This window comes from Lipophrys pholis, assembly GCF_963383615.2.
Source record: "Lipophrys pholis genome assembly, chromosome: 16".
Classification (NCBI taxonomy): domain Eukaryota; kingdom Metazoa; phylum Chordata; class Actinopteri; order Blenniiformes; family Blenniidae; genus Lipophrys; species Lipophrys pholis.
This window is the reverse complement of record NC_137634.1, coordinates 26,298,142-26,442,320: the sequence shown is the minus strand read 5'-3', so window position 1 is coordinate 26,442,320 and position 144,179 is coordinate 26,298,142. Positions and strand designations below refer to the sequence as shown.

At 45.0% G+C, this 144,179-nt stretch overlaps 3 protein-coding genes across 5 annotated transcripts; 1 reads left to right on the top strand and 2 right to left on the bottom strand.

Moving 5' to 3' along the window:
* Nucleotides 1-29,289: 29,289 nt before the first annotated feature.
* On the bottom strand, nucleotides 29,290-59,030 carry hlcs (holocarboxylase synthetase (biotin-(proprionyl-CoA-carboxylase (ATP-hydrolysing)) ligase)). 3 transcript variants are annotated; one of them, XM_080482669.1, is made up of 11 exons: nucleotides 58,652-59,030; nucleotides 57,811-57,954; nucleotides 57,375-57,537; nucleotides 55,834-56,876; nucleotides 53,758-53,937; nucleotides 47,514-47,788; nucleotides 35,120-35,187; nucleotides 34,875-35,035; nucleotides 32,894-33,008; nucleotides 31,171-31,384; nucleotides 29,290-30,096 (listed from the first exon to the last, which is right to left on the bottom strand). In XM_080482669.1, exons 1-11 carry the CDS (start codon nucleotides 58,877-58,879, stop codon nucleotides 29,907-29,909), a joined length of 2,781 nt encoding a protein of 926 aa, XP_080338795.1. In that variant the 5' UTR covers nucleotides 58,880-59,030; the 3' UTR covers nucleotides 29,290-29,906. The 3 variants fall into 3 exon arrangements, with proteins under 3 accessions (XP_080338795.1, XP_080338796.1, XP_080338797.1); XM_080482670.1 differs by having other exon boundaries at nucleotides 57,811-57,951; nucleotides 58,652-59,014; XM_080482671.1 differs by lacking the exons at nucleotides 29,290-30,096; nucleotides 31,171-31,384 and adding an exon at nucleotides 32,610-32,654.
* A 3,876-nt stretch (nucleotides 59,031-62,906) lies between these two features.
* LOC308121917 (myotonin-protein kinase-like) lies at nucleotides 62,907-120,439 on the top strand (the record flags this gene model as incomplete). Its single annotated transcript, XM_080483443.1, has 16 exons — nucleotides 62,907-63,072; nucleotides 85,943-86,034; nucleotides 88,974-89,057; nucleotides 92,009-92,104; nucleotides 92,191-92,339; nucleotides 95,540-95,633; nucleotides 96,922-97,119; nucleotides 101,004-101,252; nucleotides 104,506-104,585; nucleotides 104,680-104,776; nucleotides 104,877-105,129; nucleotides 106,460-106,526; nucleotides 109,526-109,667; nucleotides 109,877-110,116; nucleotides 118,643-118,717; nucleotides 120,338-120,439. 16 exons carry the CDS (start codon nucleotides 62,907-62,909, stop codon nucleotides 120,437-120,439), a joined length of 2,184 nt encoding a protein of 727 aa, XP_080339569.1.
* Nucleotides 120,440-124,463: 4,024 nt separating this feature from the next.
* Nucleotides 124,464-138,204, bottom strand: drll.2 (draculin-like, tandem duplicate 2; the record flags this gene model as incomplete). Its single annotated transcript, XM_080483442.1, has 4 exons — nucleotides 124,464-124,786; nucleotides 132,011-132,200; nucleotides 135,931-136,145; nucleotides 138,117-138,204. 4 exons carry the CDS (start codon nucleotides 138,202-138,204, stop codon nucleotides 124,464-124,466), a joined length of 816 nt encoding a protein of 271 aa, XP_080339568.1.
* Between the last annotated feature and the right edge of the window lie 5,975 nt (nucleotides 138,205-144,179).

Genomic DNA, 144,179 nt, shown 5'->3' with positions numbered 1-144,179 from the left:
TGTGATTCCTCAGGGTTCTCTGGTTTCCTCCTACATACCCAAAAATGCATGTGATTGTAAATGGTGATGCTAAATTGTCTGTGTAAGACTGAAGACCTGTCCTTTTTCTTTTGAAACGTATTTTCCTTGATGTCCATATGACGTCTCCACAAGACGTGAATACAACGTCCAACAAAGACTTCTAAAAAACTTTCCTTCTGCTTCCTTTCAGGACGACTTCTGGATGTATAGAGACGACATCATTTTGACGTGTTTTGGACCACGTTTTGCTCAGTGGGGAGATTCGTGTCAAACTTGTCGCCGTTATGTGTAAACACACGCTTAACACAGGGGTGTCCAAACTCGGTCCTTCAGGGTCCCTGTCCTGCAGGTTTAGCGCCTCCCAGGATCAACACACCTGATTGCAATGAGCGGCTCGTTATTGGGCTTTTTCACAGCCTTGGTGATGACATCATCATTAGATTCAGGTATGCTGAAGCAGGGAGGAACTAAAACCTGCAGGACAGGGGTCCTCCAGGACCGGAGCTGGACACCCCTGCTTTAACAGCTCCACAACCGTTCCCTTTCTTTTCTCCTCGTGATTTCAAACTTCATCAACCATATTAATTACACTTTTTAATTACCTCTGCATCAGCAAAAGGTTTCTTAGCTCTGACAATGAAAGCAGCGATGCTGCTGCTGCTCTCTTGTACCAGTGCTGACAGACCGTAGACACAGAGGGCTTGTATCACGTTATATTTTCTGTTTTGTGGCTGTGGGACTTTGGAGGCTCGTTGGTATTAAAGCTGCCGCATGCAGAGAGTTGAAGTGCTGATCCACTCTGCTGACCGCTCTGGTCTGCTGTAGATCAAGTATGGGTCAGTAATATCAAACTAAACTGTTAAGTCCAGTCAGAGTTCAGCTGAAGCTTTTCCTGCTGCAGCTCAGGTTGGTTCTTTGTTTAATTTGGACTCACTGTTGGATGACGGGGGTTTGGAGGGTTGTGGAATTGAAATCCGTGGACGTCTGAGTGGAGCAGCATTGACATAATTAAGTCAGATCCGCTCAGACTCCGGCTCCGACTACAGTGTGGGATGAGGTACAAACAAGGTGGAGCAGCACATTTCCCCCCCACAAATTCCACCTTATTTCACGTTGATGTGCAGCTCATGTGCCGGAACGGGCCAGACTGCTGGCTCCCACGGGCCGCCTATTGAGGAGCCCTGGTTTAGAGCGAGGAACAGGAACCGCCTCTCAACGCGGTCGAATGTCTTCTCAGCATCAAGACAGAGTCTAATGGCTGGGTCACTGATGCTTTGTTAGTTGGATAATGTTAAGGAGCATTCTGATATGATCAGCTAAGTTCCTCCCCTTAATGCTCCAATAATACAAGGTCGGATCTTCTCCAGGCGCAGAGCTGATATCTTGGAGAGCAACGTCAGGTCAGAGTTAAGAGATGCGATCGGGTGATAGGATGAACACAAGTCTGGAGATTTTCCTTTTTTGAGAATGAGAGAGATGTTAGCTTCTCCAAGCAATGGGAGTAGTATCCCATTTCAAAGGAGTGATGAGCATGGATAATATTGGGTCTAATAGAATATTGCTGAATTCCTTGTAGAACTCACACTCTGATCCATCAGGCCCACGAGCCTTTCCTGTTGGCATGTTTATCAGAGCATACATTGCTTCTTGTCTGGTGATGGGGGCATCAAGCTGCAGATGTTGTTCCTCTGTGGCTTTAGGAAGATTCAAGTGTGCAAAAGAAATGCTGCATAACAGTGTGGGCGTTGTCGGGTTGATCTGATTTATATAAATTAGAATAAAATAGCACAAACTGGATATTAATAGTTTTGGTATCAAATGATCTAGCACCATTGGGGTCTAACACAGAAACAATAGTTTGAGAGTCGGCTCTTTACTTCACAAGATTGGCGAGGTATTTACCTGCTTTATCTCCCCACTCATGAAGTTTCTGCCCTCCAAATTTAAGATAACATTTTGGTCACAAATACATTCAGAATGACAAAGAATACCAATATACAGCTCATACAATACAAGGTCCTTCACAGAGTTCATTACACAGGACAAAGGACGTTCAAGATGGGTCTCCCTTCCACTAACATACAGGTACATCTCACAAAATGAGAATATCATGAAAATGTTCAATATTTTTTGTCACTCATTTCAGAAAGTCAAACCCATATATGAAATATACTCATGACACATAGAGTGAAATATTTCAAGCCTTTATTTCTAGAGAGTTTGATGATTGACCTTACCTCACCTTACTTCACTCAATAGGGCTCAGTGGGTGGTGCCTAGGGTAGGGGGTTAACAGTGGCAGCTGGTGATAGATTTCTTAGGTGGGGCTCTACATTATTACCCCACCCCCCACCCCCCATCCCCCCACGCACAATGAAATACTGTAGTTCTTTTAAACAGCTACTGAATAGAGAGCACTTATAAAGACTATTTTATTAACATACTTGCAGGTGTTGCGACCAAGAATAAATATTCATTATTTTGATTATTATGATTATTATTATTATTATTATTATTATTATTATTATTAGATTTACATTTTCATAAGGTCAATGGCAGTGAGCTAAAACGGTTATAAAGGAAAGTAAAAAGTTGTTGTTAATTTCTATGTTAATTCAGTTTATATTTTATGTTATCCAGATTAGTGTCGGAGTTCAACTCATTCAAAACCAGTTCCTCCAAACATTAATGACTGGTCTTCACGATGACACCATTCAAACAGAAATAAAGCCATTCTTGCAAAATCTTGAAGTCACAGATGAAGTTCTTCTGAGAAAATGACAGTTGCATATAGTCTGGAAATGTAAAGAAGGAGTAAACTGTCAAAGCAAAAACAGTGCGAGTGGCAGTAATTGGTGAAGAAAAAGAACAAAGTGAACATGGACCAAAACCAACCAAGACCAAAGTTAACGAAACAAACAAACGTGATACACTCATGGAAAAGATGGACCAAGGGAACAAAGCAAAATTCGAGGCTATCCAAAACCTCACCACGCACATCGCAAGCCTCAACCTCAGCAAAGGAGTGTTGGTGAAGAGCCAAATCGAAAATACCGAGCGCAGCCTCAGACTGCAAATTTCAGACAGTGTCGGAAATGTCAGCAGTCCGATACTGATGGAAAGTGTGACCACTGCTATAAGTGCGACCGTACAGAACACTGGGCACCAGGATGCTGAAGGAAAACATCTCAGCCAACACAAGCAAGATCATTGTCCTGCTGAACCTAACCTCTCATTAGTAAACAGTTGAAAGTGGCAAAGCTGGTGGGGAAAAACGTCTCGAGCATCCCTAGGTATCCCTAAGTATCAGTTGTGGGAACCAACTGGAGAACAAAGTACCTGCCAGATGTTGAAGCGAGATCAGTGACTGAGATGCTGGAAGATGGATTACTAGAGCTGTCAGCAGCAAATGGAACAGACGTTCCTTATCAGGGCAGTGGGAATTGAATTCACCTTATCCGAAGACGCTGTGGCTGGAATGAGTGACAAGCCCATCCTGGTCCCAATCCTGGTCGCCAACGATGACATGGAACACCCAATCATCGGCTTTAATGTAATAGAGGAACTTGCCCTGACCAATGACACAAGGGAAGACGATGTTCCAGCCGGTGACGTGGTCAAGAGTCTGTGCACAGCTCTGGAGGTAGACCACAGAACCATAGACATAAAACACTAGATGCCTATGGCGCCGCCTATGGCGTGCTTCACCGTCCACCATCTTGGGGAGGTCTCCCGCTTGTGCGAAACATAAAGATCCCAGGCTAGAAAATCCACCCAAACATTTGTAGCTCGCTTGCTAGTCCACGTATCAACACAAATAATAGCTCATTTTAAATCCTGTGGAAACTTCATGGAGGAATTATTGGGAGGGGGAAAGTCTTAAAAAATCGTAAGACTAATAAAGCTGGGAAAAATAAATAAATTTAATTTAAATTTTAAATTAATTCATCCGGTGAGTGTCAGAGGAAGCCTGAAAGTACACAAAGAGTCGGTTAGTAGGGGAAGAATAAAAGATCTGATACATCCCAGGGTGTCGCTGCAGGGCAGTTCTGACCATAACCAGTGGACAAAAAACACACACACACACACACACACACACACACACACACACACACACACACACACACACACACACACACACACACACACACACACACACACACACACACACACACACACACACACACACACACACACACGTGTACTTCTGTATTTGTTGTTGCTCCTTTGTTAAATTTATTTTCCTGCTCAAAAATCATGTTAATATCCAGACAGAGCTGCTCAGGCTCGTTTCATCTAACGTTTGGGAAAGTGTTTGTTTGGATCAGTGTAATAACCGTACATAGTGTATAACTTTATTAAGGGGATTGCAGCAGCTTCAAAGAAGGAACCAGTCCAAGGTATAGGGCATTAAAACGTAAGGGTATTTGAGTGTTAAAGACTGTACTTAATGAAGACTGGATCGCCTTCCAGAAGGCTTTTAACTTGGGACATTCCCAAAAAATATGATGGTGATTCGCAGTTGTTGAACCACATTGTCTCCAGCATGCCATCTTTACACTTTTGTATTTCTCCTGATAGGCTCCAATGCTCCAAGGCTCCCTCCATACCATGAACTAGATGTTGTCCACTGGAAGAACAGATATTGTCCCAGGCCTCCTCAGAAATCTCAATCCCTGATTCCCTTTCCCATTTACCTTTAATGTTTAGAGAATTATTATTGTTTGCAGTCGAGAGGACTGAGTACAACTTTGAAATGGATTTGGAGGGAACAAGTCGTTGAGGCATTTTTCGTCGTTGGTGCAGTTGTAATTCAAAATGTGATAAATCAGTCAGTTTGCATTCCTGGTTAGTGTAGGAGCATAATTGCAGGTATCTGTAAAAAGTGTTCCATGCAAAGCCACGCTTGTCCCGCAATTGCTCAAAGCTGCAGACAGTGTTTCTCTGAGTGAGTGAAGGGAAGGTTGTGACACCAAACACTTTCCATGATTTCAAGCTGGAATCCATCTATTGGGGATAAAATCAGTGTCATAAGCAAACCACCTCAACATTCTCAACATTCTTTGTAACACCAAAGCATTGATCAACTTTTGCAGAACTTGGAGGGTGTGGGTGAACCAAGGGTTCCCCAGTTCCGCCAATTGGCCTATTAAACCTGTATCTGCTCTGGCTGCTTGGATTGGGAACTGAGTTGACATATTGGACTCAAGCTCCTTCCATTGAGCTGCAAACATTTCACTGCACCAGTACAGAAGTGGAGCAATTTGGAAAAATTCTCTGGATAGAATCATCAGTACTGTAGGATTTTTTGGGGTGTTAAACTAATATTAGTTCAGGGGCCACATTTGACTCAAATTCATGTTTAGTGGACGAGAGTAATTAACTTCATATGGTTCTCTTTGTTTTATTGTGAAGAGGCACAAGTACAATCTATAGAAGTCTACATTTGTTGTTTGCTAAACGTGAAGCAGATGAATGAATGTGAAGCAGTTGAATTTGTAGAAGGTTGCAGGTTGGTTTTTCCATCTGTGCCTGTCTGTGTGTGTCCTTGAGCAAGACACTGAACCGCGTACCGATGTGTAAATGAGTGAATGCGCCTCAATGCTAATGCTACTTTGCTAGCTTTCACTGTCAGATCACTAATGTCTCAGGTCTGTTTTGTTCTGATCGATATACAGAAACAATCTGAATGAATCAGAAGCAGTCCTTACTGGGTTTTTTTGGAATATTTACAAATTAAAAGTTTAGTTCCTCTGCTGGGCGGGTTTAGTGCCGTGGGCTGCATGTGGCATCCTGATCCAAACACCCTGCCGAAGAGCTTCTCTTGTTTCAGTCCGTTTCTGAGCTCTGTTTCTCTCTTCAGGATCGGCGGCTGACTGTCGATACTCTGATGATGGTCCCAGCAACAGTAAACTGAAAGACGACCCCTATGAACATTACGCACTCACCGACAGCGAGGTGGCGGAGGTTCGTCCACATCCCCAATCCCCTGCCTCCGAGGACCCGGAGCCCTGGAGGCAGCTTGTGCAGTATAAAGGTGCAGAGGGACCTGGAGAGGACCGGGCTCTGGTGCTGGACGACGGTGAGCAGGGTCGCTCCTGTCACAGTCTCAGCCAATCCGTCCCCGTGCAGATGGTGCTGGATCAGCAGAAGAGACTCTGCATGCTGGAGGCTTCGTACAGCTGCCCAGAGGCCAGGCACCCCGGGCCTGCTCCGGCCCAGCAGCAGCCAGCAGATGACCGCAGGAGGCGGCTTGAAATGGGATTTTCACCTCAAGCTCCTTATATGTCCTTCAACTTTCATCGCTTCTTTGGCAAACGCACTTCTATTATCTCCCCTCATGTTACATCACTGGGAAATCTAACCAACGGTCACAGTCACCGAAGTGAAGACTCCAGCTCCTCCTTGTGCACCAGCCCCCGCTCGTCCCCGGAGAGCCAGCGCCCCAGCCCGCATCACATCGGCATGTCCGTCATCATCACCAACCAGAAGTGACTCACAGGCGCAAGATTCATTCATTGGTTTTCACTGTTTCACAAGCGTCTTCACATCCAGGGCATTACTGCATCCTGCCCTCCGCCTGCAGGGCAACACAGACTCACCTGGGGCAGGACTTCTATTTCCCTCAAGCATTCAACTTTCAACAAAACTTCAAAATATGAGTAGAAAGATTTTTTTTATGTTGTCTTTAATTTGCTTCTGGAAATGTCTGTCTTTCTTGTTTGTTCCTTGTGTGTCTCAGACGACATGATCTACATGTTGAAATACGTCTTTATTTGTGAAACAGGAACATTTGGGTTGCAGCCTGAGCTGGGTGTCGTTTCTCTGTCAGATCCAGTGAATACAGTTGTCAGTAAAGCCAAATACAGGAATGATCATGGATCCATCTTCTTAGTGATGCTCAGACTGCAGCCGTCACCACCGCGTCTCTGAGGAGCCAAAGTACTCCCAGTACTCCCAGTACTTCTAGTACTGAACTCTCCTGACTGCAGTTTCCCCAAGACAAAACATTCACGGCATCATGGAAAAATAAAGTCATCCTTCTCCACAAATATTCACCATTAGGATGTATTGTTGATATTATCTGGAATGGTAAAATATGACATATATGTTGTTGGATAAATAATGTGTGTTTATGAGATTTGCAGATTTCCGTTTTGTATTTTGTCCCAAAAACATTAAGCAACTGTGAAACTCAAATAAAGAAACTAGAAAGGGAACTTGTTAGAGCGCGTACCTTCACTAACGCCACATTTGTCACCATGGAAACCAGTAGATTACAACCTTATTTGATCCACCACACCACGGCTTCCATCGACTGCTTCATGGTATCGCTGTTTGACACAGATGGAAACACATTTTACAAATTCCGTGTGATCGTGCGACATTTGACCCCCCAACCGCTAACCAGGGCGATGATGTCATTGCATCATGTGACATATCAGAGAATAGGGAATTGAAAACTGAACAAAACTCACCACTTTATGACCAAAACACCACCTTTGTGTGACCGAGACTGTGAACGTCGACCCAGATTGGTTGGAGGCAAATCGTCTCTGAAACTTTCATGCAGTCCGGGTCAATCATTTTTGTGAAAGGCGGGTAACATTCTTTTGGAAACATTCAAACCAACAAATAAATTCACTCGGACAAAAACATGTTGGCGAAGGCAATAACTTAAGTGAAACACAGAATGAGGTTAGTGTGAAAGGGTTTTAGTGATAAACTGATGGGAGCTATGAAATTCAACATCACTGCTTATATCTGAGCCCCACATGGTGAACATGCTTCGGCTGGAGGAACAGAAGAAAAGAGGATGTTCCTCAGGATGAGACGTGTTGATGGGAGGTGTTACACGTCTGTCAAGCTGATCAGGAGTCACATGCATCAGATGACAAAAGAAAGCATGATTACCAGTAACAATAAGTCGGCTCCGGATTTGTTTCACTTTTCAGTGCAAACATGTGCAAGTATATGAAAATGTTTGGATTCACTGCACTTGCAGTAAAAGGTACCACAGCATGTTGTTGTTCAGTTCTTCTCTTTCATGTTACATTCACTTTTGTTTAATTTAATGAAACTGAATTTTGGGATGGAGAAAAGGTTCCAGCTGTGCTGCTCCTCTCATTTAAGATGTAGAAAGTCGCGGCGGGTGGATCGATCCCAATATCGATAATATTGATACCAGCATTGGTACCGATATCAAATGATACCAGTGCAATAAGATCGGTACTTCGTTTGAGTTTCTCTCCTGTTTTCTCCTGCTACATGTGAGCCTGTCACTTCAAATGACAAGTGCATTGTGGGAAATGGAGTCGCAGCAGGTGTTTGTCTTAAGAAGTGTAGTTTATGTTGTCCTGTTGTGCTCCGATGTTTTACTGCAGGTGTGTGTGAGACGACCAGGTGAGTCCAGTGTGTGTTCAATTCTACACCATTATCACCTTCCCTCCTCCCTCCATAATCTCCACCTTCCCTCCATCCTTCATCACCTCCACCCTTCCTCCTCCCTCCATAACCTCCACCTTCCCTCCTCCCTCCATAACCTCCACCTTCCCTCCACCCTTCATCACCTCCACTTTCCCTCCTCCTTTCATCACCTCCACCTTCCCTCCTACCTCCATCACCTCCACCTTCCCTCCACCCTTCATCACCTCCACTTTCCCTCCTCATTTCATCACCTCCACCTTCCGTCCTCACTCCATCACCTCCACCTTCCCTCCACCCTTCATAACCTCCACCTTCCCTCATCCCTCCATCACCTCCACCATCTCCACCTTTTCTCCAACCTCCATCACCTCCACCTTCCCTCCTCCCTTCATCAGCCCCACCTTCCCTCTACTTCTAGCCTTCTCTGCTCCACCTTGTTCTTTCTATCCATCTTTCAAACCCACTGACTGAGTGAACGGAATCAGGGTGTGTCCTGCCAGTGGCAAACTTTAAAAAAGGTTTTTTTTTTTTTTTTTTTTTTTTAATGAAGAAGCTGCTAGTGGAGGGAGGCGGAGGTGGAGGCGGAGGCGGAGGCGGAGGCAGCAAAGGAACAGCGGAAACAGTGTGTGATCAAGCCAGTGCTGTGGAAAAAAACACCAGCCCTCACGGCCCAAACATCAAACCGGCACACTAGGAATTGTCCCGGTCCCCCTGATCAGCCACTCTGGGCCTGATGGAAAGGAAACATTGTGGACTTAATCTGCTGCTATACTATTCAGGAACACTGTTCACTAATACTGCTCACTAACACTGTTCACTAATACTGTTCACTAATACTGCTCACTAACACTGTTCATGAATACTGTTCATGAACACTGTTCACTAATTCTGCTCACTAATACTGCTCACTAACACTGTTCACTAATACTGTTCACTAATACTGCTCACTAACACTGTTCATGAATACTGTTCATGAACACTGTTCACTAATTCTGCTCACTAATACTGCTCACTAACACTGTTCATGAATACTGTTCATGAACACTGTTCACTAATTCTGCTCACTAATACTGCTCACTAACACTGTTCATGAATACTGTTCATGAACACTGTTCACTAATTCTGCTCACTAACACGGTTCACTAATACTGCTCATTGATTCTATTCATTTTTGTCATTTTCATATTAAAAAAATATACAATATTGGAAGTCACATCTGCACAAGCTGACAGGTACATTTAGTACTACTGAAGGTGAAGGTGGAGCAGAGCCAGTCAGTTACTACTAAAGGTGGAGGTGAAGGTGGAGCAGAGCCAAAGGTCATGGAATTTCATCCAGATATTGCACTTTGATGATGCCTTAACCTTGAATTTTAAAAAGTATCGGTATCGGATCAGTACCAGTGATACTGGCCCTATGTTTACTTGGTATCAGATCAAAACGAGTAGAGTACCATACACACGAGTAGAAAGAGGAAGATGGTTCTTCTTCTTTGGATTAGGCAGACAAGACGCAACACTGGCATATTGCTGCCATCTGCTGGTTTGTAGACAAATTCTTATTTTTTACGGTACAGTCCTGTGGATTTGAGAAAGTCCAGAAGTATTTTCACATTTGCCCACATCTATATATTCAGTGATGAGGAAATACTGAAAACAGTAACTCCAGCCCCTCCAAGGTCTCTGTACAGGATCCTCCATTGGTCTGAGTAACGCTTCCGGAGTATGTGCTTCACAGGCTCTGGTTCACCACACTCTCAGTCTCTGGTTCTTCTCAGTCTCTGGTTCACCACACTCTCAGTCTCTGGTTCTTCTCAGTCTCTGGTTCACCACACTCTCAGTCTCTGGTTCTTCTCAGTCTCTGGTTCACCACACTCTCAGTCTCTGGTTCTCTCTGGTGTTACTCGCAGACACTCACGGACACTGTCGACACTGGTGGACACTGGCGGACACTGGCGGACACTGGCGGACACTCACTGACATTGGTGACACTGGCGGATACTCGTGGAGACTCGCGACACTGGCGGACACTCGTGGACATTGGCGGACACTGGCAGACACAGGCAATACTGGCCGACACACATGGACACTGGCGGACACTGGCGACAGTCACGGACATTCGTGGACACTGGCGGACACTGGCGGACACTCTGGGACACTGGCGTACACTCGGAGACACTGACGACACTGGCGGACACTGGCGGACACTCTGGGACACTGGCGATACTGGCGGACACTCGTGGACACTCGCGGACACTGGCGACACAGGTGGACACCCGTGCACACTGGTAGCATGGCGAGGCCTTGAATGGTGCACACTCTCATGCTGATTCCTCACGTCACGCCCGTGTGTCAAAAGCAAACAGCCTGAACAGTCTGACCGTCGGTACAGAAGATCACATGGAGGCTGTTCTGGCCAAACTATCTGCCTCCTCATCGCCCTTGAAAACCAGATGTGCTGGAACCCAAGTACAGCCCACCTCACCCCTGCTAATGAACAGGAAACAGTACTTGAAATAGTTCTCATAGAATATCGGCTCTGGATTCAGAATGAGCTTCTTTTATTTATGTTAAAAATAGCATTGAGCCCACCATTCCTATCAATATATGTAGTGAGGACTTCATGAAGTTCTTTCAAAATAAAATGACAAGGCTTAGGGATAACATCCATCAAACCCTACCGTCCGTTAGCCCCATAACAGAGGAACTGGTTAAACCGAACAGTCATCTGGAATGCTTTCAGCAAATACAACTAGTCCAACTAAACTCCCTTATTTCTTCTGCTAAACCAACTACTAGCCTGTTGGACCCAATTCCTACTAGAATTCTGAAAGAGGCACTGCCACTAATCAATAATTCTATACTGGCGATTATTAACCAGTCTCTAACAATAGGCTATGTGCCCCAATCCTTTAAACTTGCAGTTATTAAACCTCTCATTAAGAAGCCAAACTTAGACACAAGCCTTCTCTCAAACTACAGGCCCATCTCCAACCTTCCTTTCCTGTCAAAGGTTCTGGAGCAAGTAGTGGCTAAACAACTCCAGGATTATCTGCAGGAGAATAATCTGTTAGAGGACCTTCAGTCCAGCTTCAGAATGAACCACAGTACAGAGACTGCTCTGCTAAAAGTTACTAATGACCTTCTAATGGCCTCAGATAGAGCTCTTCTATCTGCTTTACTTCTTCTGGACCTTAGTACTGCATTTGATACTGTCCATCATAATATTCTCTTAAGGAGATTAGAAGATGCCGTCGGCATTAAAAACTTAGCCTTAAACTGGTTTAAATCATATTTATCTGACCGGTTTCAGTTTGTTCATGTAAATAACAAATCTTCAATACATGAACGGGTCCTGTGTGGAGTACCACAAGGCTCCGTCCTCGGACCCATATTGTTTAATCTCTAGATGTTACCACTCGGAAATATTATTAGGAAACACAACATTAACTTTCATTGTTATGCAGATGATACTCAGCTCTATTTATCAATTAAAGCCAATCAGGCCGACCAACTTGTTAAACTAGAGTCCTGCCTCAGGGACGTTAAGTCCTGGATGTCTATCAACTTCTTAATGCTCAACACATCCAAGACTGAGGTTCTAATCCTAGGTCCTAAAAAGCTCAGGGATTACTTTTCAGATAGTCTGATTACCTTAGATAATATTACCTTAACCTCTAACAGTGATATTAGGAACCTGGGTGTTATTTTTGATCAGGATCTGTCCTTTATGTCCCATGTTAAACATGTCTCCAGGACAGCCTTCTTCCATCTAAGGAATATTGCAAAAATGAGAAACTTCTTGTCCTTCAAAGATGCAGAACAAATGCTTCCTGCCTTTGTGACTTCAAGATGAGATGATTGTAACTCCCTAATGTCAGGATGTCCAAACTCCTCTGTTAGGATCTTCCAGCTAGAGCAGAACGCTGCTGCAGGTTTACTAACCAGAACTGGAAGAAGAGAGCACATCTCCCCAGTCTTAGCATCCTTACACTGGCTTCACATCAAATCTAGAATAGAATTCAACATCCTTCTGATCACATCTAAAACTCTTCATCAGAAGGCTCCGTCCTATATGGAGAAACTTCTAGAAGGGTCTCACCCTCCACGAGCCCTTGGCTCTGAGGATGCAGGACTGTTGGTAATCCCTAAAGTCCTTCAAAGTAAAAGAGGAGGCAGGAGTTTCAGCCATATGGCTCCTTTACTCTGGAATCAACGAGCAGCCTCGGTCCGAAGGGCTTCCAGAGCCCCGTCCTCTGCACAGAGAGACAGACCATAATCTTTCCCTACTGTTAATCGGGACATTATATAGCACTGGACTGATGACACTGCCCCGGGGAGTTCCGTTTTCCACTTCAGGCTGTTCAGAAAATTCATTTCCCGTCTCCTGAATTGATCGTTGGCTTATAAAGTCCAGTGGAACATTCTTCCTCTAATCCCTGCAATGAGCCCCTCTCTCCAGAGCGTCAGGAGTCAAGTACTGCCACCACCGCTTCCTCATTTGCTCTGGCTGTCCGGACGTCACTCTCCAGACTGAGTCCTTTGTGGACCCCCCCTGATGAAACCCGCTCTGAGAAGGACAAAGTACCCATTAGTTTTCCAGCGTTTGGGTTCATCTGCCAGTTATCATTCTGTCCATTATTTGACTCACCACTGTTGTCATGGCGATCGGTCTGAAGATCCAGGGCCTCCGGGGGCTTCTCCTGGTTGAAGGATGGGGGGAGTTACAGAACGCTTCCACTCATGATCTCCCACACGTTACTGATCAGGGTGCCGGATCACCCAAATGCTCAAACAGCCGGTGGCCGAACGTCTCAGCCGGGACACGAATCTGTCCCCGAGGTATGGACGCCTCAGCGCCTCCAAACACAAACAGACTTCAATGATCAACGTTGTTTTAACTAGTTTTGATAGAAGATCTCCTCTCTTCCTCTCTTCTTCCTCTCTTCTTCTCTTCTTCTCTTCTTCTCTTCCTCTCTTCTGGTCTCACACATTATTTGACGACTACTCTTCCACCACTTGAAGTACTACTCTTCCACTACTTGAACTACTACTCTTTCACTGCTTCAAGTACTACTCTTCCACTACTTGAAGTACTACTCTTCCACTACTTGAACTACTACTCTTTCACTGCTTCAAGTACTACTCTTCCACTACTTGAACTACTCCTCTTCCACGACTTGAAGTACTACTCTTCCACTAATTGAACTACTACTCTTCCACGACTTGAACTACTACTCTTCCACTACTTGAAGTACTACTCTTCCACTACTTGAACTACTCCTCTTCCACGACTTGAAGTACTACTCTTCCACTACTTGAAGTACTACTCTTCCACTGCTTGACCTGATACTCTTCCACTACTTGAACTACTACTCTTCCACTACTTTAAGTATTACTCTTCCACTACTTGAAGTACTACTCTTCAACTACTTGAAGTACTGCTCTTCCACTACTTGAAGTACTACTCGTCCACTACTTGAAGTACTGCTCTTCCACTACTTGAACTACTACTCTTCCACTACTTGAAGTACTGCTCTTCCACTACTTGAAGTACTACTCTTCCACTACTTGAAGTACTGCTCTTCCACTCCTTGAAGTACTTTTTCCTCGACCACTAATGTTGAGCCACGGCAGATTCGGTGTGTTTGAGTTAATCCCACTTTGAGCTGTTTTCACTTGTTTTGTTGTTGTTGTTGTTGTTGTTGTTGTTGTTGTTGTTGTTGACCTTTTGTCAGTTGAACTAATTTGCTATTCGAGACTTTTTGTCTCTTTCAGGCAACAACTAAGAGGGAAAGGCTTGTATTTAACTTATAATACCACTTGAGCGATGGAAAGCAAATCCCTCCTTTAATTCATCGGTGCGACGTATTTATTTTCACGGAGGACAGACAGGAGACCTGCCTAGGATTACCTCCCTCACCTCACCAGGTGTATCCTGTCCTCACCTGTCCTGGTGTGTCCCGCCCCGTCCGTATAGAAGATGGATGTTTTTACTTTTATACTTAATAATTACTGACCTCACGCTGCTGTGCAGTGTGAATAAACAGTGATCACATATTGAAACAGGTTGATATTTGACATTTAGACTTTAGACTTTGCTTCATTAATCCCCTAGGACGACTCCGTCAGGGACATTTAAGTTCCAGCAGCTTAATAGAAGAGGAGCAGCACACAGAGGACAACAGAGATGAGTTACAGAAAAGGTACAAAGAATAATATAAACTCTTAACTAACCTTAACGATGGCTGAGTCATCAGCGTACCTCTGTATGTGACCCAGCTCTGAGTGGTAACAGAAGTCCGAGGTGTACAGGGTGAAGAGAAGAGGGGCCAGCAATGAGACCTGGGGGTCTCCAGCACTGTGTCCTGGGGGGCTCCAGCGCTGAGACCCGGGGGGCTCCAGTGCTGCTGATCACAGTGTCAGACGTGGTGTCTTTCAGCCTGACGTACTGTGGTCTGTCGGTGACGTAGCAGGAGATCCAGGCCACCAGGTAGGGGTCCACTCCCATGGTGTTCAGTTCATCCTGGAGCAGGAGGGGCTGGATGGTGCTGGAGGCACCAGAGAAGAAGTTGTGATGATGTAGACGTGTCTTGGAGCGCAGTTTGAGTGTAACAACCAGAAATGTACTTATTTACCTTCAATAGAAGGTTACTAACACTAAGGTTGCACATTTAAACATTTGCATGTTAAGAAAAGTTGACTTCAGAGAAAAGCTGAGAGTTTCTCTCCTTGTTTGGATTCTTCTTGTCCCTCAGCTCAGGACGATGGACGAGGACTCGCAGGACTTCACAGGATCCATCTTTTGAAAGATGTTTCCCATCGTGTCACGCTGGTTTACACTTCCAGCTCCGTAGTTTTGTTCTTGATGAAGTGATTGAATTCTTCATATTGTTGAATATTGTCTGCTCCCCCATTACGTCAGCTGCTGTTCACGGATTGTGATTGGTCAGACCCTGCAAGCCCCGCCCCTTTTTGGTGACCGTGCACAGATCAAGATGGGAAAAGCCTGGGTGGAGTTACAGTCCAGTTTTTTTATTTCATTTGAAGTTTTATTTCAAACATGTAAAAAAACAGAACATCTAATTCCATAAACAATATAAACACCATATGTGCCGGTGGTTCTCACATGCAGGAACTCCATAAAGAACCTTCCTGCGGGTGGAGAACCCACGGGAAGCTTTATCAATATGTTTTTCTTTATAAATGACTTCCCAGTTATACGACTGCCAGTCATTCTTTAGTTTATCAAGTTTCTTATCTTTCTTAGTGTTTGTGTACTTGTTGTTCTAGAGAGTGAAAACTGGCAGGTGGTCACTGATATCACTTATTATTAGTCCACTCACTGTGTCATTGGCTAAAACATTTGTAAATCTATAATGAGTAGTGATCCTGCTGCTCTAGTGAGTTCTGGAGAGAAGCTCAGGCTGTGCAGTATCTTTATGAATTCATCTGTCTTCTGGTGTTTGTTAGGAAAAAGCAAATCCATGTTCAAATCTCCAGAGAGCAACAGAACCTCCTGATCTGCTTTCCAGAGATGTTCCTCCACCCGTTCATTAAAGAGTCTATGCTTCAGCTCGCTGCTCTAGAAGTGTAACTCACCATGACCTTGTCCTTCTTCTTCATATGAATCTCAGTAGTGATCCGTTCTAATATGTTCTCCACCACTGTTGACATATCTTCCTCCACCCTAAACTCTATATTCCTGTCAATGAATAAAGCCACACCACCTCCACCCTTGTTCTGTCTGGTTCTGTGCACCACCTCACAGCCGTCACTACCAACATCACCGTCCCGTCACTATTTAACCACGACTCTGGAATGGACAGAATATTAAATGGACATTTGGTCCTAGAAAGAGTTTGATGTTTTGGCGTTAAGGTGGAGTATTGATCAGCTGTTCTCTGTCTTGATGATGTTGGTAAATTGTTCCTGAGTAGAATCGTTAGTTTTTTTTTTGATGTCAGAACAAACGTTCTGATCAGGATCCAGATCACTTTGCCTGGTACCAGAACGGTGCTCAGGGTTCTGACATGTCTCAGACGCCGTGTTTCACAAAGTGATGGACCAGATTCTTTTCTTCAGTAATTATAAATGTTCCCATAAGAGACGGAGAGTGTCCTCATGCTTGGTAGGTCTGTCTACAGTATCTAGTATTATTTTGGCGCGCTGCTGCGAGGACGGATAATCAGTTAATCTCTCCGTTCTCTCTGGCAGCTCTTCGTTCTTTCCTCCTCCTCCTCACCTCATCGGTGTCGTCCTCCTTTATGAAGAGTTTGGAGCCTTTTAATCTCCTGGTGCTGTAAAATGGTGGTTTTGGAGGAGGTTGTTCCTCCTGGACCGGCCCTCCAGATGGTCCATTTGATCGGTTACCACAATAAGAGTGTCACAGAGCTTGAACACATCAGACTGTTTCTTTCACAATGTTGCTTTGCTCAGATTTGAGCTGCTCCACTTCTTCCTGAGGAAACTCAAGGTTTGTCTTCAGCTCTTGTCCGTCTCTTGTGAGTCCGTCCAGTCTGGTGTCGGTGGACTCCATCATCAGTCTCACAAAGACCTTCAAGTTTTCTTCTTGTTGATTTACCAGAGCAGTAAACATCTTCTTGCTGCTGTAACAGGTCAGATCCCTGTGACAGGGACACCAACTCTTCATCAGTCTTAACCTCTGCTTTGGACTTCGGAGGAACTTCTGATTCTCGTACCCGATGCCAGTGAACAAAGAACCTTTTGACCTTTAGAGAATTTCCAGTGCGGAGCGACGTGTCACCTGTTGTTGTTGTGGCTGCTGCTTGTTGGCGCGTTAGCTTGGGGGCTAACTGGAGGAAGTTCCTGGTATGGAGTGAACCGCTGACGACGACTCGCCGACAAGCCACCGAGTAGTCGCGGAAGAACCACTGCCGAGCTGACGTGGACCCGCCGCCGAGCCTCCGAGGAGCCGCTGTCGAGCCTCAGAGGAGGCGCTGTCGAGCCGACGTGGACCTGCCGCCGGCTGCTGCTGAGTCGACGTTCTGCCACCGCCAAGCCACCGCTGTCAAACCGACGAGGAACTGTCGCTGGGCCTCTAGTCAGCTGCCGCCTACCCAAACAGAAACTTCCGTCAAGCCTCTGTTGAGCTGAAGAGGATCTGCTGCCGCCGACCCGGCAAGAAACTGCAGCTGAGCTGAAGAAGAACTCTGCTGGTCTGCTGCTCAGGCTCTGGCCCGATGACACCGGGCAGCGGGGGACAAACCGGGCGGACTCCCGTTTCCTGCTAAGCAGGTTGTGGAAGGTGCCGCAGCTCTGACGCTCTGATGCTGTGACGTTCTGACGTTCTGACGTTCTGACGTTCTGACGTTCTGACGTTCTGACGTTCTGACGTTCTGACGTTCTGACACTCTGACGCTCTGACGCTGTGACGCTCTGTCATTCCTGGTTTCTGCTTGGAAAAGCCCCTTTGGACCGCAGCCGACCAGCCTCACTGCAGGAGGAGCATTCTAGTGTTTTTACAGCTGCTGCTCTCATTTTGTTTCTCAGAGGTCCGGCAGGATTCAGAAAGCGAAGACCTCCTTTGAGTTTTAGAATAATGCTGAGAGACGGTGGAGGGACAGACTGAGACAGTCCCGTCTTCACTCTAACGTCCTTCCAGATCCTTCAGATTCAATTACTGATATCGACTCTCTTTCTTCAAAGGTTTCAAATATAATTCTCGTTTGGAGTTTTTGTTTACAGCTCAAGTTGGTGAAACATTAATAACTCAGAACATTTCAAAACTGAATTTGTGAGCTAACACATGTGAGCAGAGACGAGCTCCGGCTGGTTGGGGAGGAGCTCTCTCAGGGTTACAGCACTTCTCTTCTCCTTCATGGGAGCAAACAGCCGGGACACAGTCTGATCCTGTCCACAGATGTTTTCCACCAATTTGAAATAACTTTCCGACTCACACACACCACCGTGATGTGGTGTGTTGTCCTTCCACATGCAGAGGACTCCAAACATGGAACCCTTCCAAGGTTTGCAAGGTTCCTTTAACATTTTCACTTCATCTGGAGACGACGGCACGCTGCGGACAAATGAAGTGTCTCCAGACAGTCGTGCTAGAAATGCTCTCACACACACACACACACACACACACACACACACACACACACACACACACACACACACACACACACACACACACACACACACACACACAGTATGGTCATCCTGTATGGATATACATTTAGCTGTTGTTTAGAGTGTTTAGAACCTGTTGAAGTGTTCAAAGTGGATCTTCAAACTATTCTGGCATCTGAAGTAAGTCAGAGTTCACTGTGGTTCCATCGACCGTATCTCTGCAGTGGAAAAGCTACAGATTTGGGTCAGGGTACGCTTTACCGTGCCGTCCTGCCCTGCACTGTGGAACCTGGCTTCTGGTGGAACTGATGTGCTTGATTCACTTCATTAGTCTCCAGGTGTGTGTGTGTGTGTGTGTGTGTGTGTGTGTGTGTGTGTGTGTGTGTGTGTGTGTGTGTGTGTGTGTGTGTGTGTGTGTAGAAGTGACAATACAACACAGAATCACCACAGGGAGGATAAATGGTTTTATATACTGTATAGTTCCCTACAGTGTGTGAGTGTATCTATTGGGAACATGAAAAATACTGTGATTACGTAGTACTAAGGCCTCGTTCTCATTTTGTACTCACACTGACTCAGATCAACCTGTTTGGGGTCAAAGCTCCAACTCAGACGTTTTCCCTCCAGACCCAGGCCTCGTTCACACGTGGAACCAACCCGGCTCGACTGCTTCGTCATCAACATGTGACTGACGTCACTGAGAAGCTCCGGAGGAAGCGGCTCCGCCAGAATAAAAGCTCTGCTGTTTTTTCCTCATTCTTACTGAAGAGTATTAGGGCCACAGTATGTTTTTTTTTCACAAAAAAAAATAAAAAATCACATACACTTTCGAAAAAGTCGAAAATCAAAGTCGAGATTTTTTTTTTTCACAAAGTGGAAACGTCCGTCCACAAACCAGCGCATGTCACTGAGGCGGTTTAATGAAGTGGTGAAAAGATGCTTCAGAAGAGGATTTGGCTCATTACCAGGGTGCAGTATAACCAGTATTATATAATTAGTATTAGACTTTGCAGCGTTGTTCAGTCACAGACAAAGGCCCGGATCCCAGGGTGCTGAGAAAACGTGTTGTTATTAATGAAGGAAATCCTGCGTAGAATCACTTGTTCAGCAGCAGGAAGCAACCCGATATAGTCAGAATGAAGTGATTGGACATGAGGGATGGACAGACGTCTCCAGTTTGTATAAAATGTTTTGTTTAAATAAAACACTTTTTTTTTTCCTCCATGAAAAAAAATCGCGAGTTTGATTATAATACTCTTCTGTACTTTCTCCTTCTTTCCTCCTCATGTGGTCGAGATTCTGTCTCGTATTTAACAACCACTTGAAAATGATTGTTCGTGGGCTGACCAGCGTTGCCAGATATGTTGGTATCCCCTGGCTGGGGAGCCGGTCTCTCTCTCAGCTTTGAACTTTGTTTTGTGTTCTTTATGAGAAATATAATAGTTTTAACATGTTTTTGTTTTACCAGGCTGAGGTTTGGGCTGGTTTTCATTGAGGTGTGGTTGTTTTACCTTGTTTGGGCTAAAACAGTGAGTCACATCTGGCAACCCTGGTGCTGCCCGGCATGGCAACACAGGTTCAATCACCTTCACATGGCGGTCTTGTCATGTGATAATGAATGTCATATGAACGATGACGGAAAGTCATGGGATCCAGCAAAGAAAAAGGAACTGAGCATGAAGACCTGCAGTGAGCGGAGCCTCGCTGACATGGAACATTTCTGCAAACCGTGAGTGGAACACTTTCATTTCACTTACATGCTCCACCTCTTTGGAAAAGAGAGGCGCTCTTCTATTTAGCAGTGCTCTTCTATTTAGCAGTGCTCATCTATTTAGCAGCGCTCTTCTATTTAGCAGCGCTCATCTATTTAGCAGTGCTCTTCTATTTAGCAGCGCTCATCTATTTAGCAGCGCTCTTCTATTTAGCAGCGCTCATCTATTTAGCAGTGCTCTTCTATTTAGCAGCGCTCTTCTATTTAGCAGCGCTCTTCTATTTAGCAGTGCTCTTCTATTTAGCAGTGCTCTTCTATCGTGGGAACTAAACAGTAATCGGCGGAGGAATGGTGATGTCGGGGATCCATTTGGCCGAAGCAACACTAAAAAGTCTTTTCAACATCAAATCAAACTGGAGCAGCACCTGAGATAGATTCCACCATATTTAGACTCCTTTCATTTGTCACTATGGTGCTTCACACTGACGAGAGTCAAACAGTCCTAAGTAAATGTTAAGCTCCGTTTCCACGGCACAAATAGTGCCGGAATGGAACGGTATGGTCCGGTCCGGTACGGTACGGCACGGCATGGTTTGGTCCGGTACGGTACGGTCCGGTATGGTTCGGGTTTCCACTGCAGGAATTGTGGATTTTACAGAAATAACCTCTCCAAAGGTGGAGGCTCTCCCGTCGCCCTTCTGTTGAGGAGCCGTCTGCTGATTGGTCAGTGAAATTACTGAAATGAGAAGAGAAACCAAAGAGATTTACAGTTTCTTACCTTTTAAATTCCATAATTGTTGTTTCACTGCTGCTTTTCTTTCTCTTCTCATTTCATTAATTTATTCTTTATCATTGTGCTCTGTTGCATTTGAAGTATAAAAACTGCTAAATAAATGAACTTATTAGTACTATTGTTGTACTTTGTGTTCTAATACACCAGTTAGAAGCCAAATAAACAAAATTAATAAATTGACTGACCAATCAGAGAGAAAAGTGACGGGATGAGGAAATTCCTCTGATGTATGTTGCATCAGAAAGTCTGTTTCTGATTCTGTTTCTTTAAGTCGGTGATCAGAGGTGAAGAACACTCCTCCACCCAATCCTCCACCCTTCTGGTTGCAGGATTATCAGACGGTGAAACTTGCTTTAAGGTGCGTTCACACATCAGCACCATGAGTCCTGAGTTCATTCCTGACATTCTTAATGTGACCTAATGCATCTGTAGTTCTGACGTTCCTCATGTTCCTGAACATCTTTTTAGCTCCAATGAATCTTCAGGAAGATGAAGAACCAGCTGTTAGTAACTGAGCGTGTGGATTAGTAGTGATGTGTTGATGTGTTCTACAGAGTGTCAGCATTCGCTCCCTGCAGCATCCTCCTCTCTGATCAACTCCATGGAGTTTCTCTGAATGCTGAGCGCTCTGGAGTGTGTCCACTGTTCAGTAGCTGCTGGGAGAAGAACTGGGGGGGTGGAGTCATGGGGGGTGGAGTCACATGTTTTTAAACTCAGTTGCTGACCTGACTTGTTCTACGTCCTGGGTGAACACCCGCCTCCACCCGCCTCCACCAGACACACCTGAGACATGACTCTCATGTCCTCTGCTGCTCGGTGCGTCCTCTGGCAGCTGGACACGTCTCACAGCAAAATACACAACTAATAGAACAAATTCTCCTGATTCAGCACATTCCTGACAGATTAATGACAGAAAACTACGATACGCAGCTCCGGTCTGCTGCAGGTCCAGTATGGGTTGGTTATATTAACTAACCTGTTCAGTCCAGTCTCAGATCAACTGAAGCTTTCTGATCCACTTTGAGCTTCTCAGGTTGGTTCTTTGTTTAATCTGGACTTTACTTGGCGGGTCGTGAAATTGAAATCTGTGGACGTCAGAGCAGAGCAGCTTTGACGTAATGACGTCAGACACACACAGACTCCGGCTCCGGTGTGGGATGAGGTCCAAACTAGTTAGAGCAGCACATTTCCCCCACACGTCCCACTTTATTCCACCTTGATGTGCAGCTCATGGGCCGGCGCCGGCCGGACAGGTGGCTCCCGCAGGCCCGCGGGCCGCCTATTGAGGAGCCCTGATGTAATCAACGCTTTGACATTAAGGAGCAGCTGGATTATCTCAATCCCTAAAATAATTTAGTCATCGAGCATTATTTACAATTTCCAGATCTTGTGTGCAACTTTCTCTCATCTCTCGCAGGACAGTGGTGAGGATGAAGATGGTGAGGAAGGACAGGACAGCAGTGAGGATGAGGATGGTGAGGAAGGACAGGACAGCAGTGAGGATGAGGATGGTGAGGAAGGACGGGACAGTGGTGAGGATGAAGATAGTGAGGAAGGACAGGACAGCAGTGAGGATGAGGATGGTGAGGAAGGACAGGACAGCGGTGAGGATGAAGATGGTGAGGAAGGACAGGACAGCAGTGAGGATGAGGATGGCGAGGAAGGACAGGACAGCGGTAAGGAAGGACAGGACAGCAGTGAGGATGAAGATGGTGAGGAAGGACAGGACAGCGGTGAGGATGAAGATGGTGAGGAAGGACAGGACAGCGGTAAGGAAGGACAGGACAGCAGTGAGGATGAGGATGGTGAGGAAGGCCAGGACAGCTCCTCCTGTAGAAGAAGGACTTTTTGTGCTGTTTGAAGAGGAGCAGGAAAAGGAGAAGGAGGAGCTAGAGGAGCAGGAGGAAGAGGAGGAGCAGGAGATGGAGGAGGAGAAGCTAGAGGAGGAAGAGGAGAAGGATGAGGTGAAGCAAGAGGAGAAGTAGGAGGAGCAGGAGGAGCAGGAGGAGAAGGGGTAGGGGGAGGATCAGAAGGAGGATCAGGAGGAAGAGGAGGAGGATAAGGAGGAGGAGGAGGAGGAAGAGGAGGAGGATCAGGAGGAGGAAGAGGAAGAGGATCAGGAGGAGGAGGATCAGGAGAAGGAGGAGGAGCAGGAGGAAGAGGAGGAGGATCAGGAGGAGGAGGATCAGGAGAAGGAGGAAGAGGAAGGGGATCAGGAGGAGCAGGAAGAGGAGGATCAGGAGAAGGAGGAGCAGGAGGAAGAGGAGGGGGATCAGGAGGAGCAGGAGGAGCAGGAGGAGAATCCGGTGGAAGAGGAGGAGGAGCAGGAGGATCAGGAGGAAGAGGAGGAGAACTGCAGAGACGCGTTCAGTTTCATTATTGCTGTTTATTATTTTCCTGCATTCCACATGACTACATAATACATTAAAAATATAACTGATTTAAATTTTATTTATTTCGCGCCAACGACCATCCAGCTCATCAAGAGTTCAGTAAATAACAGTCACACATAAGAAGATCAAAGGACGTGATGTCAGCAGGCGTAGTTCAATGGGAGACGAGTGCTTTCACCTGTTTGACAAGAACTCTGAATGCTGAACTCTGAATGCTGAATCTGTACCAGCGCTTCTCACACTCAGCACTTGTGCTCCAAGGAGAGGAAACGACACACTGAGTTGTTGGGCAAAGCGCTGCAGGTCTGCCTCTACCCTTGAGCAGTGATCCAGGACCAGTTTACCTCTTGATAAAGGTTTGATGTTCCTCCTCCAGCTGAGTTCCCAGCAGGCACTGCTCTTCTGTCCAGATTTTCTACTTCTTTGGTTTCCATCCGTTTGTTTTCATCATTCTGCCAAGTCAAATCTTTTCATAAGAGCTCCACCTATCACAGGAATCAGTGAAGCTGCGTCGCCTCCACCATGAAGATCATTCTAATACATTAAGAGGTCAAAATAACCAGCGAGGACAGAAAAGATAATCAAATCAATATAATAACCAGCATGTGAACCAGGTGAGTTCAATCATTTTAAGCTGTGTACAAATTAAATTAAGTTTTCTGAGTTTCATCAAATAATTTTCATTATTTCACATTTTTAATATTTGAAGAGTTAATTTTACTCTCCATTCATTAGGAGGAGCGCAGAGGCTTTGTTCTTTCTTCCTTAATCTAACAACCAATCAGCTTTCAGCAGACTGCATCATGGAGCAGCGGGTCGACCGCTCCTCCTCACTAAGGTCAACTTAGATAAACTCCTGGATCAGAGTTCCTCTTAGAACCTTCCTCAGTCACTCTGGAGCTGAGATCCCTGGCTGGGAGTCAGGAGCTCTGAGACTCAGAGACGCTTCCTGAATACTGGAAACTAAAGCTGTCTGTTGGTGGAGGGTGGAGGGAAGGTGGAGCTGATGGAGGGAATGTGGAGCAGGTGGAGGGAAGGTGGAGGTGATGAAGGGAGGAGGGAAGGTGGAGCTGATGGAGGGGGAAGAGGAAAGGTGGAGTTGATGGAGGGAGGAGGGAAGGTGGAGCTGATGGAGGGAGGAGGGAAGGTGGAGTAGATGGAGGGAGGAGGGAAGTGGAGCTGATGGAGGGAGGAGGGAAGGTGGAGTAGATGGAGGGTGGCGGGAAGGTGGAGGTGATGAAAGGAGGAAGGAAGGTGGAGCTTATGGAGGGTGGTGGGAAGGTGGAGGTGATGAAGGGAGGAGGGAAGGTGGAGCTGATGGAGGGGGAAGAGGAAAGGTGGAGTTGATGGAGGGAGGAGGGAAGGTGGAGAAGATGGAGGGAGGAGGGAAGTGGAGCTGATGGAGGGAGGAGGGAAGGTGGAGTAGATGGAGGGTGGCGGGAAGGTGGAGGTGATGAAGGGAGGAGGGAAAGTGGAGTTGATCGGGGGAGGAGGGAAGGTGGAGTAGATGGAGGGAGGAGGGAAGGTGGAGGTGATGAAAGGAGGAAGGAAGGTGGAGCTGATGGAGGGTGGTGGGAAGGTGGAGGTGATGAAGGGAGGAGGGAAGGTGGAGGTGATGTAGAATTGAACACACACTGGACTCACCTGGTCGTCTCACACACACCTGCAGTAAAACAGGTCCCGCCCCACCGGAGGAACGCGGCCATATTCTCACCAGAGGAGGCTGAGTGAGGCACGAGTCTGACAAGCCCGTTTCCAAACCAGCGGGTAAAGTGTGGAGAGTCTCTCCCCAAGCGAACCTACTGACCTTTTCTTCCAGCCTCGTGTCTTTAATTTGTACTGGCAGACAATGAAATATGTACAAGGAACCCTACAGGCAATTACATTAAAAGTGTGTGGTTAGACACCGCCTACCCTTCGGCGGGCCCCCTTGGTGAGAAGCGGAGGCTGATTTGGTGAAAGTAAAACAGGACAACATAAACTACACTTCTTAAGACCGACACATGCTGCGACTCCATTTCCCACAATGCACTGGTCATTTGAAGTGGCAGGCTAACGGCCTGCATCCTCCCATTAGAACAAGAAGAAAGTTCGGGCGGGGGTTGGGCCCGCTGGGGTGGGGTGGGGGGGCTGGGCGTCGGGCCCCGGCTTGGCTGTCGGCTGGGGGGGGTTGGGGGCGGGTCGTCCGGGCCCTGGGGGTGCGGGGCCTCCCCCTTTCCGGCGGGGGTGCCCGCTGCGGCGCTGGGGGTGGGTCCTCCCTCTGGCCCCCTCCCCCGGTGGGGCGGGTTGGCCCCTGCTGCCGCGCTCCGGGTCTGCCTCATTCCTGGATTGGGGGGAGCGGGGGACGGGGGGGCTCCGGGTTCTGGATGGACGGTTGACTGAGAGTGACCTCCAGGGCCTGATGGTGTGTGTGTGTGTGTGTGTGTGTGTGTGTGTGTGTGTGTGTGTGTGTGTTGGGGGGTGGGGCTGTGTGGGCAAATGAGGGGGGGTGCCCTGACCACTGGCCTCCGGCTGGGCTCGCACTGGGCCCTGCGGGTCTCGGACTCTGCTGTCTGGCCGTTGGGTGGGGTGGGGGCTCCCTGCCCGGGTCCCCTTACGGCGCCTTGTTGGGGGGGGTGTGGCTCCCCGGGTCCTAGGCCGGCCGCTCGGGGGTGGGGTGGGGCAGCGCGGGGGGTCCAGCTGGGCCAAGGTCCTAGCGACGGGGGGACCCCCTCCCTCAGAACCCTCCCTGCCTTACCTCACCTTATATTACTCCACAATAGGGAACAGTGGGGCGGTGCCTAGGTGGGGGGTCCGGGCTACTTAACTGCGGTCTGGGTCCTCCCCCGACTTTGCACCACCCACAATTTTAACCACACTTAGTCACGCAGGGTCTTGAGGGGGTAAGCCGCTTTCGGGGTTCTGCCGCTTGTCAGCGGTAGAACGCCCGGGCCCCGCTACCCCCCAATTTTAAACCGCACCATAGACACACACATTGCATCCACCTCTTCAAAACACAAAGACACACCCTTACATACATCCAACACACATATAGGGCAGGGGAAGGGCGGGAGACGTGGCTCCCCCCAGCACCTCCTGCTGGGGTCCCGCCCCGGCCCGGGGTGAGTGCGGCTGGGATGCGGGGGGCGCGCTCCCTCGGGCATGGCGCTCGTGGGGGGGCTGGGGCGCGGTGCTCCTTCTCCATTTGCTGTTGGATTAGTGGAGGTTGGGACACCGCGGTGGCCGGGTGGGGGCCCGGCCGGCGGCCTGGGGGGGCGAGAGTCATCACTCCCCCACCGTCCCGAGTGTGTGTGTGTGTGTGTGTGTGTGTGTGTGTGTGTGTGCGTCTGCGTCTGCGTCAGGGGTGGGTGTCTGCGGGGGGTGGGTCAGGGGTTGGGTATTTCAATTAAAACCGGGGGGGAGGGTCATGGGGCGGGTGGGATATGAGGCTCCTGGGGGTGTAGAGTTGACTGTCCTCCGACCGGGGCCTGCGCCGGCCTTCGCTTTCCTGGGTCTGGGGGCGGGGCTGGTCCGGGGCGCGGCGGCTGGGGCCGTCTCTGCCTTGCCGGGTTGGGGGGGGGCGGTGGGTGGGCCTGTTCCCGGGGGTGCGGCGGGACTCGCCGCCGGGGTTGGGGGGGCTCTCGACCCGCTCGGCCCGGGGGCCCTGCTCCGGCCTTTTCTCGGCTTGGCGGCTTGGGTCGGGGCCTGGGGCCCTGTGCCCTTTATCCTTCTCTTGTGGGCCCCTCTTGCCTGGGGGGGATTCCTCTCTGCATTCTCCGTCGGGTGCTTTTTGGGCGGGGACGTGGCTCTCTGGGGTGGTTCGCTGGGGTCTCCCCGGGCCTGGGGGGCTGCCGTCTGCCGGGGTGGCGGTGTCCGGGCCCGATGGCCTCGGACCCCGGGGTCTCGCCACGGGTCCCCCCACAGCAGTTCCGGTCCCACCCAGTGGACAAACCACACGCACACACACACACACACACACACACACACACACACACACACACACACACACACACACACACACACACACACACACACACACACACACACACACACACACACACACACACACACACACACACACACACACACACACACACACACACTTCCACTCCTCACGAAAGGTGCTTCTGAAGTTGCTTGTTCTCTGTCATCATTTGCTCAAACTTTGGAGGTCATGTTCCTCTTTTGTTGTCGCCTCTTTGTTAATTCATGTTCCTGCTTCACGTTGCTGTCTAGATAGAGCTGCTCAGGCTGGTTAATCTAAGAAATCATTTTACTGTCTAGATAGAGCAGCTCAGGCTGGTTTAATCCAAAAACAGTTGGAAAATATTTGGATCAGTGTGATAACTGCAAATAATATATGTAGCACAACAAGGATATTGTATGTTATCCCCCTCCCCCCTCCCCCCTCCTCCCTCAACCTTTTTCTCTCTTTTCTCTTCTCTCTCTCTTTGAGCGTTCCCCCCCGATCGTGTACGGCAGCCATGCCATCTTCTGACGGAGAAGGCAACAGGAGGAGACTCCAGGTCTCTCCCTGTTGCAAGACCAAAAACTGTTCTGACTCCGAAGGCTCTCAATCACATCATATTGTTGGCCCAAGCTGCCGAACAGGACAAGGGCAAGAAAAAAAAAAAAGAAAGAAAAAAAAAAAAAAAAAAGAAGAAAGTTCGGCTGTGACGTCAGACAGTTCATACTCCGATAAGAAGCTATTGAACGTGCAGGCCACACCCCCTCACAGCAGGCCACACCCCCTCACAGCAGGCAACACCCCTTCACAGCAGGAACACTTCTGTGAAGCAGCATTTTAACTTTTCAACTGCACAGCTCAGGCCCTGTTTACACGACACTGTTTCACCTGACAAAACCTAATCCACTAAAAAAAAGGAGAGTGTTTCCACTGCAGGAGCAGACACTGAGACAACGATGTAGTTAGTGGGCGCTGGAGGGCGCTGCTGCTTGATTTTGTAATGAAACTACACAGACGTGTCTGCAGAGAACAAAACACTATAAAGGTGAAAATGGAGAGAACCTGACATCCGTATGGACTGATGGTGCATCGTATGATATGAGGGACTATTATACTAAACTATTAAACTACTGATCTGGACGATAAAACTAGAATATGGACGGCGGGTCGTACCACTACGGGTCGTACCATTACTCGGCCGCCATGTTTGTTTACAACTGGATGAGCAGGAGGGGGGGGAGATGAGCAGTAACAGGCTCTGGAGCCTCCATCAGTCTCCGCAGGAGGGATTAGCACCGTGAAAGAATCTTTCCACCTTGGGACCCGGATTAAAAACGTTGTGGATACAGAGCATCAGAACACTGGTGTCGTGTAAACGGACCCCCCCAAAAGTGAAGAAAGTTTTGCGGATACACTCGAATTCGTTGTCGTGTAAACGGGGCCTTATTTCTGGCCTCCAGTGTTTTCAGAAGTACATTTCTCTGAACTGTTCCAGTAATAACAGAGCTTCTGTCTGAGCGCCATGCTGGTTGGTTTGATCTACAGGAGCTGAGCTCAGAGTGATGCGTTCAGGTGCATCACGTAACTCCGCCCTCCGACATGTTAATGAGCTGCAGGGCTCCTACAGTAGTGAGGCTACAAGTTAAACATTAAAATATGACTGATAGTTATTAGTGAGCTGGAACACATGAGCAGCACGGCAGAGCTGAAGTTTCGGCAGAGCAGCACCGACATACTTCAGCCAGGATGGTTGGAACAACCAAACCAAACTTCATCCAGTCGGAGCTGGACGGAGAAAATGAGGGCAGGACCCGGCAGTGCCGAACTTTCTTCTTGGTCTTATGGAGGAGGAACCGGCCTTAAGCCTGGAGCAATAAATAGAGGAATGACAATTAACGACAATTAATTCTGATCCAGATCAACACCAACATTTAATTTGATCAGAATGTGTGTGTGGATTCATTCTTTTGAAGATCAGCTCATGGGTTTCTGAGAGTTTGAGAGAAATAAACATTTGTTTTCTGACTCCTCCGTCACTCTGCAGGACCCCAGAAATTCCCACTTGAAAGCAGCTCATGAATTTAACAGGCGCGTCCATTATTCTGAACAATGAAACAAATCAGAAATAAAAAACATTTCATGAAGTCATTTGCACACAATCAGAGATGTGTGTAAAATCCTAAACTGTTGTGAAACTACATCAAATAATTGTTGAGATTTTGAGCTGAACTGGAAAAAAAGTCCTTCTTGGAGGAAAAGTGAGAGAAAAACAGAAACTCTATGAACAAGTTCTGTCTTTAGACGTGTGAGGAGGTGATGGAGGAAGATGGAATGATGCTGGTTTCAAACAATACAGAAGACGAGGGAACAGGAAGATTTCCAGGTACCGTGGTCAGAATGCTGCTTCACCTTCTTGTTACCATGTTCCAGTACCACTAGTACCACTAGTACCACTAGTACCACCAGTACCACCAGTACCACCAGTACCACCAGTACCACCAGTACCACAGCCATGGATCAGTCAGGAGGTTCCAGTTGAGGTTCTCTGCTTCGTCACCACCAGGTTCTTCAGCATGTCGAAGGAGTTTCCGTCCGGCTCCACCGACACCACCTGCTGCCCCCTGCTGGTCACCTGCAGGAAGCCGTTGTGGTCCAGACCCACCACCTCCGCCTCCAGGCCGTCGTCGCTCCAGAGACGCACCTGAGCGCCGCTGAGAACCAAGCAGAAACAACTTCCTCATGACGTCTCCACCTTTACCACTGGCAGGAAACCTCGGTAACATGTCTGAGTGAACAACCACGTAACTACACCTGCACCACACAAACTACACACACACACACTACCTAACTACACCTGCACCACCCAAACTACACACACACACCACCTAACTACACCTGCACCACCCAAACTACACACACACACTACCTAACTACACCTGGACCACCAGAACTACATACACACATCATCTAACTACGCCTGCACCACCCGACTGAACCACACCGACACACCAACAAACTACACTTGCACCAACCGAACTACACCCAGATACCTAACTAGCCCCCCCACTAACATAACTACACACATAAATGACCCACTATTACCCCCCCACTAACATAACTACTCCCACAGACACCCCACTAAGCATAACTACACCCACAGACACCCCACTATTCCCCCTACTAACTATAACTACACCCACAGACACCCCACTATAACCCCCCCCACTAACCATAACTACACCTACAGACACCCCACCATTCCCCCCACTAACCATAACTACACCCACAGACACCCCACTATTACCCCCCACTAACTATAACTACACCCACAGACAGCCCACAACGCCCCCCCACTAACCATAACTACACCCACAGACAGCCCACAACCCCCCCCACTAACCATAACTACACCCACAGACACCCCACTAACCATAACTACACCCACAGACAGCCCACAACCCCCCCCACTAACCATAACTACACCCACAGACACCCCACTATTCCCCCTCACTAACCACAATTGCACCCTCTGACCAACCTAATTACAAGACATAAAAAGCCCTTTCAGATACATTAGAGGGGGAATTATCTGTCTAAAACATTTTATTAGAAAATTACAGTGAATGTCTACAATCTTTATACCATGCAACGTCTGGATTAGCACATCTGATGGGCTGGTGTTTGGCAGCAGGCCATATGTTTGACACCCCCACTTCATAATCTAAACTAAATTCTCAGTGGTGGTACATGGGCACGTGCTTTTCTACTGTGTCCAGGTTCCATACCTGTGGAGCCACCTCTTGTAGTAGATGGGCAGCACGGCGTCGGCACCGTCCTGTTGGAAGCTGTGGATGAGGGACTCCAGCACGCCGAGGGTCCGAGCGATGAGCTGCGGGCCGGTCAGAGGCTGCAGACTGCAGCTGTTCTGCTTGTTGTGCTGCTGGATCAGGTCGTTGATGCACATGGTCGGGTTGCTGTTACTCACATTGAACCCACAGCCTGCGGACAGAGTCAGACACTGGAGCGTTACTGGTGTGTGTTACATACAGCTCTGTGCAAAAAGGAAGTACTTCTGATGAAACTGATGAATTTAGAAACATTTTGATAGTTAATTATATAAGTATCAATAAATAGTTGTATTTCTCAAATGAATTACACTTAACTGCCATGACTTATTGCCATCAAATTATTTAAAAATAGAAGTGTATTTCAAAAAAGAGCTATTTATAAAAATGATACATAACAAATTGGAAATAAGATTTTCACTTTATAAAGAGAAAATACATGAAGTAATGTTAAAAGCTCAAATTTAGAACAGATTATAAAATAATAAATAACTAATCACCAAAATAGGTAAAAAAAAACAATTACAACATAAAAGTAACCAAAAAAGCAGTTATTCAAATAATTTAAATATTTAATCAGGTTATTCATGATGTCAGATTATTTAACATTGACAAGTTAATTTTGACAGCCATAATAAATACAAACATTTGAGCAAAAGTATAAAGAATAAAATGTCCAGAGAAAAACTATTTTAAACATTAACACAAGGTCAATGCTCCGTTTCTATGGATTTCTATGTAACAAATGAAATTAACTCATCTGTCATCTTAGTCATCTGAAAACGATGGAAAAAACCACTTCCTTTTCTGTTTTTGTTTTTCACCCCACATCCCTTCTCAAAGAGCCAATTGGACCCGTTTCCCCCTGAACAGAACACACTGGGGCGGTTGCCGACCCCTGGTCTAGGCTGTAAGGGGGAACCAAACAGGGCTCAGAGAGGATCAGCTGTAATAGTTGTGTTGTACGCTGCACTAAGGGACTTAAAAATGTCAGACCAAAATGTGGCAAGCCTGAAAGCCTGGGACAGAAAAGAAACGTGTGAGCGGTCAGCTGGAGATCGCTTGCATCTATTACAGGAGTCGGTTCCATCGGGGTAAATCTGAGACAGCTTCAGGTTAGTGTACTGGACTCTGTGTACAACTTTACAATGTAAGAGGCCGTGCCTCATGCAGTCGGAGGAGGAGTGAACCAACTTTAAGACAGTTTGCCAGTAATTCGTAGATGATGGGGTCCCGAGCTCCTGCTCCCGCTCCCAAGACTCCCGAGGGCCCAAACCTGGGCTGTCACTGACAGAATTAATACGACTGTAGATGCTGGAGGTCAGCCGTTTCTTTTCAGGGTCCAGTGTCAGTAATTAGTCTACAACGGCTTCAGGGGGGCGACTGGGGAATTTAGGGTTCTGGTTACAAATAAAATGCCTTATCTGAAAAAACAAAAACAAAAGGTGGGATTTAGTGTGTTCGAGTGTGTTCATTGTGGTAAAAGGACAGAAAACCTGAAAACTGGATCAGGTTTTTAATTCTTGCTGAGTGATGCCGTGTTTAAATGTTTAATGAGGATTTTCATCTTTTCCACATGAACAATCCTGAAGAACCTTGAAGAGATGTGTTGGTACAAAACTTATTCCGTGTGATATGTTACTGAGAAAAAAAGAGTGTTTACCTATGAGCAGGTGAAAGGTTGATCCAGTGACCGTGGACGTCACCAGAACTCCTCCGATCTTCACCAGGTTACTGTAGTAGATGTCATTGGGCCACTTCACCCTCAGGTCGATGTCCTGACGGAGGAACATTAACAGCTCACAGTGACAATAGTTCTGCTTCCAGTGTGTGTGTGTGTGTGTGTGTGTGTGTGTGTGTGTGTGTGTGTGTGTGTGTGTGTCTGTGTCTGTGCAGTTCAATTCCAGCTGGACAATCCAAAATACAGAGCCAAACTGGTGTAAATGAATGTTTCCAGTCACGCTCTAGATGTCAACATATCCAACCAATCAGATAGAATCTTACTGCACTACAGTCCCGCCCACCAGCGAGACGTGAGTGGAAGCTCACAAAGTGTGTGTAGAAAGTTTAGTGAGTCCTGACAGTGAAGAAACGAGTAAGACCTCTGAGCTCTGGTTACATGATGTCTTAAACCGCCGTCTTTTTTATCCCTGACAGGAGGAGAGCAGGATCCAGGGGATCAGACCCAAGACTCACAGAGTGGAGTTACGACGGTCCTACTACCCGACCCCCCCACAGCACCGGGACCCCACCGCAACGGCACGGCCCTTAAACTCCAGACTGAGATTGGCTCATCATCAGACCAACGCTCATCATAGACTTTTCTTAGTATTTGTACTTATCTGGCCTGTCTGCCACTCTCTCTCTCTCTCTCTTCTATTCCTCTCTCTCTCCCTCTTCTTTTCCTCTCTCTCCCTGTCCTATCCCATGTACTTCTCCCCCCAACCGGTCAAGGCGGATGGCCGTCCTTCCAGAGTCTAGGGTCCGCCCCACGGTTTCTTCCTGAAGAGGGAGTTCTAGAACTTCTCTCCATGCGAGGGAGTTTTTCCTGGCCACTGTTGCTTGTTACACCTGCTTGCTTTGGAAGGGTTTAGTTGGGTCCTGTTGTACTCTATCATTGTAAGAGCGCTTTGAGATGTTTGTTGATGTGATTTAGCGCTTTACAAATAAAATTGAATTGAATTGAATTGAATTAAACAGGAAACAGGAAACCTTTGTTGACTTTCAGCTTTTCAAAGTTACTCGACTCAAAAAGTGTTTTATAATATACGTCCCATAAAGGGTCTCACTTCTGCACGGAGAATGAAGCAACACACCAAAACAAGACCATCACCTCTCATTTCCAGCAATTTCCAACCTGCAGTTTCCCAAATCCATCACGCCAACGTCCAGATGTTTACAGACAAACTGGAATTTGTGTCCATCAAACTGTGCTTACGTTTCGCTAACCGACATCATCATCGGACAAAGTGCACATTAGGGTTTCTGGGAAATCTAAGATTGAAAAAAAGCAAAAGAACAAGACTTAATAAAGAAAGAGTCTTCAAGCCATGAGAAGAGTCGCAAATGTGAACCTGATCATGTTTGTCCAGTTGCAAATGGAGATGGAGAACAGGACCCCGTGTTCACCATGCCTCAGGAAAGTTCAACAAACCTGGGAATGTTTCACAAAATTTAAATGCTGGATATTTGTGCTTGTAGGAGTGAATGACCTTCAGAAAGGGCTTGACAACGTGTTAGAGAGGTACATCATTAAAACGGGCTTCGGAATATTGTCATCTTTGCCGTGTGGATTGTGGGAGAGGAACTTTAAATGACTATGATGTTTTCAGTCCCTCACTTTTTGAAAACGGTGATCGGTTACAGTCAGTACCATTCCTGCAGGTGAGCAGATCAACAAGTGGATTTTATAACTTCTTCAAAGTTTCACATGTGAAAAGAAGTAAATCTGTTTTCTAGAGTCACGTTGGTCCACAGCGCTCAGACTGATTCATTCTACACAATCACCGGGTGTAGAGCTGCACGACTCCTTGACTCTATGCTCGGTTCTACACACAATATATCTGCGACCAGACGGAGAAGGTCCAACCAGACAGGAAGTTACCACAGAAAATACTTCAGGAATCCCAACAAGAAGATTCTACCTGGTATCCAGGAAGTGTGCGGACGGCCTCCACCACGGCCAGAGCAGAGAGGTGCTGCACAAAGGGAATCCTCTGTCCGAGGCGGGAGCTCAGCTCCACCTGCACCGACACGGTGAACGTGGCGCAGCCCAGCGGGCTCAGCCAGGCGTTCCCGCCCCGACCTGCAGTGACCACACGACACCGATCAGTAAAAACAGTTCACACTTTAGTGAGCGTGTAGGTACTGGTCACGGTGGAGAACTCACCTCTTCCTTGGATCTGACGATCAGCGACCGCTGTCAGACTCACATCCTTCGGTAAGTGGAGCGAAAGGCTGAAGGAAACAAGAACAGATCAGCAACATTTCTATTTCACCTAGAGCTACCGGGTTTTATAAGAGTTACTCTTCTTTTGCATATGAGAATATTTCATCAGGAAATGTTTTTAACTGATTAGAGCAAGTGGCCTCATCCTGTAAACACCAAACATTCACTTTTAATCGTTGACGACCATGAAGCAAGGTCTATTAGTGAATCTCCAAATGATCCAAGCCCCAGAAGCAGCTTTCTACAGGCTGATGGAGCGTTGCCATGACGCTGTTTTAGTGACACCGTCTACATTTAGTAAATGAGCTTCAGCTGCGTCCTCAGGAAAAGGCGTTGCACTCCTGTCATGACGAGCTCCACCACAGTTTACAGGTTACCCGGGTTTTTACAGAAACAGACATTTCCCCTCTACGTTTACAAAATAATCTTAATTGACACGGACCCCTCATATCCACCTGGTTCAGAGCTGCTATGAGAAGCCACACCTGTAGGGGGCAGTGTAACGAGGAGCATCAAGCCATGATAGCCAATCAGAGTCCTAGAAAAAACACCGCGCCCAAACTGTGTAAATCTCTGCCAACCCTCTTTAGATGCAGACAGACACTTTTTTAAAATCTCCACTGTGGCCAGAGTTTTCAGGATTCATAGTTTGTGGCGACTCGTAGCAGCGTTTCTATGAGAATGCAAGAAACGCAGAGGAAAATCAGTTTTTTAAATACCCAGGGGCGTGTAAACATGTCTGGTGATTTTCTGCTCGTAAACACTGAGTTTGTAAACCTTTTGTCATAGTAAATAGATTATATAGCGCTTGTCCACAGCATGAGCAGTCCCCAAAGCGCTTTACATTGCCTTCCAAATTATTATGCTAATTATGTTTTTATAGGACTTTCCAAAATAGTCGAAGCCAACGTGACTTTCTTTGTTTTACTTTCTTTGACACGACGGTGTTTTTGTCCAGCGACACCGCTGACCGATGTCGTTTGGCCTAACATCGATCAGTGGTGAAAATCTGTCATGTAGTTCTGATGTAATTCTTAGAAGCCTATAAAATTTAATCCTAATCCAGACCACATCCAAAATGTAATGGAATCTCCCATGGCCTCATATCCATCTGCGGTGAAACTTTCAACAAAATCTGGGAGGTTGGTTTTTTTGGAAGGGAAATACATTTTTTTAGGCTTTTTCAGACATAAAATCCTAAAAGTACAAAACATTTGAGGGCAAATATATTTACAATATTAAAATAAAATACTGCAATCATCAGACAGGAGCAATGCACAGGTTATGATAGACCAACCTCCAACCTCGGTCCTCCAACCCCGGTCCTCCAGGGTCCCTGTCCTGCAGGTTTAGCTCCTCCCAGTTCCAACACACCTGATCGCAATGAGCGGCTCGTTATTGGGCTTTTTCACAACCTTGGTGATGACATCATCATGAGATTCTGGTATGCTGAAGCAGGGAGGAACTAAAACATGCAGGACAGGGGTCCTCCAGGACCGAGGTTGGACACCCCTGCTCTAGAATATTCAGTCTAGTATACTCAGTCCTTAAGAGTTTTTGATGCTGTCCCATGTTTCCCAGTATTCTCTCCTTTCTCCTTTTGTAGTTGGAGCGTAAAAGTCAAAACCTCCCGTGAATCAGGTTTATGATGTAGCAGCTTCATGGTGGGCGGGTCTTTGATCCTGAGCAGGTCTGAGTCTCCTTTACCCAAACCTTTCAGAGCATTTCCTCAGTACATGGATATGAAAGAGACATCCAGTACAATAGCCAGGGTTTCTGATATTAGTTGTTCTACCTCCGTCCAGAATTTCTTTAAATTTGGGCAAGACCAGAATATATAGAGTCTGTAGTCTGCAGAAACCATCCCACGTTCCCTCCAGCAGGACGCCTCTGCACCACTGCATCCTCATTTCTGGTTTGGGGTGATAAAACTTCAAATAAGATTCTTCCAACTAAAATCCCGCCAGAGTAAATAGCGTGTTTGTTAAAGAGTTTTAGCCACACGTGGTCTGAAATGACTACATTGGCTTCTTTCTCCCAACGCTGTCTAATATAAGCTCTTGACGTCTTAGTGTTGGACAAAAAACGTTTGTATAATTTCCCAATAATGCCTTTTGGGCTTTTAGATTATAGATTTGGCCGATAAATTTTGACTTCTTATCTCCTGATTGCATTTTTCAGACTCCAAGTCTCTTCCTGTTGCAGGAGCAGAGACTGTTCTGACCCTGGAAATATATCAGTATATATATTGTGTTTTGCCTAAGCTGCCAAACAGGACAAGGAAAACAAAATAAAAAATTATTTCTTTGAGTTTGTGGTTAAAGGTATGATGAAATGATGATCAAATTGATTTTGAAGGTACTGCTATATATCTGAAAGCAATTTCACCTCCACATGGAGAAAAGCCTTCTGTTGATGAGGCCTCTGTTTCTACTGGGAGATGTTTCAGGAAAACCTTCACGTTGTTTTTTTCACAGCATGTTTGCTGAAGGCTGAAGGGGGTTTTAATGCTCTTACAAAGTGGCCGATGGTCAATAAAAGAGCAGAAGCCCTGTGGAGATGCGTCTTCATGTGTTCCTGTGTACTCAAGTGATCAGCTCAAGGTTGAAATGCTGGAGATGATTACATTCCTCCAGAAAGTTAATCTCATTTTCAAAGCTCATCCAATGAGCGGGGTGACCACAGTCTGGATGAAAAGTCTCATTCTCTCACAAAGACTCTTTTTCATCCCTTGTCAGACAATAGCAGCACAATGGAGGTGTTTGAACCAGTGTGACGTAGCAGAGCTGTTCAGACTACAGAATGCACGTATTGTACCAAGTTAGGACAGTAACAGAGGAACCTGAGCATCATGTGGCCACAGCACTGCGTTCAGTAGAGAACCCACTGTTAGAGCAATTTAACATGAGGCAGTGATGTGCTTCACACTCGCTTCAGAGGAGGACGTTTGTGGGGTTGAGGTTCGTTGGCGTCTTTAAATGTCTTGTGTGTGTGTGTGAGCGTGCCTCTTCGTTTGTGGTGTGATGGACTGCTCACCTGTCCAGGTCCCTGACCTGAATAAAGATGGACGGGTCATGACACGTGTTGCACAGATTCAACAATGAGAACAACAATGTGACATTTAAAATGATCGACAGAACAAAAAGCTCCTCAGATCGTCTGTAAACGAAGACGTACAACTACAACAACATGTTATTGGTGTGTGTGCCGAGGAGCAGATGCTTCGAGTGTGAAGCAGTTGTACAGAATGTGCAGAGAAATGATGATGACGCCTGATTCCTGCCCAGAAAAATAGAATCTGCTGCTTTGATTTAAGTCTGAAATATTGTCAGAACAACTCAACGGGGCAGTGTGATCCCAAATCACAAGGTTTTTAACAGGGCAGTGAATGTACAAGGTCACCTTCCTAGACTGAGCAGGTCTCACACACACACACACACACACACACACACACACACACACACACACACACACACACACACACACACACACACACACACACACACACACACACACACACACACACACACACACACACACACACACACACACACACACACACACACACACACACACACACACACACACACACACACACACACACACACACACACACACACACAATCTTAATCCAGGTCACCATGAAAGAAAATGTTCTTTTAAATGACCAAACATTGTTTAATCTATGTAATCTATTACACAGATTTGAAGCTGTCAGCTCAGATATAATTTTTCTAAAAGCCATTTATCTTTCATCAGCCGTCCCACAGAAAAACTGTTTCACTTCCAAGATTAAAATATCTCAGATTAAAAGATTATTGCTGCCATCAGTGCTCATTTTGGAAGCAGGATTTGCAGTGCATAAGTGTGTTTGCATTGATCACATCCAGCAGCATCAAAGGGCTGATCAATAGGGGGGACAAACTAATCTGTAAATGTGATTAATTGAGCTAATCCTGTTTACTGAGGAACATTAGAAATGATCCTTTCCAAATGCACACCAGGAAGTGATCAATGCCACAGGCCGTTCCATTACCAGAGTCCAGCTGAGGCAGCGGGGCAACAATACACATCTTCTTCACATCTTCACACTACAGCCGTCAGTCAGTATTACCCCCGTCAGCTTCAGCAGACCAGACCCAGGTTCTTTGGGTCACGACCACAAATTCAGCCTTTTTGGAAGGGAGTGGGAAACTTACTTTCAAAAACTGGGCTGAAACTAGATTTTTCTTTTACGTTGCTCCATCTCGGTATATAATCCCCAGCGACAAATACCTCCTGAAGATCTTTATGGCCGCAAGCAAGAAAGCTATAACCAAGTGCTGCTGCAGGTCACCCTGCCCTTCTTATCAATACAATCAACTCCATCCATTTAATGGAGAAGATGACATTCTCTCTTCAACTCCAGAAAGAGAAGGGGGATAAATACTGGAAAAAGGTGGGATTATTGTAGCCAGAATGACTCCTGACGATAGGTCCTCTGTAAAACTTTATTTAAAAAACAAAACAAAGAGTGCTTTGTTCCCGTAACCTCCTGCCTTGGACTACTGCAATTCAATTGTTTTACCAGACCCCAACCCGTTTTCCTCTTCATTGAATTTAAATTTTTTTTTGAAGAAATAAAAAGTGGGAAAAAACTAAATACATCTGTGTGATAACACTTCAGTGTGTTAACGCCTTTGTGCTGTGACATTTCTTATTCCAAATAACAGTGCTCTTTCTCCTGCCCCGATTTACAAGGATGGTTATACATAGTTTACAGCTTGTATAGATGACAAAAAGAACATATTTCAGCAAAAGTAACAGCTGAGAGTTTATTGATCCAGAAGGAAAATGGACTAAAAGGAGATGAAAGGTGAGTTTAGGTGAAACTTAAAACTGCAGCCATGAACGCTTTTCAAATTGGATCAAATTAACATGAGTGAGTAAAATGGTGCAAACTTTTTGGGAAAAGTTCATTAAACGTGAACTTTTTGAGAAGAGGACAAAGAACACTGGAGTTTATTTGGTTTATTATCTTACTGGTTTGATATCCCTGGTTTAGGGTGGTGCTGAGTCACTGAGACTCTACAAAGCTGCTCAATGTGACCGAGTTCTTTCCTCCATCACACTCACCTCAGGTGGGCGGGACTCCAGCACAGCAGGACTCGTTTCATTGGTCAGATACACATGTGGACAAAATTGTCGGTACCCTTCTGCTAATGAAAGAAAACCCCACAATGGTCACAACAGTAACTTGAATGGGAGAGTAATTCTTACTGAAAGTAATAATAAATAAAAATTCAATGAAAATTAAGCAATGGAAATCAGACGTTGCTTTTGAATTGTGGTTCAACAGAATTATTTGAAAAAACAAACTCATGAGACGGGCCTGGACAAAACTGATGGTACCCTTAACTTAATATATTGTTGCACAACGTTTTGAGGCAATCACTGCAATCAAAGGATTACTGTAACTTTCAATGGGACTCCTGCACCTCTCAGCAGGTCGATTGCCCCAGTGCTCATGAGCAAACTACAATAATCTTCTTTCTAATCCCAGACGACTCTCTCCTTGGCTTCCTCTGGTCCATGTTTAGTGTGGTACACACCATGCCACCACACAGCACAATGACGACTCTTCACCCTTTAAACAGGCCGACTGACTGAGGAGACGTTTGTGGACACCGGTGATGCTGATTGGAGGACACACCTTGGTTGAACATGTCCCTATGGTGAAATTATTTTCAATCTTTTTTAGGGTTACATTTTTTTTTTTCTAGGCCTGTTTCATGAGTTTGTTTTTTCAAATAATTCTGTTGAACCACAATTCAAAAGCAACGTCTGATTTTCATTGCTTAATTTTCATTGAATTTTTATTCATTATTACTTTTGGCAGATTGAAGTTATTTCTATGACCAATGTGGGTTTTTCTTTCATTAACAGAGGGTACCAACAATTTTGTCCACGTGTGTATATTGGCATGCACAGCGTGAATGTACATGGAAACCGTCCTTTTGGATATAATCAATGTTGATATTATGATGGTGATTGAACTGTGATATAGTGTGCAGGCCTGATACAGTCCCAATGCATCCATAACAATAGTCAATGAATGTGAGGCTCGATATATAGTAATTACAGACCAATGTGGAGGAGAGATTGACCCACACACACACAAACACACACACACACACACACACACACACACACACACACACACACACACACACACACACACACACACACACACACACACACACACACACACACACACACACACACACACACACACACACACACACACACACACACACACACACACACACACACACACACACACACACACACACACACACACACACACAGTCAGGAGGCTTCAGGACTTCAGAAGGACTTTAGAGCCTCAGTCCCACAGCACAGAATGTGACGGGACAGTACGGTAAAGCAAAGCGTACCAAGACTCAACTCTGTTGCGCGGTCCCACCACCGAGAGTAAGGTTAAACTGTAGGTGGGATTGTGAACGACAATACGCAGCAGCAGTCGCAGGACCAACGCAGGAGTTAAGGCCATGCCAGCAAAGCCGTAAGCCTCCGTTCTGTCACACAGCTTGGAAAACGTTCTCATTCCGAACCGCAGCGTCCAGCTGCTGTTGAATCTCCTCCAGTCCCGTTACGGACAGGAGAGGAGCGTCTGCACCTCGTTGGAACACCAGGGGGCAGTGTAGCGCCCACCTTTCCATAAACCAAGTTAACAAACCAACCAGTGAGCCCGAAGCAGCGCGTGTAAACAACAACGGAGGGTTTACGGCCAATGAAATATTTAAATATTGCGAGCAAGTCGAGACTGACGATCGTCACGACCAATCAGAAGACGGCTGCGTTGAAGCTCCTCTTTATGAGACCCGTTCCACAGTGCTAGGTACCTCAACGGAGGGGTGACAAAAAATCAGAACCATGAGTTACGGTTGTTTCGGTACCATTAACAACTTTTGCAGTGGGGATGCAGGAAAACCGACCCCACCCCACTTCGTCCCGTCATTGTGCGCAGTAGGACCGAGGCTTATGACATATTGTGCAGTCTCCACCTGAAACTACTCTGAGTTCCAGAGTCCAACATTCCTCAGCTCAAGAAGTGTAAGTCAGACACTGCACCACATGTTCCCCTGAATAAGACATGAGCACATTTAGGCATCTGCTTACAATCTTTTATAATTGCAGGTGGGGCATACAAGGTCAATTGGGCCAATTTGGTTTTTATGGTTAAACTTGTTGCTGCAGTTTAAAAGAAGGGCCCCTGTCCTGCGGTATGTATTTCTTACAAGAAACAGGACCTAATTCCATAAATTGTCAGTTTGGATATTGAATTGCTTGTCAAAACAAACAGTGACTGCTGGCGTTTTGACACAAAGGAACAGGTTTAACTGAAAGATTTTCTTGTAAAGGATTTTATCTTAGATTTCAGTGGATTAAAATGCGAATGTCAGATTCTGTGTATGGCACAAGGTATAAATTAATATTAAAGAGTGACAAAAATACTAAGTCTGAAACCAAAATGACTTTCCACATGTTGACAGGATGAAAATGACAATCTATATGATCACAGCTATAGCAGCTGCCGGTCATTTATGCCAGCAGGAAAAGGAATAGAGACATAAGAATAAGCCAGAAATGTTTATGTGTGAGCTTGAAGCTTGATAGAAAAAAATGACATGTAGGAAGTGTTGCTCTAGGCAAAAGGATCAAGTTCAGCAGAACAGGAAAAGAATCATTATACTCTTTGGATGGGCCAAGTGGCCTCTACAGTCTCTTATCCACACTTTTTCCACCAATAAAAATGTCCATGCTGCTGACCTCCTTAAATAAACAGCAGCTTACACACAAAAGAACAATCCATCAACCATGTCTACCACATTGACAGGAAAAGTTCACACAAACATCCATGTGGAGTTGAACAGAAGAAAGACAGAAAGAATGAAGAAATAAGCCTCAATAAAAGCAGCTGGAAACAAATGTGTTGATAAACCAATAAAGGGGGATTTAACTGTTGCTCTTCCAACTCTTAGCTGAAAGTCTTTAAAGCAAGCGACAGAAGCTCCACCACAAACTATTACTGTAGAGAAGCAATCTGAGACATTCAGGATGCGAAGAACAGCCCCCCCCCCCCCCCCCCCACACACACACTCAATTTCCAACCAAAGTATATTAACTGTTACATTTTATTTGATTTTATTCTTAAATAAATCATGTTTGATTAATAACTGAAGGATTTTGCAAATTAACAAAGTCTGTATGTTAGAGAAAGACATTATCACCACTGAAACAATCATCACATCACTATCTTCATCACCACCAACATCACTATCGTCATTACCATCATAATCGTCACTACAATCATCATCGTCATTACCCATCCTCATCGTCACTACCATAATCATCACCACCAACATCACTATCGTCACTACCATCATAATCGTCACTACAATCATCATCGTCATTACCATCCTCATCATCACTACCATCATCATCACTACCGTTATTGTCATTACCATCATCATCGTCATCACCACCAACATCACTATCATCACAAACATCGCCATCGTCACTACCATCATCATCGTCACTACTATCATCATTACCATCATCATCGTCATCACCACCAAAAGCACTATCATCACAACCATCGTCATCATCATCACCATCATCATCATCATCATCACCATCAGAACCATCGCCACCACAGCATCATCATCACCATCATCATCATCATCATCATCATCACCATCACATCATCATCATCACCGTCATCACCATCAGAACCATCACATTATCATCATCATCACCATCATCATCATCATCACCATCATCATCACCATCACATCATCATCACTGTCATCACCATCAGAACCATCACATTATCATCATCATCATCGTCATCACCACCATCACCATCATCATCACCATCACATTATCACCACCACCACCATCATCATCATCATCATCACCATCACATCATCATTATCACCACCACCATCATCAACATCCCCACCATAACCATCACCATCACATCGTCACCACCACCACTATCATCATCATCACCATCAGAACCATCACCATCATCATCATCATCATCATCATCATCATCATCATCATCACCACCATCACCATCACATCATCATCACCACCACATCATCACCACTATCGTCATCATCATCTTCATCATCATCTATCATTATAAAGCCAGAGAGCAAACAGAAAGCGTCTTCAGCTCTTTAGGAACAAAGCTACAGATGTTTCACACAGTTTTGGTAAAAGAAGTACGGATGTAAAATGGATGCAAACATGTCCTGAACTCCACTTTATTAGGTTGTTTTTGTAATTCAATTGTATAATTAGGAGCTCTGGTGTGCTACACCTGTAGCTCGTCATGGGCCAATCACCTCGTCCCAATGAGCAGGAGACATGGAGGCCAGGGGGACAACACACCAGGCAGACTCACACACGGCAGCCCAGCAGGAGTCTGAGGCCACGTGTACATGTACCTGGGTATTTACAAAATGTTGATATTTGCCTGTGTTTGGGCCGCACATTTACACATAAACCAGCAACGAGTCTCCACAAACGGTGATTTCTGAAAACTCTGGCCAGTGGAGATTTAGAAAAACTCTTTCTACGTTTGCATCTAAAGAACGGGCAAAAATGGGCGGAGATTTACCTAGGGCTGTCGCGATAATCAATAAATCAATTAATTGCACGATAATTAAAAATGAGCTGGATCAGTTTTCCAGGCTGGAGAATGTTTCATTTACCAAAGTCGTCACTGTGAGCGGCGCTCACTCTGGTGTTAGTGAGCGGCTCTCACTCTGGTGTTAGTGAGCGGCGCTCACAGTTTAATGTTGTTTTAGAGAGTTGCCAGATTTCTGAGGCTTCCAGTGAAAACCCAGTAAGGCTCACTGTAAACAGGTCTTATCATGTCGGGGGAAAACAGCCGATCTGGCAACAGCAGCCACCAGAGTGGCTCCACCGCCTACGTCATTAAAATGTGAAGCATCACGACAAAAACAAGTAAAAGACAGCACCTGGCACACCTGAGAGCAGCATGAGACCCCGTGAGGAGGAGAAGGAGACATGAGGTTGTTTTGATTCTTTATTTTGGATATTTACAATTTCTTTTTCATAAAACAATTCCTATTTTAAATATTCTTAAGAAATAAAGGTTTATTTATCTTTAAAAGGGTATACTTGCATTATCATACCATTGTTAATATATTAGTGGAAAAATGGTATCAAAATGGCAATATTATCATTTATCGCAATAATTTCTGGGACAATTTATCGTCCAGCAAAATGTGTTATCGTGACAGGAATAGATTTACGTCACAATAAGCATCATCGGTGTCGTGTGTGTGCGACCCGTATTTACAGTCCATGATGAAAATGGATCTGGTGAAAGCAGCGCTTGTTCTTCCATTTTACGTTATATTCTACTGCCACATTCAGGAGGAGCTCCACTTCTGTTTCAGTCCAAAGAAACGTGCTGTGCGTCATTATCGACAAACAGGAAATAACTCACCATTTGTGCCATTGTGTTTTTTTTCCAGGATTCTGATTGGCTATCGTGTGGCTTCATGCTTCCCGGTACACTGCCCCCTACAGTAGCTCTGAACCAGGTGTATGTGCGGTCCATGTCAGTTGTTTTAGTAAACAATCAGGTGTAAATGAAGATTTGTTTTGTGAACGTTGAGGGGGAAATATCTGTTTCTGTAAAACCTGGGTCTGTACATTGCGGGCTGAGAGACACAGCAGCTGTGATGGACTGGAGGGCTGGATAGGATACAGGATCAGATGTATTGGAGATGGACGGATGGATTCATACGATGGATAAATGTCTTTAAACAGTGGATTCTCTAGTCATTCAGTCATAAACTCATATTCATGTCTCAGTTCACTGTTTAGATCAATCATCTACCAATCCTCTGCAGGTAAAGACATATCATGTGAACTTTTCCCTCTTCATCCGCCTCCAAACACACTTTGTGCTTCGACTTCCCATCTTTCCCTTCTTTTCCTGTGAAATAAGTTACTACTGGAGTTTGAGCTCATTTCATTTGCATAACTTCCACAACGTGACTAATTTTCCTCCTTAGCTTTGTGTGAAAAGTGGAAATCCACACATCAGATTGTTTGTCCCTGACCAGGTAAGGGTCCCTGAAGGGTCACCTCACCTTTTCTTTTTTTACTCTATCCAATGAAAAACTGTAATTTTATGTCTGTCTTATCCAGCAGAATCAGTGTGTGGCCACCTTTAAAAACTTACACCAACCACACAGCCCAAAGCACATGAATCCCTGCAGCAGACTCAAGCCGTATGAAATCCACTCTTCATTTCCACTAAAGAAAAGGCTGAACTTCCCTCTAAATAATTAGAATTATGAACTCCTAATAAACACAAGTGTTTGACGAAATAAAACAGACATTCCATAATAACATTAATCAAGGCCCAGAGACATCTGGAAACAGAGCCGCAGTAACAGGTTTGGGTTGTTCAGCCTGCTTTAGTTTCACTATAACCTTAATGACAACATTGTCTGTTCCAATCAGCTCAGTACTGCTCCACCATCCATTTTTCAAACTTTATGACAGTTTTAATTGTTCCCACCTGCTCCCTGATCGACCCTCTCTGTGGCCGCGGCTTCTCCATGTGTGGAAACACACAAAGACGTCTATTAGCTGCAACTGTGGCTGCGGTGCAGTGGGTCACATGGGGATTCAATTAGTTCCAGCCTGTCCGCGCACGCACGCACGCACGCACGCACGCACGCACGCACGCACGCACGCACGCACGCACGCACGCACGCACGCACGCACGCACGCACGCACGCACGCACGCACGGCTGTTTAATCTCTTCTATATCAAACACTTCACTGACTTCATGTACAGAGCGCATTAAAAAAGTTACAACATCTTCCACCTGTAAGTCCGTGTCACTTAATATCAAATGTGCAGCGTATAAACAACGTGTGTGTAGTTCGAAACTCACGAATCACTAAAACTACTAACGTGGTTTAAATAGCTAAAAGCTAAAAAGGTTCAAATAAAATGTATAAAACTGCAAAACAGCTCAAATGCCATTTAAATGTTGTAAATGATAGTTATGGGGCTTTCTAAATGCAACAGAAGCTTCGGTTCTTGTATCTTTAATCTAGTTCTATAGACCTATTCTGAAGGCGTTTCATCCTGTTTTAATTGCCTCTTCAGAAGTGTTTCTTTTCTGGTAGAAATCGGATGCTGACTGATGTCATGGAGACTTTGTTCATGTCGGTGTGAGTGCGTGGGCTCCAGGAGTGTGTTTACCCTTCTAACAGGTCCATGGTGGATGTGACGACCTCGGCGTGCAGCAGCACGTGTCCCAGGAGTTTGGTCTTCAAGTTCCTTCGATAGGTTTCCATGTTAAAATGAGCCGGGCCCGGGGAGTCCGTGATCAGAGGCAGCAAGCCGGGGGGCGAGATGGGGAGGTCCCGCAGCTCTGAACAGGACCACATCCTGAGGCGGGCCCTGGATAACACCAGCACGCCGCCACCGCCGGCGGCTCGAGTCTTCAGCCACGTCAGTGCGCTGCACCGAGACTCCTGCTTGACACGAGAGAGCTCGTCAGGCTCAAAGCTCAGAAATATACACACACATTTAAAGTGCAGCAAGAAGAAGAAACTCTGCTGACCTTCAGCAATGTGTTCACAACTCTTCTTCTAAAGATAAAATCTTCACAGACGGACAATTTGAAGTGTGCAGACTATGAATGAGTGAGAGAGTGAGTGGTTGGTGGTGGTCAGAGGGTGAACGAGTGAGTGGTTGGTGGTGGTCAGAGGGCTGATGGTGCAGATTAGCAGCCTCGCCTCCGTCAGTCTGCTCCAGAGCAGCTGTGGCTACATACGTAGTTTAGCACCATCCAGTATGGAGGGAATGAATGATGCAATGGAAAGCGTCCAGGAAAGACGTGCTTTATAAAGGTTTAGACTGATGGAGGTTTAGACTGATGGAGGTTTAGACTGATGGAGGTTGAGACTGAAGGAGGTTTACTGATAGAGGTTTAGACTGAAGGTTTACTGATGGAGGTTTAGACTGAAGGTTTACTGATGGAGGTTTAGACTGAAGGAGGTTTAGACTGATGGAGGTTTACTGATGGAGGTTGAGACTGATGGAGGTTTAGACTGATGGAGGTTGAGACTGAAGGAGGTTTACTGATGGAGGTTTAGACTGAAGGTTTACTGATGGAGGTTTAGACTGAAGGAGGTTTAGACTGATGGAGGTTTACTGATGGAGGTTTAGACTGAAGGAGGTTTAGACTGATGGAGGTTTACTGATGGAGGTTTAGACTGAAGGAGGTTTAGACTGATGGAGGTTTACTGACGAGATTTACTGATGGAGGTTGAGACTGATGGAGGTTTAGACTGATGGAGGTTTAGACTGATGGAGGACCTACATCGAGCTTCTTTATTTTTCACCATGTGTCACCATTAGATGTCACTAATCCCCCCGCGGATCAGACAGTGGAAGTTTATGTTCTGGGCCTCAAGCCCTCATCTGTCTGCAGCCAGAGGATCTCTGTCTGTCTGTCCTCTAACCCCAACTGGTTCTGCAGGAAGTCTCCTCCTCTGGGTCTGGGTCTGTGGGTTTCTCCTCCTCCGGCTCTGGTTCTGCAGGTTTCTCCTGACCCGAATCTGGTTCTGCAGGTTTCTCCTCTGAGTCTGGTTCTGCAGGTTTCGCCTAACCCGAGACTGGTTCTGCAGGTTTCTCCTCTGACTCTGGTTCTGCCAGTTTCTTCTGACCCGAGTCTAGTTCTGCTGGTTTCTCCTCTGACTCTGGTTCTGCGGGTTTTTCCTGACGCAAGTCTGGTTCTGCAGGTTTCTCCTAACCCGAGTCTGGTTCTGCAGGTTTCTCCTCTGACTCTGGTTCTGCAGGTTTCTCCTGACCCAAGTCTGGTTCTGCAGGTTTCTCCTCTGACTCTGGTTCTGCTGGTTTCTTCTGATCCGAGTGTGGTTCAGCAGGTTTCTCCTCTGACTCTGGTTCTGCGGGTTTCTCCTGACCCAAGTCTGGTTCTGCAGGTTTCTCCTCTGACTCTGGTTCTGCGGGTTTCTCCTGACCCGAGTCTAGTTCTGCAGGTTTCTCCTCTGACTCTGGTTCTGCAGGTTTCTCCTGACCCGAGTCTGGTTCTGCAGGTTTCTCCTGACCCGAGTCTAGTTCTGCAGGTTTCTCCTGACCCGAGTCTAGTTCTGCAGGTTTCTCTTCTTACTCTGGTTCTGCAGGTTTCTACTAACCCGAGTCTGGTTCTGCAGGTTTCTCCTATGACTCTGGTTCTGCAGGTTTCTTCCCATAAAAACGGGAGTTTTTCCTTTCCACTCTTCACTTGCTCATGTGGAAAAGTTGTTTTTTCTTTATAAAAGTGCCTTGAAAAGTTAAACGTGTCAGAGAAGTGACCAGAGCAGAACTGGATTGTGGCGGCCGAGCGTTCATAGTGACGGTGCTTTTTGACCGTTGGATGTCAACTCTTCCTCTCATTGTGAAGCAGGATTCAGAAAGCGTTGGATTGTTCACCACTAAGGGAACCTGAGCCGGATTAGACCATCGTGAGAGGGTTAGTTTGACCTAGTTTAATGTGTTGTTGCCATAGAAAATGACTGTGGTATTCAGCGCTATGCAAACAAATAATCAATTGAATTTTGGTGAAATGTGTCAGCCGCGACCTCACTTCACACTTCATGTATGAGTGTGTATTTCTAGTTCTCATATACATCATGTTTTATAGTGCACGCACACACCCAGTAGTAGAGGCAGCAGCCAGATCACACTCCATAACATCAGTAAAGCTCCCAGGAGGAACAGATAAGGCTCATCTCTCCTCAACTGTGTCAGTATCCACATATCTCTGCTTCCTTTCTCCGTCCAAATGACTCCCAGCTGTGAACAGCGCCACCCTGTGGCTCCTGACAGATTTGACACACTTAAACATGAATTTATCACTCCTGCTAACTGCTGTTTTCTCACAGTGTTTACTTGTGATTAAGGCTACCGCGGACATCCAAAATGGTGGCACGATTGATGAGGTCACTTAGTCATGTGGGTGAAAAACCTCATATGATGAAAGGTGACAGTCAAATAACTGAGGTGAAGGTGACATGCAGCTCAGGTGCCCCCTGGTGGTTTTTACCTCACACTACCACATCCTTCACTATAATCAGTTATACAGTAAAACCTGCCGTGTAGGGACGCCCTACCATCCAAAGACAAGTGTCACCTGAAGACAGGTGTCCTCTCTTTGGAGGGACGGGTCACGAGGACAAATTGTAGGATCAGTTGATATTGAAGGAACCAAACACCAAATATGTTATTTTAAAGCAGATAACTGAACCAATACAAGATGTATACAATATAAATACATACATGTAAATAAGATGTATACAAGATGATTATTAAATCAGATTTAATGTACTTCAGGGACCACCAGTTTCCTCCTGAGTGAACCAGACTGGTAAAATATTGTTATAACCTTTAAATTTACACTTCAAAGTTTTTCTTTGTTGTGGTCACAGTGTGTGTAATAATATCTATATTTTTGTAAGATCAAACAGTTAGTACTGAAAATGATTACAATCTCAACATAAAGTCAATTTTAATGAAACATTCTGGTGAAAATACAATGAAATGTAAAATAAACTAGTATAAATCCTCTATAAGCTCCTTGCTTGGTGAGACCAGATTGGAGCCTCGTGGAGGGTTCTGGTCCCCGGGCCTCAAGTTCTCTGCTGGAAAGGGAAAGTCAAACTGTCGTGAGCTCAGAGGACGTGACGTTAAAATCATCATCCACCCTGTGTGCTAGGCTCCGCCCCTCTGAGGTGGACAGTGCGATCTCTACGCTCCGACTGCTCATGCTCTAGAGCTACTGGGTTCTTGTGTGAGGAGATCCTCCGTCTCCCGTCTGAACAATCACAATTTAAATAAAATAAAGAACCAGAGGCTCAGAACTCCTGAAGTGAAACAGAAACTACTTGAGGAAAGGTGGAGAACGCCGGGCAGCAGAAGTGGAGATAGTTTCAGGATCGTTACGTTACGGAACCTTATGGACCGTTACGTTACATTAAGGAACGTTAAGGAGGTGAGCCCAGAGTGTAGTATGGATGTAATCATGCATCACCCGCCGCCCGGCACAGTCTGCGGACATGTAGTATGGAAATCCTGGAGGGGCTGACGGAGAGGAGCTTCACAGAGCAGCTCCCTGCTGCTGGAGGCGGCCATGATTCACATCTCTAAACTAACCTCCTGACACCACAACGTCTGAATATTCCAATAATCTGGTCCAGACCAGGTATTTTGGTCAATTCAATGTCGCTCAGCTTGAAATTTACCAGGAGAACCTGTTTTTTGTCCTCGTCAGCAGGTTGTCCTCATTCAGGTGAGTTAACAGGTAAATATGTGTCTGTGCACAGTGACGTGTCCAGTACAGGGGGTCACTCTGACCTGGTCCTCACAGCTTCTACTGTACTTTATACCGTCACAAACATGGTGCCACAACATGAAAACAACATGTGTTCCCATTCATAAGAAAACACTTAACATTTATTCATAAGCAGTAAAGTAACTTTGTAAAAGATCAGCTGGTATCTGTAATTGAGACTTGGTGTTCAGGAATGTGCAATTCTGATAAACATATTTGAACAGTGGTAAGATATTCAGTGTTATCCAGCTAATTGTATTGTTATGTAATGCCTCTCTTCATGTGTGTATTGACTTCCTGTCAGCCTTCTGCATATGTGCCTGGTTAACACATCTCATGCAATGCAAGTAGGTTTTAAATGTGTGTACACACATGGTTTGCATTATTGTGAGCTGATTATCAGAGGGGAGGGCTGGTGAACCTCTAAGGGCCCGTCCACACCAGAACGGCGGGTCGATCATCCACAGGAGGCGGAGCTTTAGAAGCCTGAAAAAGGTTGTTTTTTTTAACCTGAGTCCCAGAGTGGGGAAATTCTAAAACCCCGGCTCAGCTGTGAGGTGTGGATGGCGAAGACCATCGTCTGTGGAAAAAAGATGACAAAATCGCCGCCCCTCACCACCCACTGCGATCCCTGAGGTCATCTAATAACCACAACAATGGCGGACAACATGCTGCAGGTGGCGCTGCAGAAGCTACTGACACTAGCAGCAGCAGGAGCATAGAGCTATATATATATATATATATATATATATAAAGAGTTACATAAAGTCTATGAGCAGGAGTCTACTTCTAAATTTCTATGTGCTCTGTGTCGTCTTCTGCGTTTGTGGTGTATTTGGTGAGTCACTGTGCCACTACAGGACTGGCATATGTACTACATGCCCCCCTTATTTTACCATGTAATTTACCAATTAATTCATTAAAAATCCTACAATGTGATTTCCAGGATCCCCCCCCCCCCCTATTCTGTCCTCATAGTTGAAGTATACCTATGATGAAAATTACAGGCCTCTCTCATCTTTTTAAGTGTGAGAACTTGCACAATGGGCGGCTGACTAAATACTTTTTTGCCCCACTGTATGTAGCACTAACAAGGGTATTGTATGTTGTCCCCCTCCAACCCCCCCCCCCCTTTTTTTTGTTGATGAACCGCAGGTTTCATCCTGTTAAAAGGGAGTTTTTCCTTTCCTCCGTCTCCTCTACTTGCTTATGTGGAATTGTTGGCTTTTCTTTGTAAAACTGCCTTGAAACAAGTGTTGTATTCGGCGCTACATGAATAAAAATTGCATTGACTTAGAATGGAATGTGAGCACTCTCACAGTGATCAGCCGTGCCGTTATGACGACACTGATAATGTCTTCATGACGCCACCTGTTGGTGGGAATCTGAGCAGAAATGCTGTCGGAGTCAGGTGCAGCTCTTAACCCTGGTCTGCAGTGTTCACTATTCAGCCTGCACATTACACACAATATGTGATAATGCTAGTATTGTGATGCGACTAAACAAAGACTTCAGTATAATCATGTTGATGTCTTTGTGCTTTGAGGTTCATTCTTCCACATAACAGTGCTCCTATCTTTCTTCTTTGGAAAATTTAGTAACCAAACAACTTTTCTTCTACTATGCGTCTTAAGTTTCCTCCAGCAGTGTTTCAGTTCATGACTTTGTTGTTTTCAGTCATTTTTCTTGATTTTAGTTCTGCTGACTTCTGTCCTGTTGTCCCCAGGTTTGATGCTGGAATAATAAAGTGAAGTATGATCTGTTGTTGGCATCAGTAGGACTCATCTGATTCGTGAAGAACATGACTGTACAGTGGATAGAAACTTCATTTATTACAGTTCAGTCAGTCTGCAATGGCCCAAAGGAGGAAAAGTAATGAACCAGCAACAGTGTCAGAGAGAGGCAAAGCTTATGGATGCATGTGGAGATCGGTCAAGGCTGATCTAGGAGACCAACTGCTGTAAATCACTGCTGGCTCTGGTAGAAATATTCAGATTATGCAGCGTATCACAGTTTGGCAGTGAAGGGAGCAGCTCCACAGCAATTGGCAGGTGGCCATAATGTTATTGCACATGCTCATTAGACATAACAGAGTTGCTGCAGGTGTACCTCGGAGGTGGCCAGCAGGTGCACCGGGCTGGGAGCAGGAGCTGGGCTGGGTTCACAGCTCAGGCCCAAAGACGCGAGGATCTCTGTCAGCACCTCGTAACGCAGAGCATTACTCAACTTCAGCTTATCAAAATCAGCGGGCGACAAAGTCTTGGAGTCAGCTGCAATCTCAAAGTGGACCTGCAGAAAGGTGACACAGACAGACAGGAATGTTTGTACTTGTACACACACACACCTCCATGATTGGTTAAACAGAGCCTGGAAATACACCTTAACATCTATATGACATGCAGCAGGTTTTCAGAGTTCTTATACTATTAACCCTACCAATGCTTTCTTACATCTTCAGAACATGAAGACGCCATTCTGTCTTAAGAATGCTCATCTTTTAATTAATGCTTTCATCACATCTCACATGGAGCACTGCAACAGTTGCAATCAAAACAAAAACGAAAACGTTTCGTTGACGACCATTTTATCTGTGACGAGAAAGTAATTTTAAAATGACTGACAACAAAAATTCTAACTAAATTTCTGCTGATTATTGAATGACAAATAAAGACGTGACACAAAAGATCAGGCTGGTCAGCTGGACAATCTGAAGTACAACCGTCTTTTAAGTCTATGCCTTGGTTTTTCCCCCATTTCAACCAATTAATCATCTCAAGTCAAACTTCAACTCTTAGTTATCTGTCTGAGTGACCACCACACCCCCAGTAACGTGCACCGCGACCCTCTGCATGGAGGCACCAGCCACTTCTGCCTCCACAGGGAGTTCGGTAAAGTTGGCAGGAGCAAACGGTCCCATCACTGTGAAGTAGATAATGTCCAACAAGGTCATTCTTATCGTAACTATCTGTGGTTTGAGCAGCAGAAATAGCTCTGATCTGTACGAGCAGCACTGTGTGACTGCATGCAGGGACCGTCTGCAAATTACAAACTGCTGCAGCGGCAGAAATGACCAACATGTTTAATAACGTCACTGGTATTCACTGCAGGGCCACCAACATCAATGACAACACTTTGTTTGATATAAAAATGGCTTTTTCATAAATTGAGGGATTTTTATTTGAAATATAATTGAATTACATCAATAACTTCCCTGTACTGTACTGCAGACCAATAAAACTCAGTCCAACCATCAAAGGAGTCCTGCTGGTCATACTACAGCAATTAGTTTGAAGAAAAACACTTTTTCATGATCTTAATGAGTTTTTATGAGTAATATAATTCAATAACTATTAAAAACTTCAGTAACTTCATTGTAAAGAACAATATAAACATTACTATCTTATGCACCTTGCAGAACATTCAGGAATAGTGTGCTATGACTTTTGTTTATAATTCGGCAAACAGTTCCCGCAAAAAACAGAAAAAACCTGCAGAAAATTGTCCAGTCAAAGACGATGACATTTTGGTGCAAAACACAAAATAAAAGGTGATACTAGTCAGCAGTGAGCAGCAGGCGCACACACAATTTCATCTGAAATGCTCCAGTTATTCTTATTAAAATGATTTGATTTATGTCAGGAGAGATTTCAAACTGAACAGTTGACTGAGAACTGGCTCAACAAAGGAAAAACGGATTTCTTTGTGTATTGTTTGGACTGCAGGGTTCCATGCTCTGCCTGTCATTTTAAGTGTCTGATGCATTGTGGGAAGAGGAGTTGTTACATGTTTTGGCTTTGGAAACGGTAGCTGCTGTTACCCGCTGTGATGCGGCAGATGTGTGTACGAGTGCTGAGATCAGTAAAAAGTCCAGTGTCAGAGAAGAAGAATAAAAGTCCAGTGTTCATCCACTACGGATGTCTTCCGTTTCCCCTCCATCCAACTCCACCTGCAGGATGACCCTGACTGTAAGCTCGTTACCAGCAGACGCCAGCCACGGCTGAGTAGGTGAAGCTCAGTAATGAACCAGGTCTCACTACGGTTTGGAGTTCTAACCAGATAGAGTCATTAGAGACAAGAGTCATCAGTGTTTTGTCCGTCCTGAATGTAAATCTAAATGAAACTAAACCAACACTGAACATTACCCGGCTCTACCAATGCAGGTCCAATAAAGATGCAGACGTTTACCTGACAGAGCACTGCCTCCCCTCCGTCGCCTCCATGAGTGACCCTGACGATGACCATGTCCCTCTCGTGGGGGACGTTACCTAGGAGCTCCCCCCACAGCTCCACCTCTCCTCCGCCCTGAGTGTCTCTGATGTAGACCTTCCCGCTGGCCAGCATGTTCAGCTCCACCTCCGAGCTGTCTTCTCTGGTGAAGCTCAGTCTGCTGACGTGCATGTGTCGCCCGTCCCTGAGTTCCAGACACAGGCCTGCTGGACACAGGCTGGAGGCCAGCCCCAGGACTTTACCCCCGAGGCTCAGGTAGGTGAGAAAGCGTGTCTGAAGCTGTGGGCTCAGCGGTTCCTGCTCTGCCAGGACCAGAAGTCTGGTGTTCTCCAGCCAAGGGTCGTTCAGAGCTTGCTGTGGCTGGAGATGATAAATGATATTCTGTTCCGTGTTTATACACTCGGATAACAGCTGCTTAACTGTGTCAAAGTGCTGCAGGCAGTCACCCGTGAACACCAGAACATTGGGAGGTTTACTGGGAGAGTCCGTTCCTCCCGTTTGGCCAGAGAAGTCTTCAGCATCATGCTCAAGTTCCTCCAGACCCTCAGCACCACTGTCCTGTCCCACTGAATGATCATCAGGGAAGTCTGAAATGTTCTCAGCTGAGGCATATTTGACAGAGAGAATAGTGCTGTTCTCCAACTCCAAGCACTCATGACAGCTGGATAGATGGAGGTGGTGTCCATGGCCCTCCATGTGATGATGGGTCCCTGAGGAGTGTTCCTCCAGGTCTGTGTCCGGGACCAGGTCCTGAGTGCAGCGCAGGGGCTCCGAGCTGCGTCGCTCCTCTAACCTCTTCAGTCCGCCAGGGACCAGGAGGAGGCTGCCTTTACGGCCCTGGAGGTGCTGGTGGTCTGCAGGCAGCTGGTGGTCTGCAGGCAGCCGGTGGACGTCTTCAGACGTCTGACTGCTGCCGAGAAACAGCGACAGCACAGTTTTTGGAATCTTGGGACACTGTTTCTCTAGCAGCTTGTTGATGGACGACTGTTGGAGGAGGACAGCTGTGAAAACCACAAACACACACGTTAAAGTACTGATAATGTTTCAGTGTGACCACTCTTTAAAACACTAAGGCCCCAATTCTCGATATAAATGTGGAATCAATAGACGGTCAGTATATTGTTGACTGCCCTTCTTCTCAATGAACACAATACATGGAAGGATTTTCACAATTTAGTTAAAGTAAGGTTTAAGAGTCTCTCCACATTCACAACAGATCTCTATATCATCCGTTCTTACATCTGATTCAAACGTTTTCATGATCTACTGAAAATAGAGAACTAGATAAACTGAGAAGGTGAAATCAGCCCATAAACCAGCCCCTTGTTTACACTCTTATTGTTTTATTGCTATTTAGATTATTGATTCAGGCTTTAGTTTAATTCAAGTGGGCTGAAACGTCCATTTTAGGAAAGCTGAGGCTGTATCTGGTCTAACTTTTAGTGGATAAAAGGATTGCATGGTTCACTCCAAATCTGCTGAAGTGGAAGGAAACCTACGGACTATCTTGGAAGGCCTCAGTCCATCGTCCAGCAGGAGGCGATCTTCAATGAAAGCTACTCCAAGCAAACTGAAGTTATCAATGCTGGCCTGAGCCACCGCTCTGAACGGCTGATCGGGGCTACATGCCAGAGGGGTGCAGTAGTCCGACCACTTCAGTACCTACACACACACACACACACACACACACACACACACACACACACACACACACACACACACACACACACACACACACACACACACACACACACACACACACACACACACACACACACACACACACACACACACACACACACACACACACACACACAGTCATCAGGTAACTTCAGACAAAACCCAGACTGTGTCTGTGATGTATTGGACAAATTTTGCGTAATGTGTCTTTTAATGACCGTTGTGAGAATATTGCTTGGAAAGCGTGTTACTTACTTTGTCAGCTGCTGTGTGAAGTGAAGAGGAGTCGGCTCTTTCTCCAGAAGCTTCTATCATGAACGAAATATTCTCAATTGCTGAACTGCAAGCCACCGACGAACCCAAGAGAGCCGTCCATTTACTGAGGTCGTCCCATGCCTGCTAGAAACACACACACACACACACACACACACACACACACACACACACACACACACACACACACACACACACACACACACACACACACACACACACAGCCCCGGATAAGATAAGTGTGGAACATTAGTACAGCACCTCATTAAACAACCTCATTACAGAACCTTACTACACAACCTCACTACACAACCTCATTAAACAACCTCACTACAGAACCTCATTACACAACCTCACTACACAACCTCATTAAACAACCTCACTACAGAACCTCACTACCGAACCTCACTACAGAACCTCATTAAACAACCTCACTACAGAACCTCACTACAGAACCTCACTACAGAACCTCATTAAACAACCTTACTACACAACTGAACCCTCACTACACAACCTCATTACAGACCTTCATTAAACAACCTCACTACAGAACCTCACAAAAACCGTTAAAAAAAAGAAAGGTGAGGTGAAAAACAGGTGAAGGCAACCGGGTCGGCCGACCCTGGCAGTGTGGCGTCCCATTTATCATTCAGGAAGTTGGCAACCCTCGTACAGCTCCAGGGTCTTTTCAGTATCTCAAGGCCGGGCTAAAGCCCAACTAGGGCGAGTGTACCTGTGAACACCTGTACGGGGACCTGACACTGTCGAGGCCCGCTGACCTCCACCTGTTCAAAGTCACGTTATTGCCGCAGTGGCAGCTCACCTCGGGCTCCGTCACACACACAGTCTTGTCTCCTAGCTGCAGGAACACGGCTGCGGTTCCGGCGGGTCCTCCGAGGGATGCCGGGACTGCGGAGCTCGGAGCGGCCCCGGAGCTGAAACTGAAGCCGAAGCTGCTGCTGTGGAGCCGGGACAGCCTCCTGCGGATTAGCTCCGAGTAGCACTTGTGGAAGCGAACCCACATGTAGACGTAACACACCGTTATTAACATCTTAGCCAGCGGAAACAGAGAGTGTCATTGTGACAGCTATTTGTGGGGAAACATTCGACAAATTAACTATTAAAGGACAAAACATCGCGGGGTGGGTTAGCTGTGATGCTAAAGTCACTTCTTCTCCACTCACACAACACGGTGAGACCCCACAGCGCCCCTGTGGACAGGAAGGCTCATTACAACTCTCCCACTACAACTTCCATTGACATTAGTACACACAAAGGATGTTTAGAATACTCCCCCTATCTCCTTTCCTATATACTTTTCCTTCTTCTTCTTCTTCTCCTCTCCTATTTGTGAATATCATGACTTTTGTTTTTGTAACTGAAAACCTGAAACCCCATTTCAGTGCCCAGGATTCTATTTCTTTAATTTCTTTCTGTATTTATTTTATCATGAATTTAATGTTTCGTCTTCTTTTACATATGGCTATGTCATCTGCAAATAATGAACCCCCGGTAGATCTGCTTGTTTTTCAGAATATTTCATCAATCATGACTGTGAATAAAATTGGGCTGATAATACTGCCTTGAGGAGTTCCATTTTCTACTTTATAGCTTCCGCTGTAATTGTTGCCAACTCTCACTGATCCTCCTGTCTGTGAGGAAATTCTTTATCCATTGCAACATTATTCCTCTTATCCCCTTGTGATATAATTTAATTCACACTTTCTCCCTCCACATCATATCCTACGCTTTTTCAATATCAAAAAAAGAACGACTGCGTCTTCTTTGTTAACCTGGGCCTTTCTTATTCCATGCTCTAGTATTAGGGCAGGATCTGCAGTGCTTCTTCCTTTCCTGAATCCACTCTGGTAGTTTTTTAGTTCTCCCCTGGTTACTAAATATGTTAATCTTTCATTAACCATGTTTTCCATAGTTTTACCCACATGAGATGTTAGAGCTATGGGTCTGTAACTTCTTGTATGGTGGTGGTGAGGGCTTTTATCAAATCCAGAAAAACATTACATTTATTTTATAGAACTAAAATTCACTGTCATTCATAGACTTCATTATCTGAAGATAAGAGAGGTTCTTATGGTCCATCCAGACCACGAACGGTTGGGAAGCACCCTCCAACCAGTGCCTCCACTCTTCCAACGCCAGCACCACCGCCAGCAACTCCCGGTTACCAACATCATAATTCTGTTCAGCTGGAGTGAGGCGTCTTGAAAAGAAGGCGCAGGGGTGCACTCTAGAATCCTCGGCACGCTGGGATTATACCGCTCCCACGCCAGAGTCCGAGGCATCGACCTCCACGATGAACTGTCTGAAGGGGTCAGGATGTCACAGCACCGGAGCCTGGGTAAACAGTTGTTTAAGTCTACTGAACGCCTGTTCGGCCGCCGGTGTCCACAGAAAAGAGGTTGAGGTGGATGTGAGTTGGGTGAGGGGGGTTGCGACCTTGCTGTAGTTTCTGATGAACCTCCGGTAAAAGTTGGCGAACCCAAAGGAACCGCTGCAACTGTTTACGGGTCATCGGTCTGGGCCAGTCCACCACTGCTTGAACCTTGTCCGGATCCGCCGTCACCTGCCCCCGTTCAATGACGTACCCCAAGAAACTCACCGAGGTCACATGGAAGACACACTTCTCTGCTGTAACGAACAACCAGTTCTCCAGAAGACACTGTAGAACCGCTCGAACGTGTAGAACATGCTCCTCCTGGTTGCGAGAGAAGATCAAGATGTCATCCAAGTAAACAAAGATGAATCTGTTCAGCATGTCCCGCAAAACGTCGTTGACCAAGTGCTGGAACACCGCAGGTGCGTTGGTGAGTCCAAATGGCATCACTAAATACTCGAAGTGCCCGAGGGGAGTCTTAAACGCCGTCTTCCACGTCGTCTTCCACGCCGTCTTCCACTCATCACCTTCACGGACCCGAATGAAGTGATAAGCGTTCCGGAGGTCCAGCTTGGAAAACACTGTAGCGCCATGGAGCGGCTGAAAGGCGGAGTCCATCAGAGGCAGGGGGTACTTATTCTTCATTGTGATATTGTTGAGACCTCGGAAGTCAATGCATGGCCGTAAGGTACCGTCCTTTTTAGCCACAAAAAATAACCCGGCTGCCAAGGGTGAAGATGAGGGACGGATCAGGCCCGCGGCGAGGGACTTGTGAATGTACTTCTCCATGGCCTCCCTCTCTGGACGGGACACATTATACAAACGGCTAGAGGGAAGAGGCTCAATGGCACAGTCATATGGTCGGTGGGGGGGGGGGGGGGGGAGGGAGGTAGCCCGGTGCTTACTGAACACCTCTCTCAGATGGTGATAGGTCGATCTCCTCCTGGTCTGTGAGGGGGGGTGTCAGGGAGCGCCCCAGAGCTGATTGGAGGCAGTGAGTATGACAAAAAGTACCCCAACTGGAAATGGTGTTCAGGTTCCAGTTAATGTGGGGGTTATGTCTCTTTAGCCAGGGGAGACCCAGGATCAGCGATGACAGAACCAGGAACCTAATCTCTTCACCATGGTTCCCAGAGACCAGAAGACGGAGAGGAGTGGTGCGATGGGTGAGGTTAGCCAACCTCCTGCCGTCCAGGGCCCTCACGGTCCAGGGGTTTGGCAGAGGCTCCAAGGTGAGACCGGCTTTAGGGGATGCTATTGAGCCTATCCATCAAAACGCGGCTCTCATGAAGAAGCTTTCTGCACGGACCACAGTGAGGCCAGAGCAGGACCAGAGCGGGGCCGGAGCGGGGCCAGAGCGGGGCCGGAGCGGGGCCGGAGCGGGGCCGGAGCGGGGCCAGAGCGGGGCCCGAGTGGAGCAAGAGCAGGTCCAGAGCGGGTCCAGAGCAGAACCAGAGCGGGGCCAGAGCGGGACCAGAGCGGAGCCAGTGCGGAGCCAGAGCGGAGCCAGAGTGGGGCCAGAGCGGAACCAGAGTGGGGCCAGAGCACATCACTGGTGCTCCATCAGCACTAACTGCCACCAGTTAGTGCTGATGGCTGCTTTGCAGTAATTTGTTGTTTGTTGACGACAGCACGCTGCTTTTTCCACACAGCTATTCGTCAGGTTATAGAACACGCATTTCAAAACTGAAGCCAGACACTATTTCAATTTACGGAACGTCTGTAAAGTAATCTAAATGTGGGACTGTCCCACACACAGCGGGACGTCTGGCCACCTTCAGTGTACGGTATTTGAAAGAATTGGTCTACGTGAAAAGTCAAGATGTGGAGGTGGAGAGACCAAAGAGAGGAGTGCTGCTGGCACAGTTTGAGTACAAAAAAGAAGCAGAGGCAGTAAATGGATGGACAGACAAGAAAGGAGAGAGAATCTTTTAAAGTCTGTGAGCTGGCTGAGAGGGGAAAGCTTCATACTGAAAACCCCTTGAATATTTGAATTAATGGCAGTTTACATTTGTTTCAGAACATAACAGAGTGAGGGCACCAGGCCAGATCACTGGTTCCTATTCACTTTATCACAGACGAAGAGAAAAAAGGAAATTCAGCAAACAAGTGGTGAAAAAAAAGAAGAATTAGTGATAGTCAGACAAGACTAAGAGGAACTGTTTGAGTGTTTGGCTGCGTGGTACAAACGTTTCACTGCTCTGTCCAGAGCGAGAGGGGAGAGACAGGGAGTGAGACCCCAACACCAAAAAAGGTCTGGACTCTGAGCATGAGAAGTTACAGGCTTGACAGACACAGAGCCACAGGCAGACCCAGCGAGGGCTGACATTTAAAGACAAACAAAGAAGAGGAGAGGAAATATGACAGCAGAGCAACAAGGAAGAAAAGAGCAATATGGAAAATGAAATTTGAGAAAGAGGCTTTTACACTCGACACTCCTGGACAGACGCAGAGCGGAGACAAGACGAAGACAGACCAGGAGGGGAGCTGGGTGGATCAGGTGCTGGTCCAGCTTGTGTGTTGGTGGCGGGGCAGGGGTGGGGGGGGAGGTGGGGGCAGGCTGTTACGGTAAATGTGTCACAGTGAGTGTAGACTCAGAGGAAGCAGAATATCTGGCTTGTTCTTGTGGAAACAAGAAGCATGAACATCAGGGTGTCATCACACCGCTGATCGACTGGGCAACATGTCGACGGGCCCTGGCCCGGGTACAGCCGGCCTGGCCGAGGGCCCCCAGACTACAGGACCTGTTGGGCTCCAGACATTACTGGACCTCCTGGTTGGTGTCTATCAGGAGTTCTACTCCTCGCCCTTCGCAACTGAGAATTACGTCTCTCGTTTCCTGCAGTGGGGTGAGTTCCTGTCTCTTATTTCAAGATGGTTTTTGTCTGCCTGGATACTTTTTTGAACCTTTATTTTTGAGGGACTTGACACTCAGATCAATGCTGAAGTTCAGAATCTGACGACTCCGTTTCACACCAGTACAATGATAGCATCATAACCTTAGAAACACATCAACATCTACTATGGTTTTCCTTTGGTATAATATGAAATAATACAACGGCTTCCTGATGATGACTGATAATTTTATATTTATAATTATTGTTTTTTTGGCAGTTCTTTATAGTTTTTGAGACAGAAATAATGTTTTGGAGAATTTAAAAATGCTGTTCTGTTAGAGGTTTATGGAGCACTATGGAGTTGTGGACGAATGTGATCACTTCAGGGAAAAGCTATAAGGATTTGGACTCAACTTGGATTTTACAAGTAGTCAAACTTGAAACAGGTGAGGAGTACACAGAGTAACATTACTTCATAAAGTCAGATGAGAACTACACAGAGTATCGTTACTCCATGAGGTCAGATGAGAACTACACAGAGTAACGTTACTTCCTGAGGATGACACAGAGTAATGTTATTTCATAAAGTCAGATGAGAACTACACAGAGAAACATTACTTCCTGAGAACTACACAGAGAAACGTTACTTCATAAAGTCAGATGAGAACTACACAGAGTAACATTAATTCCTGAGGATGACAGAGAGTAATGTTTCTTCCTGAAGACTACACAGAGTAATGTTTCTTCATGAGAACCACACAGAGTACCATTACTTCATGAGGAATACACAGAGTAACGTTACTTCATGAGGACGACACAGATTAATGTTACTTCATGAAGAATGCACAGAGTAAGGTTTCTTAATGAAGACAACACAGAGTAACCTTACTTCATGAGGAGTACACAGAGTATTGATACTTTATGAGGACCACATAGAGCAATGTTACTTCATGAGTAGTACACAGAATCACATTACTTCATGAGGATCACACAGAGTAAAGTTACTTCATGAGGACCACATAGAGTAATGTTACTTTATGAGGAGTACACAGAGTAATGTTACTTCATGAGGACCACACAGATTAACGATACTTCATGAGGAGTACACAGAGTAATGTTCCTTCGTGAGGACGACACAGAGTAACGTTACTTCATGAGGACGTCACAGAGCAACGTTACTTCATGAGGGTCACACAGAGTAATGTTACTTCATGAGGAGTACACAGAGTAACCTTCCTTCATGAGAAGCACACAGAGTAACGTTACTTCATGAGGACCACACAGAGTAATGTTACTTCATGAGGACTACACAGAGTAATGTTTCTTCATGAGGACCACACAGATTAACGATACTTCATGAGGAGTACACAGAGTAATGTTCCTTCGTGAGGACGACACAGAGTAACGTTACTTCATGAGGACGTCACAGAGCAACGTTACTTCATGAGGGTCACACAGAGTAATGTTACTTCATGAGGAGTACACAGAGTAACCTTCCTTCATGAGAAGCACACAGAGTAACGTTATTTCATGAGGACCACACAGAGTAATGTTACTTCATGAGGACTACACAGAGTAACGTTACTTCATGAGGACCACACAGAGTAATGTTACTTCATGAGGAGTACACAGAGTAACATTACTTCATGAGGACCACACAGAGTAATGTTACTTCATGAGAACCACACAATGTAACATTACTTCACGAGGATGACACAGAGTAATGTTATGTCTTGAGGAGTACACAGAGTAATGTTACTTCATGAAGTCAGATGAGAACTACACAGAGTAACGTTACTTCATGAAATCAGATGAGAACTACACAGAGTCACGTTACTTCATGAGGATGACAGAGTAATGTTTCTTCATGAGGACCACACAGAGTAATGTTACTTCATGAGATGTACACATAGTCACATTACGTCATGAGGACCACATAGAGTAATGTTACTTCATGAGGACCACACAGACTAACGTTACTTCATGAGGACCACACAGACTAATGTTACTTCATGAGGACCACATAGAGTAATGTTACTTCATGAGGACCACACAGACTAATGTTACTTCATGAGGACCACACAGACTAACGTTACTTCATGAGGAGTAAACAGGGTAAAGTTACTTCATGAGGATCAGGGTCCAAGTTTTCTGAGCTCAGCGAGTCACTTCTCTGAAAATCATACTATTTGTAATTCTGATTATTATAAAGACTCTGAGGTTCAAAACGAAACATGTGAAATATGTGGACACTGTTTAACAGACAGAGACGCAACAACTTCAAACTTGGCCCACGTTTACACTCCGGTTCTTACAAAAACTTTTGTTTCCCCTCTACGTTTACAAAATAATCTTTCTTTACACAACCCCCATATCCACCTGGTTCAGAGCTGCTATGATCAGCCAGACCTGTAGGGGGCAGTGTAGCAAGAAGCATGAAGCCATGATAGCCAACCAGAGTCCTGGAAACATGTCGCCAGTTGGTTAGTTTGGAGCGATGAAGAGGCGGAGCTCCTTCTTGATGTGGTGTTAGAATATATAACTAATAGATCACCAGAACAAGCAGCTTCACTGGATCGTCTTCATCACAGGTCAAACTGGAAACAAGGTCGCACACAGAGGATGGTGATGTTGCTTCATCACATCTTGTGACGTGAAGCCCCGCCTCCCCTCTTCAGAGACCTTGGGTGCGTCCTAATAGTCCCTCCTATCTCCTAATGGTACCCCATCTCCTAATAGTCCCTCCTGTCTCCTAATCGTACCCCATCTCCTAATAGTCCCTCCTATCTCCTAATAATTGTCTCATCTATCTCCTAGTAGTCCCTCCTATCTCCTAATAATTCCTCCCATCTCCTAATTGTCCCTCCTATATCCTAATAGTTCCTCCTATCTTCTAATTGTCCCTCCTATCTCCTAACAGTCCCTCCTATCTCCTAGTAGTCCCCCATATCCTAATAGTCCCTCCTATCTCGTAATAGTCCCTCCTGTCTCCTAGTAGTCCCTCCTATCTCCTAATAGTCTCTCCTAGTTGTCCCCCCTATCTCCTAGTAGTCCCTCCTTTCTCCTAATAGTCCCTCCTATCTGCTAATAGTCCCTGCTGTCTCTTAGTAGTCTCTCCTATCTCCTAATAGTCCCTCCTATCTCCTAGTAGTCCCCCCATATCCTAATAGTCCGTCCTATCTCGTAATAGTCCCACCTATCTCCTAATAGTCCCTCCTATCTCCTAATAGTCCCTCCTATCTCCTAGTAGTCCCTCCTATCTCCTAATAGTCCCTCCTATCTCCGATAAGTCCCTCCTATCTCCTAGTAGTCCCACCTATCTCCTAATAGTCCCTCCTATCTCCTTTCCTAGCCACTTCTCCTTCATCCCAGAAGTATTTAAGTGGCGGCCTTGATAAGGAGCCTTGGAATTCTCACTAAGTTAAGGAAAGAAGGCTCAATGCTTCCTTTAGAACCTCCTTTACCCCCCAAGGAATCATATTTGATTTACTCCTTCAATGTGAACCCCCACTATCTAAATATATATTTGTATGTTTGTTTTATTATTCCCAAGTTTAAATTTAGTTTCATTGAAATTTAAAGACTCCCCGGCGAGCTCAGTAGGTAGAGCATGAGACTCTCTATCTCAAGGTAGAGGGTTCATGTCCCACGCCGGGCGCCACCTTCCTGTGGGCTCTCCACCTTCCTGTGGGCTCTCCACCTTCCCGTGGGCTCTCCACCTTCCCGTGGGCTCTCCACCTTCCCGTGGGCTCTCCACCTTCCTGTGGGCTCTCCACCTTCCTGTGGGCTCTCCACCTTCCCGTGGGCTCTCCACCTTCCCGTGGGCTCTCCACCTTCCTGTGGGCTCTCCACCTGCAGGAAGGTCAGCCAGTCCAGCCCCTCGCCCCTGATTTCACACCGTTCCAGTTTGTTGGATAAAATGTTGTGATCTTCGGTGTCGAAAGCCTTTTTCAGATCCAGGAAACATCCGATGTTGTACCGTTTTAGCTCTGATGAATTAGTGATTTCTCATGAGGTTCATCTGTTTGTCCTGAATCCAAACTGATTTTCTGTGTTTGTCTATGAATCTATCCAGACACTTTGTTTGTCTGACATTCTGGAGCAGTGTGGTAGAAGGGAAACAGGTCGATTGTTAGTGACGTGTTGTTCGCGCCCATAACACAGTTATGACTTTTGCTTTTTTCATACTGTTGGGAAAATACTGGTTTGGTTCGCCACCATCACATCAATGTCGTCACTGTCAGTTGATTCTTATTTCTACATTATTCAAAACTGCATCTATATTTTCTTTCTTTCTTTCGCCCTGCTGTGAGAAACATTGAACTCAGGTTTCCACTGATACGATTGTTGGACGTCATTGGTTCGGCAATATTCTTAAAAAAAAAAAAAAAAAAGAAAGAAACTCATGCACTTCAGAAAAAAGTCAAAAATCAAGTATTTTTTTTCACTGAGAAACATTTTTTATTAAATAAATTAAAAAATTAAATGAAATGAATTTTAAGAAAAGACGGAGCAGCCTGCAGCTCTCTCTCTCCTCACTGACTTCTTTATAAACTGTGTTATTATTAAACAAGGAAATCCTGTGTAAAATCTGACCAGTTCAGCAGCAGTAAGCAACCCTATCTGGTCACAGTTATGTTATTTAATATGATTATTTCATATTTCGGCGACAGACGTCTCCAGTTTGTATTTAAAAAAAAAATTGATTTTAAACTTTCCTCTCAAAGTGCCTGAAGATTTCTTTTTTTACCTCCAATATTTTTTCTCTTCACTGGTCCTCAGAACGTCTCAATATTGGTTTTTGATTTTTTTTTCTTTGTGAAAAAAAAAAGAAATCTTGACTTTGGTTTTCGACTTATTTATGTAACGTGCATGAGGATTTATTTATTTATTTATTTTACCACCAAATTAATTCTTTTTTTTTCAGTGGCCCTAATACTCTTCCGTACCTTTGTGAGCCAAGGAAGTGCAGAATATTTGGGTTGACTTGATTTTTTTCATCTGACAGTTTTTATCATACAGTCTTTTGAATATTTTAAGGAATCATCATATACATGGTTGATGTTATTGCATAAAATACTATTTTTTATAGTACTATATTAATCATATTGATTGACCCATTGGTAGCAGCCGAGGGTCTTGCTCAGGAACCCCCAGTGCATGTTTTTGGGAATGTGGGAGGAAACACACACACTGGATTTGAACCCACAACCTTCTTGCTGTGAGGCCAGAGCACTGACCACTGCGCCCAATGTTCTGCCATCAAGGCTTGCTTAAAAGTATTTATTGAGTTTTTGTCCTCACTCTTCTCTGGCGTTATCTTGTTACAAGTCGTTGTCAGAAGTTGTAAAAATGAGCAGAAGCTTGCTGGTGTCTCTGACCAATAGTCCACTTGTTACTTCAAGTTCCTATTAATACTATCAATGAGTCGTCAGTCCAGTTGGTCTGGTTTTTGGGAGAGAAGTTCATACTGGACATGATATTTCTGAAAACATCAGGTTTTTTTGTATTGATTTGGATTGAAGTCGCCACAGATGAAGACAGATTTGTTCCTCTCACCTGAAAATCCTTCGTCCATTCGATGTCTTCTCAGGAAGCTGCTTGTCAGGCTCCTCGATGAAGACGTTGGATCCCTTGTCCTATTTTCTCTGCTTCAGAAACACCATTGTGTGCTGGTGGCTGACAAACCTCACGTTGGCAGCTGGCTGGTCCTGGTTGTCTCTCCTGGGGAGCAGGTGGCTGTCCAGGCTGAGGCTGTCCTCCCTCCATCAGCTCCACCTTCCCTCCTCCTTCCGTCAGCTCCACCTTCCCTCCTCCTTTCATCACCTCCATCTTCCCTCCTCCCTCATCACCTCCACCTTCCCTCCTCCCTTCATCAGCTCCACCTTCCCTCCTACTTTCATCACCTCCATCTTCCCTCCTCCCTCATCAACTCCACATTTCATCCTCCAGCTATCAGCTCCACCTTTCCTCCTCCTTCCATCACCTCCACCTTCCCTCATCACCTCCACCTTCCCTCCTCCCTCCATCAGCTCCACCTTCCCTCCTCCTTTCATCAGCTCCATCTTCCCTCCTCCCTCATCACCTCCACCTTCCCTCCTCCCTCCATCAGCTCCACCTTCCCTCCTCCTTTCATCACCTCCAACTTCCCTCCTCCCTCATCACCTCCACCTTCCCTCCTCCCTCATCAACTCCAAATTTCATCCTCCAGCCATCAGCTCCACCTTCCCTCCTCCTTCCATCACCTCCACCTTCCCTCCTTCCTCCATCTCCTCCACCTTCCCTCCTCCCTCCACCCACTCAACATCAGAATCAGATTTAGTTACCAGGAGACACGAGCCATAAGTAATTGAGTAAAACTCTGTAGTAAACCAGCGTCTTTATGACGGTTGGGAAGATCACCTGGAGGAAGGTCACACCTGTTTGGCTGCTGCTCCATCCTGAACTTTCTACCTGAAATAATAATTTCTTCTCATTTGTTCTGGAGGGATAGTTTTCTTTTTCTTTTTTTTCTGTGTTTTTTTTTTTCTATTAAGAACTTTGGTGGTTGGGTGGAGCACATATACATAATGAAGTATTCAGTTTTACAATGAGTCAAGTCCTTGTTGTCCTGTAGAGGTGGTGTCGTCCTCTTCCTGTCTTCTGTAATTTGTCCATTTTTCCCATTTGTTATAGAATTGTGGCTCTGGCAGTCTCGGTATATGTGAGAGTCTCCATGAGAAGAATCTCCTCCACTCCTCCACAGTGCTCCACTCGCCCACTTTTTAGGAGACTTTTTACTTTCTGACAACAGTATTTTAGTTAGATATTGATCTTCTTCTTGATCTCACCTGTGAGAGTAAAGTAAATTTGTTATTTATCTATTAATGATGAAAAGGGGTCACCACCAGATAAACTGGAAATAGCTAATTACCATAATATCAGTCTCGTTTGGAAAAAGGTTAATTTAAGTTGGTTAATATTTCTGTGTAAAAATATAACAATCTTAAATAAAAGGGAAGGTGTGAGATCCGAGTACAGACTGTTACAAACCAGTGAACTGTCAACAATAAATACACAATAATCACCAAGAATCGTTCAATTCAGCTAACAGGCGTTTATTAATAAAAATGTATTAATTCAGAAATAATTCAGAAATCATGTCATAAATCAACACATTCAAGTAGCAAACGTCATCGCACACGGAGATCTATTAAACAGCAAACACTATGTACAGTGTGTGTGTGTGTGTGTGTGTGTGTGTGTGTGTGTGTGTGTGTGTGTGTGTGTGCGTGTGTTGAGTGATGGGGTGAATGGGTGTAATGACCTCGAACGTCCACCAGGTGTTGGATGAGTTAGGATCCTCATCCAAGATGGCAGCTCTGATGCGGTTTCAAAGAGCCAAAATGGCGGCCTGGTTGCACTCGGCGGAGCTAAGTTAGCGTAGTGATTGGGAGACGCTTTCCGAGGTCACGTGACGACCGGACGACACTGTCAGACCGATCTGAGCCGGAGTTCTAACTGGATGTCGGAACATGCAACCAGAACTCTGGTGATCTGTCATTAGCGGCACAAGTTAGCGGTTCGGGTGCTAAATGTGGCTATGTGTGTGAGCTTATCGGTGATTTGCGTAGACGTTGGAAGTGTTCCGGGCCAGTCCGCGTGAGTCACCACGCCCTTTGTGTCCCCATATGAAGTTCTGCGTCTGGATTGACGCGAGTCCGTCTTCGTGAGTTGGACTTTTATACTTGCGCGTCATGGTCCGACTCCCGCTGTGTAGGATGCCTCTCAGCCACTCTCCTTGGGCTGGTCTCAGGTTTCCAGACCATGGGTGTGGCGGAGTTGGCAGATCCCCCTGGTGGTGAGCTGCAGTGATGCAGCTTCAAAGGAGGGGGCCTGGGGCCCCCTGGTGGGGGTCACATGACCAATGGCGAATTTTTCCAGTGGTGACCACATGCACCCTTTGACATGATTCTTACCACCTCCACTGTAATGCTGACACCCAATGTTTCCCACTGAACAAAACATAAACAAACATAAAAACTGAACTCCCTAGCAAACATGGGCCTCGTTCCCCCGAGGCCTCCCTGTTGGTGGGAGTGAGGGGTAACCTTGTGGAAACAAAGGGCCCCCCTAATGTTTTGGAGTTGGTCAAAAATAAGCCTCTCCATTCTCCTAGATAAGTCCAACAATCACCAATCAGGTCTCTTTGCCAATTGTTATATATTTATATATTATTTAGAGAAGTCTGAGGTTTGTAGGTGAAGGGGATTGTGCTTTCAAAATCTCCCATAGGTCTGTTCATGGGGCCCTTTTATTATGATAGGTTTAGTAAAACACAACAGTATTACAAAAACTTAGGATAAACTATGAATAAAATAATCCCCTCGCAAATAGCTTATTTGCTATAAATAACATTATAAACTTAAATGGCAGTTTGTTTAAGTTTTAGCTACTGATAAAACTGTTTAGTCTTAAACCTTAAAGACAGGAAATTTACATTCCGTTTGGTCCTATAAATACTGTCATCGTCTTTCACCCCCTCTCCCTTCACCTTAAATCTGTCGCTGGATCATCTTTTAAACTCCTGGAAATGCTCCCTCGCTCGGCTTCGTGCCTCTAGGGGTCCTCGTCAGCAGTGCAGTCCTCGCGGCCTCACCCTTCTCCGACGCGTTGCTATGGTGACGCTTTTAGGCGTCTCTGGTCAAGTGAAGCATAGACATATACACGAGACGCCACGGAGCCTGTGTCCGCCCACCGCTCCAATACGTCAGAGCGGCCGCCATCTTGTGAGGGGCAAGTCTGACCCGTCAGCCTAAAGAAGTCTTTGTGACAGCAATGTGTTTTCTGAAGAAAGAATCATTGCTTTCATTTTTTATTTATTAAATTAAAAATTATTTCATTTATTTATTTATTTATTTAATGTAGCATGCTTATAGAAAGTATTGAGAGGAAATGGAAGAAGTTTGCAGATGCGACATTGGGACGCTGTACGTGCTGAGCAGCAACATGATGGAGCTCATGACAAAAGTATGTAAAAGTGTTTATTTGCACACAATGTGACATTTATGTACAATGGACATGTACATTAGGGCACAAGTTATAACATTTTTTCTTTTCTGGAACAAATGTAGATTTTATTTTACATATTTACACACAATAACATATTTACCTATTATACATTTATCTATTGTTACATATTTACCTTTAATATTACATAAAAAATAATTGTTACATATTTATTTATTGTTACAGATTTATCTATTATTACATATTATGACATATTATTCTTACATATCAACCTCACATTATATATTTGTTGTTACATATTTACCTATTATATTACAGATTTATTCATTATATTTACATATTTGTTGTTCCATATATTTACATATTTATAGATTGATGACACCAACCACTCAAAATGATTTTGAGGTTGTTTCATTTCACAAATTCAGAAGCCTTGGAAAAGCACAGCCTCTTCTGTGAATTGCCAATTTGGAGTTTTAGTGTTTTCTCATTTTTGTAATGTGATGGAATCTTAGTTTGTCTCCACGGACCAACCGGTTGAGAGAGTACACACTCATGTTCTGCTCTGGTTCTGACTGGCGAATGAAACGCTCTGCTGAATTGACAACCTTCACTGTCCCCTCAGAAGGAATCATGAGCCCTTCTATTCCTGAGGGTCAGCAAGTGGGAGCTCTGTCACCAGGCTACCACGGCACACACTACAAGACAGCGTCCTTAAAACGCGTCTCACAACAAACCCTGACATATAAGTCAGAGCATTGTCCACAAGGCCACCAAATCATGTGGGCAGATCATTGTGGTCACACACGAGAGCAGGGATGTTGGGGAACGGGGACGGGAGGTCTTCAGATTCTTCTTCTGCTGGAGCCGAGGACAGATCAACAGCAGACAGGGACACAGTGTCGTTCACTGCTGCCACGTTTCCAGACTTGCCAGGAGACACACCACAGTGGACCATGAGGCGGCGGAAAATAGCCTGGAATTGGCCTGTCGATGGATTGTTATTCCAGCCCCCATAGATAAACAACAAAAACCCATTAACATGTACACAAGTACTGTTTATGTTTATTGTAGAGATCCCCATGAGCGCAGCAGAGCTGTCGCTATTCTTCCTGGGGTCCAATAAAAACAATTCAACAATACTTTACATGACAAAGTTACATTACAACATCTAACATTACAACATAGAATTTTATTTATTCAAAGATAAATTTTGCCATGATTTTCCTCAAAACAGACAATATAGTAATTGGGTGACTGTTTACATCTGAGAATGGTTGTTTATCATTCTTTGGCAATTGGATCATTTTGGCTGTTTTCAACTTTTGTGCCACCGACCCTGTTTGAAAGCTTTGATTTACTATATGACACACCACTCGGGCAATTTCATTTGCTATGAGTTTAATACGTATCCTATCTAATTGATCCACCCCCAGAGAAGTTTTTTTTGTTGTTGTTTTTTTTGTTTGTTTTTTACAAGATTTGAGAGCCTTTGTTACATCCTCTATGGTTACCTTCTGCAGTTTATATTCACACTTTTTTACTTTCAAAATTGTATTTAATATTAAGGGAATACTATCATTCAACCTGGTCTGAATATTGTTTCTTAAATTACACGTTTTATTAATAAAAACGTTGTTCAAATTACCTTGCACTCTCATTGGGTTTGACTGACCATCTTTTTCCATGTAACAAATCATTGGATTTTTGTTCTTTCCCATTAGTTCATTCAAGGTGCACCGTATCGTCTTACTACTTAGTCAACCATCACAGCTCTCAGTCACAAGGGGGGGGGAAAGGAAAACTCTGACATCCCTACCTGATGCCCTGATGGAGTTGAAGTGGAGTGCCAAGTGATCTTGGCTGAAGCCATAGGTGTATCGCTGATTTGGAAGCTGCTCCGGTATCATAAACATCAGTGTGTCGATGTTAATGATGAACCCTATGACAGACAAGTACCTTCAAAAAGAAAATGCATTTTCAATATTTTCATGGTAAGCAATAATAAACCATAGTTCTATACCTCATTCTATGACAGTAATGCCACTCGGAACAATGGCATAAAGCAACAAGCAGCACACTAGAAAAAGATGAGAACCAGTAAACAGAGCATCACATGAACTTGATGCAGTTCAAGAGAACAGAAGGGGAAGGGTTAGAATGTCTTGAACGAGACATTTCTGAACGTATTTTCTGAACATAGACATCGTATTGCCAAAACCTCTTTGATGTTTGAAGGGGTGTGCCATCTTTCATCTTCAAAGCCGTCAAGTAATTCCTGCCTCTCAGCAAGAACTCTACTCTCTCTGACCGGTTAAGAGTACCAAGGGGGGCTTTGAAACCTCCCGCACGGGGATTACGACTGTTCATTATGTCAAAGAGCCTGTCCATGAGCTTACATAAGAGAAAATATCTGGTTAATGATGGTATCGGAATCATGACCAAAATAAATCTAATGTTTCAATGACTTGGTAGCCATCTTACTGAAATGAAACAGGGAATCATTTTCACAGCTTGGACAAAAAATGGGTACGTTTCAATTTTATTTATGTGCTATTACCTCAATGAATTCAGCCGTTGCTTCACAGTGCTGAAACTGTGAATATCCAAAGTCCCTCAGTGTGCATAGAGCCACTGCCGCAGAACGACTCAGTGTCTGAGCAGCCAGGGACACCTTCATCTTCTGGGAAGTTCACATGTTTTGCCGTCACTTTATTCGCAGCATGTCGTCCTCTTTGACTTGGACATTGTTCAGTTGAACAAAGAACCCCCAGTCGATCTGGCCAGTGCTGCTGATTATTGGGCTGTAAGCCTGCATCACGTTACGCGGTAGTTTTAACATGTGGCATGCATCCAACATGACATACACCCTTTCTCCAGTAGCTGGATGCATAAAAGCCAAGCTGGCCATGGGTTCACCGAGTCTGGCTGTCAAAGCATCAGGACATGTGGGCAGTGCATAGGAGTGGTCCTAGTGAAATAAAATGATTTACATGTTCAGAGTCCTGTGTTATCACATCAATTCATTGCTTGTGCAACTTGCAATCAATTGATCTGCTATCCTAATCAATATATATATAATAATAATGTTTGTGTACATGTCAATATGTCTAAAAGGAGCCAGACAGTACTTCCTACTCACAAGACTGGGATCAGGCTGAGGTTCTCCTGCTGTAACAGGCAGGGAACAGGACACTGACTGGTTCTGAGACGCTGCAGTGTTTGCCTGTTTGGATGTCCAGCTAGTCCTGGGTGCCACCGGCTGAAATGAAAGCTATCACACTTTGAAGGCTGTATTTAGTTACCACACAATGTCGTAGAAATACTACTTTGAGTCGAACATGCAGCTAAATAAAATCATTCTCCAAACTGTGTGGTATTGTTTTAACTTCATCACTGAGTGATGCGCCTACTCTTTTAATATGAACTGTGAAGTTGAAGACAGATGGCACTACTCCATCCCTGACCCGGACAGTCGGACCCGTCCTGTTGAAGTCCACCTGCCTGAAGTGTTCACTGCAGAGCCTCGAGTACACAGTGGTAATAAAAGCCTCCCTCGGAGGGCGACTTCCCACTGCTTCCTCGCCGTTTGGTTGGTGGGAAACCTTCAAATACACAAAAAGTTAGTCAGTAGCCGTCATATATGACCACAGTTCAGTTGAAAGCAACTGATTTCTTTTGAAATGTAATATTCTACACACTGCAACTAAAATAGCCTCTGTGAGATGAACCGAAAAGACGTTGTTATTGTTGTTGTTGTTTGAGGGCGCGCCCCCAGCTCGCTGAGTTGGTAGAGCTTGAGACTCTCAGTCTCAAGGTAGATTCATGTCCCACGCCGGGCGCCACCTTCCTGTGGGCTCACCACAGTGTGATCTGGGTGACGGTGCCACCCCCGCCACCCGTAAACGGATAAGCAGAAGAAAATGGATGGATGATGGATATTTGAGGGCGACCTAAAGCCAGGGAATAGAGAGCATTTCCCAAGGCTCCAGCTCATCTATGTCCCAAGTTAATTTTATTTGAGCTAAACACAACGACAACAACAAAAACTGTGTTTTTCCTACCTGTGGAAGGTAATCCCACGCAGTCGATTGTCCTTATTTTGTCTGGTTGTACAACCAAAAGCAGAACAGTGATGCGGCATCGTCCTGACAAACGCCACTCACAAGATGGCGGACGCACTGAGGTATGTTCCTGCCAGTCGGTGAGGCGTCTAGTGTTTATGTCTATGGAGGGGGGGTCCGCTGCCAGGCTTCTCCTGGAGGTCCAGACCTCTGCTCCTCATGTCCCGAGCTGCGTCCTCAGCACGGTTGTAGATCCTGGGTCCGTATTCTGCTCAGAGGTGTCTGGAAGCGGATCTTTTTGTCTTTCAGTTTCTTTTTAATTTCAGATTAGGATTTACGTTTCTTCATCACTTCTGTGGGGTACTCCTGGTAAAAAAATATTGGTTTGCCGTCAACTTGCATTTTCTTTTTCCAAGCCTTGGCCAGGATGTTCTCTTTAGTCTCATATTTGAGGACTTTGACGACAACGGACCTCGGGGTCGCTCCCGGTGGTGGTTTCTTACCGAAGCTCAGGTGTGCCCGCTGAATGTGCAGTTCAAGGTAAAGCCAGCTCTAGTCGCAGGAGTCCCTCCACTAATGTTGCCACACATTCGTTGTCCTGTTCAACCACATTATAAATCCTCAAGTTGCCCCATCTTCCGTGTCCCTCCACTTCAGTTAACTTCTCCTGTAGTTTGACTTGTTTTATTAGAGTGATGATAGCTTCTTTTGTCTCCGTGTTCCACTCCTCCAACTCTGTGATCCGCCCCTCAGCCTCCGTCATATCTTGCTGCTGTGGTTTTATTGTTGTGGCTTTTTTTTCACCTTTCGGTTCATTTCCTCTTTGAAGTTAGTAAAATGATCGCCTCATCTCTTCTTTAAACTCCTCTTTGAATTCTCTGAGGCTTGGTTTCATCTCCTTCTGTATCTCACTGGTGAGGGTGGTTAACCCTTTCATGGGTGAGCGAGTCTGGTCGGGCTGCCTGTCTTCCTCGCTTGCTAACTCAGCTTCAGACTCCTGATTATTATTATTATGATGATGATGATGATGATGATGATGATGATGATGATGATGATGATGATGATTTTGATTATGATTATGATTATGATTATTATGATGATTATAATTTGTCAGCCCGAACAGACGCATCTTTGAGGGCCTTAGCGTACGTATGTTTCTGTGAAACTTTGCAGAGGAGATTTCTATAATGTGGGGGAGTTACACATGTGACTTGTGAAATGGCTCAATGGTGCCACCTGCAAAATTGGACAAAGGTAGCCCCAGAATCCCGTTTCACTGAGAGCTACGAAAATCGGCACACATTTTTAACAGAGCAAGATGAACAAAAAGCTCTCTCAAGGCCGTACTGAAAACTTTACAGGAAGTCAGATATTTGGAGGAAAATGACAGATTTTGGTGAATTTTTGCCCAAATTAACACATTTTTTAAAGTGAACTCGTCCCAGGGAGAAACTCCAATTTACTTCAACTTGGGCTCTTTTGATAGAAAAGGGGTTGAAGCGCAAAAGTGATCAAAATCTGTCTCAAAGCTTTTAGGAGGTGGCCGTGACCATGCCACAAAGTTTGTTTCGCCACGTGGTCAGATTGACCGCAAACTTGATATGTTGCATCACAGTCCGGCCCTGATCACAACCAGATGATGACTCTCAGTCGTAACGCCATTTGAGGGTGAGTCAATGGTCAAGAACGCCATGGAACAGGAAGTGCAATGTAAATAGACTGAACGTGATCAGATTGACCTCGAACTTGATACACTGCATCAGAGTCCGACCATCATCACATCCACACAAGCCAGAACCATCTTTTTCACCGTGGTTCTCCAAAAAAAAGCCTTCCGTCCACACCTCACCATGAGCACAGCTCATCACGAGGCTTCAGGCCATGGAGTACATTTGCCAGGCCTTTAGGGGCGCTGTGACTCAGCAAACACAACAGAAATACAGAGAAGACAGAGCACATAGACATGCAGAATTCCATTCTTGCTCATAGACTTTACATAACTCTGGGTTCTATAGCTCTATGCTCCTGCTCTTCCTCCGGTTAGCGTCAGTAGCTTCTGCAGCTGGACTGGAGCATGGAGTCCAAGATTGTTGTGGTTATTCGGTGACATCACGGACAGTGGTGGGGGGTGTGAGGGATGATGACATCATCATTTTTCCACAGGTGATCGTCTTTGCCGTCCACACGTCAAAGCTGAGCCGGGGTTTTAGAATTTCCCCAGTCTGGGACCCAGGTTAAAAAAACAAACAGTTTTAGGGCTTCTAAAGCTCCTAAAGCTCCGCCTCCTGTGGATTATCGGCCAAAAACAGCTTGTTTTACATGAACCTCGTATGGACGGCCCCTTTGACAACCTTTGCCATAGAACAGGAAGTGCAATGTAAATAGACTGAACGTGGTCATATTGACCTCAAACTTGATACGCTGCATCAGAGACCGACCATCATTACAGCCATACAACAATTATGACCATCAGCCATGGCGCCACCTGCTGGAACAGGAAGTTGCGTGTACATGCTCAGACCTGGCTCTCACTTCACACGCTGCTTGAGCGTCCACGTCTGATCAAAACCGTCACAACTATCGAGCATAATGCACCTGCATTAGCATACACGCTAATTAGCATACACACAAATTAGCATGTGTGTTAGCAATTGCATATGTGCTGACTAACATCTGCGTAGGTGCTTATTAGCATATGTGGTGATTAGCATGCAGGCTAACATTAGCATCCGCGCTCATTAGCATGCAGGCTAACATTAGCATCCATGCTAGTTACCATACACGCAGCACGAGAGTTCACATCTGATCAGCATCAAGAGACACAACCATTGGGAACAGCGCCACCTGCTGGTAACAGGAAGTGAAGCGTACATGCACAAAACCTCGGAGACTCACCCTCACAATTGGGGCAGAATAATCCCCAGGGTTCAGTCTGGGCAATGAGGTAGTCTACCCTCTTCCCTAGGTTAGGTTAAGTACACTCTGTGACTCCTTTGTGTTAAATTAATCATAATAATAATAATAAGCCACCTGAGAAGAATGTTTGTATATAGTATGGTACAGCGACTTATTTTCTGATTAAGAGATTTTTGTTAACTAAAATGTTTTCTTTTGCTGATAGACATCAAAAGTAAAGGTGGAGGAATGTTGTTTATTTAAACAGTAAGCTTTAGTTAATTGCCTTTATGTTTACCTTTCTATAAATGTGCCTTCAGATACGCAGTACCCCTGTTGATACGGTGACGTCATCAGCCCTGTGTGTGAGCGTGTGAAAGACCCTAACTAAAACCCAAATGATCAGTACTAATCAGTCTCCCGTGTCTGATTACTTGTTATGAGGATATATGACAGTTTTTACTTGCTGGTTGCTTTCTTTGCTTTCTTTTGTGGTTATTTGGTCTATAAAAGGTTTGAGTATTGGAATAATTTAATAAAACTCAAAGGATGCAAACAGACTGGAGAGGGGATAGGATTTTATAAACCAATGCGTCTTCCTTCTACTTTTGCATGTGAACGTTTTCATTTTCATTGTATTCATTGTTTTAGTTTATAATGTTTCAAAATAAAATGAAATGAACGAATAAACAAATAGCTGAAACAGGTATTTAGTACCTCGGCATTCCAGTTACCAGATCTGTGCACTGAGAAAATAATTTTACTGCATTAAAGCCGTTATTAAGGCAGACCTGCAGAGATGGAACTGCTTCCCATTGTCAGACTACAAATGATCAAAATGAATGTGCACCCTCGTTATTCACATGTGTTTTCAGTGCCTGCCTATCGTCTTTCCCAAATCCTTCTTTACCTCTATTAATGACATAATTTCATCATTTATCTGGACTGGAAAGTGCTCGAGGGCCAGTCAACGGCTACTATGCAGCGACAGGCATGTCGGAGGGTTGGGCCTCCCTAATCTCACCGGCTACTGTTGACTAAGACGGCCTCTTGTTCCTCCTTTTGGCCTTAATGTATTACGTGGTATGTTCCTTTCTCCAAGTATTCAGCTGTCTGTAAGTTAAAAATCCTCAGACAGTGGGAGTTTTGGAGGTGGATACGGACTGAGAGTGTTCCTGAACGGCCTTCTCCTTTAAACCCAGTCTGCATAGCTGGCTGCTCTGTGTTCTGGCTGGCTTTCCCCTACATGGAGTTCCTCTTCCACTCAGAGTCACTGTGAGCAGCTAAGAATAGCAGCCATCACTTTGAATTGAGGGGATTTTTCCATTCCTTTATTTTTAGACACACTTTATCTTTTATAGTGAATCTACAGAAATCCTGCCACATTATTTGTGATATAAAGCGAGACCCTCCCGGGTGTCTCGAATTAAAAAGAGAGAAACTCTATGATATGTTACCTTGCAGCAGTGTTTACACTGAAATGGACATTTGAACAACTGGCTGAATCCAGTACATTGGAAACCGCTTTGTCCTTGTCACAGAGTCCAACCAGACGAGGCGCTTCTGTTGTCGCAGCCTCCACCCTGTTGCTCTTGCTACATCACAGCCAAGATGGCGGCGGTGGAGAAAGCTCGACCAGGGATCCAGAATCAAGACTTAATTTAATTTGTTATTCATCGTTGTTTATCTCGCGGATGACAACAGAATTATATGAATACTTTTTTCTTCTATTGCTTTTTTCAAACATGTTTTGGTGTCTGAAGCACTTTAAGTCTGAATGAAACTATGGAAACAAAAGAGAGCAGCACATTTCATGACTGAATGACTGAAGGACAGATCCCACTGAACAAAAAATGGTCCAAAACACGTCTAAAAGACATCATCTCTATATATCTAGAAGACGTCCTCAGAGGGGCCAGAATGCATAGAGTTGATCAGGTTGTTGATTCTGGCCTGTGGATGTTGGTCCACTCCTCTTCAATGGCGGTTCCAAGTCGCTGGATATTGGCAGGAAGTGGAACACGCTGTCGTCTACGCCGATCCAGAGCATCCAAACATGCTCAATGGGGGACATGTCCGGTGAGGATGCTGGACATGCAAGAACTGGGATGTTTCCAGCTTCCAGGAATTGTGTCCAGATCAACATGGAGCCGTGCTTCATCATGCTGCAACATGAGCTGATGGTCCTGGATGACCGGCACCACGAAGGGCCTCAGGATCACCTCACAGTATCTCTGCATTCAAAATGCAATTAATATAAAGCTGGTGTGGTCACACCTGGTCTGCGGTGGTGAGACCGGTTGGATGTACTGCCAGATTCTCTGAAACGCCTTTGGAGACGCTTATGGTGGAGAAATGAACCTTCAGTTCACGGGCAGCAGCTCTGGTGGACATTCCTGCAGTCAGCATGTCAAAAGGACACTCCTCAGAACCTGTGACATCACTGGGGGTGTGCTGTGAGATCAAAGTGCACAGTTCAGAGGGACTTTTATTGTGGAAACCCTGAGACACACCTGTGCAATATTCCTGCTGTCTCATCAGCACCTTGATATGTCACACCTGTGAGGTGGGAGGGATTATCTCAGCAAAGGAGAAGTGCTCACTGACACACATTAAGACAGATTTATCGACAATATTTGAGAGAAGTAGGTCTTTAGTGTTTATAGAAAATGTTTGACATCTTTGAGTTCAGCTCAGGAAAAATGGGAGCAAAAACAAAAGTGTTGAGTTTATATTTTTGGTCAGTATAGTGGAGTTCTGCAGTGGATTTATGGAGACTTGAAATTGGAAGTGATAGCTCTCAGAAATGTGACTGGTGTGGTGTTTTTTGTTGGGTACAGTACTCTTATCAGCCAAGGCATTGGATATTTCTCTCAGGTTTTTAACTTCAGAAATGTGAAGGTTTGTTACCACACTTTAGTATCAAGACCCAACAAAGAAACAAGAATCATGTTTTGAACATCTGATGTTGTTGTAAGTTTACATCTCAATTGAAAAAAAGAATCCCACTGACGCAGAATATATTACAACCACCTGATTTGATGATTAATATCAAGAAATCGCTCCAAAATATACATGTTACTCATAAACACAGACTCTCTACGTCTTCCAGTATTAAAATGGGAAGAGGTTTGGGCTTCTCGTCTGATTTGAGCTTCTGGACCAGGATATGGGAAAATACCTTCAGTATGACAAGAAACACCAACCTACAACTGATCCACTTTAAAATCCTCTACAGGACACACATCACTCAAGAAAAAAGTGAATAAAATGGGCTTCTCTCACACAGAAATGTACCCAATGCAGTATAAATACGACCGATCCTCACCTCCAGGCCTCTGGCTGTGTTCACCAGTCCAACAATTTTGATCAATAATCATCCAGCAACGTTCTTCCATAATAGACTGCAGGATTCCCCGATCGCCCAGCGGGGGTCTAACTGGTGACCTCACTACCACTGTGATCACAAACAACTTAACACATCTACTACTTGTAGCTCTCACCATGGCTAAGAAAACCAGTCAACTCAACTGGAAACATCAGCTCTTAACATCAACCAGTGGCAGAATCTTCTGATGGAATACTTTTCACTGGAAAAAATAACTGCGTCTAAAAAACAGCAACTGACTGACTTCACAGGAAATTGGTCACCTTTTGTTAAATCTTAAAATATTAGAATAATTAATATTTGTCTATTAGTGGATAGACAAATATCATGTTCCAACAATAAAAAATAAATAAATATAGAAACAAATAAATATTTAAACAAATAAATAAATATGTATATATATATATATATATACACACTACAGTTCAGAAGTTTGAGGTCACCCAGACATTTTTGTGTTTTCCATGACAAGTCACACCTTTATTTACCACGCGAGTTGTAAAATAAATAGAAAATATAGTCAAGACATTGACAAGGTTAGAAATAATATTTGTGTGTGTAAATAAATAAATAAATTAATAAATACTATTGTACAGGAGTGTGTATGTATATGTGCATACGTATGTGTATGCGTGTGTGTGTGTGTGTGTGTGTGTGTGTGTGTGTGTGTGTGTGTGTGTGTGTGTGTGTGTGTGTGTGTGTGTGTATGCGTGTGTGTGTGTGTGTGTGTGTGTGTGTGTGTGTGTGTGTGTGTGTGTGTGTGTGTGTGTGTCATGGTCCAGCTGTCATTTGGACGGTCAATGTTTGGAAACGATGGCTGAAAAAACAGCAGACGTGTTGCTCAAAGCCTCTCAAATATATCGTCCATCACGACTTGTCACCATCTAATTTTGTCTAAATTCTTATTTTTTCGCCAAAATATAGTGAATTATAGACTCGAGTACACAATTATCAACTGACCTCCGGTTTGTATTACGCCCAGTAATGAGCAACGTGATTGGTCAATTGATACCATGTGGTTTATACGTTTAGAAAGGTGGCCTCTGATTGGTTCGTCATTCTCTGACTTACCCTGATGCGTTCGAATGCTGAAGCAGAGAGGAGGAATTTGAACGAATTTCCTTTCCAAGATGCTGAAGAATATTATATGCAGAATCCACACAGGTGGGACTAATTCTTTGGACTTATGATCGAACTAATCTTTCATTTCCAACAGGCTGATACATGTTTGGATAATTGCACGTTTTTCATTGAAGAATAAAATATATTCTTTGCTGTGAAAATGCAGATTTTGATATAAGTATTGATCTTGTGCTTGTTGCCTCACCAATTTATGTGTGACTGACATTGTAAAGTCTTGGTACTGAGCTATAGGAGGCCTGCAAACAACAAATAATCATCTAATATTCAATTAAAAAGTAATATGAGTATAATAAATATTAAAGCTTCAAGCAGCGCTGAATGGGTCCTCGCACACCCACGCATGTGTCGCATGTAGGGTTGTTCGGTATACCGGTACTGTATTGGTATCGTGGTACTGACGCCTTTAAAACGAAACTATACTGGGCCCGGCTGGTACTGATATCTTTTCTTTTTTTTTACGTGGCCGCGGAACGTCACTGTGTTGTGATTTGCACCGAGGAGAGTCGTCAGTCAGTCTCTCTGTGGGGAAGCGTCGGCGGGCTGCTCCGCTTTCTGACTAGTGTTGGATGTTCTGGACAATCGAAACCAAATTTCTTTTCTTTTCTTTTTTTCTTTCTTTTTTGCAGTCCGGTTTCTCCGAGACTGCTCCCGCGCTCCGACCCGAGAACCGCAACTGAATTATCGCTTCATACGCTACCTACACAAATAAAAGTCAAAACAACGTATTTTCAAAACAATCTTCTCCCAACCGAGCTTGTACTTTGAAAAGAACAATACCGGATGCGCATGAGTAAATGACATGGTGTTTGTGTCCATGTGAGAGTGTGCACGCGTAACTGACTCAAACGACTCGTGGAAACTCTGTAAAAAGAAATAGAGTGCATCACTGAGAGAGAGAGGGAGAGAGAGAGAGAGAGAGAGAGAGAGAGAGAGAGAGAGAGAGAGAGAGAGAGAGAGAGAGAGAGAGAGAGAGAGAGAGAGAGAGAAATGCTGATACAGCCACAAGGCCGTAACTTGTAGAAAAAACAGGTACTAGAAGTACTATATGAAGTACTTTGGGTTCAAAACAAAAGAGCACAATGTCTCCAGCAACACTGAAGCTCCACTGTGTAAACAGTGTTAGAGAACACGTCTGGTCCAGAGTGGAAACACTACTAACCTGCTAACCTACTAACCCACTACACTACTAACCCACTACACTACTAACCCACTACACTACTAACCTGCTACACTACTAACCTGCTTCACCACTAACCTGCTACACTACTAACCCACTACACTACTAACCCACTACACTACTAACCTGCTACACTACTAACCTGCTACACTACTTACCTACTACACTACTAACCTGCTTCACCACTAACCCACTACACTACTAACCTGCTACACTACTAACCTGCTACACTACTTACCTACTACACTACTAACCTGCTTCACTACTAACCCACTACACTACTAACCTGCTACACTACTAACCTGCTACACTACTTACCTACTACACTACTAACCTGCTTCACCACTAACCCACTACACTACTAACCCACTACACTACTAACCCACTACACTACTAACCTGCTTCACCACTAACCCACTACACTACTAACCCACTACACTACTAACCCACTACACTACTAACCTGCTACACTACTAACCTGCTACATTACTTACCTACTACACTACTAACCTGCTTCACCACTAACCCACTACACTACTAACCCACTACACTACTAACCCACTACACTACTAACCCACTACACTACTAACCTGCTTCACCACTAACCCACTACACTACTAACCCACTACACTACTAACCCACTACACTACTAACCTGCTACACTACTAACCTGCTACACTCCTGAAGGACAAACACCCAGACTTGCAGAAGGAGGTTAAAAATGTGTGCCGATTTTCGTAGCTCTCAGTGAAACGGGATTCTGGGGCTACCTTTTTCCAATTTTGCAGGTGGCGCCATTGAGCCATTTCACAAGTCACATGTGTAACTCCCCCACATTATAGAAATCTCCTCTGCAAAGTTTCACAAAAAGTTACGTATGCTAAGGCCCTCAAAGCCCTTTTCAAACAGTTTTCAAATTAAAAATCTCATTTGATTAAACTCTTCATGTTCCATCCCTGCTTTCTCACTGTCTCATCTGTTCTCTCAGCAACAGTCTGTGAACGGCCACTCGTCTCCATGACAACACACAAAAACACACAGATGGTGGCAATTGACCCACCTGGAGTATAACAGCTGATTTAATTATACTCTTCCATTGTTCCTGGTACTTCATTGATACTTTTCCACTACTACTTCGTAGTGGCAGTATTGATGGTGTCCTCGTCAGAAGGGTTTCCAATTATCGTCTCTCTTCTCTCTTGACAGCGGAGCCTCTCGTGAGTCAGGTCAAAAGGACACGCATCAAGAGAGAAGACTTTCACATCCTGAAGGTGATCGGTCGAGGAACTTTCAGCGAGGTGAGGAAGAGGTCAGCACGCCTTCTGGCCGAAGAGCGGTCTGGAAACCGCTGCAGTAATCCTCAACACTGAGGAGTACTGCAGCTTCTTTCATGTTGTCTTGTCCTACAAAAGGACTTTTATCAAGATAACACATTTAAATTAAAGTATTATTGTCAACACAAATAATGCCACACGTTTTAATCGAGTTTTCTCGGACCGTTCAAAGATCACAGACGAATGTGGACAAGTACATGTGAAGACAAGCATTTTTCAGTGTAGGAGACGTCTTCTCATGATGGGTTCATTTATTACAGAAAGAAATACGACGCTGCACCTGGTAACACCTTCATGGTGCTTTATCTTTTCTCTCCAGCACAGAAGGTTTCTCTGTGATACACTTCCTCCTCTAGTGACTCCATAATGTTTTCAGTGTGTTTAAGGTCCAGGCCAGGAAATATTACTGACGTCACTGATGACGGCCATCTTGAATTTACCACATGACCTGCTGACCACATTTCTAATCGTATTGTATATTTGAAATGCTCACCCCTGAAAACCCAGGGACCGACACCAAATATATAGCCATATCTCCACCAGACCAGGAAATACGGTTATTTTCCAATAAGAGTAGTTTGCCCGGCAGCCATACTGGATTTAAACACTGATGGTGTACTGCAGTGGCGTCCTACCAACTGGGTCATGTCGGCTGGCGATTATCTTCACAAATTAGTGAAATAAAATCAGCATTTGACCTGATAGGAATCCTACCCAGATAACATTTGAGGTATTTCAGTGGCCATATCAGAAATTTGGTGGCCATATTGAATTGGAGGCAATAGTCAAGATGGCCCCAGAGCATGTCTCAAAGTACCAGAGTCCACTGAGAAAACCTTGACTGAAGAAAAGTGGCAGTTTTTCCTGTGCATCAGAGTTAAATCCTCTGTGTAAGGTTAGTTTAATGTTGAATGTAGCAACTACATTGGTTTCATAGAGGGCAAAGAGTGGGTGTTTCTGAGGGAGCTGGAGTGTAGTGAGGACAGGTACGCCTGGACAGATGGGGACAGGTGAGGAGACGTGAATCTGGACAGGTGAGGACAGCTACACCTGGACAGGTCTTCAGTCCACCATAGTAGAAAAAAGGAGAGACGGTAAAGCAGACACTCACATTCACGTCAAGGAGAAGTTCAGTGTCTGTGAACTGTGAGAGGAAACAGGAGTAATGGATGTAATTTCTTATGGGGGACGGAGCCCTGGACTGGAGGACAGAACCCTGCTGTTTATTAATGTTTCTTATGGGGGACGGAGCCCTGGACTGGAGGACAGAACCCTGCTGTTTATTAATGTTTCTTATGGGGGACGGAGCCCTGGACTGGAGGACAGAACCCTACTGTTTATTAATGTTTATTATGGGGGACGGAGCCCTGGACTGGAGGACAGAACCCTGCTGTTTATTAATGTTTCTTATGGGGGACGGAGCCCTGGACTGGAGGACAGAACCCTACTGTTTATTAATGTTTCTTATCGGGGACGGAGCCTTGGACTGGAGGACAGAACCCTACTGTTTATTAATGTTTCTTATGGGGGACGGAGCCCTGGACTGGAGGACAGAACCCTACTGTTTATTAATGTTTCTTATGGGGGACGGAGCCCTGGACTGGAGGACAGAACCCTACTGTTTATTAATGTTTCCTATGGGGGACGGAGCCCTGGACTGGAGGACAGAACCCTACTGTTTATTAATGTTTCTTATCGGGGACGGAGCTCTAGACTGGAGGACAGAACCCTACTGTTTATTAATGTTTCTTATGGGGGACGGAGCCCTGGACTGGAGGACAGAACCCTACTGTTTATTAATGTTTCTTATTCTTTTTTCTTTTCTACTGACGCGGGGTTGATCCCATGTTTGACCAACTAAACGCTCAAAAACTGTAAAAACAATGTAAAAAATAACCCCCAGAATGCCAAAATGTGCTCTCTTGTGCCACCAAGAAACCCTAAAAGGGCCACCATGGCCTGTAGGAAAGTAAGGAGATCAAACTAAAACTCAACTGGACCAAAGAAAAAATCATGCGCTGATTCCACTGACCTAAATCCAACAGGAAGTCTGCAATCTGCCTTACAAAATAAGATTTTCACCACCAAAAACCGCCCATGCGAAAACGTTATCTTCTCTGAGGGCGAATATCTTCTTGTTGATATACTGCATGTTTTACTCTTGTTATATTTTAATTTGTTTCAGTTTCATGTCACAGTCACGTTTGACGGGAGAGCACTTTGGTCACCTTGACTGTTGTTAAATGTCTTTGTAAATAAATGTTGATTGATTGATTGAGGTTATTTTCTGTTTTCAATCAGATGAAACAACTAAAGTTTTTTCACTTGAAATCATGTTGGAAACACTTCGTCAGTGTAAATCAGTCAGTACACCAGCTCAGCTCAGCCAGAGGAGGAGAAGTCAGTTCTACTGAACAAATAAGCACCACAAGGTTTTTGTTTTTCTGCTGCTCATCGAGAAAATAAGATTTCTGTTCTGAGACAAAAACAATGTTTCCTCTGAAAATAGATTCAACACATTTCCTGAACATTTTAATGCATTGTTGGGTTAAAAAAATACCATCTTTGATTAAAAAATAAGGTTCAATAACTTAAGAAATTTAAGAATAACAGATCGTTTTCAATCTATTTCCGTAGTGGTATCCACAGATTAAAACCTTCCTACACTGTAAAAAGTTAAAACTCAGAAAACGACACAATGACCAATTGTTTCTTTCTGAAATATGAGATTTAGTATTTTAAAATCAGCTCGACTGGTTAACTTTAGGATTTTAGTGAGAGAAGGTAACTTTAAACCTAAAACACACAGTGTGTAGAAAAAGAAGTATTTCCTTTTGGGGCTCTCAGGAGCCTCCGGACTGTTGGTCACCTGACAGCTGAGATGATCTGCTCTGCTCCGACAGGTGGCTGTAGCCAGGATGAGGAGGACACAGCAGGTGTACGCTCTGAAGATTATGAACAAGTGGGACATGCTGAGGCGAGGAGAGGTACACACACACACACACACACACACACACACACACACACACACACACACACACACACACACACACACACACACACACACACACACACACACACACACACAATGACAGAAAACATCCAGTTTATTAGGGGTATTTTTGTTCCCGTGGGTATTATTTGAAGTAGGGATGTCCCGATCTCACTTTTTGGCCCCCGATACCGATCCGATTTTTCAGAATTGAGTATCGGCCGATACCGATACTTTCCCGATCCGATACTTACATTACTATTGCAAAGATACTCAACAGTGTATTTTTGGAGCAACTAAGATGTCTGAAGCTAAAAGTACTATTGGCAGAAGCTTTGTTTAGCTAGAAATTATTGTAAAACTCACTTATTGAATCAGAATTCTTCTCAGAATGACTTAAACATAAATACTCTCAGGCTCCAATGTAACTTCTTTGTGTATTAAATTCCAGTTTACCTTAAAGCAGTATGAGAGGTTTGACCTGAATTGTCACAAAACATTTACATTTCAATGTGAATTATAAATACTTCATTCCACTTCAAAGTGGTAAAACCTGTTTGACAAAGGTACTCTGAACATAGTACTCTCAAAAACGTATTCAGAATATCTCAGTCTCCCTTCAAACTAGAGGAACCTTCTGGGTTCTTTTCTTCACCACATCGCTCCCCTGTGGGGACTGATCCTTTATTTTAAAATCCTTTATTTAAAAGCCGCACCGAAGCAGTAAACTCGGTGCGGCTTTTTCTTTAGTTGTTGTTGTAAACTGAGGGTACATCCACACAACGAAAATTTTTATTTTTTTTTTCTCCCTGGCCTTCTCCCAAAAAACTTTCGTCCACACCTCACTATGAACACGGTACAGTTGACCAAACCACCTGCTGAAGGACCTCGACTGAAGCTTTAGCCAAAAGCTTCACAGTTGAACTGCTCACCTGACCGGTGTGTGTAGTCTGTGTAGTTACTGAGAAGAAACTACGTTTAACTGCATCAAACTGAGAAGATCTAGACAACATGACGAGGAAAAGAAGGAGGATGAGGAAAAAAGATAGCACAGCTTTTATTCTGGAGGAGCAGCTTCCTCCAACACTTATCTGTGACGTCAATCACATGTCAATGACGAAGCAGTCGCATGTAGAAAAATACCCGAATTAGTACCACATACACCAGCAACATCCTGGAGTTCATGGTGTCCAGGACCCGGGAGCTGTGGCAGTACAGGGAGTCAAGGGATCCAGAGGTGGCATCAGCTGGCATTCAGGTGCGAACGGACAGGAAATGGAGGGCGGCCAAAGCTCTGGAGGTGAATGAGTCAAGACTGACAGAAGGCACTGGTGGGGACCATAGCCACAGGGTGGGCAGGAAGTGGCTATTTCCCAGCAACCAGAGTGGACAAGGCCAGAGGGAAAGTGAGGCGACATCTTGTGCAACAGGAGGTTCGGGTAGATGTAGAGGAAGCACGAGCCAGCAGGATGGTAGGGAAGGGACAGCAAGGAGCATGGACTGAATGGGACAATGCTCTATTATTATTATTATTGTTAGTTTATTTAAAATGGGACAGTGCAAATTTATAAAACACATGATTACACATGGTTAAAAAAGCCAGAATTAGCCAGAAGGCTAGTTTTCATCTGTAGTCCCCTGGCCATGATGTAAAAAAGGCAATTTAAATGTACATTTAAAAGTAAGGAGTGAGAGTTAAAAAAAAAAAAAAAAAACACAATACATGTACAATATAATACAAAATACATATGCAGACACTTACTACAATTAAGAAGAAATACAACATCACAACATAACATTTTATCACAACATCAAAACATCACAACAGGCTTATCTTTTAGTGTACTACAGCATAACATCGCCTGGTCCAACATCTGGAAGGCAGACTTCTACTGCATCAGGTTTTTGGTCCAAGTGTTGTAAGACATCCTACCAAGTCCAGCCAACCTTCACATCTTGGGCAAAATAGAAACACCTTCCAGTCCCCAATGCTCAGGCCGGGAATCACCATGAATGAGCTCTTGGAGATGGACGCTATCGCTGGCGCCATGACCAGGTGCTCAGAGCAGTTGCTGACGATATAGCCACTTCCAGTAATACCCTCAAGTGCCTCCAGAAGTTAAAGGCCATCATGTTTCACATAGCTGGAGAGAACCCCAACCCACAACCTCGGGCAAAGTCTGGCCTCCTCACCTCCGCCACCGACTGGCAACTGGAAGTGGACCTTGGAAAGCAGCTGAGGTTCCCTGCCAGCGGATCATCATCATGACTGCGACCAGATGTGATCATTCTGTCCGAGTTCACCAAGCAGCTGATCTTTCTGGAGCTCACAGGGCCTTGGGAAGAGCGCATGGACAAGGCCAATGAGAGGAAACGTGCCAAGTACCAGGAGCTGGTGGATGAGTGTAGGAGGCAAGGGTGGAGGACCTGGTGTGAACCCCTGCAGGTGGGCTGCCCTGGATTTGCAGGGCGGTCACTCTGCAAAGTGCTCATGCTGTTAGTCCTCACTGGAGATGCAAAGAGAGAGGCCATAACATCCACTTCAGAAGCCACAGAGAAAGAAACAAGTTGGCTCTGGATCAAGAGGGCAGAGCCGTGGACAAACACCGCTGGGACACAGGCTGTGGTCTGATCAACCTTGGTAGGGTCGCCTGGGCGATGGTGTCTGATGGTGAAAGACCTGAAACACCCGATGACCCTAGGTTACATCACTAATGATGTTTCCCAGTGTGTCTAGTTGATTTAGCTTTCACCATGAATGAGACCTGGGTCTGGTGGGAAAACATTTGAATTGGAGCTTTGACACAAACGCAAAACAGGTTGATCTGAATCACTGTGAGCAGAAAATCTGAATTGGGTCTCATTTCCCTGCAGTGTGAACGAGGCCTTGGACTCCCTGTGTTCCCACTTGGTTCTGTCCTCAGTTGTTGTTCTTTCGTTTCCCAGACAGCATGTTACCAAGAGGAGAGGGAAGTGTTACTGCGAGGAGACAGACGCTGGATCACAGAGCTGCACTACGCCTTTCAGGACGACAACTATCTGGTATGTCTGTACGTGCTTTATCACTTAGAAGTCCTGAAGCATGCTGTATTTAGCTGACTACTGCAATACATACTCTTCTTCCATAGTACCTGGTGATGGACTATTATGTAGGCGGAGACCTGCTGACTTTGCTTAGTAAGTTTGGAGACCGGATCCCAGAGGACATGGCTCAGTTCTACCTGGCTGAGATGATCATGGCCATCGAGTCTGTTCACAGACTAGGCTATGTACACAGGTAAACATTAATGTCTCAAAAAATCTGTCTTTTATTTACAAGAATCCGTCTGAATAACACCAACTGACTGCACCATTTTGCACAGCAACTGGATGATCTGTTGTAGAAACGTGTCAAATGACCTCATCGAAGGTATAGGGTGGACTTGTGGTTATCAAAATTCTTTCAGCGGAGAACATGAAGATCTCTCCATGCTTCTCCACCATGACCAACCTGGACAGTCCAGAGGAAACATGTGTCCTCTAGAGCCGAGGTGGACATTCCTGGTCCTCGAGTCCTGCAGGTTTTCAATGTTTCCTGCTCAATCACACCCCAATTTAATCGGTGTATCATGATAAAGCTTTTCAGAAAGCCTAACGAGCCAGTCGTTTTTATCGGGTGTGTTGAAGTGAGGGCACATTGGAACCATGCAGGACTGTGGCCCCCGAGGAGAAGTAGCGCCCCCCCCCCGCGTGGGAAACGTGAACTCCCTGCTGAACAAGATCCATGAACTGGCTGCACTGGTGAAGAATGTGAAGATCTACAGGAAGTGTAGTATGTTGTGCTTCACTGAAACCACGTTGAACTACTCGGCTACGCCACAGTCCGAGCCGACAGACACTAAAGCCTGCCGGAAGCAGGAGGGATGAGGACTCTCTCCGTGAACAAGAGGTGGTGTAAGCCAGGGAATGTACACATTAAAATGACCTTGTGCTGTAGGGATGTAGAACTCTTGGCCCCTACTATCTCCCACAGGAGTTCGGACACGCCATCGCCCTGTGTTCCTACATTCCACCTCGAGCTAATGCTGAGGCAGCCTGTGACGTCATCCACTTAACGGTGGCGGGTCTACAATCGCGACACCCTGAGGCCGTTCTGCTAACATCCAGAGACTTTAATCATATCAATCTGGACCTGACACTCCCTGAGTCACCCAGGATGTGGACTGCAACACCAGGGGGAACAGAACAATTGACCTGCTGCAGGCAAATGTTAAAGATGCATACAGCCCCTCCCCACTGCCTGCTCTGGGTAAAGCAGACCACAATCTAGTCCTGCTGCAACCTCACTACATCCCGAGAGTGAGGAGGCTCCCAAAAACAACCCCATCAATCAGGAAGTAGTCTCCGGGTGCAGAGCCGGCTCTGAGAGACTGCCTTAAGACAACGGACTGGGATGTACTGCAGGACAAGAGAGCGCAATGACTTGATGCGTCCACCAGGTGGACGTCGAGGGATTGCGATGACCCACGCGACCAGTAGAGGCTTTTGACTCGCTCTTTCTGGGGCGGTTGCTTAGCGGCCAGATAAACAAGATGCCAGTCGCGCGCGCATGTACGAGTGACGCGGTCTCACCTACTCCCGTAATGACTGGGCGGCTTTGTCGGCCCGGTTCTGAGTGCTGGAGTTCTAACTGGATGTCGGAACATGCAGCCAGAACTGTGGTGATCATGCGGATGTGGTTTAGCTGCATCAGTTAGCAGTTTGGTTGCTAAATGTGGCTGTGTGTGTGTGTGTGTGTGTGTGTGTGTGTGTGTGTGTGTGTGTGTGTGTGTGTGTGTGTGTGTGTGTGTGTGTGTGTGTGAGCTTATCTTGATCAGATAAGACGAGCGGCGGCAGGTGAGTGAAGGAGGGAGAGAGAGAGAGAGAGAGAGAGGGGGGAGAAGAGACACAGAGATCCCAGTGGGCTTGGAGCTCACTTGGACCTCTGGTTCTGAGGTGAAAAACTTGAGTCTCGAACTTGCGATGGTGGCGTGAACATCGCATTCACCCCACCATCGCAAGTTCACACATGGGTAAACTGCATCTTCGTGCAGCTGCGGCCTTATCAGCGGAACGTTAAACTGATCTAACAAGGCTGCCCATACAAAACTCTCTGACTTGGTCGTTGTGTTTTTTAGCACCGTTCGTGGGGCTGTGCGGTGCTGTGCTGTGCTGTGCGGTGCTGTGCGGTTCTGTGAGGCCGCGCTAACTTGTCCGTTACCGAGTCTGAATTCGGCGTCCTGAAATCAGAGGCCTTCCTCAGCTGCAGAAGTGGAGCGCTGTGCAGCTGGAGGGGAGAGAAGCCGGGCTTGAGCTCCAGAGATCAAAGCAAAAAGGGGAAAGAGAAGAAGTATTCCAAACTGTGTCCTGCCCGTCCAGCGGGCTGAACCTGGGCTTGGTCCTATGGTTCCACTTTTGTGCTCTCTCTTCCGTCCCGAGGCAGCAGAGACGAGTGTCCCTCTCGGTGGCTGGGATGAGAAGCCAGGAGCAGTTGGTTGGGAGGGAGTTTCACCAAGTTTGAACTTTGGACCCCTGCGGAGTCCGGGGTCGGTTCGACCAATGAGTGGCTGGCGGCTACGAGCTCTGCATTCGCTGCACAGTTTCTATTGGTTCCCAACCTGGGGATTGCGGCCCTCCTAGGGTCGCTGCCTTCCTCCCTGCTGTTTTATGGCCTGTTCACTGTTCCTGGTGTCTCTCCTCTGGGCGAGAAACTGCTGGAGGAGTTGAATGGAGTCTTGAGCCCAACACCACAAAGTGTTGTCTTTGTGTGAAGGTTGTTGTCTGCCAACTGGACCAGAAGGAAGGTAGTGCTGAATAGCAGTGTTATTCTTGATTTATATATCAAGAGGGTTTGGCAGCTCCCAGTGTAGTCTATACAGCGAGACACGACTCCAAATGGCTTTGACTGTTGAAGGTTGCCGACCCCTGGTCTGACCTGCCGGTCCTGACAAATTTAGCTTTTATGTGGAATGGAAATAACAATAAAGACCTTGAGCCAGTGTTCCCCAATTCTGGGCCTGGAGGGTCGGTGTGCTGCAGGTTTTAGCTCCTCCCAGCTTCAGCACACCTCAATCTGATGATGATGTCATCGTCAAACTTGTAAAAAAGCCAAGTAACGAGGCCCTTATTGCATTCAGGTGTGTTGACCTGGGAGAGAACTAAAACCTGCAGGCCCAGAATTAAGGACCCCTGCCTTGAGCCTTGATCAAATAGAAATATCACTGTTTACCTGCACTGTCTCTTCAACAGCAATAACTTCAAATGAAACGTATCATTTCTTTGATTGAAGCTTTGGGTTTTCCTCACACATGCAGCTTTTTTACCAGATGTCTGCTCTGGATTTACTGAGCGTCACACATCACCAGAGATCCCTGACCTGACGGAGCCTGCTGGTCAACTTTTCTGCAGAAAACTGACTTTCAATCTGCACTTTGTTTGTTTTTACATTATTTCCAACAGAGACATCAAACCTGACAATATCCTGCTGACAGCTGATGGACATGTGAGACTCGGGGACTTCGGCTCATGTCTCAGGCTTCTTGAGGATGGAATGGTAAAAGTTGACAACATCCTTAGTTCTAGAAATATATACTGCAATATATATATATATATATATATATATATATATATATATATAAAACCATTGACAAGGTTAGAAATAATTATATTTATTTGAAATAATAATTTTTTCCTTCAAACTTTGCTTTCGTCAAAGAATCCTCCATTTGCAGTAATCCCAGCATTGCAGTACTTTGGCATTCTAGCTGTTAATTTGTTGAGGTAATCTGGAGGAATTTCACCCCACACTACTAGAAGCTCCTCCCACAAGTTGGACTGGCTGGATGGACACTTCTTGCGTCCCATACGGTCAAGCTGCTCCCACAACAGCTCAATGGGGTTTAGAAGTAGTGACGGCGCTGGCCACTCCATTACAGATAGAATACCAGCTGCCTGCTTCTTCTCTAAATACTTCTCCACCCTCTGGAGGTGCTTTGGCTCATTGTCCTGTTGGAGGATGAAACTGGCTCCAACCAAGGGCTGTCCACAGGGGACGGCATGGTGCTGTAACATGGAGTGATAGCCTTCCTTATTCAAAACCCCTTTTCCCCTGAACAAACCTCCCACCTTACCAGGACCACAGCAACCCCACACCATCACCTTACCCCACCTTGCTTGACAGACGGTACTTCTCTTCTTGCTCAGTTGTGCAGCGGGCCTCCCACTTCTCTTCTTACTCTGGTTAGAGCCTGTTTGTGCTGTTCTCTGAAGGGAGTAGGACACACCGTTGTAGGAAATCTTCAGTTTCTTGGCAATGGAATAGCCTTCATTTCTAAGAACAAGAATTGACTGTCGAGTTTCACATGAAAGTTATTTTTCTGGCCATTTGGAGTCTGAATCCACCCCACAAATGTGATGCTCCAGATACTCAAGCTGCTCAAAGGAAGGTCAGTTTTATAGCTTCTCTAAGCAGCTAAACTGTTTTCAGCTGTGCTAACATGATTGCTCAAGGGTTTTCTAATCGTCCATCAGCCTTCTGACACAACGAGCAAACACTTTGTACCATTAGAACACTGGAGGGACAGTTGCTGGAAATGGGCCTCTATACACCTATGTAGATATTGCACCAACAACCAGACATTTGCAGCTAGAATTGTTATTTACCACGTTAACAATGTATAGAGTGTATTTCTGATTCTGAAGTATCTTCATTGAAAAAAACTCTGCTTTTCTTTCAAAAATAAGGACATTTCTAAGTGACCCCAAACTGTTGAATGGTAGTGTGTGTATATATATATATAATTCTTATAATTCTAAGTTCATATTGTTGTGTTTAATTGCAGGTGCATTCATCCCTGGCAGTTGGGACCCCAGACTATTTGTCTCCAGAGATTTTGAGAGCAGTGGAGGACAGTGGAGGTTACGGTACTGAGTGTGACTGGTGGGCTCTGGGTATCTGCGCCTATGAGATGCTGTTTGGGATGACACCGTTCTATGCAGATTCCATCTCTGAAACCTACGCCAAGATCATTCACTTTGAGGTACATCAACACCCTGAAAACTCCTAATAACAGCTGATTAGGCCCAAACATGATCAAACAATATGAAGTACCAATGTGTTTTTACGTACTGGATAAGTCACAGACTGCTGAGCCCTCAACACACTAACAGTATAACCATATATTAAAATAAAGAGAAGAAAAATCTTTTATAATAGCATGTACTATATTTACCTTGGTGTTCACATCACATCAAACACTTCCATTTTCTACTTCAAGGTCAATGAGGTCCAGCAGGACGACATTGTGATTATGATTAAAGACATTCTGGCCAGTCCCGCGCTGAGCTGTAGCGACCAAAATAGAGTTTCACACATCACTGTGGAGGAAAATATCAATAATCCTAAACAGTCAAACCTGAGGAGTAGCCAGGTGTGTGTGTGTGTGTGTGTGTGTGTGTGTGTGTGTGTGTGTGTGTGTGTGTGTGTGTGTGTGTGTGTGTGTGTGTGTGTGTGTGTGTGTGTGTGTATATATATATACCACTTACTTGCCTGTAGGGTTGCCAACTTTCCCACGAGCAAATACAGGACAGGAGTTTTGGACCGGTGGTCAGTGCCTCCACAATGTGGATTAGCATTATCACGACACTGACATCTTTTCATTCACTGGTATATACGACCTTGGAAAAGTATTGACAGCAAATACCATTTATTAGTGATGGCCACTACTTTTTTGATAATCCTGTCATGAAAAAACATTTCAACCCAAGATTAACTGGACCTTCAAATGAATATCACAAATAAACACACAACCTTCACACACAGGCGTTTCTCAGGCGTGATTCAGGAGGAAGTTTGACTCACCATTCACTTCTTCCATGGATTCTTTTTGCTGCTCCTGGTGGATTCCAACAGTCCTTTGTCCTTTTGCACATCCCAGAAGAAATCTTTGCATGGCCAGTCACAGTTCACGGAGATCTGAAGTTCATTTTTGATCATCTCAGTGCTGCACTTGTTTCTGGAGTCCATCAGAGAAAAGGTCCTCTCAGTGAAGACATTGAGCCTGGCACACTGAGGACAAATGGAACCATCCTGAACATGCTGGGCAGGTTGGACTTTCCTAAGTTTTGGAAAACAGCCATCTTCTCATTTGTGCTTTTTCTGGTATCCTGTCTGGATTTCTGAATTTCCTCCCGGCTCACACAGAATTCTTCGTACAGTTGATCCATCCTGACGGTGTCTTTCAGTGTGAGGACAGCCAGCACCTCCTTCAGGTCAGTGAAGCAGAGCTCCTCATACAGTCGGAGGTTTCAGTTTCACCACAACATTTCCTCAAGAAAAGTCAAAGCACTTGTCAATGTAAGTGATGACAAGACCTGGACCTGTCTGGACCTGGACCTGCCTGGACCTGGACCTGCCTGGACCTCTGTGCTGGAAGCCATTTGTCCAGGAGTTGTTTGGTCTGATTTGGTTTGTTTCCACATCGTCATCTTAACTTTGAACTTCTGGATTTCTTCTAAACTTCTGTGATGCGAAGCTTCGTTTCCTCCAGTTTTTTCACAAGTTGGTCAAAGACGCGTCCCACATTGTGGAAGAAGCACAGGTAAGTCTCAGCTGCTTCAGTTTGTTCTTCATCCTCAATAATCTGCTTTAGTACTCGAGGACAGAAGTCACCAAGGGACCTAAAGGACGCAGTCAGAGCAGGCCAGCTTCGGTCGGTCAACAGCTGGATGAAGAAAGAGACATCTGGTGCAAACGTGACGCAGGATTTCACGCCTTTCAATGTCAACAAAGTCAAACAATGTCCACAGTTCTTCTCTTCTTGAAGCAGACACTGAGAAGTGGCTGTGGATCTTCAACACGATTGTCTCTATCCATGGACAGCTGATCACAGGCATGCTCTGTGATGAGCGTGATGTTCACGTGATGTAGTGTGATGAGCTGTGTGAGCTGGACAATCAGCTTTCACAATACCATCATTTGCCTCTTTCAATAACTGCTAAACAGAGTTGTGTTCTCCAGAGTTGACATTAGCATTACCTGCTGCAGAAGAGGTGATGTCTCTGATGGCCAGCCCCCATCTTCCCAGACAGTTCATTAATGCTATGTGAATGCCAATAGCAGTCTCATCACTGTCTTCATAAAAGACCAGCAACTTGCACTGAACTCCTTCAGACAGAGAAACACCAGACACACACTGGAGACATGGTTCTATTTCCTTGTTCCAGGCATCAGATGCAACTGAGAAATAAACAGGTTCACCTTCAGTTGAGGGGAGATTGTCCAAGATGTCCCGCACAGTCTTTGGTCCCAAAACATTGATAGTGATCATCTCAGCATTAGTTGGTCTCATGTGCATCTTCTTCACAACGTTTGAATCATTGAACAGCGCTGTGGAGCTTAACGAGACAGTCGGTGCTGTGGAGCTTAACGGGACAGTCGGTGCTGTGGAGCTTAACGGGACAGTCGGTGCTGTGGAGCTTAACGGGACAGTCGGTGCTGTGGAGCTTAACGGGACAGTCGGTGCTGTGGAGCTTAACGAGACAGTCGGTGCTGTGGAGCTTAACGAGACAGTCGGTGCAGTGGAGCTTAACGGGACAGTCGGTCCTGTGGAGATTAACGAGACAGTCGGTGCTGTGGAGCTTAAGGAGACAGTCGGTGCAGTGGAGTTTAATGAGACAGTCGGTGCTGTGGAGCTTAATGAGACAGTCGGTGCTGTGGAGCTTAAGGAGACAGTCGGTACAGTGGAGCTTAACGGGACAGTCGGTGCTGTGGAACTTAACGAGACAGTCGGTGCTTAACGAGAGAGTCGGTGCTGTGGAGCTTAACGAGACAGTCGGTGCTGTGGAGCTTAACGAGACAGTTGGTGCTTAACGAGACAGTCGGTGCTGTGGAGCTTAACGAGACAGTCGGTGCTGTGGAACTTAACGAGACAGTCGGTGCTTAACGAGAGAGTCGGTGCTGTGGAGCTTAACGAGACAGTCGGTGCTTAACGAGACAGTCGGTGCTGTGGAGCTTAACGAGACAGTCGGTGCTGTGGAACTTAACGAGACAGTCGGTGCTTAACGAGAGAGTCGGTGCTGTGGAGCTTAACGAGACAGTCGGTGCTTAACGAGAGAGTCGGTGCTGTGGAACTTAACGAGACAGTCGGTGCTTAACGAGAGAGTCGGTGCTGTGGAGCTTAACGAGACAGTTGGTGCTTAACGAGACAGTCGGTGCTGTTGTAGCTGAGTCTGTGTATAACGGTATGGTCGGCATACGCGGCTTCACCTGCAGCAACCTGGTCATTGGCTGCTGTCGATGTGGTAAAGAACTCACTAGTACTGCTGGAACCTTTAGCTACTGGGACCTTCTTGTGCATTTCTGTGGTCTCACGTTGAGTCCGGTCATTTTCACCTCCATGGTCAATAGAAAAATCGAAAAGCTTTTGTCTCCGCTGGCTGGTTTTACCCACGTCTGTTTTGCCTCCCACTGCTTGTTGAAGCTGCAAAGTCTTTTTTTCTTAGCTGGTTTGTCCACAGTGGAACTCCAGTACCACAGCCCTGTATCACACACATCAACGTTTCTATTTACAGGAATTGCATCGAGTGTCTTACCGTAGCAAATGGGAAATGAGTACCATCTAGTGGTTGGAGTACAAGAGCGCAGTCAATATATGGGACAAACTTAAATAGGCCAAAATACTGGATGTCCTGGCTAAAACGGGACAGGTGGCAACCCTACTTTACCTATGATGGATGGATGGATGGATGATGGATGGATGGATGGATGGATGGATGGATGGATGGATGGATGGATGAGCGCAGTAGAATGACAACTAACTATCCTGCTATATCAAACTATATTGATAACTATAACTACATATGTTTTAAAAAAGGCTCTGCTCTGCAGACAAATCAAAATAATGTTCTTTGTTGTGGTCCTTAGGATCATTTTGAGTTTCCTCCCTCTGGGCCAAAGATTTCAGAGAAGGCTCGCTCTTTCATCACTGGACTCATCTGTGAGAGAGAAGTCCGGCTGGGAAAGAAAGGAATGAGTGACTTCAGGACTCACCTCTTCTTCTGTGGGCTGGACTGGGGCGCCCTGCATCAACTCCCGGCTCCCTTCAGGCCTGACGTTTCTAACCCAACCGACACATCCAACTTTGACATCCTGGATGATAGCCTCAGTGAGATGGTAGTATTTAAACAGAAGGACCAATCATGTTCTGGGTCGCCAGCCCTTTCTTATTTAATGCTTCCATTTCTGGTATTTTCAGGCCTGTACCTGCTTGAAGTTTTATTCAAAGCATTTTGGCTTCTTATTAAAAAACTGACGCTTTCAACAACATCCTTATAAAACAGACACAAAAAGATAGAAATGTGATGTTTGTCGGACTATGTCTTTGTTGCAACAATGCTTCCTGGTAATAAATCTTACGCCTTTGGGAAAATCTAATTATTTCCATTTTCAATGGTGCCACATTTGTAAGAAACATGGATTTGTGGGATGAGCAGCAGCAGAGCTGAATATATTGCTTGAATCTCGAGATGGGCTGTTGCACGGTATTGAGCTCTTTCCATCTTCACCACTCGTGGATTCTGGATGCAGTCTCTGATAGGGACAGGAATCGAAAACTGGTTCTAGTTGAGAACCAGTTCCCAGTATTTCAATTCCTTCGAATTGTTTGACAAATTTGCAAACGATTCCGTGGCCGATTTCAGTGGGTGCGAAAGACATCTTACGCTACATGCGTGGCAATGTCATTCACCAATGCAGCCAGCAGGAAACATGGCGGACAAGCGGCAAGAACATGTGAAGTTTTGTTACATTTCAGGAGAACGGACGACAGGGCAACTTGAAAAACGTACAAAGTGGATATTTCATCATAGCGAGAAAATACGACCAGTGAGCAGAAACATTGGCAGACAACAGCGACGACTTTGAATGAATGTCACGTTTCGATCTGCTCCCAGCGGCAGTAGCAACAATAGCAACATTAGCAGGTCCTCTGCTGGTAATACTGCAGCTTGTATTTCCAAATGAGAATCTCTAATAGAAATGATAAAGAACCGAATCATTAAGCAGAGTGAAAATGGAATTGTAAGAATCTCATCAATTCTCATCACTCGTCTCTGATAAACCAGTTCTGTGGGAGCAGTGTGGTCACTTTGGAATAAAGAGTTTAGTGCCACACTGTGGAGATATGGGATTGTTGCAGGTAGCTGAATTTCTGTATTAAGATTGCCTTAAATGGTTTTTGATGATGCTGCTCAACATCATCACAATGTCCAATGGTTGGCCATAATGTCCTACAAACTGTAAGGTCTCTGTGGGGGCTTTTCCACCAGAAAGAACCAGGTTCTAGTTCTGGTCCAGGGCCAGACTCAGCACCAGTTCTTTGTCTTTCCACTACCAAAGCCCCGGCCTATCAGGGGCTAAACTGCTGCTACGCTGGCCCCACTTCGTTGCTGGACCAAAGAGGAGCCAGACTGGGGCCTGACGCATCATCAGCTGGGGGCGGAGTTATCTCTGGAGGTATCTCTGGAGGTATATCTGGAGGTATCTCTGGAGTTATCTCTGGAGTTATCTCTGGAGGTATCTCTTGAGGTATCTCTGGAGTTATCTCTGGAGGTATCTCTTGAGGTATCTCTTGAGGTATCTCTGGAGTTATCTCTGGAGGTATCTCTGGAGTTATCTCTGGAGTTATCTCTGGAGGTATCGCTCCCTACAAGGCGGAGGCGAGACTGTACCGGCTTTCTGAAAACTACAGCGAACACGGAGCCCCAGAGTGGTTATAGAGAAAAATATAAAGATAATGCGTGGGAACGATATAATAAGTCGTTCCCTGAAGTTAATAATACGAGGGAACGGGATTATTTAATCCGCGTTCGCGGAGCCGCGGCTGTCGAGATGCTGCAGAGCTCCACCTGTCAGTCCGCTACGTCGGATTTAATCTAGAAGCAGTTTTCCATTGTCGTATATATTTCACACTTTTCATGGTAACATTATTCTAACTAACGTCACGTCCAGGTCTTGTTTCACCTTCTGACCGCAGGCTGAGGAGCTGCAGCCGCTGAGCAAGGCAGTGTGAGGCTGCAGGGGGCGCTCCGCTCCGAGACGCTCCAATAGTATTTTCTACCCACAGAACTTCTTTATAATGAATACTTTCGTTCATCAGTAACTAAAAAACAAACTACAAACTACTGTAAATCAAAGTTGGAGTTTTTAGACATAAAATGAGTCTTTTAATGGCTTCATGTGAAAGAGAACTTTAATCAGAGTGTTTACGGAGGTTGCCATGGAAACGGCTGTAGAGCTTCGTTCTATCATTCTACACCTCCATTCTTCCATGGTGAAGCTTTTGATTCAGACACGTCCAGAAATAAAGTGAAAGGAGCAGAAATTCACTATGGAATGCCCAAATGTTGAAGAATAAGACCCAAACTCATTCACGCATTATTTTGTTTCCCTCTATGTCCACTCTGGGGCTCTGGACTAAAGCAAGACGGACGTGAAAAAACACCAATAGAGACAAGAAGAGACGTAATGTTTTCTGGCTCTTTGGTGCATCTGAGGTTCAGGTCAGACTAGATGGAGCGACCCGGACTAAACCACTGGTTTGGATCCATCTGCATGCGTCACTGCAAATCTGAACAATGATGCCAAGATGGGGAGGAAATGGTCTTCTAAGTCAACCTGGAGGCTTTTAATAATGGCTTGGATTTATATACCACTTTTTTTCAAGGTGACTCAAAGCGCGTACAGAGACCATTATTCATTCACATCAGTGGTGGTAAGCTACGATGTAGCCACAGCTGCCCGTCGCTGCCATTTTGCCACAACAGCCTCCGACCACCGCAATGTGTGTATAGTGCCTTGCCCGACTTGGATATAGTGGGATTTGAACTGCCAACCCTCCGGTTAATGGACGAAGAGGCTCTACCACTGAGCCACAATAGCCCAAGGTTCTTGTAACAGAACCTTACATAGTCAGCCACTATTTCTCCAGCTGCCCACCGCAGCCGGAGAAATAGTGCCAGGGCATTTCTGGAACCCGAAACAAAACAAGAACTGAAGCCAAAGCAATTCAAAGCTGTTTGTCTTTGGCAGAGAAGTTTTAGCAGCTTTTTTACATCCCACAGCCTCGGCTCCACTGCCCTTCCCTCAGATGCATTTTCCTGACAATGTGACACCATTTGAATCACACTGTGTAATGGTAAAGGAAACTTTGTTACAGCAAGGAAATACTCTACCAAACACAAGTTTACTTGAGTATAGTATGCTTACTATTGCACGGCTTGTTTATTTTTCCCTGTTTCTGCACCAACCTGAAGTTCTCCAGCGCCCCTAAGAGGAGGCATGGTTAACACTGTGAAGCCCACTGCTGACTAATGGAGACCAGCTGGTTGGTGTCTGTGTCACAGCTGCTATCTGGTGTCTTTTGCAGGAAACACTGTCTGATGTCATGGACAGAGCTCCAATCGGAGTACACTTAGCTTTTGTAGGATACTCTTACACTGCTACCAGGTAAAATAGTTCAAAGATTAAAAGTGTGTTAACTCAATTAATTTGTACATGCAGTTCCTCTGAGTATTGGAAAAAACTGACAAGCTTGTTGTAGTCAGACAGGTGCTATCGACCACAGTGAAGACATCATGATGCAGATTGACCACACACGGCTCATGGAGTGTGACCCTGACTGTGCAATAGAGAAGCTGGTGAGGAATCATCCCAACCATAGAATTGTCTATTTTCAGGTGTTTGTGTTCCCGGTGTCAGTGGATTCTATAAACCACACGACTGTCTGTACCGATTCAGAGCCAGCTGTGGCAGCGAGCTGACTCCGTCCCTGTCTTGTTGGAGCACCCACTGTCTCTGGAGGAGGGTCTGGCCATGTCCACACTCACCACCGAGGAGGAGGAGGGTCTGACCATGTCCACACTCACCACCGAGGAGGAGGAGGAGGAGGGTCTGACCATGTCCACACTCACCACCGAGGAGGAGGAGAAGGAGGAGGAGGGTCTGACCATGTCCACACTCACCACCGAGGAGGAGGAGAAGGAGGAGGAGGGTCCGGCCATGTCCACACTCACCACCGAGGAGGAGGAGGAGGAGAAGGAGGAGGAGGAGGAGGAGGAGGAGGAGGAGGAGGAGGTTCCGGCCATGTCCACACTCACCACCGGGGAGGAGGAGAAGGAGGAGGAGAAGGAGGAGGAGGGTCCGGCCATGTCCACACTCACCACCGAGGAGGAGGAGGAGGAGAAGGAGGAGGAGGAGGAGGAGGAGGAGGTTCCGGCCATGTCCACACTCACCACCGGGGAGGAGGAGAAGGAGGAGGAGGAGGAGGAGGAGGAGGAGGAGGAGGAGGAGGAGGAGGAGGAGGGTCCGGCCATGTCCACACTCACCACCACGGAGGAGGAGGAGGAGAAGGAGGAGGAGGAGGAGGGTCTGGCCAGGTCCACACTCACTACCGAGGAGGAGAAGGAGGAGGAGGAGGAGGAGGAGGAGGAGGAGGAGGAGGGCCCGGCCATGTCCACACTCACCACCGAGGAGGAGGAAGAGGGGGAGGAGGAGGAGGGTCCGGCCATGTCCACACTCACCACCGAGGAGGAGGGTCTGGCCAGGTCCACACTCACTACCGAGGAGGAGAAGGTGGAGGAGGAGGAGGAGGAGGAAGAGGAGGAGGAGAAGGAGGAGAAGGAGGAGGAGGGTCCGGCCATGTCCACACTCACAACCGAGGAGGAGGAAGAGGGGGAGGAGGAGGAGGAGGGTCCGGCCATGTCCACTCTCACCACCGAGGAGGAGGAAGAGGGGGAGGAGGAGGAGGAGGGTCCGGCCATGTCCACTCTCACCACCACGGAGGAGGAGGAGGAGGAAGAGAAAGACCAAGGCTCAGGACCTGATGTCAACTTGCAGAGGTATGAGCCAACACATTCATCTGTGCCTTTCATTATTATTTTTGTCATCTCTCAATCAGAAGGGGTGTGTGTATGTGTGTGTGTGTGTGTGTGTGTGTGTGTGTGTGTGTGTGTGTGTGTGTGTGTGTGTGTGTGTGTGTGTGTGTGTGAGCGAGAGAGAGAGACAGAGATTTTTTGATATTTAATCAACCTTTATTTATTTTTCTGAAAACCCATATTGCCATGTTTTCACCAGTAACAAACAAAAGCCAGTTCAGAGTAAAAAATCAACACTTCCTGTTAAATAAAGTGCTGAACTCCAGTCCTCCTCCACCACAGAGCAGATGATGTTCTTATAACACCACCTCTCATTAAAACTCTCCAGGTCCTTCATTTCTTTAAAAAAGTTCAATTCCACCCAGCCTGGCACCCTCACCAAAGATAAAAACATTGTGAGCTGGTCCCGGTCCACCCCCTGCTGAGCCTTGTGCTTCCTGCTCACAGACATCGCCATCTTGGCTTCACCCAGCAGGAACTTCTGCAGGGGGTACTTCCTGGCCTCCCTCCTCCTGTACCCAGCTCCAAAGATAAAAACCTGCTCTGACCAAGTTTTGTTAAAAGAAGAGAAGAACATTTTTAAAACAGCGAACAAAGCTGTGAATCTTTGACATTTTAAAAAACGGTGAATAGCCTCTTCTTCGTCACAAAAAGGACACGACACAGTGGGATTCATCTTGTTCACCAGGCTGTTGACAGCCACCGCACCATGAAGGATCCTCCACTGTCGATCCCAGTGGCGGGCCGTCAGGGCCTTCAAGGCCTTCAAGGCCTTCTCTCCCTTCAGACTGAGGGGCTCTGCAGGCCACACAGTGCCACATAGTGGAGGCCACCAGGTTGTTGATTACTGACGTTCTCCCCCTAAAAGCCGTCTTTGGCAGTAACCACCTCCACTTGTTAAGCTTGGCCTGTATCTTTTCTTTTAACCCCTCCCAGTTTTCCCCCATAAAAGCTTCCTCTCCCAGGCACACCCTGTCCTGGTCCCAATCAGGTATAGTGTTCTGGTCCAGATGAGCTGATCGGTGATCCCACGAGCATTTTCCTCTAATTCTCCAACTCTACTGGTAAAAATCTGATCCAAGAAGCAAAAATCAGATGAGAAGCTGGACTTGGATGCAAACGAGTTTTATTCCCAAAACAGGCAAAACTCAGAGTCTCCGACCGGTCAAAGGCTGGTTTGTACAGAGCTTGACCTCTTCTTTTATTCTCTTCTCTGGTCCTGCCTTTATTATTTTTTTTGAATGCCCATCATACGCTTGAATCTAATTGTGTCCTCAAAAGTCCCCTCTGCACAGCCCCTCCCCCGGGTTTTTACCTTGTTTGGGAGTTTTAATGGTGTCGTATTGTTAACAATCTGCCTCTAGGTCATCTTGACCCACCTTCAGCTTTTGGCACTGCTTATGACACGATTAGAACCATTAATAGAGCGTTCCATTTTTTTAAAACACTTGTGTATGTATAACAAAAGACAGCTATGCCAAATAAACATAACATGAGTGCAGCCCAGACATGCAGCTGCGCGCTCACTCTCTTAACTCAGGTATTTAATAGATCTGCTTAGCCTCTACTACACACGCTGGAATGTCTCTAGACACTTTCTACATGAGCCATTAGAATTTCCTCCTCTACACTGCTACATGCATAGCTTCTATGATTGTTTCCTCTACAACCCCCAGATATTTAACCCCTCCTCTCCTCCACAATAATCCGGCTGGTAATGTTGGTAGACCCTCGGTCCATCCCCCCACTGCCAGTGCTTCACTCTTTCCCCAGTTGACCTTTGCCCCCATCAGTAAATTAAAAACTCTACACATTTGTTTAAAAGGTCAACGTCGTCTTGCTTGGATGTTAAAACAATGATATCATCAGCATATGCAGATAAAACCTGCTGACAGAGGAGCGAATATTGTGGAGCAGCGGTTCAATGGACAGACTGTAGAGCATACCTGAGAGAGCAGAGGTTCAATGGACAGACTGTAGAGCATACCTGAGAGAGCAGAGGTTCAATGGACAGACAGTAGAGCATACCTGAGAGAGCAGAGGTTCAATGGACAGGGTGTAGAGCATACCTGAGAGAGCAGGGGTTCAAAGGACAGACAGTAGAGCATACCTGAGAGAGCAGAGGTTCAATGGACAGACTGTAGAGCATACCCGAGAGAGCAGAGGTTCAATGGACAGACTGTAGAGCATACCCGAGAGAGCAGAGGTTCAATGGACAGACAGTAGAGCATATCTGAGAGAGCAGAGGTTCAATGAACAGACAGTAGAGCATACCTGAGAGAGCAGAGGTTCAAAGGACAGACAGTAGAGCATATCTGAGAGAGCAGAAGTTCAATGGACAGACAGTAGAGCATACCTGAGAGAGCAGAGGTTCAAAGGACAGACAGTAGAGCATACTTGAGAGAGCACAGCCCTGCCGAACACCCCTCCTGACTTTAAAAGGAGCACTCAGCCCCCCGTTGATCTTCAGTCCTCTCTATGTCCTGGTACAACACTTTGATCATTGCTATCAGACCTGGATCGAGACCAAACTGGGCCAGAACTTTCCACAGATACACTGAAAAAAATAATTCTCAGTCATTTCCACAAACACAAAAATAATTTGTTGAGTTAATGTAATTTAATCATGTCACACATTTCCATCTATTCATATTAAGTAGATTGAATCCCATTTATTCATATTATCTGAACAACATGTGTTAAAATGAACCATTTAACAACAAGAAACTCAATGTGCTCATGTTAATCAAACATATTTCTGATATGTCAACTGAAAAACTGCATGTCAAACTGTCAAAAACATCACAAATTAGAGACACATTGTTCTCTTGGCTCAACCCGGCTGCAGTCTTCCACTGTCCCACCGTCCTCAGGTCTCTCAGCTTGGTCAGACCAGCTGATGTTAGGGTCCTCTGTATGGTCAGGGAGCAGAGGAGCCTGGCTTGGATCATGGGGTTATGGAACAGTGGCTCTTCTCTTATGTTGCCAAACACCTGGGAAGAGTCTCTCCGGGCAGTGAGAACAGTCCTCCGGGCTCTCAGGACAGACTGGTAGAAGACTGATGCGCTCCATGGATCCACCTCAGCCAGGTTGAGAAGGAACAGATGTTTATTGTAATGGAGGTTTCTGATTCTTCCCAGCAGCACAGATGCTGTTTCTGTCCATAGTTGTTCTCGGTGGTACAAGTAGCGCTGTGCGGTCAGGAGACGGAGGGTCTTTAGGCGGCTCTGGATGTCCATTAGTCCCTGACCTCCCTCAGACAGAGGAAGGTACAGGACTGAAGCTCTGGTCCAGTGAGCACCGCCCCAGAAGAAGTTCACCAGTCTGCTCTGTATATCCTTGATCAGGGCTGCAGGAGGCTCCAGCACAGTGAAGCAGTGCCAGAGCATTGAAGCTCATCTGTCCCCCCCCTGTGAGACAGCTGTGGCTGGACCAGGTCCATCCAGACAATCGGGCACTGACTCTCTCCGCCAGACCTTCCCAGTTCTTCTTTTGGGAGTCGTTGGTCCCTAGAAAGACGCTCAGACACTTCACTCCCTCAGTGCTCCACTGCAGCCCAGCAGGTAGAGTTGGCTGCTGGTTGTTCCACTGCCCCAGGACGAACCCTTCACACTTGATCCAGTTCACCTTGGCTGAGCAGAACTTCTCACATAAGGTGAGTTTGCTTTGCGGAGTCTGGATGTCTGTTCTGTGGGTAATAAAAACTGTGATGTCATCAGCATAAGCTGATAGCACAGCAGTTCTCCCACTTCCTGGAATTGGTCGTCCTGGCAGACTGCTCCAGTTGAGCCAAGAGGGGCTCAATGGCGATGCTGTACAGCATCCTGGACAGAAGACAGCCCTGCCTGGTCCCTCTCTGAACAGGGACTGGTCGGCTTATCCATCCCGGGAGACCATCCACAGCTGAGCTGCTGGAGCGCCATGGACATGTCTTCAAGGGAGCAGCTGAACTCCAGCGAGGCTGAGATGGACTCCTCCAGCCGTGGGAGCCCCTCCAGGACCTGGACCCCTGTAGGACCTGGACCCCTCCGGGACCTGGGCCCCTCCAGGATCTGGGCCCATCCAGGACCTGGGCCCCTCCAGGATCTGGGCCATGTTACCAGGGTCACAGGTCTCTGTGCTTAACAGGTCTGAGTAGAACCTGAAGATCAGCTTCCTCATCTCAGAAGGGGGTGTTGTTATTGCTCCATTGCTGTTTAAGGTGTCATTATATTATTGTTCCTGGGTTTTTTCTCTGATTTGAAGAAGCGGTTTGGAGCATCAGTTTTTTTAATTGAGGCGATTTGGTGTTTGAGTAAAGCCCCTTTAGCTTTTGTGTGGAGGAAAGTGTTTAAAGCTTTCTTCCTGCCAGGTAATGTTCTATTGCTCTCTGTTCCTTTACTGGTTTCTTCTTCCAATGAACTCATTTCCTTTTCTAGCCCCGGGGAGACGGTCTTTTTGTGTTTGTGTCCTGTGTGCGGTGTACTGCTTGCAGAAAAGTTGAATTGGGTTTTCTCCACCTCCCACCATTTGGCCAAACTCACAAACTCAAAGACCAGTTTCTTCCGCTTCCACTGAGTCCAGAAGACGGCCAAAGCTTGACAGAAGGACATGTCCTGTGTGAGCTGGATGTTAAAAGTCCAATATGGAGGTGGGTGTGGGCGTAGCTGCAATGAGAGACCTGTGACCAGTAGATGGTCAGAAAACCTATAGGTGTGATGGTGGACTGGACCAGAAGGTTAGTTTGTGTTTTCTTAATGTAAATCCGGTCCAGACTGGCTGCTCTGACTCTGCTGTCTGTGGTCTTTACCCAGGTGTACTACCTGTCTGACTGTAGGGTGGAGGGTCCTCCAGGTGTATTATTTGTCTGACTGTATGGTGAAGGGTCCTCCAGGTGTATTACCTGTCTGACTGTAGGGTGAAGGGTCCTCCAGGTGATCTAGGTGTATTACCTGTCTGACTGTATGGTGAAGGGTCTTCCAGGTGTATTACCTGTCTGACTGTAGGGTGAAGGGTCCTCCCGGTTGTATTACCTGCCTGACTGTAGGGTGAAGGGTCCTCCAGGTGATCTAGGTGTATTACCTGTCTGACTGTATGGTGAAGGGTCTTCCAGGTGTATTCCCTGTCTGACTGTAGGGTGAAGGGTCCTCCCGGTTGTATTACCTGCCTGACTGTATGGTGAAGGGTCTTCCAGGTGTATTAGCTGTCTGACTGTAGGGTGAAGGGTCTTCCAGGTGTATTACCTGTCTGACTGTAGGGTGAAGGGTCCTCCCGGTTGTATTACCTGCCTGACTGTAGGGTGAAGGGTCCTCCAGGTGTATTCCCTCTCTGACTGTAGGGTGAAGGGTCCTCCAGGTGTATTCCCTCTCTGACTGTAGGGTGAAGGGTCCTCCAGGTGTATTAGCTGTCTGACTGTAGGGTATATATAGAAATTTATAGAATTTATCTTCAGAAGCCACATTCAGTCCAGTTCCATCCTGAGTTGCTGGACTGGTAAAATAAAGCTCTAATAACCTTTAAGTATTTCTTTGTTGTGGCCACAGTGTACGGGATGAATTCTGCCAGATCACACATTAAGTACTAAAGACGACAACAACAACAACATAAAGTCCATTTTAATGAAACATTCTGCTGCAAAATACAATGAAATATTAAAAGTCCTTTATAACCACCTTGATTGGTTTCTGGGGCTCATTGGAGCTTGTTGCGGCCGGTTCTGGTCCACGGGCCTCATGTTTGACAGAAGTAAAGTCCACAGCAGCGCCCCCTGCTGGAGGCTGTCCCTCATTAAGGTGTTAACAGTGAAAACCTCGGTGCTCGACTGTTTATCTGCTCTTACCAGGTCTCTAGTCTGAGGTTCTACTGGACACACAAGTTGGACGGCTTTGAGCAGTTGTGCCTGTTTTTGTGTCCGTCTTTTCTCCATCTTTCCCTCCCTCTGTATCTCTCACTCTCTCTGCCTCCCTCCCTCTCTCTGCCTCCCTCCCTCTCTCTCGCTCTCGCCCTTTCTATCTCCCTCCCACACTCTCACTCTCTCTCTCCCTGGCTCTCCCTCTCACTCTCTTTCTCCTTCTGTCTCACTCTCTTTCTCTCAATCTCTCTCTCCCACTCTCTCTCTCTTTCCATCTCTCCCTCCCACTCTCTCACTCTCTCACTCCCTCTCTCAATCTCACTATTTCCCTCTCTCTCTCCCTCCCACTCTCTCACTCTCTCTCTGCCTTTGTATCTTCCTCCCACTCTCCCCTCTCTCTCACTCTATCTCACCCTCTCTGTCCCACTTTTTCTCTCCCTCTCTCTAACCCTCTCTCCCTCTCTCTATCTCTCTCTCCTTTTCTATCTCTCCCTCCCACACTCTCACTCTCTCTCTCTCTCCCTCTCTCCCTCTCTCCCTCTCTTTCTCTCAATCTGTCTTTCTCTCACTCACTCCCTCTCTCTCTCTCAGTCCTACTCACTCTCCCTTTCTATCTCTCCATCCCACTCTTTCTCTCTCTCTCTCTCTCTCTCTCTCTCTCTCTCTCTCTCTCTCTCTCTCTGTTTGAAGATGACATCCTTTGTCTTTCTTTTCTTTCAGGTGGTTAAATGAAGCAGAAAAAAGATATTGTGAGCTGGAAACAGAAATGAAGCGACTGAGGAAGAAGATGCAGGACTGGCGATTGCTCAAGGACAGAGGCAAGGCATCATCCACTGTTTCCTCCTCACACCATCACCTGCTGTGTTTTGACCTCGTCCAGTATGAAACCACAATCACCTCATAAACAATGAATATTTATGGAGCCATTCATTTAGGATCAATAACATTGGTTGGAGACGTCATGTGACTGTCATGGAGGATCATTATTGTCTTTCCAAATCGAATTATTGTCATCATCATTTGGATTTCTATATAAAACCTAACTAAATGTAAATATAGGTAACGCATAAATCTGAGCCCTCTTCAAGTCACATTAAGAGAATCACAAATCTCTTGAGTGAATTTGTTTCTGTTCCTTCCACAATTCAATACATATTGCACCATTATGTAATGATGGTGCAATATGTAATACATTTTCCACTCATTATGTAATAACACCACATTTTGTAGTCAAAGTCTTGAATGCATTTTCTAATCAACTTTGCCGCATTTTGAAATAACTTACATATTATAAAACTTACTACATAAGAAAATGTAGTAATTTGGTGCATTATGTAATAAATGTTGTCCTTTATCCATACACATGGTTATATGTTTGATAATTAGGAAAAAATGTATTCTCTAGTTGGACTAGCATTATATGTCAGTGTTTGCGTTCGATGATGTTCTGCCAACACAACAATGGTAGAATGCAGAGTTCTAACTCAGGTTTAACCTTTTAGATCATCTGCCATCGTGTTGGGAGATTTTTAAAGCTCCAAGTCGACCAGTATTTCCACCAGACGTTTCTTTTTTCTTGAGTAAATCAAACCAGGTTGTAAGAGGCACTGAGTGCATTTAATCACACACCGTTCCTCATGTTTTAAAGAACTGTAGGTAAAACAAGCCCTGTGAGAGACAATGTATTGTACTTGGGACTTGGAAGTGCAAAAAGTGTAAATAACTTATTTCATGTGAAAACATTTTTGCTCATGAAGCAACTTTGTAAACAGAATTGCAAAACGCTGACGCATACTCAGAGGGTTTGCCACTGATGGTCCTTGAACACATTGCAGAGAGGCCTGGAGAACATTACTGGAAGGACCCGTCTCTTCATTGAGAATACTGAGAGACAAAGGTTCTCTCCAAGACATGAATATGAGTCAAGGCAAGAAGAGGCCGTACTCGATGATGCCCAAATTACTTCCTTGATGGCACATTTGTATCGTCTATAATCATTGCATAACATTACGTTTATGTCTGGCAAAATGTCCGTGCGCCCGTATTTTGGTGTCAGTAATAATTAATGAGCGTAGCTTTAGTTTGGAGCAGGTGAACACCTTTTCCATTGTCATGAATACAGCTACATTAGATTTTGGCTTCAAACCTCCTACTATTTCTTTTTATGAATTCTAATTAAGCTGGAGTGCTTAATGTTGTTCTGATGGTTTGATGGTTTTTCTAATTAAGGCAGCAATTTTGAGGGTTCAAATTACATTACATTACATTATGCACTAAATTATTACATAAAGAATGGAACACCCACATTTTGTAATAACTGTTGTAACAAGTTATTACAAAATGCGTTCAAGAATTTATCACAAAATGCGGCAGATTATTACAAAATATGGTGTTATTACAACATTATTATTACAACATTTCAAACATCATCAAATCTGTCCGAATGAAGAGAAATATCTTTATTTCAATGCTCCTGTTCACACGAGACGCCCCTCATGGAATTATTCTTCATCGACCACCTGAACTGAAAGAAACAATCCATCTGGGTGAGTGTGGGAGCTAGCTAGTTAGCTAGTTAGCTAGTTAGCTAGTTAGCTAGTTAGCTCGTTAGCTAGTTAGCCAGTATCCAGGAGCTTCGGCCTCGTTTCCACTGCGCAGTATGTGCCGGTACGGTACAGTATGGCATGGTACGCTTTAGCCCCGTTTCCACCGCACCAAAACAGAGCGGTACTGAGCGGTATGGAGCAGTATGGAGCAGTACGGAGTAGTACAAAGTGGTACAGAGCAGTACAGAGTGGTATGGAGCAGTATGGAGTGATACGGAGCGATACGAAGCGATATGGAGCAGTACGGAGCGATATGGAGCAGTACGGAGCGGTATGGAGTGGTATGGAATGGTACGGAGCAGTATGGAGCGGTACGGAGCGGTACGGAGCGGTATGGAGTGGTATGGAATGGTACGGAGCAGTATGGAGCGGTACGGAGCGGTACGGAGCGGTATGGCAAAGCTACCGAGAGCCAAATCTGGTGCGTTTCCGAGACAGAAAGTAGGGTAAGATGTAGGCGGGGTTAAGAGCTCTGCAGATACGTGACGTTGCAACAGTAATCTCAGCCGGGGCGGCTGACCTGGAGCTTTTCAATCCTCTGTTGTTGTTGTTTAAATCCTCCTCTTTGCTCTCGTTGTTTAGTTCACTTTTTTTGCAGCCACAGAGCTGCAGCTGCAACCTCCGTGTTGGGGCAGAGATCGCAGACAGCAGGGCTCGGGGCTCGGGGCAGCTCCGGTGTCACGGCGCTCCATGTGTGGATGCGGTTCGAGTCCAATTGTCGCATTGCCTCATGTCGCGTCTTGAGCCGCTGGCCGCCGCACCATAGCTCGCATGTGTCTGCACACACCGGCAGGTTCCAGAACTCCGGCGTTGGGGAACCGGAGCTCCGGAGCCGGCCAGTGTGTGAGACACATGGCGGGCTGCACAATGGAGCACCGACCAGAGACGTGAGGTGATGTGATGGGCGGACCCGGTAGTGCACCGGAGCTGCCAGCTGGACGACAGACCTCCGGGCCCCCGAGCTCCAATCCTGGTCCGGTTACGGCCGTAGTGTCTGCTCCCGAGTCCCAGCCTCCATCCTGCCTCACCTCTGCTCTTTCAACAACCAGTGCAAAGCTGAATATGTTAACAACCTGGATTCATACAGCGACATATTAAAATATTGATATTGTAGTGAATCACTGACCAATCAGCAGACGGCTCCTCAACATCAGACCGTTCAGTCATCCTGAGTACCTCAACAGAAGGGCGACGGAAAAGCCTCAACATTTTGGAGAGGTTATTTCTGTAAAATCCACAATTCTTGCAGTGGAAACCCGAACCATACCGGACCATACCGTTCCATTCCTGCACTTTTTGTGCTGTGGAAACGGGCTTATGGCACGATACGGTATGGTACAGTATGGTATGGTAGGGCACAGTGCGGTATGGTATGGTATAGTGCAGTATGGCATGGTACGGTACGGTATGGTATGATATGGCACGGTACAGTATGGTATTTCATGACATGGTATGGTACGGTACAGTATGGCAAAGTATGGGATGGCACGATATATATATGTGTGTGTGTGTGTGTGTGTGTGTGTGTGTGTGTGTGTATATATATACATATGAGAACAATTGAAGACACGACCTGTAGGTGTAGGTGTGTGGGTGACATGTGACCTGTGATGGACTGCTCACCTGTCCAGGTGAATCTGCCTTCACACACCTTTAGTGGGATAAAACCAGCAGCCTGCAGCCCTGAACAGGACAGAGCGGTGCAGAAGACAGATAACTGGATTTCTGAGAGTCCCTTTGAAAAATGTGCATCAAAATGAAAAGCAGATAAAATGTTTTTTTTGTTTCTTTGCTTTTTGTTGTTGTTTGTTGTGGAAGTTATGTCACCAATAGCAGTATTTGTTCTTTAGTGAAGACTGCATCCTGTTTTACCTGTGAGCCTGACCCTATGGCAGGGGTGTCCATCCTCGGTCCTCCAGGGTCCCTGTCCTGCAGGTTTAGCTCCTCCCAGTTGCAACACCAGCTGATCGCAATGAGGGGCTCGTTATTGGGCTTTTTCACAGCCTTGGTGATGACATCATCATTTGATTCTGGTAAGCTGAAGCAGGGAGGGACTGAAACATGCAGGACAGGGGTCCTCCAGGACCGGGCTTGGACACCCTTGCCCTATGGGGTCAAAACTGTTTGTGTTTCTTTAGAGTCTGAGTCAGTAAGAGCAACCTAAATATGAGGTGGAACGAGTTCCAACTGTGCCGACTTCCACTGGAGCGTTCAGTCAGAACATGGTCCTAAATATCCAGGCTGAAAATAGCCTCGGTATGCAGGAGCTTGCATTCCTGTTTTTTTAAGCCCAACAACGGTCTGGAGTTCCTTTCCTATTCTTTATTTTAAGATACGCTTGCAGTGCTCTTATCAGCATGCACATGCTTATTGAGCTGCTTTGTTTCTTTAGACACAAAGAACCCTTGTCCTTGTTCAGAATCTGATCAGGAAAAGACAATTCTCTGTGTGAGAGCACCATCTCTTCTGAATCCTCCAGCGGAGCTTTGACCACTGCATTTTTCTCTAAACAGCGTGAAGCCTCCTGTGGTGACGTTACATAACAAACATGCACAGTGAAGAGAATCTGACTCCAACTATGGAGACCTGATCAGAACCCGTGTGGACTAGACTCTGTTCAGAAGGACAGACAGGAACCAGTCGGTTCTTCTGAATGGACCCCATCACATCAGGATCTACACATAGAGCCGTTTAAATGAAAGCTTTTATTTTGGTTGTTCATGTCAGTGTAAACACAGCTAATGATATTGCACTAACAATGACTGACTGAACACATCTGATGAATTGACAACCACAGCGAGTGCCTTGCTTCGTTCGACCTAAATCAAAGCTTGCACTCTAAGGCCGTCTCTTCACTCTCACACCATCATCTCATCCACCAGATGGGTTTTTCTTTGGTTCTGTTGAGTCTCTTCTCATTTAATCTGGATTATAAGCCTGGCTGGCAGACATTGCACCTTGGAGCTGAATGCCTGCACATCATGGCCTCTGACTTTTCTCTCTCTCCTCCAGTCACAGAGCTGAATATCTACCCAGCATCCCTTGCTCTGCCTCCCTACTGTGTGGAAACACCAGGGGATGTAAGCGTACTTTTCCTCTTTGTTGTTCTCTCTGCCTGACAGAACACTTTGGAAACAGCATGTAATCTATTCTACTCCACAGTTGTTTAGCAGAGCCTCTGCAGTTAAAGTATGCGATGATAATGTGCGTTATGGCGCTTTTCCACTAATTCCTCCTCAGCCTTACTCTACTTGACTCTACTCACCATTGAGGCTTTTCCACTACGTGTTAGTTCCACTACCAGGTACTTCATACCTGCGGCAGGCGGCAGTCACTGATTGACCGAAACATCACGACACAGATGAGTCAGAAGGCGGCTCATTCACCGTCATTTTGTAAACTGATCACAACAGTTTAAAGTATCGTAGCGTTTGCTTGTCTTGTTTTAACATCAGCTGCTGCTAACGGCTGCTGGCAGAAGTCACCAGTTAACCAAAACCCCGGACAGTGAAGCACCATCCTAACAATCCACATTTTGTAATATTATCAATAAACATATTCAAATATATGCTATTTAATTTATCATTTGAGCTGATATCCCAGGGATGTTCACTCCACATTTGGGGGTGATTACTTGTACCCGACAGGGAGAAGCTCTGATGACTCCGCCCACACTGCGGTGGTACTGTATTGTAATGAAAAACGACCAAGACTGAGGGGAATAGAGTCAAGTAGAGGCAAGGCAAATAGTCAAGTCGAGTAGAGGAGAGGCGAGTAGAGTCAAGTCGAGTAGAGGAGAGGCGAGTAGAGTCAAGTCGAGTAGAGTTAAGTCAAGGCGAGTAGAGGCGAGGCAAGAAGAGTCAAGTCAAGTAGAGGCGAGGCAAGGCGAGTAAAGTCGATTCGAGTAGAGGCAAGGCGAGGCGAATAGATTCAAGTCGAGTAGAGTGAAGTCAAGTAGAGTCAAGTTAAGTAGAGGCGAGTCAAGGCGAGGCAAGTAGAGGTGAATAGAGTCAAGTAGAGTTGAGACGAGGCGAGTACAGTAAGTCCAGTAGAGGCGAGGCGAGGCGAGTCAGGTAGAGTGAAGTTGAGTAAGGCTGAGTAGCGGCTGGTGGAGCTGGTGGAGCTGGTGGAGCTGGTGGAGCTGCCCTCTCTGCCGCTGCAGCAGGTTCAGTGCTGTGCCTTCATGTGTTGCAGAGCAGGAGCCGGTCCACAGCCAGTCACTACCCTCTGGTGGTTTCTCTTCACCGCCACCTGCTTCTGTTCCACAGGGTGAGTTTAAATACTGCTGCTTCTCAAAACATCTGCGTGGTTCACACAGTTACTCACACAGTTACTCACACAGTTACTCACACAGTTACTCACACAGTTACTCACACAGTTACTCACACAGTTACTCACACAGTTACTCACACAAAGTCTTTTAGTAGCGTTTGGAGCTTTAGTGTAAAACATTAGTCTCTGGCTCTGGTCCTGGTCCTGGAGGGCCCTGGTCCTGGACGGCCTTGGTCCTGGAGGGCCTTGGTCCTGGAGGGCCTTGGTTCTGGAGGGATCTGGTCCTGGACGGCCTTGGTCCTGGAGGGCCTTGGTTCTGGAGGGATCTGGTCCTGGAGGGCCCTGGTCCTGGAGGGCCCTGGTTCTGGAGGGCCCTGGTCCTGGATGGACCTAGTCCTGGAGGGTTTGGGGTCATAATGGGAGGTTGGACTTTCATTGGAAGAACGGGTTGGAACATCCTGGACTTAGGTCCTTCCGGACCAGGAGTTAGGCCCTCCTTGTCCAGGACCAGGATCAGGACCAGGTCCTCCAGGACCAGGACCAGGTCCTCCAGGACCAGGACTGGAGAGTTTAAAGGTGAAAAGGATAAAGCTGTGAACATCTGTCAAGGCTGCCAAGGTGCCGTTGAGCAGGACAGTTTATTGAATGTTAGCTGATGGTTCAGTGATCAATGTTAGACGACAGCAGCTGCAGTTTTCACTGTGATGAGTAGAAATATATAGAGATCAATGGTTTCAAACATTTGTTGTCTCTTGTTTGATTTGCTGACAATGTGAGTTTTGTTTGTTCAGGTAAGCATTAAGTGCTTATCCCTGTAAGATTGACTGTCGAGTTTGGCTTAATAAATATCTCTATAAATACTAATAATACTAATAATATTAATAATAATAATAATAATAATAATAATAATAATAATAATAATAATAATATTAATAATAATAATACTAATAATATTATTAATAATAATAATAATAATAATAATAATAATAATAATAATAATAATAATAATAATAATAGCGTTTATTTATATAACACCTTTCACAGACAAAAAGCCACAAAGTACTTCACAACACAGTTCAAAAACATCAGAGAGTACACAGAATATAAAAGGCCAAGACAAGACAAAACCCCGACAGCCCAAAGTATTTCATTAAAAGCCTGAACTAATAGATGAGTCTTAAGTTTGCTCTTGAAGGTGTCAACAGAGTCAACTGAGCACAAAGAGGGAGGAAGATCCTTCCAAAGCCTCGGAGCAACAGCCTGGAAGGATCGGTCACCTCTAGTGAGGAAATGAGAGCTTGGAACCTTCAGCAGGTTCTGATCCACAGACCTCAGAGCCGTTCAGGGGTGTAAGGCTGGATCAGATCACTGACCATGCAAGGCTCTGAGGACAAGGACCAGCATTTTAGACTTGATCCTATAGGACACTGGCAGCCAATGAAGTTCTGGTTGTTCACTCAGTGAGGTGCTTCATGTTCAATGACTTTTATAATCCTACCATAGTATGAAGTTGCAGCAGTCACACAGTGTTTGTTGATGTAATCCCATGTGATGTAATCCCATGTGAGTGGAATGTCTCCAGGTTGAGATGAGGTGTCTCTGCTTCCTGTGCTGCAGGTGTATCTTCCCCAGGTGAGCAGTGAGTGGTACCTGCTGGTGTGTGCAGAGGGGCGGGAGCTCCAGGCCTGGGACCGCCTCTGCTTCACCCAGCTGTCCTGAACACAGCTGGAGGCCAACGTGGCCACTGAGCAGGACGAAGGACTCCTCGTCCTTCACGCCGTCTCTCTGGCCTCCAGATGTCCCCACAAACCCCCGAACAGGAAGAGAAGGATCAAATACCACTTTATGAGCTGAAGTCGGTGTCTTCACTGTGACGGCGCTGGGAGTTGGTGAAGAAGGAATGAAGAGGACGTCTTGGGCCTGTCTTGTGTGTTTCCAGCCTTCACAGTACTTAGATGCGCTGAACTCACTTTATATACTTATTTGTTGTGACGATGAAAATGTCTGACTTGTGAGTGACGTGGATCAGGTTCAGAGACATCCTGCCACACATATGACCTTTCAGGCTTTTAGACCATATTGGTGCGTTTAGTTGTCACAATGGACATGACGCTCTTCAGGGTTTTGTTTCCACGCTCGGGTGGAGTTTGCTCTTGTGTTGCACAGTTATATGCCTCGCCTGCTGGGCTTGTTGTAGGATAGAAAATATTGCAGATGAAGACCATAATGAAGGTTTAATGAGATTTTAAAGAGGCGGCGAACTTAATCACTAATTATTTTCCCATCATTTGAATGATGAGCAATTTACACATTGTGAATATTAAATAACTTACAGCATTTCAATCTTTATTCAACATTTCTTTATTACATTTGTTACACAGCATTGGTCCTAAAATCTCTCCAAATTCTAAAATAAAATTCAAGCAAGAATTAAGTAGTGCAAAATAACAATTGGAGTAAAACTACATGCCACGTTAAAACAACTAGTCCTAGCGGGAGTATCCAGACGCTGTTTCTCGTGTGTCTGGAGAAAAAAATTATAATATTTATATATAATATATAATAATTCTGATGGAAACAGTGTGTTGGAAATGAAAACTTATGTGTTGTGATATTTCTGTAAGTACTACAAGTGCAGCCTGTTCAACGGCAGCGTTTTTCCTTTTAAACTTGTAATTCGATGAAAACAAGTCTGTAGATGTAAAAATACAGTGCACAGAACCGGGCCGCGGATCATTTGGTCCTGGGCTGTTAAGAGAGAGTAAAGACTTTTATTTTGAAAATGCACACTGTCTCAGTCTTATTTTATTTTATTTTGAAAAACACTTCACTTCCATCAGCACTTGTTTCCCGTGCTTAAATGCATGAGTTTTTTTGTTCCTCCATGATGAAGCCTCCTTCGGCCTTTCCCTCCTCCGCTGTGGGTACCAGGGGCCTCATTTAGAAAACATTCCCAGGATTCCTACTAGAAATGTCCGTGCGCCCAAAAGCTGAAAATGGCCTGCGCCAAAAAAATTTCGAATAAATAAAACCGTGCGTACGCACATCTGCACGCACTTTCCTTTTCTAGATCCAATCCACCTGGAAGGTGACCGTTCAGGCTCCGCCCCCAACACGCCCACTTTCTACCATCAATGCTCAAAGCAAAGGGCCTCGTTATATTATTACATCTCAATCAGCCTGTTGATCTCCAGCATTTGATGCTAAAACCTGAAAGAAAAGATGAAGAAAAGGAATTTTACTGAGAGAGAAATAGTGATGGAGGAGGTGGAGGTCAGGAGATGGTGGAGGTCAGGAAAATTTGATTATTTGGTGTCACAGTAGTGGAATCACTAATAAATAAACAAAACAAAAAAAAAATCAGCAGCTCGTCGTCACTGATGGAAATAGTGAGAGTCTGAGAGAGATCAGTGACTGTAGAGGTGGAGGAGAAGAGTCTGATCTGAAGGTGGAGGTCAGAGGAGAGTGACATCATGGAGGTCAGAGGAGAGTGACATCATGGAGGAGAGTGACATCATGGGGAGGGTGACATCATGGGGAGAGTGACATCATAGAGGAGAGTGACATCATGGGGAGAGTGACATCATGGGGAGAGTGACATCATGCAGGAGAGTGACATCATAGTGGAGAGTGACATCATGGGGGAGAGTGACATCATGCAGGAGAGTGACATCATGGAGGAGAGTGACATCATGGAGGAGAGTGACATGAAGGAGAATGACATCATGCAGGAGAGTGGCATCATGGGGGAGAGTGACATCATGGGGGGACAGCACCCCAGCCCACCGCTGGACACCAAAACAGCCTCCATGGTGTCGTTGAGGAAGGAGACATTTAGGTGGAGACCAGCAGACTGATCAAGTTTTTTCTGGTTATTAAATGCATAAATTTAATATTTGAACAGAAACTGTGAAAAGGTTCAGTGGACTTTAGGTTTTATCCTCAGTCACTAGAGGTGGAGGAGGTGGAGGTTCTGTCTGCAGCAGCAGTGCGTCCCGAGCGGATGACCGTACCGCAGCTTTTATCAGGATTAACAACCATAATGTAAAAATACACTAAACTGTATGACGTCTGTATAATAATAAAATAAACAATATAAAATCTATAATTTCTTTATTTTACATGTAAACTTTGGTAAATCATCTCAACTGCAGTTTTTTTACATGAGACTTTCCCAGGGACTCGCTTTGTTACCGTGTACATACAGTTTAGTATATTTGTACCTTAAAGCTGTAAATCCTAATAAAAGCAGCTGGAACAGAACAGACGTCCCCAGAGACTGGAGACAGACAGTCAGTGTCCTCCTGAGGACGGAATCAGTTTTTACACTGGAACATCCAAACTGCAGCTTTACTCACTGTGACTGTCACCGTGCTGTTTATGTGTTTACTCTGGATTTACACTGATTGTTACTCACTTTGTCACAGTTGATAATCAATCACTTCTATCCTCTGGATCATTAGAACATATGAACATGGTTCTGCTGATTCAGCAGTAACGTTCCACTAAAGAAACATCTAGAACTCTGCAGCTTGGCTGTTTATGATCACGTGGATCAATAAGTCTGATATTTAAAGACATTAAACATATGAGATGAATCTAGTTCAATTCTCCACCTCACCATCAGCACCACCAGGTTCCCCGTCTCCAGAATGTGCTGCTCAAGGTTCTAAGTTTGAGAACCGGTACCAACATTCCCCCCCAAAGTAAATTTTTTTAAATCACAAACTTTGCTTGGGAAGTGGTGTATGCATCTTTCAGGACCTGTTTTGTGCGTAAGCAGCTTTATAAATGAGGCTCCTGGTCTGTCCGGTGTCGGTACCAGATCTGTCCGGAGTCGGTACCAGATCTGTCCGGTGTCGGTACCAGATCTGTCCGGCTTGTATGAACTACGGCAACTCTACATGGACAAACTACAATACGGGATGGCTGGGTGGACAGATAGATAGATAAACTTTCTCGCTGTCTCCAATATCATAATATTGTGTATGTATTTGTAAATATAATGAAAACAGTCACTTATCTCTACATTAGATCTGTAAATTCCTCCTCATTCATTTGGCCACAATATTTATCTTCAGTCTTGGAAAACACTGTTTAACAGGACATGACAGCCAGTTGTTTAACCAACTCAACAATTAATTTGGAATTTTATTTAATAGTTAAATTAATTACCAGAATTAACAGAAAATCTTGAAGGAGTTTGGAGTTCTGGACACAGAAGAGTCGACATCTCATTCACCTTTGTGCTCATTAATAAGACAGCAAGTACGATTCCAAAAGTTATATTTATTAACAATGACAACAAATAAAACACAGATTCTAACTACCTATATACAGCTTGGTGTGTGTGTGTGTGTGTGTGTGTGTGTGTGTGTGTGTGTGTGTGTGTGTGTGTGTGTGTGTGTGTGTGTGTGTGTGTGTAAAGATCCAGTATTTGTTTGTTCCCCATAATGTGAAAAAGGAGAGTACATTAAACCATCATTTATAATGAGCGTATCACATAATAAAGACACATTTCTATAGAAATATTGTGAGCGTTATATTAAGTACTGAACTGCCCTGTGTCACACTGCTGTGACAGACTGATGAATTTCACTTTTAGGAGAGGAAATTTATAAATGGGTCAAATCTGACTGGACTTCTAGTGAAAGAGCTCAAAGCTAATATTTGTATTGAATATCACTTCTAAATGTGTTTTCAAATAGCTGCAGTTCATCACAGTGATGAAGTGAAAGCAGTCCTACATGTAATAAGCAGGACTTGAATACATTAAATACGGGTTGAGTTTCCGCTCGGCCGACGTGAAGCTGCTGTTCTCGCTGGCCTGGCGGCGGTAGTACCTCCGCAGGGCCGGACTGCCCGGGTGGCACTGCCTCACATGCAGGAAGTACTCGTCGGGCCGGCTGGAGGTGAAACCACAGTCCTCACACACAAAGATCTTGGAGCGCCGCTGGCGGTAGGCGTACTGCTGGTGAACCCCGTGAATCTTCCTCATGTGTGACTCCAGGGAGCAGCGCTGTGTGAAGGCCTTCTCACAGAGCTCACACTTATAGGGACGGATTCCTGCAGCAGGAGGAGAGGAGGCACGCCATACATTCAATTACATCTCAGTGTGACAGGGTCAAACCCCCTGAACTCTGGAACTTCCAGTCATGTAAGAAGTCCAGCAATCAAGACGGAGAACTTTTTTTTTTTTTTTTCCAGACATCAAACTATCAACAAAAGTTTCTGACACAAAAACTGATTTTAGATTTGTTTTAACAAGTATTAAAGGAAGCAAATGTTTTTCACTTCATCATTATGACGTATATTGTTCGTACAGCAGAGGTGTTGCCCAGTGGCGGCTGCTGGTAAATTTCTTAGGTGAAGCTTTTCATTATAATTTTAATTTCAATGTTAACTTCATTTAAATACAGTGCGTTTATAAAACACAGTAAAACAAGCTTGCCTTTATTAGATCGAGAGAGCCCCCTAGTGGTGAAAATTATAGTACTTTTAAACTGATATTGAACAAAGACACTTAATAAGACTCTTTCATTAACATACTTGTAAACAAATACAAGCAGAAGCTCAATTAACCTATTTTAGAAAATGATTGTGATTTGTTGCTGGTTTACTTGGAATGATAGTTCATCTGAGTTTAGTGAAAACAAAAGGTACATCAGGTATATTTTCAAACAATACATCAATTCATATTTCAATGTATTTTAGAATTCTTTGAAAAAACCCTCAAAAAACAGAGAAGCGCAAAATAAATTGTTTTCTTAAGCTCTTAGATTTTCAGTCATTAATAAATATGATCATTAACAAACCTGCACACATTTGATAAATTCTGAACACTTTTCTGTTTGTGTGAATGAAAAAATAACTAGTTTGAGTTTTAGTGAAAACAAAAAGTATCTCAGGTGGATTTTCAAACAACACACCAATCCAAAACCTCAGAAAGAATTTCAGAATAAACTGTGTGCTTTTTTACGCTCTTAGATTTTCAGTCATTAATAAATATGAATATCTGGGCTGCACCACCGCTCCCTCACCAGCAGGAGCATCCGGACCTGAAACTCTGTTCAGTCATCGGTCCACACCCGGCTGAACCCAGCAGGGGACCTGGAAAGCAGACTCAGGTATACGAGGGAGGATCCCGCTCCGCCCCGTTAATCCAAGCCGGACCTCCTGTCTTCGGCTCCCACAAGGAGGCGTAAAGAGCCACGTGTGAAGGCACACCAGAACCAGAACCAGAACCAGAACCAGAACCAGAACCGGGATTTCAACTTGCTGGACGAGAGAGAATATCTCTCCCCTGTGTTCCTGCACCAAAGGCAGCAAACTCTTTGGAAGCACACGCCTGCCTGCTCCCAGCTCCAGGGAGAGAATGAGTATCTGGGCAGAAACGTTAATGGTTTCGTTGTGTTTGTGAGACTCCGGGACACAGATCCCGCCGGGCTCCTCAGCCTCTGTTTGTGTCTGAGTGGACAGTTGGTCCACCAGCTTGGTTGCAGGTTCTGTTCTCTTCACCTCCGCCATCAGAGTCTGGGTCGGCCTGAACCGCCCTCTGCTCAGGTATTTAAATCTGTTGGTCGATAACCTAAAGGGCTTTGATTTTGTTAAATGAGAATATTCCATTTCCCCATTGGTAGAGCCAGAGATGTCTCAGTTTACTTTATATCCCGATAGCTCTCCAAATGCATTAATTATATTCAAATGAGGCGGAACAGAAGATAATGGATCACTTCAAAATAAAAGCATATCGTCTGCATAAAGAGAGATCTTGTGTGTTCTGTCTTTAGTTTGGCTCCTTTAACTAACGAGGAGCTTCTGATCATTTCAGCCAGTGGCTCCACTGCTAAGATGAAAAGTAGAGGGGACAGGGGACATCCTTGTTTACTACCTTTGCTGATCATAACTGGATCTGATGTCCCTCCATTTATACAAACTGAGGCTTCTGGAGTGAAGTATAAGAGTTTCACCCAATCCAAAAACAACTTCACCAAAAGAAAATTTCTTTAAAGTTTGAAACAAATAAAGCCATTCGATGTCATCAAATACTTCCTCAGCATCTAATGTTACAATCAAAACATTAGATTTTTTTAACGTGACATACTGTAATATATTTAAGACTCTTCTGATATTTGAATATGAGTTTCTAGTAGCCGCAAATCCTGTTTGATCATGATTCACAATTTTTGGTAAAATACTTTTTATTTCAGGTTGCAAGCAGTTTTGCTAAAATCTTCTTACCATCCGTATTATGCCTATAAGAGGCAGGGTTATTTGGGTCCTTATTTTCCTTTAATATTACTTTATTTAAAGCCTGTTGAATAGAAGTGGGTAGTTTTTTGGCTGAGAAGGAATGTGTCTACATATTTGTTAGCAACGGTGCAAAAATGTCTTTCAAAGCTTTCTATGTTTGGGGGAGCAGCTCATCAGGCCTCCTGCCTCCCTGAAGGCAGAGTATCGACCACCTTCTCTATTTCTTCACACGTTCTATCCGTCTCACAGCTCAGTTTATCTACTTCCGATACTTTAGGCAAGTTTAACTGTTCAGAAAAGTGGTTGGTATTTCTGTGAATATCTGTTAGATTAGTAGTATACGGAGATGAATAATCTTCATGAAAGACTTTTAAAATTTCATTGTTTGATTGTTGCAGTTTCCCATTTTTGTCTTTAATTTGTATTATTTCTTTGTTTGGAACTTTATTATTAATGAGATTAGACAGATATTTCCCTGTCCTATTGGCCTGAACATATACTTTATGTTTTTGCTTAAACTGTGTTTTTTCTGCATTTTGGGTCAAAGGGGGCCTTGAGTGTCGTTCTTGTACTTAAGAGATCGGCCCAATTCGCTTCATTACCGTTTTATCATTTAGTTCAGCTTCTTGTAGCTCTATCTCCAGACGCTTCTGCTCACTCAGCTTCTTTTTCTTTCTAGCAGAACAATAAGTAATAATTAATCCTCTCAGATAAGCCTGAGTTAGATAGTACTGAAGGGTTTGTATATTCTTTGTTTTTTCTGCTATGAAAAGTAGAAGTTCTTTGTGAGCGGAAGAACAAAAGTCTGGGTCGGATATTATATTATGGACCGATTACAATTCCATGTACTTCGATGTGAGTAATGTTTTGATACTTTTATATGCAAGAAAACTGGAGCATGATCTGAAATATGAATTGATCCGATGCCACATTTTTCAATCAGTTCAACAGAATTTTGTGGAACTAAAAAGAAATCAATTCGTGAGGAGGATTTCTGAGGGCTTGAATAAAATGTGGTTTTTATTTACTGGATTTAATCTACGCCAAATATCAACCATTCCAGTTTCCTCAAGTAATCGGTTTAACGCTGACCAACAGCAGTCTAGATCTAGGTTGACCAACCCCTGTATCCCCCACACCCCCCAGGCAGCCAGAGCAGCCCAGAGGAGAGCATGCTGCGCTGCTAACTGAGTCCTGACATTTAGAAGAGGCACATGTCTAATATCAACCTGAAAGGATGAGCAGGAACTAATGGTCAACAGACACTTCATAAATCAATCTGCATTTTTTTTTAAATAATTAATATGTTCCTATACAGCTTTTTCTTCTTCTTTCCTTTTTTTGTTCAAATTTAAATCATTTAAGTTTTGTTGCTTTATTTCATATTAAATTCCCTTTTTAAATAGATTAAGTGTACATAAGTCAAAACTAAGCGTGAGGCGCTTCCCTTTCACTGTTACACAATAGATCGTAGTAATTTACCAAAAATTATTTCATAAACAAAAGTTCTGTTGCAAAGAACAAAAACAACAACAACAACAAACGTCAATAACAACAACAAACAAACGGTGGACTAATATTTCCAGAAACTGTCTAAAACTGAAGCAAAATCTCAGGAAGGAATATTGAGAAGACGAGTGGGATTGAAACCCTTTAGTGCAGCGGAGGTCGGCGCCATGTTGGATTACTCCACAGGGGACGATGGTCGCCCCGCCTGGGCTTCTTGTGAAGCAACATGTTGCTGCGCCTCCACAGGTCAGTGGAATCTGGGATATTTGCCCAGACATGTAATGGACAGTACTGCTGGGTATTTCATGGCACATCTGATCCCGGGAGTTTGAAGTTTCTTTTTCACCGGGAGGAAGGCTTTGCTTTGCTTTGCTTTGCTTTGCTTTGCTTTGCTTTGCTTTGCTTTGCTTTGCTTTGCTTTGCTTTGCTTTGCTTTGCTGGGCTGGAATCGCCCGGCTGAAGTCCGGGAAGATGTGAAAGAAAAGCTCCTTCTTCTCTCCTGCCGAGCGGAAAATCTTCTCTTTGTCCTGAAAACTCAGGAGCTTTGTCCTGATAACTCAGAAGCTTTGTCCCGATAACTGAGGAGCTTTGTCTTGATAACTCAGAGCTTTGTCCTGATAACTGAGGAGCTTTGTCTTGATAACTCAGAGCTTTGTCTTGATAACTGAGGAGCTTTGTCCTGATAACTCAGAAGCTTTGTCCCGATAACTGAGGAGCTTTGTCTTGATAACTCAGAGCTTTGTCCTGATAACTCAGAAGCTTTGTCCTGATAACTGAGGAGCTTTGTCCTGATAACTGAGGAGCTTTGTCCTGATAACTCAGGAGCTTTGTCCTGATAACTGAGGAGCTTTGTCCTGATAACTCAGGAGCTTTGTCTTGATAACTGAGGAGCTTTGTCCTGATAACTGAGGAGCTTTGTCTTGATAACTGAGGAGCTTTGTCTTGATAACTCAGAGCTTTGTCCTGACAACTGAGGAGCTTTGTCTTGATAACTGAGGAGCTTTGTCTTGATAACTGAGGAGCTTTGTCTTGATAACTGAGGAGCTTTGTCCTGATAACTCAGAAGCTTTGTCCTGATAACTGAGGAGCTTTGTCCTGATAACTGAGGAGCTTTGTCCTGATAACTCAGGAGCTTTGTCTTGATAACTGAGGAGTTTTGTCTTGATAACTCAGAAGCTTTGTCCTGATAACTGAGGAGCTTTGTCTTGATAACTGAGGAGCTTTGTCCTGATAACTCAGGAGCTTTGTCCTGATAACTCAGGAGCTTTGTCCTGATAACTCAGAAGCTTTGTCCTGATATCTCAGGAGCTTTGTCCTGATAACTCAGAAGCTTTGTCCTGATAACTCAGGAGCTTTGTCCTGATAACTGAGGAGCTTTGTCCTGATAACTCAGAAGCTTTGTCCTGATAACTCAGGAGCTTCATAATAAGCGTTCGTGGTCGTTTCGCCGAGACGGTGGCGTCTCTCCAGGCGCAGCGGTTCCGTGAAGTGGTCTGTCCCGAGTAACTCCGGGATGAAAGCTGTGGAATCGGTTCCTTCTGAAGCCTCGGGGAACCCCACTCACTCTTATTCTCAAGTCGTCCACCTTTGACAGCAGTAAAGTCCTAGTCCTCTCCAGGGTCTTTAAGCGCCCCCCCTTGCGTCGTGCAGGTCGTCCTCTGTTTTGCTGACCCGCTGTTGGACCTCCACATATCGTTGCTCATTGACACGTCCAAGTGGTTCCGTCTTTTCAATTGTTTCAAGTCGAACAAGAACCTGTAGTTTGCTATCCTCAATTGCTCGAAGTAGAGATTACATCGTGCTTTCACCTCCTGTTGTTTGATTATAGGCACGTCTAGCACTTGTGAACAGAAAAGCGATAGTATCAAATAATCAACCAATTCTCACATATAACTGCACGTTAAAGTTTAATATTCATTGATTTTCAATGTCTCTCATTTCACGTATGATCCGATGCATCGAAGCTCATTAATTTCAGCTTTTAAGACCAGCCTGGGTGCAGAGCTCACCCATGCTCCACCTTCTCCTACGCCACCTTGGACGTGTCGATGTGTTTGTTAAACAAAATTCAGGAAATAAAATACGACCGTAATTCTTTAGTTCAAGTTTGATTTGCTGGAAAACCTGGAAGTCGAGTCTCTTCTTCTTCTGTTGCTGCTGCTGCTTCACCGTCCAGACTCGTCTGGTTGCTTTGCAGGAATGGTATTGTTAAAAATTGAATGATTCATTTAAATGTTTTGTTGTTGTTTACATGCACTCAGAGGTTATTTGTGATATGCAAATCCTTTTTCTTTGCTTTCAGAATCATCACATTGAAAGGATTTAGGGAAGGTTTGTATGTTTTTCTAACTGTGAGCCGTTAAGTTTGTTGAACTAAAATTAGAATTATATTAAATTGAGCTCCAACAAAATGTAATTGTCATGTATGCATGACTTCTGTTGTTTCTTTCCAAGGTTGTACTTTGACTTTGTCTCTTCTTTCAAGAGTAATGTAATAAAATGTCTTAAACTTCCTGTGTGTTCTGTCTCCTGAGGTTTTTACAAGGAAATTCTCCTGACTACTTTGTAGATAAATATCAGAGTCAAGTATAAAATAAAGGTCTGCCTGACACATTAGCAGGATGAAGAGTTCCTCAGTTTGCAGGATGGGGTTGCCAGGTTCCGTGTCTCAGACCTTGTTGCCAGGTCACCAGTGTTGTAGTGTATTTTTTATCTTGTTTTTTTTAATTCAGACTGCAGCAGCCAGATAAACATCTGAATCAACTGTGGGCGAGTTCAATGCTCACAGGCAGCCTGAAGGGGGCAGCAACGCGATGCGCCGTTGTTTACTCTCCCATCAAGCGAAGAAGAGGGCCGACTTCCGGGTTTTCTGGCAGGCAAATCAAACTTGAAATAAAGAATTACGGTCGTATTTTATTTCCTGATCTTTGTTTAAGAAAGGCATAACAGGAAACAGGAAACGACCCAATTTCTGTTCTTCGTTTTCCGATATCAAAACGAAAGTCGAATGGCCAGAAGGTACAAGGACCACACTGCCTCTTCTCTGGTGGTCCCTTCACTCTCCCTTTGTACTCTGCCACCCCCTGGTGGACGCTTCACAAACTCACTTTACTGTGACGGCCTCCCTGAACCACCTGAAGCTGAGGGCTTTACCTGCAGTAGCAGGCAGCCTGAGTCACACCTCCCTCAGCTCCTCTGCAGAAGAGGTGTTCAACGACATTTCATTAAGTTCCTGTATGAGGGTGTATGCACATCAGAATTACATCTTTCTGGGTCTCATGTTCACATTATGACCTTAGTAATACTGAAATCAATGTGACCCTGCACAGGATTAAGCTATAGACAAGATGGATCGATGGATGGATAAGACTGAAATGATGTGTGACCACTAGTGGACAAATCAGGAACAGCAGTTACTTTCACTGAAAGTAAGCGTAAGACACCCTTTGTTTTCTTTACACTTTGCAAGGTCATCGTGTGGGCTGCTTTTGGCTCACAGGCTGTGTAATACGTGTCAACGTGTCTGACCTGTATGTGTTCGCATGTGCCTCTTCAAGTCAAAGGTATCGTTGAATCCTTTGCCACAGAAACGACAAGGGTGTCTCTTCACGAGGCTGTGGCACTTGAGGTGGCGTGTTAACATGCGCTGCAAGGGGAAGATCTTGTGGCACACCGAGCACACAAAGTCACCCGAGACCGAGGACGGGCGGGGTCGAGGCTGGAGGGACAGACAGAAGAGACAGGAAGCACAATTATCTCCCGGTTAACCATCTTATTCAGAGACAAAAGTCTTTCTCAGGGACCCTCAGTGCAGGCGGTCCGCTCTGGGATTCACACATTAAACCCCCAAACACAAGCTGACTTCTTGGCCACTGCTGGCCTAGAGAACATAGAATAGAATAGAATAGAATAGAATAGATTAATCCAGACATTTTTTACAGCCTTGCTTCACACAGAATAGAAAATTAATCAAATAGAATGGTAAAATATCAAAAAAGCAAGAATAAAATATTTAACAAGTAGATATTCTTTTGTAAAAGATAAACGGTTGCTAAAAATATAGAGGGAAGGACTTGATCAAGTCTGCCTTCATCTGCCTCTTTTTTTCTGACGGCAGACGTCAGGTCATGTGACTGCCAAGTTCCTGCTGAGCTCCTCCCAACAGGAAGACCGTCTGCACCTGAGAGTCTTGTGTCAATCACCCTGATGTGTCCCACCTGTGTTAACTCCCAGTTTATATCACCTGCTGGACTCCTTCACCTGCTCCTGTGAGGCCACGTTTACACGTACCTGGTTTTTACAAACACAGATACAGTAAAACCTGCCATGTAGGGACGACCTACAATCCAAGGGCAAGTGTCACCTGAAGACAGGTGTCCTCTCTTTGGAGGGACAGGTCACGAGGACAAATTGTAGGATCAGTTGATATTGAAGGAACCAAACACCAAATATGTTATTTTAAAGCAGATAACTGAACCAATACAAGATGTATACAATATAAATACATATACATACATGTAAATAAGATGTATACAAGATGAATATTAAATCAGATTTAATGTATTTCAGGGACCACCAGTTTCCTCCTGAGTGGACTAGACTGGTAAAATATTGTTATAATAATCTTTAAATTTACACTTCAAAGTTTTTCTTTGTTGTGGTCACAGTGTGTGTAATGAAAGTATCTATATTTTTGTAAGATCAAACCGTTAGTACTGAAAATGATTACAATCGCAACATAAAGTCAATTTTAATGAAACATTCTGGTGCAAAATACAATGAAATGTAAAATAAACTAGTATAAATCCTCTATAGGCTCCTTGCTTGGTGGGACCAGATTGGAGCCTCTTGGTGCGTTACGGAACCTTATGGATGGTTACGTTACATTAAGGAACGTTAAGGAGGTGAGCCCAGAGTGTAGTATGGATGGAATCATGTATCACCCGCCGCCCGGCACAGTCTGCGGACATGTAGTATGGAAATCCTGGAGGGGCTGACGGAGAGGAGCTTCACAGAGCAGCTCCCTGCTGCTGGAGGCGGCCATGATTCACATCTCTAAACTAACCTCCTGACACCACAACGTCTGAATATTCCAATAATCTGGTCCAGCCCAGGTATTTTGGTCGTTTCAGTGTCGCTCAGCTTGAAATTTACCAGGAAAACCTGTTTGTTGTCCTCGTCAGCAGGTTGTCCTCATTAAGGTGAGTTAACAGGTAAATATGTGTCTGTGCTCAGTGACGTGTCCAGTACAGACGGTCAGTCTTACCTGATCCTCACAGGTTCGATTGTATTTCCCCCTCTATGTTTAAAAAAAAAAATATTCATTTACCCAGAACTGCATATCCACCTGGTTCAGAGCTGATATGAGCAGCAACAGGTGACAGTGTAACAAGACGCATGAAGCCATTATAGCCAATCAGAACCCTCGAAAAAAAACCTGATGTCACAAATTGTGACGTAAAAATCCGCCTCCCTTCCTTTAGATGCAACCGGAGACAGAGTTTATCCAGATCTCCACGGTGGCTGGAGTTTTCAGGAATCATTGTGTGTGATGAAGTGTCGCTGGTTCATGTGTCAATGTGTGGTCCAAAGAGAAATATCACCGTTTCTTTCAAATACCTGGGTACATATATATGTGAACTAACGTTTTGTCTGATGACCCTGAGCAAAAGCAGACAGAACTAAAATGACCAACAACCATCTCTGTGACGTCCTTCGCATCTCAAGCACCAACCTGAGTCCAGACCTGCCAGCCATCCTGCAGGCCGAAGCACAACTTCATGGATGCACATTCATCGTGTTGTTAAGCCCTATTACTTAATAAATGTAATCATTTTGCATTGATAGCACTTTTAAAACAAATATTAGCTGATCGGTTAACAAAGTTATTTGCATAACAAGCTTGAAATATATAATATATAATTGATATTTTATCCACACCCTCTTCTCATACAGGCCTGTCAAGGAGCAATCGGAGGCAGCTGTAAGAGAATGAACTGACACCCTTTTTCTTCTAAAAGAATAGAAATCCCGTCCAGAGCAGTGGAGGAGGCTGATTGATTTAATTTACTTCAATAAGCCAGGTGAGGCAGTGAGTGGCCCGGCTGTTTGTGTTTTGTTCCATATGTGGCCCTCGGGGGAACAAAGCTCGGACACCCCTGGGTTCCCCACTCTAACCCTAACCCTAACCCTTTCGTCACTGCTTTGATAGGCAGTCTGTCTTTTGGTTGTTCTGTGGAGAAAGTGTTCTTATCTAACGCAACGTCTAACACTTCATTCAAGTCTCCTTCAATTATTGTACAGTCGCCTGATATGTCTCCAACTATTTGGTTAGTTTATGGAAAAAATTAGCATCCTCTATATTGGGGCATAAATATTGCAGAGATTAATATTAATCCCGTTAATTTTTTACCTCTAAACATATCATTCTCCCTTCGGAATCTTTTTCTTCTTTTACAACTACAAAATTAAGTTTTTTATGCACCAAAATAGCCCCCCCATGCTTTTTACTTGTATATGAAGTGTGAAACACTCATCCCACCCAGTCTCTCCTTCATTTCTGTACCTCGGAATCCAATAGATGTCCCTTGTATAAATGCCAATTGAGTCTGTTGTGAACTTTAAGGGGAAAGTACTCGTTCTCCTGCTGCCAAGTCTCCCTGAGGAACATGACATCCAGTTTCCTTGTTCACAGTGGAGCGTGCATTTAGCTGGGCGCTTCTGGTGGAATGCAGGTGTGGTGCGACCGGTCCGGTCCGATACGTTCCTCCGCGGCTGGATGTGACGGTCTACTTGACAGGTAACCTGGAGCAGGACACGCTGGCGGGATGTAGGATTACAGACATGCTGGGTTGGAAAGACCCGGTCCGAGATGCTCCCCACGGGGGATGACGAACGGGCTGCGCCCCCATCAGATTGCCGGCAGGAACCGACCTCAGACAGGACCCGCTCGGCCAGGTTGAAAATCCTGGGGGTCTGCACTTCCTCTGCCTGGTCTGGACACCGGCCCTGGATCCCCTCCGTCATCTCCTCCTGCCCCGGCGCACTGCTAGCAGCAGCTGCTAGGCCCAGGAGGTGTGGAATTCCAGTTTTGGAGGGAAAAAGTCTCTGTACCTGTGCCAGGTACCACAGAATCCTCCATGGCTGCCTTAACAGCGTGTGGCGATTATACGGAATGATTGCTGAGACACCGCTATTTGTCGATAGGGTTGACACAACATAGTATAGTATGTGAAAAAACACAAAAAAAGCAGAGCAGAGAGGCAGAAGAAACTCGGCCGGACACATCCTCTCATCCCCAGCACATAAGAAGCATTAGATTGAAGGAAATGTACACAAACTGCTGCGTAATGATAATTGGTTTTCTACATATCAGGATCAATAAGAGCTGACTGAATGAAGACAATCACCCCATGAACGGTATTGTTTCCCACATGAGAAGGTGTCACCTTGGTTCCACTGACCAGGGCCAATGTGCTGGGATGGTAGAAGGAGCTCCTGAGCACCAGAGTGGACCAGTCTGGTTTAGCTTCACTGCCTCCTCCTCCTGGTACTGCCACAGGTACTGGCATTATGAATCCTGCTCCTGGTCCTGACGCAGAGGCTGGTTGTGAAGCGGCGGCCGGCTGTTCAGCATCTGAACTGCAGGACATTTCATTTTCACCTGCGAAAAGTAAAGTTGCAGCTTTTAGTTGATGAACAGATTAAATGGTCAAATTACTGCATTCAACAACAAATACTTGGGGAATAAGAAGACCAGAGGCCTGTACTACCAAGCTGGATTAACTCTGGTTTTCTGTACTATGATGCTCGCTCACTTCTCACCAGGATAAATCACCATGGTAACTGACGCTGAAAGTCTAACCTGCTCCGGAGCAGGTTATGTTCTGGATAAGAGGTCAGAGCTCCGCCTCCTGACCAATCAGATCTCTTGGAAAATGCCCCGCCCATTCCTAAATGATGGTGATTGGTGCTCAGGTTCAGAGCGATCTTTTTGACATAATAAAATAAATCCTGATCACTGAGATTTTGAGGGATGTTTTGTTCTTGACTTGTTCCGAGTTTGTTTGTCTTTATGAGGTTCATGATCACACCTGACAGAACTGCAGAACCATGAATTTATGGAAACCAGAACTCCTCCTGTCGTCACGGTGATGAATTAATATTCCAACACAAAACACAAGAGAAACTCAGCCTCAAAACAAGTGGATGGAAAATCTAAAGTAAAAGAAGAGCAGTGAGGAGGTTCAGCCTGAAACCTTTCTGATGGAATAAAGTGAAATTGATTGATCAGCAGACGTGCTGTCCGTTAGGGTTAGGATTTATATCACTGATAGATTAATCTGCTCTAATCTTACCAAGTCAGCATTAACAAGTCAGGAATATTCTGGTTTTGGCTGCAGCAGCAGTGTTGCTTTGAGCTGCTGGATGTGTTTGAATTCTTCATAATCTCAGAGAAGAACTGCTCCTTCAGTAATCTGCAAACTGCTCTGCAGGATTTCGCCGTGTGTGATTGGTCAGACGCTGCAAGCTCCGCCCCTTTCACGTGAACGCTCACACGTAGGTCTGGGTTGAACTAGCGGTGGCACATCTGGATAAGTCAACCCAGGAAACAGAGAGATCCTGGATGTGTTGATCACGGTGCGTAGTGCAGCTTGTGATGATGTGCCAGTAAATTAGATGGCTCCCTTAAGGCCCCTACATACTCCCAAAAGAAGAAGATGAAAGTTCACTTGCTGACACAACCAGCAGAAATTCTTTTGTCTTGGTCAGGACGTATGATGTTGACAGCCCTGAGTGATGCGTCTTCTGGAGTAGGAATTGGCCTTGAAGGTCAATTTATACTCCCGGGACAGCAGAAGAAACTTCTGACACTAAAGATCTGAGTGAACAAATAACGTAATTCTCTTCGCTCAGCTCTGTCTATCAGAAGACATTTTGACCGACTGTGCCCCTCGTCTTTTCTTCTGCGTGGTCCACAAACTGTGTGATTGGTCAGATTTTTCTTGTTTACGTCTGCATTTTGCCACAAGTCCATGACAGGGCGGGGCATTTTGTATTTTCACAACCGCCCCTGCTCAATAATGACTGTATCAGCATATTTTCATTTTGTTTAGCATGTAGCCTTGCTACCGCGTGAGCCCTGAAGCTCATTAGCATGTAGCATGTAGCCTTGCTACTGTGTGAGCTCTGAAAATCATTAGCATGTAGCAGGTAGCGTCGCCATTGTGTGATCCCTGAAGCTCGTTAGCATGTAGCCTTGCTACTGTGTGAGCCCTGAAGCACGTTAATATTTAGCATGTAGCATGTAGCATAAGAGTTTAGTTGATGCCCCTGAACATATCACTCAAGGCAGTTAAAACCATTAAAACCAGACCAACATGGTGGCTCGGACACAAACTTTGTTTTTTATTTCAGAAACAGAAAGCAAGAAATAAGCTGTGCAGTTGAAAAGTTAAAACCGCCATTTCACAGAAGTGCGCTCAATATGAGGGGGCGTGGTCTATGGCGGGGGGCGTGGCCTACAAGTTTGCCCAGGTGCTTCTTGGAGTATGAAAAGGTGTGTGTGTGTGTGTGTGTGTGTGTGTGTGTGTGTGTGTGTGTGTGTGTGTGTGTGTGTGTGTGTGTGTGTTACCTTCTGTCCACTGGTGATGTTCTGGTTCCTTCCACTGCCACGCACCACACGGACCAGGTTTCTTCTTGATGAGGAAAGACCTTGGCATCCTTTCAGTCCTTCCAATGACGTCCCTCAGCTTAACGGGCCCACAGATCCAGTGAGATCTCTCCACAGCAGAACAAAATCAGATCAGACCTTCCTTTCTGCCCTCACTCCTAGAACATTACTGTACTGACAGTCGACCTCGGCCCTGGAGCTGGAGCTACAGAGATCCCGAAAAATCACAGCGCTGGTTTTTGTCAGGCTGTGCAGGAGCGGTGGCAGTGTACGGCTCCGGTGCAGGACGGACTGGGACGGTGACACCTGTGCTGACTGTGTGCGTGTGCCATTTTAACTGGTCTTCCTCTGGTTTTGCATGTCAGGTAGTGAGAATCCGGGGAGCTACAAATTCAAGTGACTCCTTAGCATGCAAATGTTGGACTTGGACCAAGCCCTGGCCTCAGACAAAGGGCACGGTCTGAGTAACAGGAGCCAGCACAAAGAGCCACAGCCTTAACTGCTAGGTAAATCAGTCTTTTCTCTTTCTGATGGGACTTTCTGTTGAAGTTGTTTGGAGGGATTACTGAGCCTCTAGGAACACACAAAGTCCATTCACAGTCTGAAAGATGCCACTCGCAGCACGTTGATTCTATTGTTGAACATAATGTCATAGTATCTACTCCATTGTGTTTCAGGCTCCCTCTAACCCAGGATCCTGTGCACATCTGAACAGAACTGGTGCTTTTGAGATTCATTCACATTTCTAAATCCATAACACCTAACTTGACGTCCCCAGACAGACTGCAAAACAAACACACTTTGAAAATGAACTGCACATTCTGGTCTTGTAGTGTGCACAGTAAGAGTGTGCCTAAGAGGAAAATCAACAGTGTGCATCTTATTTTACTGTCCTGTGCATGGCAAATACAAATGCAGAGCAAGAGTAAACCCCATCATGCAAATAGCAGTAGAGGTCAGTCCAAGAAGGACAGCAGGAACAGGCACAGTGCTCCAGAGACACGCAGGTTTACCCGCTGTCTGGTTTACAGACTCATCAGCCAATGTCTGAAAGGTTATGTAATGAACAGCTTGAATAAAAGTAAGAAGGACTAAGCAGCTAAAACTGGAGAACAAAATCTAATGTGTGTTATCTTTACTTTAAAGGCTATTTGTGGCTCCAGGTGAAATTTGCTTAGTGAGTCTTCTGCACTAAGCTGTCCTTTGTAATTATCTTGTATTGGTTTTAGTGGCTGTAGTAATCATGAAAAACAAAAAGCTACTTTTTCTCTGTGTTGGAAGGAGAGGAACATGTAGATGGATCATTTTTCGACATTCTAGTCTTCCAAAAAGTCCAGAAATAAGAGACACATCAACATTTGTTTTTATGTAAATCCATTTTGAAGCTGAGCCATGATTCCTGAGGCCTTTACTACGACCCGGGATAAACATACTCGGGATATCTCTCCGTTACCTGGTTAACTTAACCAGACATGTGCAGTCCTGTTAAATGTTGATAGGAAGCAGGTTCACAACTCTGTAATTTAATCCTTCAGGATAAGAGCATTCACCTGAAAGGGGCGGAGCTTGCAGCGTGTGACCAATCACAGAGGGAGAAACCCTGCAGAACAGCTGACTTCACCATAGAGGAGCAGTTAATCTCTGAGATTATGAAGAATTCAAACACATCCAGGAGCTCAAAGCAACACTGCTGCTGCAGCCAAAGCCAGAACCTTCCTGACTTGTTAATGCTGATTTGGTGAGATTAGAGCAGATTAATTCATGGGACAATAGAAACGGAGTCACTTTCACTTTATTCCAGCAGAACGGTTCCAGGCAGAGCTTCCTCACTGCTCTTCTTTTACTTTACATTTTACATCCACTTGTTCTGAGTTTCCTCTGATTGTGTTTCCTGTTGGAATATTAATTCATCACCGTGATGACAGGAGAAGTTCTGCTTCCATAAATTCATGTTTCTGCAGTTCTGTCAGCGTGAGCATTATTATTAAACTCATTATTCCAGATCAATCCTCGAGAAGCCAAACAGACTTCGAACAAGTCAAGAACAAGAACAAGAACAAGAACAAGAACAAGAACAAGAACAAGAACAAGAACAAGAACAAGAACATCCTTCAAAGCTCAGTGACAACCTTTAAAAACTTCAGAAACAGGTAAATCCATGAATAAAACCAGAGTTAATTCTGAAGTTAATCCAGAAGAGAAAACCAGAGTCATAGTAAAGGCCTCCGAAATATTTTACTCTGTGCACTTACAAATAACAACTCAAATAACATTCATTGTTGTTGTTGTTGTTTTCTAATAGTGCTGTTTTTATTTTACTGATGCACAGTGAAGTTCGGTTGTTTTGGCTATTTCATTTTCTAAATACAGGACTCCGTCTCGAGTTTAGGGTTAGGGTTTATCAGAAGATTCCTTTGACGGTTTCATCCGAGATAGACGATTCCCAAACACACGATTCCGAGACAGACGATTCCTAGATAGGCGATTCCCAGATAGACGATTCCCAGACAGACGACTCCCAGATAGACGATTCCCAGATAGACGACTTATTATAATATGTGAATTATTTGAAACATTTCAGTGACCTAGGATGAATAGTAATGCTGAACGGACAACTCGTCCACAGACAGACGTCGTCAGCTGCACTGTGAAGCTCCTCTCCCTTAGTTCACTTATATAATTAATATCAACATATTATTTCCCCATATTTCCACAGCATAACTCAGATATAGAAGAATGAGGGAGTTGAGTGAATTTGGATCTAATACTGATCAGATTTTACACATTATGCCAATATTATTTGCTAATTTTGACTTCAGAATATTTATATGCGGCTTCCATGCAAGCTTTTCATCAAAAGTAATTCCTAGAAATTTATTTATCGCAAAAAATGTGTCCAAATGCGTTATGAAGATAAAAAATATCACGTAAGTCGCTCTGGACTATGTCGCATTTATTTGGAAATGTCGTTGAGCTACTTTATGTGTCTTTATTAGTGCTGTCAAAAATAACGAGTTCGTCTAATTAATTGATTTGAAACGTTTAACTCGTTAAAAACACTTAACGTAATTAACACAGTTTTGTTTACTTCCGGGGGTTTTTCTAACTCCCTCACCGGAGCAGCAGCATGAGCAGTGCCTCTGGACGCAGCACCGTGACTACAGAGCAGCGCAATACCTAGTGCAATAATATCAATGTAAAAAGTTTCACTTTAAAAGTTCCCTGACGGCTGATTGAGATAGTGAAAGTCATTAGTTTTACTTTGAAAAGCCAAATTTAACAACCACAGAAGTAATTCTGCAGCAAAACAGCAGGTTGCCATGTTGGCTGACCAGGAGCCACCAAACTGCTAAAACTGGAGGAAATACTGGTAAAATATTAATTTCTCCTCTTTCTCTCTTTCCCTGGCTCTCCTCTGTAGTGTGTGTGTGTGTGTGTGTGTGTGTGTGTGTGTGTGTGTGTGTGTGTGTGTGTGTGTGTGTGTGTGTGTGTGTGTGTGTGTGTGTGTGTATTACAGTATATTATTGCCACTTAGTTCATGTAATAAGTTTACAACTTTGTTTCTTGAAATATTCAAATCCTCAAAGTGTTGGACCTGCACTCTAACAAAACCCAGACTAATGTTAGATGTTTATTAATTTATTTATTTATGTTCTTATTATTTTGCTAATCTTGGAGAGAAACAGTTTCACCTAAAGCTAAAAGGACGTTATAAAAATAGTCTTTGAATCTAAATTTATTTTCTTTGTGTTCTTTGGGTTTTCCGGAATAAATATTCATTACAAGCTTCAGTCTTCAGTAGAAAAATAATGTCATTAATTGCAATTAATTACAGAAAATTGTGCAATTAATTAGTAAATCTTTTTAATTGATTGACAGCACTAATCTTTATAACGCATATGTTTTTAGTCCATCATCGGGACCCAGCTGGAAGCCGTATATAAATATCCTGAAGTTAAAATTTGCAAATAATATAGTCTGACAATGCTTCTTTTTTTTCCTTCTCCCACTGCGATTTTAAACTGTGTTTTTATGTTTAAAAATACATTACTATTCATCCTAGGTCACTGAAATGTTACAAATAATTCACTTAGTCGTCTCTCTGGGAATCGTCTCTTTGGGAATCGTCTCTTTGGGAATCGTCTCTTTGGGAATCGTCTCTCTGGGAATCGTCTCTTTGGGAATCGTCTCTTTGGGAATCGTCTCTCTGGGAATCGTCTCTTTGGGAATCGTCTCTTTGGGAATCGTCTCTCTGGGAATCGTCTCTTTGGGAATCGTCTCTTTGGGAATCGTCTCTCTGGGATGACACCCCTTGGACAAAGAAATCTGCAGGTTTTTCACTCGGTATATGAATCCAACCATCTTTTATTTTTTTAATCACCTTGAAATTGAAGATTCTCAGTTTGACTCTCAGTGAATTTGTCAGTTCTCTTTCAAGACATTTATTCACAAAACAGTTTGTTTATCTCCGTCATACATCCACACAGCAACTGAGTTACTCTGCACTATGTGCCATTGCGTGTGATTAAAAACAGATCTTTCTTTTTTATCTATTCTTTATGTTTTATTTTTACAGTTTCTGATCATTTTGATTCAATATAATTCAAATGTTAGTGTTTTATCCAGTACTACTCCAGGAAAACTTTCTTTTCAGCTCTACAATAGTTATCAGGAGTTTCTTGCCAATTTGGTTGAATGATTACGAGACGTCATGTATTTGATTACATTTAGCCTTCAGGTAGTATAAATAGACAGTATATAGAATAGACAGTGTATAGAATGAATGTGTTGGCGCTGCAGGAGTCACATGAGGTGAGGTGTATTGTTACTGTTCCCTGAGACTGTACTGTGCGTTGTAGCTCTGCAGAGCTGCGCTCTAACTGTATGCAAAGCACCAACTTGTGTGCTGCAGCATGGAAATCAGAAGCTGAGCAGACAGTCCACATCGCACTGGCCAGGGAAAACAGTGATCGCTCACTTCCACTGTCACCACGGCGCACTGATTTCACCTTCAGTGCTCAGAGCTCTGTGGACCTTAGAAAAGTTTGAAGAACCGATCTTTTGGATCGGGGGTTAGAACAAAAGGAAAGACATGAATATGAGCTGACCTGAAAACAGATTGTAAAGCTGGAGTGGCTCGTCTCAACATGTCTGTAAACTCACAATAGGCCGAGTTTAACTGTTGAGGAGAGTTGTGGTCAGACACACCCAGTTTCCTTCCTCTCTGCGTCGGCTTCATTCCACCTCTAACTTCTGACACCGCACAAAGTTTCATCTATTTGGAGCGGACTTAGATTTGCATGTTTTCTTACTTATTTGATTGTGTTTTATGATCCACATCCAGCTCATTCTGTCAGTATCATGACAGTAAAATAGCCACTAAATACAAATACATGGTTTTCTTTGTTTATTATCTCTGTATGTGTGAGACAGCTTTGTACGTGACAGAAATGTGTTTTCACTGTGAATCCTGGAGCTGAGTTCAAAGTAAAACGTTCTCTGTTAATTTAACAGTTATGTTTAAATATCGAGAACAAGCTGAAATTTACCAGGCGGAATAAGTAAAATGTCGACTTTATACAATTTTTTTAAAGAACAGTGACTCCTGGTGCAAAATACAGGCAAGTGTCACAAGCCAGGTCTTCTGCAGCGTTCCACAACCTCTGTTCATGTTTTCATGTTTTCACCCTCACAGTGTGAGCAGATCGTAGGACCGCTCGTCCATTAAACTGCAACCCGGGACAACTTGTCCACGGACAGCACCCTCAGTGGACGACTCGTCCCCGGATGAGATTTCAGAATTCTTTTGAGAAAATAAATCCCCTACAATGTACATTTTCATATTGTTATTTCTAATTGATATTTTATATGTTTTTCATATATCTAGTACCTGTCCATATATATTTAGTATAGTATCATATGGCTTTGTTTCTCTTTGTTTACCATTTTCTTATTGGTAAACAAATACATGGAAATACATTTCTCTGAATTATGTTTGATGAAAAGCTCAGTTGGAAGCCACAT

Bases quoted from the DNA above. Each gene is read 5' to 3' on its own strand.
- hlcs (XM_080482669.1), bottom strand. From the start codon at position 58,879: ATGTTAATAACGGTGTGTTACGTCTACATGTGGGTTCGCTTCCACAAG. The intron at 56,877-57,374 runs GTAGGTTTCCTT...TGGTTTTCACAG, and splicing joins GAGGCCTTCCAAGATAGTCC to CTGTCCTCCTCCAACAGTCG. The intron at 35,188-47,513 runs GTAAACACACTC...TGTTTCCTTCAG, and splicing joins ACCATGGACCTGTTAGAAGG to CCTTTCGCTCCACTTACCGA.